Genomic DNA, 115,673 nt, shown 5'->3' with positions numbered 1-115,673 from the left:
CAGCCACTTGGGGGGAGTGAATCAAAGGATGAAAGATCTTCCTCTCTGTGTCCTCCTCTCTGTATATCTGACTTAGCAATAAAAATAAAATAAATCTTTAAAAAAATGTTGTGGAACAAAATCAGAATTCTCTTATTATAAATAATAAGGTTACATTTATCTCCCCGCCGCCCCAACTCCCAGGCCCCATTGCTGGACTTTTTCTTTTTTTTAATATTTTCTCCCTACTTGGCTCAGAACAGACTAGGAGACCAATCAGAGAACCTAGTTCCAAAGGAAAGTTAGCAGAACCTCTGTAATCCCCCTCACTGTGGACCTGAGAAGCTTTGGACGTGTGACCCAATCCAGCACTGATGCTGGGTGGGCTCCAAGCCACACAGGACCCCCCACATGGGATAGCACAGTGTCCCTACAGGGTCAGTCCAGGATAATGAGACAAGGAGGTTTTCTGAAAGTGAAGCTGCCTCTATGCTGGTCCCAGAGGATTTTATTCATTGGGAGACCCATACATTTTCTTTAATGTGATACCCTCGTAGGTCTTTTGGTTTGCTGATCAGCATCCCACCCAGAAGGTCCTCAGGTGCATCCTGGCATGCCCAGAGGGAGGAAGAGAACAAGGACTTGGCCTCTTAATTCAGGAATGCGTGATGCCTGGGGCTCTGGAGGGACTTTGTATCAGCTTTACATTCCCAGACAGTCTCAACTCTGTCCTCTGGCTTGCTGTTGCCTCTACCTAATGATCTCCAGCATTTGAACCTACTATCTTAGGAACTGCCTAGCACACAAAACACCCTAAAGGGACAGGTGCACAGTGGGTGCCTTGTGTTCAGAGGACAGCCTTAAAAGTGAATGAATGATGAATGAGTGAATGAATGAATGCTACTGGTTCTTGACTCTGGCCCCTCATGTTTGAACTCTGTTCCCTCCTGCCCAGCAGAGGCAGGAAGCTCTGCCCACCCGACTGCCACATCTCCATCCATTTCCTAACGGTTCCATGGCTGCTGGGCAGTGGGCCGAGGGCCCCAGGGTTCCTTGGATCACAGTTAGCCAAGTCCCCCCTCCCCTCCTGCCCCATCTTTCCTCTCACCCCTCTGCCTGGGTTTGTGAACCGAAGAGCCACTGGGCTTGAGGGGGGAGACTGCGGTTGCTCCTTATGCTGACTGCTGCCAGCCGCCACCCTGGGCTTTCTTCATCCATTGGTTCTCCGAATCCAGGAGAACCTGCACTGTGCCAAGTAAGGAGAAGACCCTGGGCAAGAAAGGAGGCATCAGGAGGGGAGGGGTGGTTGTTGCTGGGCGAGCCAGGGCCACCTCCCCAGGAGTGGGGGGGTGGTGATGCCTTTGTTCTCCTCCAGCCAGGAGGACCAGCAGGTGGGGCTCTCTGCCATAGGTCCCTGTGCACCTGCTAGGGACAGGGAGGAGGAGGTTGGGGCCAGCGTTCAGTAGTGGGACCTGGATGAAGACCAGAAGGCTGAGCCAGGACTCAGGAGTGGGACAGTGGGGAGCCCTCAGCTGAACCTGCCCTTAATCATGACTCTGGTGGTGCTTCCAGACTGGCTTCTTGGGCCTAGGGTTTGGGGTTGGTGCCAGAGTAGAGCTTCCCCGGCCCCTGCACTCAGGACCTCTCCTGGCAGTGCAGGGGATATATAGGCAGGTGTATCTTGCCTCCAAGTGGGCTGTTCCTTACCACCAGGAGCTGAGGTCAGGAAAGGAATAGCCAGTTTGGGGAGGGGGTGGGGGTCCATCCTGCAAGCTCCCTTCAAGGCCCCCTCCCTGCTAGCATTGATATTGGCTCAAACCACTCCTGTGCTGTGAGGGTCAACAGGACAAGCCAAGGATGGCCGGCCTCCCGGCACACTTGGGTTCTCTTCTCCTTTGCCTGTCTCCCCTGTGGCAGCCTGAGGTGAGCTTTCCCCGGGGCTGTTCTGTCGGATTCCTTGTAGTTCCTGAGTAGGTGTGCATAGGGCCTGGTTTGGAACCACTCCACCTTGGTCTGAGCTGACCTCCTGTAGCCACAACGATGATGATGCTGCTTGTTTGGGCCTGCCGGTGCTGGGGGGAAGGAGGTAGGGCTCTTGGGACCTCCGGAGCCTTCACTGCTCTGCAGTGTCTGTGGCCTTGCTGCTCACCCAGGGCCTTCCTCGGTGTGCTCAGTCAAACTGAGGGGACTGGGAATCAGATTGCCTGTGCCTTCAAGACCCAGTACATATTAGTAGATGTTCACTTAGGTCTTCCAACATTTTGTGGGGGACTCTGGATTTGGACCAGGTGCCTGCACTTGGCCCTGCAGAGCTAACCCATACAGAGCCAGTAAACTCAGGCTTTCAACTACTAGTTGAGCAGTAATCAGAGCAGGTGTTTTCTATTTCTTCTCACCCCTGCTGTTCTACAAGTGTTGTCCACGTTGATGGATGGGAGATCATCAGAGCCTGGTCTGGTTCTAGGAGTTGCCTCATTTCTGAATCCTGTTTTATTCTGTTCCCCACCCCCTGGATTATTTTTACACAGCGTGCTTTGCCTATGTAATTTTCTAACAATATAAATTACTGCTAAGCAGAATGAGCTCAGCCCATTGAATCAGCTTCCCGAAGCTTAGGCTCATTCTTCTGTGAAATGGAAGTGAAAATGTCTAGTCCCAGAGAGTCTTACATACCTCCCACCTGATCACGGTGGCCTTAGTAGGCCTCCACTTATCTAAACTCATTTGTGCCCTTTTACTCTTTGTCCTTGCTCTTCGCATGGCCCAGAGGGTGCTGCAGATCCTCTCCTGTCAGCTCCGTTTCTGGTGTCATCATCTGAGGATGCCTACCCTGAGTTCCCCTTGTCACCTGTGCACACTGGCCCATTGATTGTGTCCCACACTGTGTTCCAGTGTCAGGCCCCTGCATGGCGTGTGTATGTGATCTCCTCATGTTTCTCTTGCCACTTCCAAGCCAGGACCAGCAGTGTTGAGCTCCCTATCCTGTCCCTGCGTGTTTTTGCTTGCCTAATGGCCCTGGTGAGGGTTTCCAAGACTGTGACTCCCAGGCAAAACGGGGCATCCCTGTGTTACTCCTTAGGACAACCCTTTGTTGTGCAGTGTGAGGTTCTCAATGAGTTGTTCGTAGATATAACCCCCCTTAGGTTGACGTGGTTTCTCTCCATTTCTAGGCTGCAGAGTAGTTTTTGTCAGTTAGGAAGGGGTGTTGAGTGTTGTGTGATGCATTTCCCATGTCCATACTCTTGATGCATTACATCAAATGCTTTTTAATGTTAAGGCATCCTTGAATCCAAGGAATAAGCCTTTGTTGTCCCATATCATTACTTTAATATGCTGCTGTGTTTGATCTGTTGAATATTTTGTGGAGAAGTTTTTGCATCGCTGTTCATTAGCAATACTGACCTGTCAGTTCTTACTTGCATTGCCTTTAGCCTTGGTATCAGAGCAATACTAGGTTCATAGAAAAAGCTGAGAAGGACTCATTCCTCTTTCTGATTCACTCCCCAAATGGCTACAACAACCAGGGTATAAACTTGGCTGCAGTAGGAACCAGGACCTTGATACCTATTAAGACCTGGGTACTTGCCTGGCACCCAACCAATTGAGCCATCATCCCTGCTGTCTCCCAGGACCCACAATGATGAGAAGCTGCAATTGGGAACCAGAACTGGAACTCAAACCCAGGCTCTCTGATAGGAAACAAGGAGACCCCACTTCATAGGCTAGTTATGCACTCAATCTTTTCTTTTTAAAAAAATATTTATTTTTATTGGAAAGGAAGATTTACAGAGAAAAGAAGAGACAGAAATATCTTCCATTGGCTGGTTCACTCCCTAAGTAGCTACAATTACCAGAGCTGAGCCCATCCGAAGCCAGGAGCCAAGAGCTTCTTCCAGGTCTCCCATGTGGAAGAAGGGTCTCGAGGACCTGAGCTATCCTCTACTGCTTAGGCCACAAGCAGGGAGCTGGATGGGAAGTGGAGCAGCTGGGATACAAATTGGAGTCCGATGGAATCCTGGTGCTTAAAGGGAGAGAATTAGGTAATTGAGCCGTTGCACCAGGCCCTTGAGTGTTGTCCAGTTGTGCCTGTGATTTCTGCTCGAACTAGTGGTATCTCAAGGGTATGTTGTGTAATTTCCAGCATTCAGGCAGCTCCTAGCCCGGCCTCCACTTTATTTTCTTTTAAAGATTTATTTATTTTTATTGCTAAGTCAGATATACAGAGAGGAACATCTCCCCAAGTGACCACAACGGCTGATGCTGCGCCAATCTGAAGCCAGGAGCCAGGAACTTCCTCCAGGTCTCCCACACGGTTGTAGGGTCCAAGGCTTTGGGCAGTCCTCAACTGCTTTGCCAGGCCACAAGCAGGGAGCTGGATGGGAAGTGGAGCTGCATCTATATGTATTCCCAGCTCATTCAAGGCGAGGACTTTTAGCTGCTAGGCCACTGCACTGGGTCCCAGCCTCCACTTTCTTTACTGTTTATTTATTTATTTTTTGAATGTGTGTGTGTGTACAGAGATGCATTAGCAGGGAGCTGGATTGGAAGTGAAGCTGCTGGGATTTACTTTGTTACTTTTGGGGATGCTGACATTGCAGGGGGCAGCTTAATACCCTGCACTGGCTTCTGGAGGGCTCATCAGAGAGGTAGTTACCTGAAAAATGTAGACCTGTCCAGAAAAAGGCAAGAGAGAAGTTGGACTTGTGCAGTCATATGTAGTATATACTTTATATTTTATCACATTCTACTAAGTAATGTATATGTGTTTATATAAATTCTTTATTTTTTCTTCAAAAAATGATGGTGAAAATATAAAACAAACTAAGTCTCTCCCACCTCATGATCTGGGTGTCTGCCAGGGCTGGCTCATGTTTCTCCCATAGTTGGACTCCTGATATACCTAGTTCTGACACCCATGTCACCCCCAGGGAACACGCTGTTTCCTTCCCTTTTCAGTGTGGGGGAATATCTGTGAGAACAAAGCCTTCTCCACAAAGTCATGAGAGAAAGAAAGCAGATTTCCTCTGTTGTTCAACCAGAACATGCCACACGTTAAGGACTGTCCACTCAGAGGCTACACAGGCTGGCAGACCAGCAGAAGTCTCACCCTTTGGCATGGTCAGATGGTGCGCCTGGTCCACTCCCATTCTGTCCTCATTGGGGAACCATTAGTCCCTCATCAGGCCTCCAGCAGAGGACTTCACAGCCACATCTGCCCCATCTGTCACTCAAAAGTCATCTCACTTTTGCCTACTTGGGGGGGTACTCCTGCACAGGAATGGGGTTCTGCGTGGACACACACATACATACACACAGCAACACCTGCCTTTATTGTAGAGCGTTGTTTTGCTACTGGTAACAAAGGCTGGCTAAGCCTAAGCCTGGCTCCTCCTCAACCTCAAATTCTGGGAGACTGGATATAGCTACACCTCACTGACACACAAGCATCAGATGTATTAGTAGTTTCTGGAGAGAGACATGCAGGGGCACAGAACTGGTGCCAGGACATCCTGTGTATAGCAGCGTCTGGCAACACCCAAGTGCTTCATCTCTAAGAGCCTCAAGTCAGCACAGAATCCATGCATGTCCTTCAAGTCGTCTCCTCATCCTCAGCACCCCGTGCAATGTGTATGCCATGTAAATAGCTGCCATGTCGTGTGGGGACTACAACAGGAAACTAACCTATGCACAATCAGTACAGATCTGACTTTTTCCCCCCAAATATTTTCAGCTTGCTGTTAGTCAAAACCATGGTTGCCCAGCACAGAGAAACAGGGCCAACTGTGTATACCTTTGAGATTGAGAATGTGCCATTACACATTTTCTGAGATGAAGCCTGGTCGCTTATTTTGGGTTTGCCTTTCCTTCCAGCAGGGGTCAAGGTTCTGTGTTTGCCATGGTTAGTAACCAAGGCTGCTCCAGCACCTTGTAATTCCTGTCTGTCGGGAACACAGTTCCCATCCCGTCATCCGTCAGGTTCTAATCAGATCCTCCTGTGCCAGAGCAAGTCTGGGCGATGTGGATCCAGCAGCAAACCGCAGAAGCAGATTCCTTCCATTAACAAAATTATGGGCCATAGAAGGGAAACAGACCATAAGCAGATGAATAAAGAAATTTACCTAATAATTTCTTTACAATCTGATTGCAGGAGCTATTATGGAAAATGAGGACAAATAAAATAACATAAAAGCCAAAGCTGGGCGGGGAGTGTTATTTTAGGGCAAATTGTACCTGGAGCTGGTGGTTGGGCCAAGACAAGAAGGAGATGAGGACTGCAGAGAAGTGGGGGCAGGGTTAGTGTCCCAGCAGTGAGAAATAGAGGAGATTTCAGGTGCTTAACCCCCAACAGGGGACAGAATCTGAGTGACTTTCACATGAATGGGATCCGTTTCCACTGGTTTCTGCCCCAAAAGCCCACAGTGGTTAAGACTGAGTGAGGTCGAAGCTGAGCGCTGAGAACCCAAAATATAGGTGTCTTTGGTTGGTGATTGGGAACCAAGTTACTTGAGCCAGCCCAGCTGCACTGAGAGGAAACTGGGGTCAGGAGACAGAACCAGGGATGGGAACCAGGTGAGCATGTGTTCACCACCCTGAGTTGCCTTGAACATCAAAGTATGATGTTAAAGAGACCGCTGGTGGCATGTCTTCCATCTCCTGCTAGAGGGGAATCTTGAGCTTGCAGACAGACCATTTAAGCCAAGATCTCAGACTTCCTCTTCTGACCTTGATGGAATGATATGTGGAAGATTTCTGCCCCCATGAAAAACAGATTAAAGAGGAAATCAAATTTTAATAAATGAATCTGTGTGACTATCTTCGGAAAGCTGCCCAGGCCACTAGCACGTAAGTGAACAGAACGTCCAAAGGAAGTGAATAGGGGCAATGGTGGGCCATCATTCTCTTATTAGGGCCTCTGCCATTCTCCTGGAGGTCTTGGCACCGTTGCCGCTGACAGAGAAGTAAGCAAAGTGGAGATCTGTGATGGTCTGCACATTGGGCTTCAGGTTTGAGTCCCAACTCCAGCTTCCTGTCAGTGCACGCTCTGGGAGGCAGTGAGTCCCCAGGTAGCTGAGCAGTTCCAGGTTGAGTCTCAGGCTCCTGGCCCCTGCCTGTCCCAGCAGTGAACTAGCCGACTTTTTAACATACTGCTGAATGTAACTGTGCATTCTGTACTTCCAGATATGCATTTGCATATCTACGTGGATATAGAAATTATGTATTATTTTTGAGTTTTCCTTTTTGAATAGGTAAATCAGGTGCATCTATGAATCTAAAACTTGATTTTTCTTTTTTTTTTTTTAAAGATTTATTTATTTTATTACAGAGTCAGATATACAGAGAGGAGGAGAGACAGAGAGGAAGATCTTCCGTCCGATGATTCACTCCCCAAGTGAGCCGCAACGGGCCGGTGCGCGCCGATCCAAGGCCGGGAACCAGGAACCTCTTCCGGGTCTCCCACACGGGTGTAGTGTCCCAATGCACTGGGCCGTCCTCGACTGCTTTCCCAGACCACAAGCAGGGAGCTGGATGGGAAGGGAAGCTGGGCTGCCGGGATTAGAACCGGCACCCATATGGGATCCCAGGGCGTTCAAGACGAGGACTTTAGTCACTATGCCATGCCGCCGGGCCCATAAAACTTGATTTTTCTTACCCCCCCACTTCATTGTTTGTCTTGAAGAGAAGAGACAGAGAGGAAGGGCCTCCATGTATTGATGCACTCCCTAAGCAGCCACAATTGCCGGAGCTGAGCCGATCCGAACCCAGGAGCTTCTTGCAGATGTCCCATGCAAGTGCAGGGTCCCAAGGCTTTGGGCCGTCCTCGACTGCTTTCTCAGGTCACAAGCAGGGAGCTGGATGGGAAGTGGAGCAGCTGGAACATAAACCAGTGTCGATACAGGATCCTAGTGCTTGAAGAGGAGGATTAACCAATGGTGATATTGTGCTGGGTGACGGTGCAGGTATTTTTTTACTGCCATTGGCGTCCTTGGCCCTCTTTTTTATAAGGCAATGGAACTTGTGAATCTGTATTCAAGAGGGCTCCTATAACCCAAACACCTCCCAAAGCCAAACCTTCAGTCACACAGATAGGGCTTAAATTTGCGTGTTTGTGTGTGTGTTGGGGGAGGCACAAATTGCCCACAATACTCTTTAAGAAAGTACTGGGGTGGGTCATCAAGTTCTGGGGAAACTGGGAACTGTAGGAAAGTGGTGTGTCCCAGGAGAGGGGGTCCCACTCCCCCAGCACAGACCTCTGTGGAGAAATCTGAGGGTCATGTCTTCCTCTCCTACTAGGAAGTTAAAATGCACTAGGGCAGGTACCCCAAGGTTGGGGGCGGGGCTGTGATGGCATCCAGAGATGGGCCTGGCTGGCCAGATTGAGTATAATGAGGTGGATGCCCAGTCTAGGCAAGGTCACCCTGAGGCTGGGATCAGATGCAGATTGACGTCCTACTGATGTCCCTCCCCGCCAGATATGTCAGCAGCTGAGGCTGCCTTGGGTCCTGCAGTTGTAGTTCCCAGTGTGAAGATGCTGTTGAGCTTCGGCATACCAACACCCTCACAACCAAGCAGGTATGTTAGATAGCAATCTCTTCACTGGGGTTGTGGCCGCATATATAGCTCGTTTCTATCAGAGGCAGGTGGAGGGAAAAGGGGATCGAGTGGAAGTTCTGCCACCTGCTGCGAACTTTAGCCAAGCCTTTAAAGTCAGAGCAATCCACCCAGGAGAAAGGAGATTGGATGCAGGCTCAGATTGTGGGAGATGGAGTTCCAACTGCCCGAATTGCCATTGTCTCAGATCTTCTCTTTCCTGGATCCATTCAGCTTGCTCCAGGCTGCCCAAGTGAACAAGGTCAAGGCTCTTCAGCGGCCCTCCACCTATCCTGCCACTCTCTGAGCTGGCTGGTTCCCTGTCCACACCCTACCACCTTGTCAGTTCTTCCCAGGGTTCCTTCCACCCCTCACCCTCGTCCATGGGGTCCAGGCATCCCCATGCAGCCTTGCCTTCATTCCCGAAGGTCCCCTGGTTCTCTGAGGGTTCAGGGGTCTGTGCTGCTTTCATCAGTTTGAACTCTAACTTTTTGCAGAAGTGCAGAGTGGGACACTGAAGATTGGGAGTCAGCATCATTTGCTCTGAGCACCCCAAGTTCTGTTGATGAGACAGGAGGATACAAAGAAGCTGTTGTGCTGTGGTGGTTCGCAGCTCTAGGAAAGCAGCACTTGTTCCTCTGCCCCCTCCCAGGGGCGCCTGTGTCAGCAATCATGGCTCCTCACTGTTCCTCACCCCTTGCTGGGAGGGCTTGGAGTGCTGCTGGGGTTGTCACCCATGAACCTGGGTAGGGCAAATTCCTGAACAGCCCATGGCAGAGGCGAGGCCAGCATCCAGGTCCTGATAGCCTACTTGTCTCACTTTCTCTCCCACAGCAATGGCGAACAGTTGCAAACAGTAATCAGCTGTGGAAGTGAGTAAGGGAGGAGGGGGGAGGTGGGAAATAGGTACAAGAAACTTGCTCACCTCCTGTGCTGGGTTAGAGTGAGGCAGGACTTCCTGCAGAGTCGCAGCAGCTGGGAGCAGAAGGGTTAGGGTTAGGGGCGAGTGTGGCAGCCTGACAGGATGACAACTGTTTGCAGAAGACTGTGTCTGTGGAGGTGGTCCGATGGCAAGCTAAATTGGGGGTGCGATGGCCTGGTGAAGGAATGGAAGAAGTCCTACCTGTGGATGACCAGGCAGGAGCGACAGATGACATTGGCCAAGGCAGACGACTTCATTTATAAAGAAACAACTGAGGAAGTGGGTATGTGAATAGAGGCCTCATGGGATGTGGTGAGCCTGTTTTCTGAAGTCTGCTAAGCTTCTGATCCCATATGCAGTTTTGGGTCCTCATTCCAGGAAGGAGAAAAGCAGTTGAAGTGGAATGGGACTGGGTGGCCGTGACACTCTCCCTGCCGCGTCTGTACCCTCTACACTTGGTACTAAAGGTAGAGAAGCCAGAGTGGTCTTTCTTTATTGGTTTTCTTTTTAAGATTTTTTAAATTTGAAAGGCAAGGAGAGAGCTTTCATCCACCAGTTCATTCCCCAAATGACAGCAACCGAGTCTTCCCTGTGGGTACAGTGACCAAGCACTCAGACTGTCTTCTGCGGCTTTGCCAGGTGAATCATTAGGGAGCTAGATTGGAAATGAAGCAGCTGGAACTAGAACTAATGCTCTAATATGGGATGCTGCCATTATAAGCAGTGGCTTAACCTGCAGCTCTCCAACACTGATGCCTGAGGGCATTTTTTAAATGTATATTTTATATTATGGAACTGAAAACAAAGAGGAAAGATGAGGTGGCCAATTCCACACCCCGCCCCCCCCAAAAAAAGCCCAAAAAACAAAAAAGCAAGCCCATCTGCAATGGGAACCATTTCCTGCTTCTGAAGTCTACCTTCCCCACACTAGTTTCCCAGACCCTCTTAGAAGGGCATGGAAGACTTTAAAAACCTGTTTGTTTTGGATTTGTCAGATACTGCTAGCCTGATGTCCTCTGTGCATCCCTCCAGGAATGATGGGGCTTACAGCTTATATGTGGAAGAACAACCCCAGAATCGATGACATGACGCCTGTCGTCTGCACAGTGTCTTCGATAGACAGGCTGCATACCTGGGACGTCCGAAAGGTGAGTTTGGCCTGAGAGCAGCGAAAGCAGCACCAGCCAGCTTCCACCCTGTGGCTGAGCACAATGCCACAGGGTTGGAACTGGGTCAGGATGTTCCACATCTAACTCAGAATCTGTCACTTAATCCATAGATGCACACAGTGTTCTTGTTTTAGTAGGATTCATTGTTTATATAAAAGGTGTATAAGAGGTTTTTTTAAATTTATTTTTGTTGCAAAGTCATATATACAGAGAGAAGAGACAGAGAGAAAGATCTTCTGTCCGATTATTCACTCCCCAAGTGACTGCAATGCCTGGAGCTATGCTGATCCAAAGCCAGGAGCCAGGAACTTCCTCCGGGTCTCCCACATGTGTGTAGGGTCCCAAGGCTATGGGCCATCCTCAGCTGCTTTCCCAGGCCACAAGCAGGGAGCTGGATGGGAAGTGGAGCTACTGGGATTAGTACCGGCACCCACATGGGATCCTGGCATGTTTAAGATGAGGCCTTTAACTGCAAGGCCACCACACTGGGACTTTTAAGTGCCATTTCTAAAAAAATATTTATTTTTATTGGAAAGTTAGATTTACAGAGAGGAGACGAGACAGAGAGGAAGATCTGCTATCTGTTGGTTCATTCTCTAAGTGGCTGCAATGACCAGAGCTGAGCTGATCTGAAGCCAGGAGCTTCTGGGTCTCCAACATGAATGCAGGGTCCCAAGTCTTTGGGTTGTCCTTGACTGCTTTCCCAGGCCACAAGTAGGAAGCTGGAAGGAAAGTGGAGCAGCTGGAATATGAACCAGTTCCCATATGGGCTCCCGGCGCATTCAAGGTGAGGAGGTCTTTAGCTGCTAGGCTACTGCATCAGGCCCGTGTTTAACTTCTTGATGTCAAAATGAAACCAAAAGGGCAGCTGTGAACTTCTCTGAACTGAAGGAAACTCTCAAAAGTGCCCCCTGGGCCTTGTGCAGCCAAGGAGGAGGACCGCTGAGAAGCGCAGCCTCCATCCCAGTACTCATAGTAGAAGTCAAAGACATAAAAGAAAGATGCTTGTGACCGTGTCACCTGTGTAGTAGCATGGACTCTAGTGAAGTTCTTAGGAGACAGAACAGGTGTTAAGAAAACGACAAGGCAAGAACATCACCAGCTTGGATTTAAAGGGAATGAAACCTTGTAAAAGGAACAGAAACCTTTGGCGTTTAAAACATATATATGTATGTATATATTTATTTATAAAATATATACATATATTATAATTTTTTTTAAATGTGAAAGAATTAGAGTTGAGGAGAGACAGATCTTCGATCTGCTGGTTGATTCCCAATTGCCTGCAAGGGCCAGGGCTGTGCTGGTCCTAAGGCAAGAGTCAGGAGCTTCTTCCAGGTCCTCTATGTGGGTGCAGGAGCCCAAGCACTTGACAGTCCTCCTGTGCTTTTCTAGGCCATTAGCAGGGAGCTGGAGGAGAAGTGGAGCAACAGGACTTGGACCAATGCCCGTATGGGATATCGGTGCCATAGATGGAGGTTTAACCTAATAGGCCAGGGCCCTTGTCCCAGGTCTCAAAACTTTTGCAGTCCGGAAGCAGAGGACAAAAACTACTCAGCTGCACAAATGGACTTGCTATATGTGGGAAGTGAAGGATGACCTGAGGCATAGGATCAAGAAACTGGAGAGTGGAGCCAGCAGCTTTCTTAGACCTTGAATCCTAATCACCAAACCGCTAGGATTTTTCTGGATTTCAAAGTTTCTGCATAGCAGTGATTCATGGGTTCTTCTTCCCTTCTCTTTTTGAGAAGGCCTTAGCCTTGTCCTTAGATGACAGATGACTTGTATATTTATTTCAAAGGTTTTGACATCAAGATGAAGCTGAAGAGCCTCCTGAATACCTGAACCTAATTAAACAATGAGATCCTGGATTTTTTGATGAAGCTGAAATAGGAGACATTTGGGGATCCTGGGAGATGAACAGTGTATTTTCACATGAGGAGGAAGCAAGTCATTAGGGGTGGCAGGGCAGACTGGCAGCCGGTCTCTAAGATGATCTCAATATCCTTGTTCCATAATGTTTATGATCTTATGTAGTCCATTACCACACTGGATAGGGCTGATCTATGTAACTGTAGAAATGAGTGTGCTAACTCTGAAGCTATGTAACAGAAAAGATTTCCATCTTGGGTCATTGGCTCTTAGAGAGTCCAGCCACAATGTGGAGAGGACGCTTGAAGACTTCCAGAGATCCCTGTGTAGTAAGGTACTAAGGACACCTGCTAACTGCCAGCACTAACTTACCAACTCTACGGAAAGTGAGATTTCAGTTTCATGACACCCCAAACCAGAACTACCCAGGTACATTGTACCTGATAAAGATGGTAACTTTTTTTTTTTTAAGATTTATATATTGGGCCTGGCACAATAGTTTAACGGCTAAAGTCCTCACCTTGAACATGTCGGGATCCCATATGGGTGCCTGTTCTAATCCCGGCAGCACCACTTCCCATCTAGCTCCCTACTTGTGGCCTAGGGAAGCAGGCGAGGACGGCCCAAAGCCTTGGGACCCTGCACCTGCATGGGAGACTCGGAAGAGCTTCCTGGCTCTTGGCTTCAGATTGGCACAGCTCCAGCTATTGCGGTCACTTGAGAGTGAATCATCGGTTGGAAAATCTTCCTCTCTGTCTCTCTTCCTCTCTCTATATATATGACTTTATAATAAAAATAAATGAATCTTTAAAATATATGTTGTTTAAAAATTTATTTTTACTAGAAAGTCATATACAGAGAGGATAGATAGAAAGATCTTCCATCAATTTATTCACTCCCCAAGTGGCCAGAATGGCCAGAGCTGCGCCAATCTGGAGCCAGAAGACTTTTCCAGGTCTCCCACACGGGTACCAGGTCCCAAGGCTTTGGGCCATCCGCCACTGCTTTCCCAGGCCACAAGCAGGGAGCTGGATGTGAAATGGAGCTGCTGGAATTAGAACTGGCGCCAATATGGGATCCTGGTGCATGCAAGGTGAACACTCCAGCCACTAGACTACCGTGCTGGGCCCTGGGATCACATTTTATGTCTGTGATGTAAGGGATTACTGGCTGTCAGTGTGATGCATTACCTTCATGGTCACACCCCACAAACCATGGACATGTTTAAAATGTCTACATCCATTTTTTCAGATGTGAGAAGGGATCTGATTTGGAAGAGGCTTGCAGATAATGCTTGGGCAGGACAGAAGCACAACAGGGATCTGGAGAGTTGCTTGAACCAACTCGTGTCCCTTTTGTTCTCCAGGGCAACTTGAAGTGGACTAGTCCAGAACTGTCGGGCAGTATTACACATCTCAAGACCGTCCCTCAGATGCGTATCGCAGTCACTATGGATACGAGCAGAGCTATCAACGTGTGGGATTGCGTATGTGATGATGCTGTGAGCACATTTGTCATGCCTTATAGGTGCTATTCCCTGGAAGCCTTCATCTCCATGGATGGCCCAATCCTGACAGTAAGTGAGACCATGCATCTGGAGGGGAACTCGTAACATAGGTTTCTGGTTGTTTCCAGAGGCATCAGAATCCAGTTACTGTCACCTCACAGTCAGCCTCCTAGAGTCCTCAAGCCTCCACATTCCCTGAAAATCAGTCACAACATACTAATGAACATTGACCACAGAGACCTCTACATTGTCTTGGCCTTTAGTCTACCTTATGCACATTATTCAGCCCTCTTCCTTAAAAAAGAAGGTTCCCGAAATATTCTATAGCTGTGTCTTTTAAAATTTTTTTCCTGGAGATTTCTTTTAAGATTTATTTATTTTTTATTGCAAAGTCAGGTATACAGAAAGGAGGAGAGACAGAGAGGAAGATCTGTCCAAGTGGCTGCATTGACCAGAACTGCACTGATCAAAAGACAGGAACCTGGAGCTTCTTGGGGTGCAGGATTCAAAGACTTTGGTCCATCCTCAACTGCTTTCCCAGGCTGCAAGCAGGGAGCTGGATGGGAAACGGGGCTGCCAGGATTAGAAAAGGGGCCATATGGGATCCTGGCACGTTCAAGGATAGGGCTTTAGCCGCTAGGCCACCGTACCAGGCCCTAGAGATTTATTTTTTATTGGAAAGTGAAATTAACAGAGGAGGGGAGACAGATCTTCCATGCACTGGTTCACTCCCCAAGTGTCTGCAATGGCTGCTGTGAGGCCGATTTGAAGCCTGGAGTCCAGAGTTTCTTCTGGGTCTCCCACGCAAGTACAGGGCCCTAAATTTTTTTTTCTTTAATATTCATTTATTCATTAATTACATTGCATTACATGACTGGGATTCCCCCCCCTTCACCCCAAACCCTTCCCCCATCATGAATTCCTTCACCTTGATGCATAACCACAGCTCAAGTTCCGTTGAGATTCCCTAATTAAAAGTTTACACCATACAGAGTCCAGCATCCCACTTGTCCAGTTCAAGATCAACGGCCTCTTAGGGAGGCCCTCTCAGGTTTGTAGGCAGAGCCAGCAGAGCGTCACCTCGATCAATTAGAAGCTCCAACATATCATCAGCAACAGTCCAGGTATGATGAGGCTGGTGCAGAGTCCACTGATTGACATAGTCCGTCTTAGGGTTTCCCCTTGTCCAGTTTTCCGCTGCAAGCATAAAGCTGAGGTGGTTGATTCATCTACTCCATTTTCCATCTTTTTTTGATTAATGCTTTGATTCCTCCATTTTGTTCAGGGGAATCCCCCTAAAAAAAACTTTGAGGCATTCCCAGTCCAGGCTCCTACATGTACTACTAGTAAGCACAGTGCAGGGCCCTAAATTTTTTTTTTTAAGATTCATTTATTTTGGGCCCGGCGGCGTGGCCTAGCGGCTAAAGTCCTCACCTTGAACGCACCGGGATCCCATATGGGCGCCATATGGGCGCCGGTTCTAATCCCGGCAGCTCCACTTCCCATCCAGCTCCCTGCTTGTGGCCTGGGAAAGCAGGAGAGGACGGCCCAAAGCTTTGGGACCCTGCACCCGCGTGGGAGACCCAGAAGAGGTTCCAGGTCCCGGCATCGGATTGGCACGTACCGGCCCGTTGCGGCTCACTTGGGGATTGAAACATCGGATGGAAGATCTTCCTCTCTGTCTCTCCTCCTCCTCTGTATATCCGGCTTTCCGATAATAATAAAATCTTTAAAAAAAAAAAAAGATTCATTTATTTTTATTGGAAAGGCAGATGTACAGAGAGGAGGAGAGACAGAGAGGAACATCTTCTGTCCTATGATTCACTCCCCAAGTGGCCTCAATGGCCAGTGCTGAGCCAATCCGAAGCCAGGAGCCAGGAACTTCTTTCTGGGTCTCCCACGCAGGTGCAGGGTCCCAAGACTTTGGGCCATCCTCAACTGCTTTCCCAAGCCACAAGCAGGGAGCTGGATGGGAAGTGGAGCTTCTGGGATTGGAACTTGCATCCATATGGGATCCTGGCGCGTTGAAGATGAGGACCTTAACCGCTATGCTATTGCGCCGGCTCAGGACCCTAAGGTTTTAGATCATCCTCTACTATTTTCCCAGGTCACAAGTGGGAAGCTGGATGGGAACTGGAGCAGCTGGAATACAAACCAGTGCCCATGTGGGATCCCAGTGCTTGCAAAGCAAGGATTTAGCCACTAGGCTATAACTATATCTTTCATGTGTGTATTGTTACACTCTCCAAAATAGGGACAAAGAAAGATGCTTTTGGAGAGAGATGGAAAGAGAAAAGCAGGTTAGAGTTGATGATATGCTATGATGGTATATTTATGAGTCACTTTAAAATGTTTTTAGGGCCTGGCACGGTAGCCCAGTGGTTAATGTCCTTGCCTTGAACACACCGGATCTCTTATGGGCACCAGTTCTTTAAAAAAAAAAATTTATTTATTTTCGTTACAAAGTCAAATATACAGAGAGGAAGATATTCTGTCCGATGATTCACTCCCCAGCTGTGTGCAATGGTTGGTGCTGTGCCAATCCGAAGCCAGGAGCCAGGAACTTCCTCCAGGTCTCCCATTTGTGTGCAGGGTTCCAAGCATTGGGCCTTCTTTGACTGCTTTCCCAGGCCACAAGCAGGAAGCTGGATGGAAAGTGGGGCCACTGGGATTAGAACTGATGCCCATATGGGATCCCGGTGCGTTCAAGGTGAGGACTTTAGCCGCTAGGCTACCTTCCAGGCCCGGGCACCAGTTCTAAAATTTTTTTAAAGATTTATTTACTTTTATTAGAAAAGGCAGATTTATGGAGAGGAGAGACAACGATCTTTCATCTTCTGGTGCACTTCAAATGACCACAGTGGTTGGAGCTGAGCTGATCTGAAGCCAAAAGCCAGGAGCTTCTTCTAGGTCTTCATGCAGGTGCAGAGCCCCACAGCTTTAGCCATCCTTTATTGTTTTCCCAGGTCATAAGAAGGGAACTGGATTGGAAGTAGAGCAACTAGGACATGAACCGGTGCACATATGAGATCCCATGGCTTGCACGGGGAGGATTAACCAGTTGAGCCATGATGCCAGACCCTGAATCACTACTCTTAAGACCCCCTGGGGGGCCCCGCGTGGTGGCCTAATGGCTAAAGGCCTGGCCTTGCACACGCCCCAGGATCCCATATGGGCGCTGGTTCTAATCCCAGAAGCCCCACTTCCCATTCAGCTCCCTGCTTGTGGCCTGGGAAAGCAGTTGAGGACAGCCCAAAGCCTTGGGACCCTGCACCTGCTTGAGAGACCCAGATGAAGCTCCTGGCTTCGGACCAGCTCAGCTCCATCCATTGTGGTGTCTTGGGTATTGAAATATCAGACGGAAGATCTACCTCTCTGTGTGTCCTCCTCTTTGTATATTTGACTTTGTAATAAAAATAAATAAATCTTTAAAAAAAAAAAAAACTCCTGAGGCTTGGAAGGCCTCATTCATGGGGTCACCCCAACACTTGGGAAGGATGATTGGAAGTGTTGCGGTATCTATCACGTGACTAGAGCAGCTAGCCACACTGCCTTCTTTGTACCTTACAGTTCCATGCCTCTTTCTGGGGCTATTTGTACTGTTTCGGTTCCAGGTGGGCGACATCACAGGGGATATCTATACTTTTACGTTACCTGAGTTAAACCAGATTTCTAGAGTGAAAGCTTTTCAATTCAGAATCGACGTTTTGCTCTGCTCTCCGCACAAGCAGTGGGTCTTTGCATGTGGGCTACAGCAACATACCTACTCAAAGGTAGGTGGTGCTCTGTGACATTCCAATTCAGGACAGGAGGGGAAGCCTTGTGGCAGCCGGTCAAGGTAGGACGCCTTGTAGGAAAGGCCACAATCCCAGTCCCTGCCCCCACCCTTCTCCAACATGGTCACAAGTTGAAACCATTTCCTGAAGTCAGGAATAGTGCAAGGAGAAGTAATGCTGTCCAGTTTCAATGGCAGATGTTTATTAATAAAAATATGTTCATGAAGCTTGAATCAGAGACCAGAGGAAGATGAGATATGTTTTTTCTTTTTTTTGATCCATTTTGGCTGGAAATTACAAGGGAACTTAAATTGATTTCCCTCATCCCCCAAAAAAAGTGTATTAGGAAAGAGTTATGCATAGATTTAAAAAATCTCTTGCACTAAAGTAAGCTGATGTTTGAATTCCATCTCCCATAAATTTTCTGAAGTTCTCTGTACCTTGGTACAAAAGAGACCAAAGGTGGCAGCCCCTGAGTGTCTCTGGGGAAGGCTCGCTAGTGGCTTAGCATCAGCAGATGCGGAGCTCTAGAATGGGGAGTCTCTGAAGGCAGAACAGCCTTTGACCAAGCTCCACTTGCCCAGGGACCCAGGAGGGTAAGATCATTCCTCAGGGACTCTGTTCTGTCTGAAACACAGCAGGAAGGAGAGAGAGACCTCAGAGTGCTGATCTGAGACCCCTCAGCCCTTCCTGAGAGGCCTAGGCTGCAAGGCGGTAAAGGGCTGGCCATGGCTGTTGTGGAGTGGCTCAATGACATGCACCATTCTTGGTCCTCAGGTCTTTCTTATGGAGAACTTGCTGAAGCCATCAGCAGGCCCTTGTGCGTCTTTCTCTCTCCCGTTTTTATCATGCATCCAGGCCAACTGGATCCCCAATAGAGAAAGCAAGATAGTACTGATGTACCAAAGTGTCCCCAGGAAGATAGGGTTTATGACCCTGAGCCTCACAACCAAGAAGATTGGGGACAAAACCAACATAGAAGGTAGGTTCTGTCACAGGAGCACCTCTTGTTTGCCCTACACACATGCATGTGGAGCTGTCTACCTATCTGAATCCAAGGAATGTGGGTAGCAGGGTGCTAAAGCCGCTCCTGGGACTGGGAGGGGCCGTTGCAAGATGGAGGCTGGCCCAGGGCCAGGAGACAGAGCTGGTCTCGCCAACAGGTAAACAGGAAGTCATAGGGATAGGCTAATGCCCCACTGCAATTGCTGACCTATCAGATAGTGCCAGGTGGACCCATGGAGAGAGGTGATTGGTGGAGAACTGTATAAAAGTAGCCGGTAAAAGCTGGACGGGACGGACGGAACAGACCACGATGACAAAGGAAGTCTGGGGGGGCGATGAGGAGAAAGACTGGGGAATGAAGCAGAGAGTACGGGAAGAAATGTGGGAAGAAGGGTGGCAGAAAATAGGAGGAAGGGTGGCGGAAGAAGCGGGTAGGAAAGCTTAGACCAATGGGTACAGGTGCAGTGGAGAGAAGGATTTAGACGCAGCCGCTTTTGGCAGTAAGCGTGCCTTGTCGTTTTAGTGCCGCTGCTGGCCAGCGACAAAGGAAGGGAGCAGATGTGAACATGGCTCTGTGTTCTACCCTGCTGTCCTGGGCAGGTGTGTGAAGGTTTGCATTTTTGTCTTAGGGCCCAGGTCTCCATGCCCCTTCCCACTCAGGCCTCCTCTCAACACCTGAGCTGTTATCTTTGGCTTCTGCCTTTGTGTTGTCCCACATCTTGCCATGGTCAGTGGCACCTATCTGTTCACCACTGGACTGAAATCCCATGAAAGTAGGGAGCGTGTTTCCCAATTTATTGTCTGGAGATTATTCAGATGAAATGTTTCAAAATATGCCTGCTTTAAACAGTTTGGTGATAACATCTGCATGTTGAAGAATAATCACAATTGTGTGTTCTGTGTGAAAACAGTATGTGAGGTCGGGAATTTCCTGCTGCCAAATCACATAGATGGTTCTGACTGGATGGGAGTCAGTGAAGAAGAATTGATCATCTTGGGCAGTGGGACATACCTTTTCATCTTCACCACTAATGGCATCCTTCTGCGTCAAGTGGATGACCACCTGACAGCCATCATGCACCTGAGGGTGGTATGTACCATCTTCTCTTCCCATGACCTTTGAGGTTTATTGCTTTTTCTTTTAAAGGAAAGTAGCATGTTTTTTAAACAATTTTTTAAAGATTTATTATTTTAAAGATTTATTATTATTTTTTGAAGATTTATTTCGGATTGGAGCTGAGTCAATCCGAAGCCAGGAGCTCTTCTGGGTCTCCCACGTGGGTGCAGGGTCGCAATGACTTGGGTCGTCCTCAATTTCTGTCCCAGACCACAAGCCGGGAGCTGGATGGGAAGCAAGATGGCTGGGATTAGAACCGGCGCCCATGTGGGATCCTGACGCGTGCAAGGCGAGGACTTTAACCACTGCGCTATCGTGTCAGGCCCTAGAAAAAATTTTAAGTCAGAGTTGGGGGGCCAGTGTGATGGCTCAACTGATTAATCTTCTATCTTCAAATGCCAGAATCTCATTAAGATGTTCTTTGTTCTGCTTTTGATCCAGTTCCCTCCCTGCTTGTGGCCTGGGAAAGCAGCAAAGGATAGCCCAATGCCCTGGGATCGTGCACCCACATGGGAGACCCAGAAGCAGCTCCGGCTTCAGATCAGCTTGGCTCAGCCTTTGTGGCCAACTGAATCAGTGAATCAGTGAATGGAAGGTCATTTTTTTTTTTGTTTTTCCTTCTCTCTGTAATCTGCCTTTCCAATAAAAAATGAATACATCTTTAAAAAAAAATCAGAGTTCCAGAAAGATCTTCCATCTGTTGATTCACTCCCCAAATGGCTATAGCAGTCAAAGCTGGTCCAGGCTGAAGCCAGGAGCTTCTTCTGTCTCCCACATGGGTGGCAGGAGCCCACTAACAAGGGCCATCTTCCTCTGCTTTTCCAGGCCACTAGTAGGGAGCTGGATTGGAAGTAGAGCAATAAGGACGCAAACCAGAGCCCATGTAGATGTTGGCATCACAAGCAGTAGCTTTGCCGACTATCTGTGCCACAACACTGGTCCCTGTTGGTTTATTTGAAAGAGAAAGACAGAGAGCTCTCATCCTGGGGTTCATTCCTCAGAAACTCAGAGTTGGGGCCGGGCCAGAGCACAAGTGAACTGGAAACTCAAGCCACATCTCCACATGGATGATAGGTATCCAAGTATGTGAATCATCACTGCTGCCTCCCATGATGCGTAACAGCAGGAAGCTGTAATTGTAAGTGGAGCTGGGACTTAAAACTAGGAACTCCATAATAGGTTGTGGGTGTCCCAGGAGGCATCTCCACTGCTAGAGCAAAGCCCAGTCTTCACCCACACTTTCATCTGACTTTGATCCATTGCCCACTCACCCCTTGGTGTCCTTTGAAGGATCACATCCGTGTCCTTGCCACAACCGTGGATGGTTCTCTGCACCTGTATGCTTGGGAAGAGGGAGGCCGCTATCCATACCTCAAAAAGTGCTGTGAACTTAAATCTGTGACCCCTAACTTCACCTTGGACCGGTAAGCCTTATGTCATACTCAAGGAAGTCCCTAACATCAGTCATTTCTAACCCCCGCACTCCACCCCCACAAAACAGAGGGGTGTCTTTGATATTGAGGATGCATGGAAATATCCTCAGGCTGGAGTTCTTGGGGAATACATGTCTTATAATAGATATCAAAGTGCTTTCCCAAGTGACTGTCTTTATACAGTGTCAGAGCAGGACTGGAAAGCCCCCCTCCTGCTGTGCTTTTGGTTGGTTTGTATGCCAGAGGTTCCACGTGGAAAGCTTGGTGTGCTCAGTGTGGCAGTGGGGGCACTCTTAAGGGGCAGGACCTAGAGGAGGTGATTAGATCTCGGGCTTTCACCCTCGTGGATGGTTGAATCCTGGAATAAGTTTCTGTCACAGGGAGTTGTAACAGATCCAGACCAGTCCCTGCATCCTCAACTGCATTTCCAGGCCATAAGCAGAGAGCTGGAAGGGAAGTGGGGCTGCCGGGATTAGAACCAGCGCCCATATGGGATCTTGGTGCTGGTTCAAGGCAAAGACTTTAGTCACTAGGCCATGCTGCTGGGCCTCCATTATGTTTTTTTTTTTTTTTTTTAAAGATTTTATTATTATTGGAAAGCCAGATATACAGAGAGGAGGAGAGACAGAGAGGAACATCTTCCATCCAATGTTTCACTCCCCAAGTGAGCCGCAACGGGCCGGTACGCGCCAATCCGATGCCGGGAACCTGGAACCTCTTCCGGGTCTCCCATGGGGGTGCAGGGTCCCAAAGCTTTGGGCAGTCCTCAACTACTTTCCCAGGCCACAAGCAGGGAGCTGGATGGGAAGTGGAGCTGCCGGGATTAGAACCGGCACCCATATGGGATCCTGGGGCTTTCAAGGCGAGGACTTTAGCCGCTAGGCCACGCCGCCAGGCCCCGTTATGGTTTTAATACTCATTTTTCTGATATGAAATGCTGAGCATTTTTTTTACACGTCTAGTAGTAATTTTTATTTCTTAGAGGTTTCTACTTAGGGCATTTGCTATTTTTTTTTTTCATGGTAATTTGTTGGTTTTGAGTAGCCAGATTTCCTTGCATATTTTGAATATTAGCCCCGTATCTGGCATATGAATTGTAAAATTTTCTACCAATCTGATGGTGGTCTCTTTGTTTTATTTGCTGTGAAGAAACTTGTTTGTTTGATATAATCCTATTTATTTTTGCTTTTGTTTCTTGTGCTTTTGGAATCTGATGTTAAAAAATTACTGCCAAGCAAATGTCTTGGAGCTTTCTCCCTGTATTTCATTCTGGTAGTTTTGCAGTTTCAGGTCTCATGTTTAAGTGTTTAATCCATTTTAATCCATTTTAAGTCTTACATAAGGAGTAAGAAAAGGATCTTATTTTCATTCTTCTGCATGTGAATATCCAGTTTTCCCAAGACTGTTAATTGAAGAGATTGTCTTTTCTCTGTCAAATTCATTGGACCATAAAGCCTCTGGGCTTTCAATCCTATCCCAGTGGGCATTATGTCTTTCATGCCAATAGAATGCTGTTCTGATTACTTTAGCTTTCTAATAGGCTTTTTTTTTTTTTTTTAGATTTTTGTATTAGAAGGTCAGATATACAAAGAGGAAGGTCTTACATCTGATTCATTCCCCAAGTGGCCGTAATGGGCAGAGCTGAGCTGATCCAAAGCCAGGAGACTGTTCTGGGTCTCCCACACGGGTGCAGGGTCCCAAGGCTTTGGGCCGTCCTCAACTGCCTTCCCAGGCCACAAGCAGGGAGCTGGATGGGGAGTGGAACTGTTGGGTACACAAACCAGCACCCATATGGGATCCCAGTACATGCAAGGTGAGGACTTTAGCCACTAGGTTACCACACTGGGTCCTTGTAATAAGTTTTGAAATCTGAGATTGTGATGCTCCAAGCTTAGTTCTATTTGCTCACAATGGCTTTGATTATTTGCCATCCTTCTAATCACTTTCAATTGGTGTTTGCCTCCCTTAGGCCAGCATTTGAAAAGCATGCCATTTCCTTCTGGCTTCCACAGTGTGGGATTAGAAATCCCTCATTATTCAGACTTGTTCTTTGTAGAGGATGTGCCATTCTCTGTAGCCGATTTCTAGTTATTTTGCCATTGGTTTTTGTAAGTCTTACAGTATGTCTGGTTTGAATAGTGATGGAGCAAGAGACCCCATGCCTATTTGCCTTAGTGCAGGGGAAGAGCTGACACATAGGGGACTTTCTCTCGGCATTCATAGAGCAGGAGGCAAGTAGGTGCTACCTGTGCTCTGGTTAACACAAGACAGGGATGGGCAACGGGGCTCTGTTCTTCCCTGTTTGAGCCCCTGGTGGAGAGGAGTGGAGGTGCTACTTCATTAATGCAGGATTGGAAGGTTGCCAGGGCATTGCCCTGCCATCTCCGCATTACTCAATGGGGACGAAAATTTGGTTTGTTTTGTGATACTCACTTGGATAGACTGGATATTGTCAAAAAGCAGGATTCCATGCTAAAATAAAAATCCTTCCTCTCATCATTATGGAACCAGATAATCTGCCAAATGTGATTTTCAGGATTCTGGCAGAAAATTCATAGCAGTTAGGGGTGCTATTTCTGCAATGTTTAACCTCTAGAGTTTTCAGCAACAAAACAGGAAAATTGTTACAGGACCAATTCCAGAGTCATAATTCTAAGATTGATATATTTGAAAGACAGAATTATGGGTAGTTGGGGGAAAACAGATGTTCCATTCATTCACTCACTCCCACATGGCCACAACAGCCAGAGCTAGGTCTGTCCAGAGCCAAGAGCAGGAAGCTTTTTCTGTGTCTTCCCCCATAGATACAGGAACCCAAGCACTTGGGCTACTGTCTGCGCCTTTCCCAGGCTTGTTACCAGAGAGATGGTTTGGGAGTGCCTATGGGATGATGATGTTACAGGCAGTGGCTAAACTTGTTATGCTATAAATGGATATATCAGATTCCAATTTAATATTGACAATGGATATGCTAACTTCTGCTTTGTCCAATGACAGTGTTTTGTTTTTTTTTTCTGTTGGCAGCTATTTCTACGATGCAATATGTGATAATGACAGCATAGTACGTGTGGTATCATCAGAAACTTCTGGCTTCAGCATCCTGATGTTGTACACTTTGAAGACAAGTCTGCAGAGCTGATGAGATTCACCTGTATTATCTCAGTGTAGTAAAAAAAAAAAAAAGGCCTAAATGCAAGCCAGAATGTTTATTTTAGTGGCATTAAGTGGCAATTTAACTTTCTGATATGAATCAGGCACTGTGACAGATTCTGTGGACAGGCACTGTACAGAATGTGGAGTTACATAACTTTGTCCTGACCATCCAGGTGAATACAGAACACCAGGACTAAACTAGGAACAGTCACGTGAATACATTTTACAAGGGGAATTTAGGTATGGTGGGAGACTTTAGATTGGGAATGAATACTGAGCCTGGTTTAAAAATGAAGGCATTTTTTACCAGTTGGCATTCTTGTGTATAAGCACCCAAATATAAATTCTGTACAGTTTAAGCAAATGGGGATGTATTAGAAAGACACAAGGGTTAATAATTAAAGGGGGCTAGGAGAGACTCAGAATATAAATGGGAAATTCCAGATGCTCAACAGGAGTAAGAAATGCAAAATCTATGACAAGTGAAATCATAATGGGAGCTTTGCACTTTGTGGCAGACTTACAGGGAGCCTGGGTGTGACCCAGTGTGGGAGTGCGGGGGCCTAGGGGATCACGCCCGGGCAGGCAAGCCTGCGAATTTCCTCATGTGTTTGTTCCTAAACCGGGTTGGGGGAGGGAAGAGCCCAAGGTTAGTGTGCTGGCCTGGTGTGCTGGTGGTTTAGGCTTGGGGAACTTTGAATAGGCCTGGATCTTGGGTGTGTGGAGGGGTAAGATCCCAGGTCAGCACACGTGCCTGGAGCTTGGGACCCAAGTGGGCGGCAGAGCTCGAGGCCAGCACATCACCTTACTGAAAGGCTGGAGAACATGTGCGCTCCTGGCTCAGGGAATGTGAATTGATCGAGGAAGAGGGTAAGGAGATGAGTGGGAGAGAGGACCAATGAGGGACTATTTTGCAAGTGAGAAATGACTTCTGAGGGACATATACCGACAAGACCACTAACAGATAAGCGATGGGGCTGAGACTAAGTGGTTTGGAGGAGGAGACTGGAGGATCTTTAAAGGTCAGATCGATGCATCAGCCCACATGGGAGACATGAGCCAGGCTAGTTAGCAATGACCACTGCTGACCACACTAGCACACACTAAAGCTAGGGCTGGGGACCTACCTAGCAAGGCTAGATCACAGTAACTGCCATTGAGAACAAGGGATGGGTGATGTTAGGCTGGGCCATGACACTAACCAGCACACAAGAGTCGGGTCTGGGGGCAGATTGTGTGGGGAATATTTGGGCTCACCCCTGGGGAACTGCAATTTCCCTTAGTTTGCTTAAGATCTGAGGTGGTGATGGACATGACCATGGAACCCTCTAATACTCATGGATACTGGCGTTGGATTAGGCCTGGCTGCAGCACTCACAGGTATACCCAAGAATAGAATATGGGGTGGGCTGGGTTGCAACATCCACCAGCTCATATAAAAGTTGTGTCAAAGGGGAACAGACTATGCCAGGTAAGGGCCTAGCACCCACTGGCACATGAGAATTGCATCTGGGAGTGGGAGTGGGGTTGGGGGGAGCATGGGAAACTTCCCTAGTGGGATGTAGCTTCCGCTGGTGAATATGTGATGAAGGCCTGGGTGTTGGTCAGGCAGGGCTAAGTAGCTCTACCTGTCAGCTGTGAATTGGTTCTGGAGGTGGGTGGACCAGGCAAGGTAGGGCCAAACCTCAGCCCACTAGCATGTGCAGGAGCCAGGAAGGAGTGTCAGTCATACTGGGCTAGGTTATCACACTTGCCGGTTTGAGTGAATTAGGGATGGGAGTAGACTGGACAGGGCTGTAGCACCTGCCAGCAAGAGTTGCAACTGGGAGCAGGGGAGGGCAGGCCAGGCTAAAGCATCTGATAGCGAAGGCCAGGACAGGGGATGGGCTATGCCAAGCTGGGTCAGAGCAGCTACTGGCATGCGCAAGATATATAGCTGGGAACAGGCCTGATTGTTGAGATCCTTTTCTCCCAGGAGATAAGGAAATACTCTGGCTGGATTGTAGTTTACACTGGTGAGCATAAGAGCTAGAATAGGGACAGCAATCTGGCTGGACATGGCTGCAATGTCCCTTAGCATGGGTGTGGACTGGGTCTGGGTTTGCCAGACTGGGCTAGACTCAAGCACCCACTGGTGCTCGTGAAAGCTGGGGTGGGTGTAGGATAGGCTGGGCTAGGTCTTAGCACCCACTGAACCATGTGAGAGTTGTGGCTGAACTATAGCACTCAACAGTAAGTACCAGAATGAATGTAGACGTGTCGGGCAAGGCCATTGTTCCTGCCAGGACAGGAGGTAGATTAGGTCAGTCTGGGCCAAGGACCCACTGGCGTGTATGAGATCTGCCACTGGGAGGAAACCTGATAGAGAAGCTTGGGGAACTCCTCCATCAGTACACAGTCCCTGCAGATGAGTCCAAGAACCAAGGCTGGGGGCCTGGCATGGTAGCGTAGGGGCTAAGGTCCTTACCTTGCATCTGCTGGGATTCTATATGGGTACCAGTTCATGTTCTGGCTGTTCCACGATTCTCCACAAGAATCTCAGTTGGAGAATGAAGAAAATGTGAATCCCAGCGGCCAGTGCAGTGGCATAGTGAGCTAGTCCACCACTTGCAGCACTGGCATCCTATATGGGCACCGATTTAAGTCTCAGCTGCTCCGTTTCTAATCCAGCACCCTGCTTGTGGCCTGGGAAAGCAGCAGAGGATGGCCCAAAGCGTTGGGACCCTGCAACACATGTGAGACCTGGGAGAAGCTCCTGGCTTCTGGCTTTGGATCAGCTCAGCAACAGGTGTTACAGCCATCTGGGGAGTGAACCAGTGGAACATCTTTCCTTCTCTCTGTGACCCTGCCTTTCTTTTTTAATTAATTAAAAATTTTTTTTCCCTCAAAGAAGTTCATACCTAACCCCACCCTCCCAATTTTTTTTCTTCTCTTTTGAAATTATTATCATTTTATGATACAGTTCCATAGGCCCTGGGATTTCCTTTATCCTCTTCCCAAGAGCCCTTCCCCTGCCCTCCCCCACCTCCCACTGAACTCCCCTATATTATTACTATAGTATAGTTCTGCATGAAGAGTCATATGCCCATCATTGCGGGCATGGACAATGACAGAGAGTCCAGTATCCTATTGTCAGGATATAAATAACAGTTTCATTGGGTATCCTCCTTTCATCTGGAAGTAGAGATGCATACTGCATTGCATCCTCACATCTGGATATGATAGTCTCAATTACACAATTATTACTATACATCCCCTTAAATGAAAAGCCACAATACAAAATCAACAACAGGAAGGAAAAAAGAAATTAAAACGCCATGAAGTTAAAATGAAAACAAAATCAAGAACCTTCTTGAAGAAAATGGTGCTATTGTATAATCCATAAGCTAGTGGAGAATTTAATGAGAAAGTGTTTTGAAGAAATGAAATTAAATTTAAAAAATCGAAATTCATGATATAGTTTTCATTGATCTCTGTTGGTGAGATGTGTCTCTTGTAGGCAACAAATAGATGGGTTTTGTTATTTTCTTCCTTTTTTTTTTTTTTTTAATAATCTTACTTAGATGATTAGGGCAAAAAGGGTCAAGGACTACAGGAAAGTGGGTGATACCATCGTTTCCATACTAATATCATCACTTTCTTTCCCCTGTATCTGGGTTCAGGGATTAACTAGGGGAGAAGCCACACCCAGCCTCCCACCCATCCCTGAACCCCGATGTGAGGCACGCTGCAAGGGTCCTGCTCAAGCAGTTTTTGGGGCAGGATTTTTTCTTAAAGATGTATTTATTTTTATTGCTAAGTCAGATATACAGAGAGGAGGAGAGACAGAGAGGAACATCTTCTGTCCGTTGGTTCACTCTCCAAGTGGATGCAATGGGTGATGTTGCACCGATCTGAAGCCAGGAGCCAGGAACTTCCTCCAGGTCTCACACACCGGTGCAGGGTCCATAGAGCAGAGTACAGAGCCTCTGCTGCCCCCAGAGCCACAAACACAGGAACGGGGAGCAGCTGGCAAACAGGGAGCTGCTGGCCTTGGGTGAGGAGTACTTGGGGGACAGGGATGCTCAGGCAGCTGCCCATGTCTTGGCAAAGGGTGGGATTATAGGCATGCCAGCTTACTGCATCTCTGAGTGGGTCCAGGCCCTCGTCATTCCCTCAATGTCCCACCTGACCCGTACAGGTGGCGAGGATACCCAATCAGACATGATGCAGCTGGCATCATGGCACTTCAGGTTCAGCCTCTACTTCTATGTATGTGTCGGGGGCAGCATCCCATACAGGTACCAGTTTGGGGCCTGACTGCTCCACCTTCAATCCATCTCTCTTCTTATAGTCTGGAACAGCAGCAGAGGCAGGCCCAAGTGCTTGGGTTCCTGTACCCATGTGGGAGACCTAGAAGAAACTCCTGGCTCTTGACTTGGAATCAGCTCAGCTCTAGCAGGTATGGCCATTTGGGGAGTAAGCCACAGGACAGAAGATTCTATGTGTCTCCTCTCTACCTCTGCCTTTCAAATAAAAATAAATCTAAAAAAATGCACCATGTCTTTTATTTATTTTTATTGAAAAGTCAGATATACAGAGAGGAGGAGAGACAGAGAGGAAGATCTTCTGTCATCTGATCCACTCCCCAGGTTGCTGCAATGGCTGAAGCTGAGCTGATTTTGGGTCTCCCACGCAGGTGCCAGGTCCCAAGGCTTTGTGCTGTCCTCAACTGCTTTCCTGGGCCAGATTCTGGGAGCTGGATGGGAAGTGGCGCCCATATGGAATCCTGGCATGTGCACGGTGAAAACTATCGTGCCAGGCCCACACCATGTGTTAAAATGCCAAGGTTCCAGAAACTTTGCAGTGCTTCTCAAGGAGGGCCAGGCTTGGGGTTCACGGAAATGCTGGGTGCTGGGAAACTGGGTGCCCAGTCCTCTATAGCCATAGCCTGTGACCCAAAATGACAAAGTCCCTGTGGGTAGCCTCTTGGGCAGCAGGTGCCCCAGCTCTACGCACTGCTCTCCAACTTGCCCCTTCCTCTAGAAGCTGCACAGAAGCCAGAGTGTGGAGGGACTCCAGGTCTGGGGGACACATTTCCTGTCAGTATGCCCCACTCCCCTGTCCTGAGAACTGCTCTGTTCCCATCACTGGGTGGCATCCCTGATGCCCACAGCTGTGTAAGCAGTCCCTGCTTCCCCTAGGGGGACATCACCTGCCAGGAGCTGGACTGACCCTCCTCCCCCATACCTCTACATTTCCTCACTAAATTCTGCCAGGTGCAGTTGGTGCTCTACCCTGCTTCTCCCCTGGGGTCCAGCCAGCCAGTACGCGGGGACATCAGAATCTAAGGCTCCTGCCTTGCCTTTGCCAGGCTTGAGGCATGAGAGGGAGAGGCCATCCCAGATTTCTTACCCTCCAACCCCCGGCAGTCCTGACAGGGCACACCCTGAATGTCCGGGTTCCAGCACTTGCACATCAGCAAGCTGCAACTCACAGCTTCCCACAGGCACTGGGTACAGGGCAGCTGGGGCTGTGGACCACACTGCTGCCCTCTGGGTGGCTTAGGGTCTCTGCAGTCCTGAGTCGCTACTCCCCCTTTGTGTCCTTCCAACAGTCACTCCCTCTTATGTCTACACTTGATGTGGTTTCTGTTTGAGGATCACTCACTGTCGTTTTGTCCTTGCAGGCAGCTCACTTAACAGTGGAAGTCGTGTAACCCACAAGACTATGCCCATGGTCCTAGCACCATGTAAAGCTGGAGCAACCTACCATGCTCAGAGCTACCTGGTAAGACTGAAGAGAGCAGTACACCGCTATCCAACCTCATCCACACACCCGCCATAACCATGCCTTCACACACTACCTGCCCACACTTGCTGGGACCATTGTGGCTTTTGGGTGCGCGGCTTGGCCAGATTATCCAAACATTTATGGATGAAACGCCCAACACTGCAATCAGTGAATTCCCTTCCCAACATCATCCTTATGTTAAGCTCTCTATAAAAAACTGGGATTGAATAGGCCCTTAACTAGAACAAGTTTTTTTTAAAAACTATAGAGTTAGCATTTTAATGCCCCTTTTTAAATTTGAAAGGCAGAGAAAGATCGATCTTTCATTCACTGGGCCATTCCCTGGCAACAAACCAGAAGGGGACCAGCCCAAAGCTAGGAGCCCAGAATTCAACCTGGGTCTCCCCTGTGGGTAGCAAGGATCCAACTGAGTCATTCCCATGGCCAACCACAGTGCAAATTGGTAAGAAGAGGAGCCAGGACTCAAACACAGGCACTCCAATATAAGATGCAGGCATCCCAAGTGGCGTTTAAACAGCTCCACCCAGTACCTGGTCCACAACAGAATACTTTCAAAACACTCACGCACGGAACACTGCCACTCAGCTAAACCAGGTTTAGCAGGGTCTGCGTTAGATCTTTCGCGTGTGATTCTAAGGGAGCCTGGGGACACACACGCCATCAGCGGCCACTGGTGCCCGGCAGCCCTCAGCCACAGCCATCTACTGGCCCTTGCCAGTCAATGCTGAGAACTTCTGTCCAATACGTCACAGCACAAACTCTGCTGCTGTGATTTTCTCAATTTCAGAAAAATAATACAGTGCCCCATGTGATGGCTTCATTGGCTAGTCCTCCCCCAGCAAACACCAAGATGGTATATAGGTAGCAGTTAGTGTCCTAGCTGGTCCATTTCCTATCCAGGTCCCCATTTACGGCCTGGGAAAGCAGCGGAGGATGGCTCAAAGCCTTGGGAACCTGCACCCATGTGGGTGGTGCTGACCAAGGCTGCATCCCTCTCTGCCCTGAGAGTCACTCCCACCAGCATTTATTCTCCACCTGCCACATACAGGAGGCATAACCATATGAGGACTAGGTGACTAGCCTAGTGACTGAGACACTCCTCTCCACATGAGGCTGCCCAGGTGTGATCTACTCTCGTCAATGAAAGATCAGATCCCAGCTCTGGCTCTTGGTTCTGAAGCTCCCTGGGAGGCAGCTGTGATATAACTGGGCCCTGCCACCCACATGGTAGACCACGTGGGGGTTCCCAGCCTCAGCTGAGAAACAATGAAAACCTGGAAGCACCAACTGCTGGCCACCCTGTCCCTGACCATGCTCCCCACTCAGCGGAAGCGGGGAAGGAGACCTGAAAATCAGTGCAGAGCACGGCAGCTGAAACTTCCCCTGGCGTGGATGAGACCAACAATGACAGTATCATTCCAGGCAGAGTGGATCTGGGGGAGGTAAGTGGGGCATGGATGGAGATGCAGGCTATCCAACCTGCCAAAATGGCAACCACGGGGAGGAGACCAAGACCCCTCCCTGGCCCCTGCCCAGCAGCATCCTGCAGTTTGGGGCCCCAATCAGGAGGGACCACGAGATTCCCATCGCCCCCACCCCCCCGGCCAACCCGAAAGTCTACGTCCCTGGGGCCCTCACATCAGACCCCAAACAGTGTGTTATCCTTTAATGAAGAGCAGGGTTGCTGGGGCTGCCCCATCCCCAGGGTGCCCTGTGGCAGGCAGGCACCCCACACACTGAGGCCAACTGAGAGTCACTCTGCAGTGGCCTCAGACAGACATTTGTCTCTTGGATCCTGGAAGTGGCAGCAGCAGCAACAAGGCCAGAGGCAGCTATGTGAGGTCGAGGATGACGGGGGTGGGGGAGGATGAGCTTCCTCTCTGACTCCCGGCAGGTTGGGGCCCAGTGCTCAGGAATAGTGCTGCCTCCCCAGGGGCCCATCCAGTCTTGCTCTAGACCCAACTCCCTGCAGACAGATTCACAAGAAGTGGTCCACAGAGTCCACTGGTCTCTGTGAGCAGGCTGGACCCCAGTCCCTGAGCCTCCAGGCCTCCCCGGAACTGCAAGGTGGGTTCAGCAGGGCCGAGGTCAGAGCCGCTGGAGACTGGGAGCCACCGTCCACTAACTGTTGCTCCGTCACTATAGGCATCTAAGAAGGGGTCTGCCTCTCTCCTAAGTCTCCAGAGTGGCCTGGGTGGGCACAAGCAGCCGTGGGCCACAGCTCCCTGGGACTTCATAGGTCCGTGACCTTGTTCTCCACGGCAGCTGCAATCTGCTGGAGCCGGTAGCCCAGCTGCATCTTCTGGGCTGTGCCATCCTCCTCCAGGGCAGTGATGATCTGCAAGGGAGACATGGCACCATTGGCCAAGGTGTGTAGGGTTCATGTGGAGACCCAAATGACTCCAGCATAGTAGGGGGGGTGGAAGCCCAAGAAACCCAGGGACTTCCGGTGTGACCTCAGTTGCCTTGGCTGATGGGATGGCACAACAGCAGGTGGTCATCATGGGCTTCATGAGGTGCTCACAGGCAGGTACCCCAAGACCCAAAAGGGGAGGCCAGCCCACCCTCAGGAGCCTTGGTGCCAGGCTAGAAGCAGGGACTGGACAGTGTTGAGTCATACCAACAGCATAAAACCGCCACTAAATGGAGAACACATATGTGGGGGAAATGAGCTATCACCCACCATGAAGGGGCACAGGCTTGTCATGTGCCTGCCTCTTCTTCCTCACCATGGCCCACCCACTCAGAACAAGGCCCAGAGCTGGATCCGGAACCAAGGGAGCCTCTTGTTAGTGGGCCATGGAGCAGGTTCCTCCTCCATGAAAAGTAACAGCCACAAGATGGGTGCCACACAGACACCTGAGGAGAGGGTTTCCTGGGGACCTGAGAGGCTGACTGGTGGGGGCTTGGATCTCTGGGCCCAGCCAAAGGCCCACACTGGCTTCTCTATATCCACACCTGTCCCTGGTCTGTTCTTGACCCCTGGTGTCCCGGGGCTCACGCAGTCCAGCCAGCTAAGCCTCTACCTGCCAGTCTAAGATTTTGGTAGGGTCTGGGAGAAGGCAAGGTCAAGTTGAAGAAGAAATCTGTGTGTCCCCCTAGAGCCACCTCCATAGCATTTCTAGGCGTTGGCAGATTCCCTAACCCCTTCCCAATGGGCATGCCTGGAATGCATGCTTGGATGTGGAAGGGAGGAGCCATGTGAGAGCCTAGCAGAGGCCAGGCCTAATGTTCACTTCCCAAACCACCAGGGAGCCAGCCCATCCCCAACTCTGTGTCTAGGGCAGTGCTCAAGACCCCCCAACAACCTGAGGCAAGGGGGCCAGCCCTACTCCCACCTACCCCCACATTCCCTCAGCTTCCCAAGAGGCCCCTCGTCCCACAGGCCCCAGACTGCCCACCTGGTCGTAGTACTTGTTGATATACTTGTAGAGTTCATGCAGGGCCACCCGCGCCCCGAGGTCTCCAGAGTAGTTCTGGAAAGAAGGGCAGATGATAGAGCAAGAGAGGTGAATGTGCAGCCAGCCATGGGAGGACCCCAAGGTGGGGGGAGGAAGAGAAAAATGAGCCTGAGAGGCGGTAGGCAAAAGCAGCAGGGCCCAGTGGGACAGATGCTGCACATGGGCTGTGGGCCCAGTGTCATTCTGCCCCAGCGTTTCCTGGGGTGTCCCCACCCATGCCCTCCATAAGGGCAGCTCTGAGCCATAGCCACATGGACTTAACATCTCCTAAGTTGCCGAGTACATGAGCTCATCAAAGCCTTCCACAAAGGACCTGACGCACAGCAACACCTCAAAATCGTGACCGTGGCCCTTGGCAGCACTCTGGCTCCTGGCTTAGGGGACAGGGTTGGCTGGGGGAGGATCAGGCAGGGGTAGCAGACCCTGGGGGCCTGAACCCAGCCCTCAACCACCTGACCACCCTGAATCTGTCTTGTCCAGGACCCCAGCCAATGCTGCAGCATCCAGGAGCCTGGCTTAGCTGATTTAGGCGGCAGCTGCCAGGACAAGCACTTTCCTTGCTCTGTGATGCTGATGGTGTGTGCTCTGCCCCCAGAAGGTCCTGGAGACTTCCCCACCTGGGGACAGCATGAAGAGGGCAGGATGTGAGGGCCCCCACCTAGGAAGCAGAGGGGGCCTTACTCGGGATAGCTCAGCCAGGAGGGAGTTCATCTCTTGGTCACTGGCTGGGACAGCCTGTCTGATGTCTGCATAGTACCTGCCAGAGAGGCCAGAGGCAACACCTGAGTGAACAAGGCCATGACCTGCCCCATATGTGGGCACCAGTCTCTCCCCTCCACCCAGCTCCCGACCCTTCCCCATACCTCTCCACCATCCGTTTGTAGCGGGGAATATCCCGCGCATACAGCAGCTTGTTGATGGGGGAGTCCTGGGAGGACAGGGAAGAGGTGGATGAGGGCTAATACCCTGGCCTTGTGTCAGAATGCCAAGTCCCACCACCCAGGATGCCCCTCCACCCAAGGATGGCTGGTCCCTCCCTGCAGCTACTCCACCAGCTGACATATACCTCCACTTTCCAGCAGGCTGCTGCCTGGAGCATCTGGAACCCACCTGGCAGCCCCACCAACACCTCAGCTCCCCTCTTCCAAGTCTGAGCTCCCTGCAACCAGGCCCAGGGAGTGCAGGACCCTTTGCTGACCCCTCCCACTGGCTCTGCCTGGTCCAACTTCCTGGCTGGGCTGAACCTGGCCCCTGCCTGACTGGGGGCTGCTGCTTCTAGGGACCCCCTGGCTCCAGGACGGGAACAATGCATGCCCAGCCCCGGCCTGGCCCCGTTTACCCGGCCCAGCTTGTGGTCAGCCAGGGTACAGGCATCCATGAAGGTCTGCGCGATGACAAGCAGCACAGCGTCCATGTTGTCAGATGTCTGCACATCAAACACGAACTGTGGGTTTTTGATGATGTTAATCCAGAACCTGAGAGGCAAGCTGCAAGGGGAGGCAAGGGGTGGAAAGGCAGCCTGTGAGCAACCAACGTGGGGCTGGGTGGCGGGTAGCAGGTGGCAGGAAGAGAACTGGCCAGAGCTTGCAGTCTGCCCAGCTCACCTGTTGGTCTTCCAGATGTGCACAGTGTCCTGGTCGGAGATGCCATGCTGCTGGGCCTGCTCGTCCAGTAGGTCGAAGAAGTACTTCACTGCCAGGGGCACAGGCCGGCTGGTGCTAAGGATCACCTGGAACAGGTCGTCCACAAACTTCTGCAGGGTGCCCTGTGCGATGGTGGGGGGGAGGCAGGGAGGCAGGTCTCAGTGGCGCCAGACATAGCTGCACACACTCTACTGTCCCGACACCCGCGGCAGTCCTTGCCCATGACCCCCCACCCCTGCCCTGCTGCACCTTCATGGACAGCAGGCGGGTCAGGTAGATCTCGGGGATGGCCTTGGCTCGCTCACGCTCCCCGCCCCGCAGGCTGCCTCTCCGGGGCCTGGGCGGCTCTGGCTCATCACTCGGCTTCACCAGGTGCCAGGGCCGCACGCCCCCCTCGTCTACATCCTCCAACATTGGGGTCCCTGTGCCAAGATCCCATAGCTCAGCTCTCCCAGGTGTGAGGATACCTGGGGGAGGGCTTCTCAGGTAGAAGAGGAACACATGAGCAGAGGCCCCGTCTCCCACTCCCCAGGGCAGAGGGTCGTGGAGGGGATGGTGGGCACAGGTGGTACTCACGCTCCCCTGGGACATAGTCTTGGTTTTCCCGGAGGATGTGTTTGGTCAGGCAGGGGACAAGGGCCACAGTTGCTCCATCTGGGACCTGATGACCAAAACCAATGAGTCCTCCTCCAGCTTTCCTCTGCCATCCCCCTCCCTCCAACTTCTACCATTCCCACCTTGTAATGCTGCAAGGTGTTCAGGCGTCGCCACAGACCCTGGGCCTCAGAAGTGACATCCTCATCTGACAGAATGAGGTGCCCAGCTACCCCGGATCGCCACTCTGCAAGGGCACAATGGGACAGGGTCCAGCACTTCCGAGCCCCTGCCTGCAAGACAGCCCGCCTGCCCCTCGCTGCCCTAAGAGCAGGAGCAGGCCCCCCACCTCCCATGAGAGCCTGTCTAGTAAAAGTGGTCCAAGCTGGCCTCTGCCCCAGCTCCCAGTATCCCAGTGCCTTCCCTGGGAGTCACCATCCCTCCCTCTCCATCCTTACCAACATCCAGGGTGCGAGGGTCTGGCCTCTGTGTGAGGGGTACCCCTTTGTATAGCTGGTCCAGTATCTTTTCCTTGGCCTGGGAGATGGTATCACAGTCCAAGACTTTCACAGGCACTCCCTGGGTCTCTCCTGCACCTGGCCCCACAGCCAACAGAGCGTTGAGGGTCTAGGGGGACATATGGGAGCTGTCAGGATTCATGCCATGTCCAGGATGCCCAATGCATGAGGAAGCTTCCTCAAGCAGGCCCTAGGGCCTGTCTCTGCACCTGCCAGCCTGCCCTAGGGATGTGGCTTTCTGCCCCCTGTGGCCCCAGCCCCCAGCTAAGGCACTGCTAAACGTCCACATGGTGACTGGGACGAGGAAGTAAACATGGGCTCTCTTCCCTGGGATCCCTGGCACCAGGCTGTGCTGCTCAGGCTGGAGGTCCCCAGGGAGGCGGACAGAACCAAGGATCACTGACAGGGGAGCAGGTATAGCACAGCTAGGACGGGATTTTCCCTCACAGCCACCCGGCTCACCAGGGGACGGTACTCCACGTCCTCTCTGAGCAGGCGGTTGTCATTCAGGGTGTACTTGGCTTTGCCTGTCACGCTGTCCACTGGCCCCTTGTCTACTTGATGCTTAATCCCCCGGAAGAGCATGTACAGAGGTTCCCCCACTGCATCCTGGGGAGAGGGGAGTGCAGGCAGTTAGGACAGCCACATAGGTGGCACAGGTGCAGAGGGGAAATGGGAAATAGAGGGACTTAAGGTGACCAAGGACTCGCAGGTGGGCCAGCTAGCTGCCTGGGGAATGGGTTCTTAGTGGCTTCCAAGGCCTGCCCAGAAGCCCTGTCCACCTGTGCCTCCCTCACCCTCACGAAGGTGTACAGACAGATGGACATCCAGTTGGTGAGCAGCTTCTCCACCACGGTCTCTGTTCTAGGGGGTGGGGGGAGATGGAGAAGAAGGGAGGCCAGGGTCAGTAGGCGGCTGCTGGAACCCCCAAACCCAGACCTCTCTCCCCTGCTGCTGCCCCCCTCCCCGCTCGAACAGCCTCTGACCTGCGCAACATCAGCTTTGGGTTCTTAGCCACGCACTGGGCCACAAGGTCACTGAGCAGTGTGCGGAGGATGTCGGTGAAGTACTCAAGCTTGCCGTGCAGCGCCACCGTGAGCAGCGAGGCCACGTAGGCACGGTCACGGGCCGAGAAGGTGCGCTGGCTCTCCAGCGTGTGGATGAACTGCAACCACAGAGAGGGGAGGGATGGGGCAGGGCAGAAGGGAAGAGCAGACTTCAGAAACAGGCATGACCAACCAGAGGGGTGGGCCAGGGAGCAGGGGATGGCCAGGCACCTTGGTGAGGAAGAGTTTGCTGTTGAGCAGGTTGGAAAGCTGCCCCAGCCCTTGCTCCACTGTGGGCCGCCGGCTCTCAGGCACGCCCAGGTCCCGATGTAGGGGTGACTCGCGGTGTCCAGGGAAGAAGACCCTCTCAGCGTAAACCCTGTAGTCCAGGAAAGGGATGCCGCTGCCCAGAAGATCACTGGTGAGGTCTGTCATCTCAGTCATGAGATCTGTTGAGCAGAAGGGGCCAGTTTGGGGGGTGGGGGCAGTGTGTGATGGGAGTAGGAGGAGGCAGGCTAGGCCAGGTAAGAAGTTCACATAGCCTCACCTGTGAACTCCTTTTTGCAGCGGTCACGCACGCTGCTCTCCAGGTTCTCCAGCTGGATCTGCACCTTCTTGTAGTCCCTCAGGGCCTGCTTGCTCTTCCTCCTGTTCAGCACCAGGGTTGGCCGCAAGGGGCAGGAGGGGGTTGGATTCCAACTGGTTCCACTCAGTCCCAGCCCAAGCATACACCAACCTCCCCAACAGTATACCAGTACATTCCCAGCCCAGTCCAGTCTTCCAGTCTTTTCCACAGAGTGCTGGCCCCTGGTTTGTCTTCCCCAGCTCAGTCACACCTGGCTGTACACACCTGTACATGAGGACAATGATGATGACCCCCAGAACCAGAAGTGAGGCACCCACTCCTAGGCCCACCTGGGCTGCCACGGGAAAGGCCACAGGGCTCTCGCCATCGTATTGCACATGGCCCAGGGAGAAGTGCAGGTTCCCCATCTGTACCTAGGTGTGGAGCCATGGGGTGAGCAGGGATGAAGCATGTGCCCAATGCCCAGCCCAGCCCAGCCCGGCCTGGGACATGCCCACTGACTGTGAACTCAGGCAAAGCATCGGGCGCCTCTCGGAGGGTGTGGTGCAGCGGCAAGGGCTGTTCCACAGGTGGCTCGCAGTACAGGTGATGCCGGGTCAGTGTTTTCACCACGCAGGGGCCGTCCCCTATCATGGCCACGACCTCCTCTTTGGACATGGCCAGGTCCAGATTCTCCCCCTGGCATGCACATGGGACCACTGATTGGTCATGCTGAACCCACATTCCATCCCCCTCCCACAAATGTGGGACGGCCGTTCCTGAGGGCCCAGCCCCTCAGCACCACCTCCCTGGCATGTACAGCCAGCAAGTTCCTGGGATGCCTGCCACGTTGCTGCCAGAGTCTACGTGTCTTCTCTAGAGCCCACCAAATCAGGGGTTAATAAATCTGTCCTCAATGCTGCTGCCCAGCAGGTACTGCCCTATGGTTTCTCCCAGTGCCCACTTACTGCTGACCTCAGTGCATGATAGGTGCCCAGGGTGTCTGTGTGAGCCAGGTTGCCCGATGGGAACCAACCCAGCCATCAACCTTGCACCACACTATGCAGCCACCATTGATACACTGTGCCTCAGGCATCTGCCAAAGTTGGAGCCCTAAGGCACCAGGCAGGCCACTATCACTGCCAGCTCCACCACACTGGCCACAATAAGGGGGAGGAGTCCTGTCTGCCCAGGGCCTCTGCTCCACTATCTCAGGTGCTGGACTGAAGTACAGCAGAGCTATCCCATGCAAGGGAGGGTCTGGGGTCCTGGTACCTCCACGGAGAACACACTCCCAGGCTTGTGGCGGAAGGGTGTCGTGGGATCCTCAGGGTTTAGGGGCCTCAGGCTAGGGTCGGCCTCATAGGAGAAAGGTGTGGGGCTCAGGGTGGCAAAGTTGAACACCAGGTTGTCAAGGATGAATTCCACCTGGACCAGGGGCACCTCGGACAAGCCCGGCAGGGCAGGAGATCGGCAGGCGATGAGCCGGGAGGAGTTCACACTGCACAGCTCCTCAAACTGGGGGGAGGGAGACAAGGTGGCCAGTGGGGGGCGCTGCAAACATGTACAGGCTGCACCTCCATTGGCTGTCCTGGGGTGTAGGGTGCCGACCCCAGCCCAGGAGTATCAAACCTGTTGGCTGCCACAGGAGGCTCCAGAAGCACACGGTGTTTCGGTGACCACACGTCGCCTCCGTCCCTGCCCCAGCACCCCAGCGGCCATGGTCACGCGGATTCTTGGCATCTGCACCACATCCAGGTTCTGGCCACGGACCCATATCTTACGTCCGCCACTGAAACACAGCGTGGGAGTCCCTCATGGCTCCCATGTCCCAGGCTCCAGGCCCTGCACTGCGAGCCCACCAACCTCCCAGTTGCAGTGTGGGATGCACAGTCCCACCCGACCCCCCATGCGATCTATAGAACTCCCACAGGCAGCAATGCCATGCAGTCTTGCCCCTGTCCAGCACCTGAGGAAGCTCTTGGTGGGGTAAACCGAGGTGACATTGGGGTCTGATGTGTACTTGAATTGGCCACGTTCAAGTTTCCGCTCAGCGGTCCCAAACCACACAGCCACGGAGAGTGTGGCAGGCACGGGGTATGAGCTGGTCTCACACTGCAGCTGCTCTGACTGCTGTCCCGGCAGCCTGCAGAGGAGAGGAGGGGAAGGCAGACCAGGCTCTCTCAATGAGTACACCCTGCAGCTAGCCCTACCCCCTACTCCCATCTCTTCCCTGAGGCACATGGATTCACACAGGATGAAGAAAGGGTCCTCACAGGTGACATGGCTGCTCTCCGACCACCACCTGGATGTCCTCCAGCCGTCCAGTCAGGAGCTTGGAGCCACGCAGGGTGAGGTGGGTGCCCCCGGCTCTGGGGCCATGGGCTGGGAAGATGGAATGCACCTGTGGGTCCTATGGGATGGGAGACAGTAAGTGTGCTAGGTCAGGAACAGGGAGGGAGGCCCTGAGACAGACGGGACTCTGGGTGGGAGTCCTCCCCTACTCCTCCCACCCTCAGGCAAAAGCAACAGGCTGAGGGGTAGGGCAGGGCTCAGCAGCCAGCACCTGATAAGCAAAAGTGAGGTCGGAGACACCACGTCCTCTTCCCAGCACCTCCACCGTGGCTGTGCCAGTCACTTCCTGCCCACTGGCCCCAGTGATGCACACAAGGCTGCAGGCATAGGGCAGGCTGGGGACACTGGGCTGCACCAAGGGCGCCCCACACGGACCCAGCAGTCCTCCTGTCCCCATCCATGGCTGGATGCGGGATTCCCCTCGCCATTCTGGGTAGAGAGGAAGGGGTCCAGGAGGGATCCAGCAAGGAGAAACTGATCCCCGGGTCATGGCATCTGTCCACAAAGGACCCCTGGGGAGGCTGCTCATGGGGAAGCTGCTGAGCTGACCAGGAGCCTGGCCAACTGCTCATGCACAACACCCGCTCTCCAGATCATGGGAACTTGAGACCTTCATGGTTACAGAGGTCCCTGGAAGCCTGTTGTCAGTCAGAAGTCAAGACACTGCAGGCAAAGTCATTTCTAGAAGCGTAAGTCTGTAGTGGCTCAACTCCATGACCTTGCCACGGTCACTGCCAACACTCAGGGAAAATGGAACAAATGATGTGTGAACTACTCTCGGGGAGGCCTGGCCAGAACATGCCTAAATTGCTTCTTCCATTGCTTTGCAAACTAGCAGACTGCCTGTGACCTTGAGTTCTCTGTCACATGTCCAGAAGTAACCCCTGGCCCTGGCAAATGCATACAGGGTGTGGGTATGTGCATACAATTACACCCACCAGCCTCTGAGGGGGAGTAGAGGACCCGCTGCCCTGTGTTTTGGGGCAGCCTCTCCAGGTTACCCTGATGTCCAGCCAGGTTTAGGCGCTACTGCCGTGGATCCCTCCATGCGAATATCTGGAGTATTCAGGTATGGGGCCCTGCCATGGCCAGCCAAGTTCCCATGACCCGAGGCCTCTCCAAGCCATGAGCCCTGGAATGGCAGCTAGGGGACCTCCAACAGCCAACAGAGGATTCTGGTACTAGCGAATGTGCCACAAGTTCACCTCCTGAGGAGCCTGGCCCAGGGCAGCATTTAGGGTAGAACAATCAGCCACTTCCCAGGGAGGTGTTGAGAAGGAGGTCCCTGTTCCTACCACTGGATCCACAGTGACTGGGGAGACCAGGGAGTGGAGGAGGGTGGCCAGGGCATCAGTGTTCACTGAAGCCTTGAGGCCTCGTGACCAAGTCGAGGCTAGGGGAAGTAGGAACGGAAGCTGAGTGGGGGGTGGGAGGCCCTGAGCATGAAGGCCCACCCCTGAGCCCACCCACACCGGGTCCAAACAACTCACCTGCTGGAGACCTCGTACTCCTGCGCATCCACAGCACAGGGCACCCCAGCCACCCAGACCGTGTGCAGAATGTCCTGCACCTGCTGGCCCAGGTTGGAGCCCCTGATGGTAACCCGTGTGCCCCCATCCACAGGCCCAGTGAGTGGCTCCACCTGGTCCAGGACAAGGATTGTTTACTTCCATCTGCCTGCCAAGGCAGGGCAGCCTTAGCCTCTCACCTGTGGGTCCCATGCACCCAGGGAACCTGCACCCTCCCTCCAAAGGCAGCAGTAGGGAAGGGCAGGGTTCCAACGCACCGAATGGATGAGAGGGGCAGGGCACTGGGTGGCCACGGCCTCAGCCTCCCTGCAGGCCTCCCGGGCCACGCAACGTGGACGCGCTCCCTCGCACCACACACAGCCGTACTGGGGCAGGGCAGTCTGGCAACGGCTGCAGTCCCCGTGTCCCACAGAGCAGTTGTAGAGAACCACTGGAGGGAGCAGGGACACGGGTGAGGGCAGGCGGGAGGGGTCCCGCTCCCCCTCATGGTTCAGGTGGCCCCATGGTCCAGGTGGCTCACCATGCAGCCCATCAGCCCTGTCCACACGCAGGTGGCCTGCCCGGCGCAGGAACAGCCCCACGCGCAGCTCCGGCTGTGCAGCCTCGTAGCTGAACTGAAGAAATGAAAGTGGGGCAATAAGAAGGTGGTCAGAGGCCACAGGACTGGGACTCCCGAGAGTCTCAAGTTAAAGGTCAAAGCTGGGTGCAGGGATCCCAGGAGGAACACATGTCAGGGGCCAGAGAATATCCTTGAGGGGGTCACAGGGTAGGGATCTAGGCTTGGCTGGGCTGCTAGGCCAAGCTGTTTGGCTTGCCTACCCAGGCGCTCAGTGTATATACCTGGTGTTGCTGGCATGTGACACGGCACCAAGTATCTGGAGGTGGCTCACACTCGACCCGGGCCTCCACTGCCACCTCAAAGCCCTCCAGCTCCATCACACACTCATTGTCTCCTGGACTGTCCTGGGGGGGCAGGCAACACAACTGTTAGGGTAGTCTGTCCTGGCACAGCCTCTGGCTTGGGGTTGAACGTGTGCTCGCTGGGTGGGACTCCTGTCTGGGACCATCGTGAGGATAATAGGGGCAGCCCAGGCTCACCTGAAAGAGGCGCAGATTCCTGCCCAGCAGGTGGACTTCCCGTGCCACATGGACCGGCATCAGGGTAGAGCCCTGGACACTCTCCACACATGGGCAGGAGCTCGCACCCAGGCTCACCTCTTCCTGCAGGTACCAAGGGCATGGCAGTATGGAGCCCCAGGTGCCCCCATCAGTTTCTGGGGGCAGGCCTGGCATGGGGCTGCAGATTGGCCGTACCTGCCCTGGGTCTTTCCCATGGCCCCCTCCCACCTCCTCTCCCCAGAGGCCTCCTTCCTGGGCTGGGCCTCACCAGCTCCCAGAGCCCGGGGGTGTCGTACTGGTAGTGAAGGCTGGACAGGAGGATGAGGGGGGCGGGAGGGCCCTCGTGCTCTGCCGCGTCTCCATCACCTGAGAGGAGGGTGGAAGTGGAGAAGGCGGGCGCGTCACCCCCTGTCCACTCATCCGCTTCGGGCAGCTCGCCGCCTTCTCTCATGAGCCAGTCCATGCTGGGCTTCGGGGAGCCAGCAGCCCCTGGGAAAGCAGTCGCAGGAGCAGTGCCAGGGGGCTGGTCCAGAGGCACCGGAGAAGGAAGGACCTTGGGGTTGGGGTCGACAGGGGGCACTGAGGCCACCTTTGAGGGGGTCGGGTGGGGGTCTGAAAGGTCCTCAGGCATGGCCTCAGGCCCCAAGTCAGCAGGGGTGGGGATAGTGGATCCAGGCCTAGGGGTGGGGGTGGGAGTGGGAATGGGGGACTTCTCATGGAGAGGGGACTCGGTGAAGGCAGAGGAGGGCACAGGGCTGGGACTGGGCCCTGGCCCCCAGGGGCTGAGCAGAGAGGGCCTGGCCCCAGGTGGGATGTCCCAGGCTGTGGTTGTGGAGGGGGTCCCCGGCTCCAGGGGGAGGGGGTCGGGAATGGGGGTAACAGAGGCTTTGGGAGTGGGGGGTGGGGAGGGGCTGGGCACGTCTCTTGCAGGAGAGGCTAGGGAGAGAAGCGGACTCTGAAGGGAGGGGCAGAGGCAGACAGGAAGGGCCACTCAGCAGGCAGGCACCGGAGCAGGAGGCAGGCAAAGGGGATGTTAAGAGGAGAGGAGACCAAGGGAAAGAGAAACAAAAACAGCCCGTTAATTCTCCATGGGAGAAGCGGGAGGGCAGGCTCCAGGGGCGTGTGGACTGGGGTGGGGCCAAGGGCCACAGCGCAGCGGCTTTCTGGAGGATTGATCACACCCACACACAGGGAGCTCAGGTGGGGCGGGACTGAGAGGGTCACACAGGCAGGGAGACATGCTGGCCCTCCAGAAACCCTCACACAGGGGCACCAAACCCACCCAGCCTGGTGTGGTGCTCACCTGCTGGCTCACCACCATGGGCCCGGCATCACAGGAGGCCTTGTGTGTGCACAGGTGCTGCCACACGCACCAGTTACACCCCCAGCGGCTGCTCACACAAGCCTGGCACCTGTACAGTGCACAGCCATGGAGCCAGGGTCATGCTGGTGGGCAGGGCAGGGCCTGGGGCAAGGGTCAAGGTGCTGGGGGAGACACATACTGTGCAGAAGGACGGAGCTTCGTGACGGCCACACAATCATAGAAGGAGAGGGAAGTGGTGACGATGGTCACAATGCCAAACCTGAGCGCCACACTCACGGACACGTGGTCTGCGACGGGGAGAAGGGGGGACTCAGACCCATCACAGGGTGGGATGAACCTTCCTGAAGGGGACAGGAAGCACCACCCCAGAGCACAGCATGGCGAGTTCAGGGGCAATTGGGACCAGCAACGTGGCAATCTTTGCTTGACTCCACATCTCACCCAAACTCTCCCCTCCCTATCCCCCTGGGAACAGGTCGGGAGCAGGCAGGAGCTGAGGGGCCCCAGGGCTAGCCTTCTCTCTCACCCACCGGCTCCTCTCTGCAGCACCGGTGCCTCGCTAGGGTCCGGGGAAGGGCACATGACACCAGAGCCGGTCAGCAGGGCAGGACTCTGATGTTCCCCAAAGTGGCAGGTATACGATTCCCCAGGCCACAGGGCTGGCAGGTCTGGCACTGTCAGGAAAATCTGCCCACAGAGCATGGGACACATTGCTGGGGACTGCAAACTAGAGGGGTGGTGGTGTAGGGACTGCCAACCCCAGCCCCAGGCCTCCACCAACACCCACACAGGCCTGGGCCATCACAGAAGCATGCAAGGCTGTGGGTAGTCAGGTGTTCCCAATGCCACCATCCCAGGGTCTCTCCCCATCTCAGATGCAGGCAGCAGGGGGGCCCTCACCTCCCTCCTCTCATCTCGGCTGATGTTGGCAGGACTCACGGCTGTCACTTGCAGACAACCTGGTTCGGGCTGGAAGCTCCAGAGCCACTGCTCTGGGCCCTGGCCCCTTGTGCACTCGGAACGGCGACTGCACCTGAGCAAGAACTGTACTGAGCAAGAATGGCCCTTGGGAGCTCCCAGGGTAGGGACACACCTCCACTCCCAAGGACCTGGGCAGGGCCCTCAAGTGGAGCATGATGCTTGGCCCCTGGGTCTGTGCAGCAAGGAAGGTGGAATTCAGAACCAGAGGGGTCAGGGGCTGGCAGGAGCACTAACCTGCCAAGGAGCACACACCATCCACAGTACGGATCCCTATGTGCGAGGCAAGAGGCACAGTCCAGGTGCTGGGCACAGGAGGCCACAGGAACCTTCAGAAGCTGGGACAGCAGATAGCACCTGAGGCTGGCCACCCTGACAGCAGCAGCCAGCAGTGGCTCATCCATGCCCGGGACCCTCCCAGCAGCCACGCCCCAGCTCATGCCTGACACTCACTGTGCTCTGGGTCATGACATACAGGTGCTCGGAAGTCCCATCAAAGATGAGGTCTCTGCTCACGGCAGAGCCTTGCTGGATGCTCTGGGTAAGGTATGGGTGCCCATCGCTGCCAGGGCCCAGGTAGACCTGAGAACATGGATGGACAATGGCTCTAGGATCCAAGTGCATGGTTCTCTCCAACCCACAGTGCACCCCTAGCCAATCACGGGTCCAACCAGCATGAGGGGTGCACAGGTAACCACTCCTTCAGCTCTGGGAGCAGGAACAAAGGCTGTTCTCCCAGCCCAGGGCTGGGGGACACATCACAAATCACACACCCCAGTCCCACCTGTACCTTAAGACCCTACGTAAGACCTAATGCCTCCTGTGGACTCACCCGATGCAGCTGTCCTTGACTGTCACCCAGGAAGGCGATGGTGTGTCCATCCTCCATGGTGACAGCCACAGCTGTTAGCTGAACCCCTGGCCACTCCAGAACTGGCGTGGCTTCCAGTGGGACCCGGCTGGCCATGGGGCTAGGAGTGTGGTCGGAGCCACAAGGATAAGCATCCAGAGTGTCCTACACACAGGAAGAAGCATGGGGAGGATGTTCCCAGGAGCCCCCCTCCCCCACGACCCAGGGCAGCTCTCCCTCAGCAATCCTGTCTTCTCCAAGGTCCTCGTCAGACAGTCCTCTGGAACGGCCCCTCTGGGGACAGCATTCCCCACATCCGGTTGCCCAGGACAGCGTCCAACAGCTTGTCTGCTTTCCATCCCCCCCACATCCACACTTCTTCCATTCCCTGTGCTCAGTTGGCCTTCTCCGGGCCCCTTTCCCAAAATCTTTACCGGCCAGCTCATCACCGCTCAGCCCACCTCCACTACCCACGACTCTGCCCGTTGTGTGTATCTACAGCCTTCCTTGCTGGTCCAGAGGGCACAACCAAACAGCTTGCCTTCTTGTCTTTGGCCTCATCTCTCCCTAGAACCTACGAACACACTGCCTACCACTAGGGCGAAGTGCCTAATGTCCACAGTGCCGCAACTCACCACTGGCAGCTGTGCACAGTCCGAGTTGACATCATACTCGATGTAGGCGACCTGGGTTCCGTCCTCAGCGCGCCCCTCCCGGGTGTAGCAGGCATCACGCGTGTGATTGGCAAGCCGGTCCACTTCATCCAGTGAGAAGGCGCATAGGGCAGAGGCTCCAGCCGCCCCAGCTGCTACCGAGGGGGGCCGGCCCATTGCTGGGGGGGCGGCCGAGGAGAAGGCTGCGAAGAGTACCTCCCCACGGGCCACGGCCGCAGCTTGGATCAGCCCATAGCGGCTGCCCTGGCAGGCCAGAGGTAGCTCCACGTAGGAATAGTAGTGCTGGTCGCGGAGGCACACACGAGACACATAAGCACGAAAGGCTCTGGACTGAGCCTGCAGGTCCCTCCGCAGAAACAGGAAGTAGGCGCTGGTCCCGCGCGCAAAAGCACCCACGAAGTGGTGGCTGTATTCGGAGAGGCGGCCCACAGCCAGCTTGGCGGTCTCCTCGTAGGAAAAGGCGGCTTGGGGGTCGGGGGGTTGCAGAGTCCGGGTTGTGATGGGGGGGATGCCACCCCCAACACCTCGGCTGGTATAGCCCCGACCCACAAAGAGAAGGGGCTCCCCAGCCAGGCCCTGCGCCACAAGCCCCACGGTGCTAACTGCAGGGTCATTGGCGGCCACATACTGGGTGTCCCCCGGACGCTCGGGCCGCAGCAGCAGGTGCTCGAGCTGCCCTAAGCGCCGCTGCTCGCACACTCCCTGGTGTACACTCCCGCACACCACCAGGGCCCCCGGGCTCACCAGGAGCAGCTGGTTGGGATTGTTGGTAGGCTGGGCCTGGGGACACTCATCAGGCAGTACAGGGGGTAGGCAGTCCCTGCTGTCCAGTACTGGGCCCGTGGACACCTGGGCCTCCAGCTGCAGCCCAGGGCTCAGCTGGAACAGGAAGTTGGTGGCTCCTAGGTACAGGGTGCCCGAGGTGGGGTCCCTTGCCAGGTGCTGCAGCTGTGTGCCGTTGGGAGTGAAAGCAGCTGGTGGAGGGGGCTGGAGAGCGATCACCCACCCGGCCCAGAGTGCCTGCAGCAGAGCTGGGCCAAGGGCAGGCATGGTCACCTGGCAGGGAGAGAGGTGGGGGGGGGGGCTCATGTAGCCATTGAAGCACCCTGGAGTCACTGGAGAGGGCCAGAGCTGGGGCACTGCCAAGAACCCCCTCCTAGCCCAAGAGGTGAACAGAGGAGGATCAGGCTTAATGGACACCATCAAGGGGTCAAGGATGAAAAACAGGAAACACTTCCATCAAACCCCACCCCTCTATGGACATCAGTTTCCGGAGCAGAAGGAGGCGGAAGGGTGAATGTGGTGGCTACCAGCAACTCAGCGACAGCTGGACAAGGATGGGCGAACTCTCAGACCCAGACCCAGAAGATTGAAAACCACCAGACGAATAGGTGAAAGAGAAGAGGGTAGGCTCCGAGAGCCTGGGCCTCTCCCAGGAGGGCCCTTAGCACAGGCCTAGCAGTAAGGTCAGGCTCACCTGGCAGGGCCGGTCCGATCAGGATGCAACAACATGACCAGAGCAGGAGTCACCTAGGCAGGGGAGGGAGGCAGGAGAGTGAGGCCAGGGACTGGGCTGCAGGCACACAGAGCCCCGCCTCCCCCACCCCCCACTGCGTACCCCTCCCCACTGCCCAGCCGCCCGGCAGAGCAGGGCCCAGCCTGGCCCTCGGCCACCAAACACATTCCACAGAGGACGCCTCCTCAGAGCCCACACGGGGAGGGGAGCGGAGGGCGACAGAGCCAGGCACTCGAGGGGCCTGGGAAAGGTCAACTAGGAAGGAGACCCATGGCCAGCAGGGCCCAGCCAGACCCCCTGCATGGCCCTCTCCCCCTCCTCTCGCTCCAGTGAGACACACCCTCCACACAGCCCCAGGGACTGGCTGCACCCAGACGGCCGCTGTCAGCACATTAGCAGACACACCTCACACACATGGGTGGGGATCTACGTAGATCTCCCCCCAACACATACACATGCAGGGACACAGACAGATAAGGTCCACTCTGCACAGGATGGAGAAGGCACAACACAGCCATACAGACATGACACATGCACACCTGCACATGCATAGGCTACCACCAATCTTGCTGAGATATCCGCAGGCACAGGTGCCCATCCCCTTCCCTGGCACGGCCCTGAGTCCCAGGGAGCTAGTGAAGTTGGGCCAGCTCTTGCTATTTCCTCTCCTGCGGGTGATAGTGGAACCAGGGCCCAGAGGGAAGGGCAGGAGGCAGGTGTTCTAAAGGATGTCACCATGCCCGGTTGTGTCCAACCACAGGACTCTGGGGCTTGCTTTCCTCCCAAGCCTCTTTGCATTCCACGTCCCAAAATCAAGAAATCACAGCAATGCCGCCTGCCTCAGACCCTCGGGTGTCCTCGGTCAGCAGCACCAAGGTCAGCAAAGTGATGGGAAAAAATCCTGCATCCCGGCCACACTTCCCCTCCTTGCCTGGGCCAAGGCCACGTGGCCCAGCCCCGCCCACCACCCAGTTGCCAGGCTGTCAGTGCAGAACGTCCCAAGCCCTGGCTTCCCTCCGCTGCCCAGATCACTTCACCCTAGCAGGAGCCCTTGGCAGGGTGCTTTTGGGACTGCATGGGCACAGGCCTGAGAGGAGGGTCTCCCAGCCCGGTGGTGGCAGTGGCAGGAGCAGGGACGCTGTGGACCACAGCCTGGTGGGAGCAGGGGGAGAGCCATGGCCACAGTCGGGCTGGGCACTGCTCCCAAAATAGCTTGGGGGTTTCCATTTTTAGTGTGCAGAGAACAGGGCAGCTCTATGGGAGCGGGAACAAGGCTGCCTCTGTTTGCCACCCAAGGGGGTGGGGGAAAGGAGGCAGGCAAAGTCTCGAACCCCCGCCAGAATCCCAGGAACTGTGGCGGGGCCAGGCTGCCCAGGAGCCCCCCACCTTGTTTCCAAGGGATGGAGAGAGCAAGCTTCTTCCTCTGAGACTGGCAGAGCCCCACCTGGGGATAGCCAGAGGCCACCGTCTGCACTCAGTGGCCATTCACCCCGCCTGCCATCCAGGCCAGGGATGTGCCCTGGGCATCGGGTCCCACAGATCAACATTCTCTCCTTCACTCGCTTACAAATATTTGCTCAGGCCCTAGTGGTGCCAAGCTTCTCCATCCCTCAAGGGGCAACAACAAAGCCACTCCCCAGCGGGAAAGCACAACTGGGTTGAAGGCGCCCACAGGAAGAAGGGGCGGAGCCAGATCAGCTCCAGCCAGGCCCCAGTAGGAGGCTGAGGCCAGCCACTGCCTCTGGCTTCTAACCTGCCCCTTTGCCCAGGACCATGGGCTGCAGGGAGAAGAAAGAAGAGCAGCGACATTTCCCCCAGTGTGGCATGGACACAGAGCAGCCCCTGTACCCTGATTCTCCAAGGGTCATCAAGGCTGGAGCATGTCCCATTCCACTCCCCTCCACCCCCAGGGCCAGAGGATAAAGGTCAAGCCCCTCCAGGCCCCGCCCTCTCCCCCTCAACATGCTCTTCGTTCCTGCGGCCAGGGACGGTGGCAGTTCTAGTCTTTTCTGCTGTCCCACGTCACAAGGCCGTCCCCCAGCCTGGAATGCCCACTCCCTGTCCATCCCAGTTAACTCCTACGCCCAGCCAGCATCTCCCCAGAGAGCCTTCCTGACTTCTCAGGCTTCCAAGTGTCACTCCTTGTGGCAGCTGGATGAGCCCAGAGACCCAGCAGTGTCCCTCACCACACCCTCCCCACGTGAAGCTGCTGGCAGGCAGGGAGTGGCAATTGTGTACCCATGTGTAGGCGCTCCCTGCATAGTACACGAAACTTCCACTTCCAATCCAAGGAAACCCACCTGGTCGCGGAGACCCTGGGGTCCACGCTACTCTCCAAGCCACTTGGCCTCTCCCACAGGTCCCACTTATTGATGACCTGCTCCGGCACACTGCACAGGGCTGATGGACCGGATGGAGAGCCACGCCTCCGTCCCCAGGTTTCAGGCTCTCCTCCCAAGTCTTACCTCCCACCTCCACGGCTCTGTCCAGGCACACTGCCAAGGCCTAACTGTCTGTGCCCAGGCCTGCCCCTCTTCAGCAGGGACCGCGGCCACCTAACTTCTGTCTGCAGAAAGCAAGCAGCTCCTGGGATCTCCCGAAGTGTCCTCACTAACCAAAGGGGCTCCCGGCTTGGCCCTGACACATGTACTTGGTCCTGTAGTCCTGGCGACTGTGGCCTTCCCTTTCGCCCTCCCCTCTCCGCCCCCACCCCCGGCTCCACTCTCCAGGTCCTCCAAAGAGGTCAGTTACTCATTGACAGTGCAGTGGGGCTAACGGCCCACCTTGTGTGTGCTGCGTGTTGCTGAGGACCGGGACAGGGAGCGAGAGGGGAATGAGAGGCACCGGGCTCCGCCAAGGGGCTCATCATCCTGCACCCAAAGTGACTGTATGGAGGCGCGTAGTCGCGCGGCTCGAGGTCCGCCTTCGTCCCGTGCGAGCGCACCTGAAAGGGTGGCTGCTCCCGCAGAAACGATGCGACCCTCCTCCTTCCCCCCCACCCCCCGGGTTCGGATCGGAGACAGCACCAAGGGCCCTGGGAGGGCGGGGGAAGGGGCCGGTTGGTCCCCCCCGTGAGGCAGCGGCGGAGAGGAGGGGGCGCGGAGGAGCAGCTCCACCTCCTCCGTCTCCCAATAGCGTTTCAGGCGGCACCGCCGCCAGAGTTTCTCTCCGCGCGGAGAAGCGTGGTCCCAACTCTGGGCGCCGAAACCGCCCACCACTCCCGCAGGCCGCCCCTGCCTGGCGGGATCCAGGCCCCAGGCCGCTTTCTGCCTCCGCGCGCGCGGCCTCGCCGGGGGCCCCGCCGCCCCCCGGCCCCGCGCCCGGCACTCACCACCCGGCCGCGGCCCCGCGGGATGTGCGCGCGGGCCGCTCGGGGACACCGAGGTGCGTGCGGCGGCCTGCCCCGGAGGTGGGTCTGGCGGAGCCGCAGCTGTTACCCGGCGACCAAGGGGCGGAAAACTGCGCCCGCTGCCCGCCCCTCCCGCCGCGGCGCTGCCACCGCTGGGAACAAAGGAGACAAAGCCGCGTCGGGCGGGCCGGCTCCGCTCCTTTCCCCCCCTCCTACTTCGCCCGCCGGGCCGCCCTCCCCCCGCACCCCGCCTGGGCCAGGCCGGAAGCAGCCGGGAAAACGGGGCGCGCGATCCGAACTGCCCGGGACCCCGCATTCCCACCGCGCGAGCTCTAGGTTTTCCTAGGACGGGGGGCGCGTGGGCGGGCACAGGGTTCCACGCACGTTTGGGAAAGGGTGGAACAGGGGCTGCACAGTAGCGGTAGCCATGGCAACGCGGGTCCCTAGTAGTGGGGGCTGCCCGGCCCCGCCCCGGGCCGGGCCTCACCCCGCGCCGGGCCTCACCTGCACCTCCACCAGCACCGGAACTGGGAGCGCTCCCGGCAAGGGAGCGGCCACAGCAAGGGGCGCGGTGCGCCCGTGCCTCTCGCGTCACGACGGAGCCCGGTCTCGCGCCTCTCACCTGGCGCGTCTGCTCCTTGGCCGTCTCCGCCGCCATCCCTCCCGTTCACCCTTCCAGCCCCAGCGTTTGTGGTGTTTTCTCCCGCAAACTTTCTTTACCTGAATTGCGGCGCCTAGTTCTTCGCGCACCTGGCCCTGCCTCACCGCGCGTTTGCCGGGACTCTGCGCCAGCCAGTCCCGCCTTCCGCCCCCACCTCGAGCTGTTTGAGGAGAGCTCGGGCTTTGGACCCAGGTTTGCGCCATCGCAAAGTCTTGTAACCTGACACCCGCAGCCACCTCCTGCCCCCTCCCCCTGCCGGTTCGCGCACCAGCAGGTGGGGATGAGCCCCCTGGCCCGGGCAGGCGCGCAAGCCAGGGCACCTTTCCTCCCCAGGCAGAAGCCTTGGGCAAGTCTAGACTCCCTCACTGGCCGACTCCCGAGCCTTTGCAGGAAGAAATGCTGGGCATGTGAGGGTTCTCCTCTGTGCACGGCCCTCCCTTAGTAACTACTGCAAACGGCCCTTGGAAGCCTCAACCAGAGGGTTCAGGTCACCCACACCTGCTACTGTCCTAAGAACCAGGGCACCACCCTCTTCCCACTTCCACCCCCAGCTCCAACTCCTGGGGGGGGGGCGGGGACTCTTATCTTCCTCAGCTACCAGGCTCTGTGCCTTCCAAATTCTCCCTCCCCACCTGCCCACAGCACCCTTCCTCCTCCACCTTAAGTCCAATAAGTGAGTCCAGGGTCCTGGTCCACACAGCAGCACGGTCCTCTCATTCCCCCCAGGTCCCTCCTGCTTAGCCCCTCCACCTGTGCCATAGCGTTGTGGTCCACAGCCCCCACCAGACTCAGCACCCTCAGCTGGCACAATCCCTAGGCTGGATTCCTCCCCACATCTGCTCATTCAAATGCCTACCTTTCAAGGCCTGCCTTTTCCCAGAACCTAGGACTTGGAAGCCCTATTGTTCCCCACATCTGTACACAAACACAGCAACTCCTGGTGGGTCCCTGTCACGATCCAATAAGCCATTCTGGATGGAGGGACCAATGGCAGAGAGACCTGGTGTTCAGTTCAGAGAAGGGCCACTTGGATACTCCCCCCATTCACAGCCCAGGCTGAGCAAGGCTTCAGAAGGGCAAGCCTAGCAGCACTCCTGGCTCAGTTGGCTGGACAGGGCACAGAGGAGCAGGGAGGATGGGCTCTGGGCTGCCCACCTGCCTTCCAGCACTCCTGTTCACACAAGGCCAGCCTCCACTATTTGCGCCTAAATCATAGATTTCGGGGGCTCTCCACTGACCCTCTCACCTGTGGAAGGTCTCCTCCCCATCCCTGCCTATCTGCTGTGGGCTGGTGGCCCACCTGTCAGGGTCATCCAGGGCCTCAGCATCCCCAGCTGTAGTGCCCAGTGGCACTATCCAAAGCCCAGATGGGCCACCAATCAGGAAATGCTGTCCCCAAGCTCTCCTCTGACCCCTACTCCAGTGCTGGAGCCAAGATTTCCCCCTATCACGGCAGACAGAAGTAAGCTCACTGACTCACCAGAAGGCCACCAGATAGAGGCAGGTCAGGCAAGTCAAGAGAAGGACCAGAAATCCAGAGCAGAAATGGGGCCTCAGGAGTGAGCATGTCCAAGGGAGCCCTGCTCTGACTGGCGACAAAGAGAGGGGGCCCGACCCTCAAATTCCAGATCTCAGTTCTCCATGTGCAACACTCAGTCTCTGCAAATTCTTTCAAATCAGAAATTCAAAGACATTTTAGTTGGCGATTAGCACAGCATGTTTATAATCAGTGTAAAACAGCACAGTGTCTACAGAGCGGGGCATGCCTGGAGGTACACCGGCTAGGGGTGCCTGCCCCGTGACAGCTAACTACATTGCTGGAAGGGATGGAAAGGATTCACCAACTCAGCTCACACCGCTTCTGAGTTGCTCAGACTCCCAGGAGGTGGTGGGGGGAGGGACAGGGCTAGCTGGCCCTGAATAGCATATACAACACTGGCAGGGTGGCCACAAATGTCACGCAGGTGACCAGTGTGCTGTAGATGGCGCTCCTGTTGACTCGGGCTTCTAGCCTTTGCTCTGCACCCGACAGGGCCAAGATCACGCCTCCCTGTCCCAACACAGAGCTGGGCAGAGCCCCGTCTACTGGCTCCTCTGGGCACGGCTGTGCAGCTGCAGTTGCAAGCTGCAGCACCCCAGCCATGCGGCTGCAAGTCTTTTCCAGGCCATCAAGCTGCTCCCGTAAGCCCTCCAGACATGAATGGACCTGTCTGGAATGACGGAGCTGCTCTTTCAAAGCAGCTGAGAGGACCTCTGTATCTCCGGCCGGGGTAGGGGAAGCTCCTGACAAGCCAGAGCCCTGCCCCTGGCTGGCATGCACCAGGCCCCGCAGGTCCACCATGAGGTCATGCAGGTCCCTCTGCTGGAGTGAGTAGGTGGATGCCTGCTCCCGGATGGCCTCTTGGAGACTCATGGGTCCTTTCTGGGCCTCCAGCAGCAAGGCCTTCAGCTCTTGGAGCCGGACACGGTTCACATAGGTGGAGCCGGCCACGCCGATGAGGGCGCCCAGGACCGACCCGATGAGGGACCAGTTCTTGGTCCTCTCGGCCCTCGTGCGTTCTTTCTCGTGACTTTCCCGGACGGCTGCAGAGAACAGGGAGAACTTCTCTCGCTCAGAGTCTTCAGCACGTTGATAGGCAGTGCGGAGTCTCTTCTCCTCCTGCAGAAGGGAAGCTGGGTTAGTGGTGAGGCGGCCCTGCAGCTGCAGCCACCAGCAGATGGCCCACTACCCTGTGCCAGACTCTCAGTTCTGAGCCTGCTAGATGCGTGGTGCTGGGTGGGCAGACTGCATACACCCAGTGGGGTGGGACACAGGGAGCAGTGGAAGCAAGCTACATGGCTTCTCACTTGAGGAGTCCTGAAGCATTGGGCCAGCTGCTCCGAGGCGCTCAGTCCTTAGCAATCTGGGAGCCTGCGGCGCTGTCTCTCCATAGCAGCCTCTGACCACCCGACCAGGCAGGGCTTGCATCCAAGGTGCCTACCTGCAGCATCCTGTGCTCCAGTGTAGCCAGCTCCAGGTATTGGCTGTCGTCCCTGGAGACGCGGTCTAAGCGGTCCCTCACCTCCTTCAGCTTGGCCTGCTGGCCCTCCAACTCGTCGCGTGCTTCTCGGACGAGCCCACGAGCCACCATGAAAATCTTCTCTGCCTGTGGAGAGAAGGGCAGAACTTGGCTGCCCCCACTTTGCCACACCTATATGGGCTCAGCTCCACTTTCAACAAGGTTTTGGCTAGGAAAAGGTCCCTGGGTACCAGCTGCCAAGGGTGGGTCCAGTCCCTTGGATGCTAATCCTAGCTTACCCAGTGGCGCTCAAAGTGCAGCCCTGGGGCTATGCCTGTCAGAATCAACAGATTTATCCATTCAAGTGGAAGGGACACGCCCCTTGCGAAACTTGGAAGCAGTGAGTACCTACAATCCATGTCCACAAAACCCAGCCACCTCTTGTGGCTTCCTGCCCATTATCTATTTACACCAACAACAATACCATAAGAGGCCCGGGAGCCCCAGCTCACCCAAGCTCACAATCTCCAACAAGAGAGGAATTAACATGCCTTAACTGCCCAGCTGAACCCCAGTTCTCCCCACCTCTCTACGTAGCTCTGTGCTCACTTAGAATGGGAACAGAGAAGGTACAACACCTTCTTGTTGCCACAAGCAGTACAGTCAGCTAAACCCCAAGGCCTTCTACCTGTGCAAGGGCTATGGTAGTAATCAATCATCCTTGGTTGGGTCTTGCTGTTACCCCTGCCCAACCAATACAGGAAGTGTTTCTTGGCCTAACAGAATGGATATTAATGGCCAGGGTCAGAGACAGCACAGCAGGTGAAGCTGCACTTCAGACACCAGCACTGCATACTTGAGTACCAGTTTGAGTCCTGGCTGCTCCATTTCAGATCTAGCTTCCTGTTGATGTATCCAGGGAAGGAAGTGGAAGCTGGCCCAGTGCTTGTGAAGTTCTGGGTTCCTGGCCTCAGTCTGGTCCAGCCCTGGTCATTGTGGCCATTTGGGGAGTGAAATGGCAGAGGCCTTCATTGCTGTAGGGTCAAACCCAGACTTGTATTGAGAAAGGAGACAGATGTCTCTACCAGCAATACTGCTTAAGGAAAAACAAGGCCACAGCTGGGTCCCAGCACCACGGCTGGCAATGCCAGCCTCCACACTGAAAATCCCAGGTTACAGGGCAGGGCTGCCCCAGTCCCCACTTCCCTCCTCACCTCTGTCACGTTGCCCTGGGCCTCCCGGACCTCACTGAGTCCCACAAAGTCTTCATACCGGTCCCACCATGTCTTGGCTGTGGAGGACACCCGTTGTCGAATGCTGTGGCCCAGGGCTCTCCCTAGCTCCGGGAGGCGGTGCTGCAGCCCGAGGGCCACCGCTTCCTTTGGGTCTTTCTCCCTGGACGTGCTGGGGCCTGGGCTGCAGAGAGTCCTGGTCATAAAAAGGTCCCTTCCAAGGAGGCCCGTCCGAGCTGGCGCATGGGGCACACCCACAACAAGTTGTATGGCCCACACAGGGTCGCGCCCCATCATCTCATCCGGAGATCTGCAAGGGAGACACCACACATTAGCTCACTGCCCAGAGAGCCCGAGGGGCAGCCCAGACACATTTCCTCCCAGACCCCTAAAACTCAGCCCCCTCTACCACCCCAAGGCAGAATGATGCTGGAGGACATAGAGAACCCTGCTCCCATTTGTGTTCACAGACCCCAGCCCGACAGGACTCCCCTCCCATCCCTACGCTCTGCTGGGCCTGGTGCCCGCATTTCTGAAAATGTCCAAGTTTTCCACGTGAGCCACGTCCATGTTGATAAAGCCCAGCCGAGATTCCCTGGGGAAGCTGTGGGGACATTTTAGTAGAAGAACCACAAAACCAGCCACCCAGCACTGCAACAATGGGGCCGGGATTCCGGGTGAGGACAGGAAAGTGCTCTGTCCAGGGAGGTCTGAGGTTCACGATCCCTTCTCCTTCCTCCCTCCCTGAGGGTTTCCAGGCAGCCACTCCCAGTCTCCCCTTCCTCCTCCCTCTGCGGTGGCCTCAGTCACCACTCAACAGGTTAGGTTTCTTTAATCTTTCCCTTCTCAGCCTGGCTTTGATGTCTGGGCCCTAATGACACCTGCTTCCTGCCACCTGAACAGCACAAGGAGTTTCCCACTATCCTTGTCAATGCCCAAAAAAGAACAGGGACAGTAAGGATCCCCAAGAGGGGACCAGGTGCCCCACATTTGTGGGGAAAACTTTGCTCCACATCGTAGGAAAAAGACAGCAACATCTTTCTTTGGCCAAACCCCACAGGGAGAGTTTCCAAGATTCAGCCTTGCTATCAGAGCGACACCTGGTGGCCAATCGACCAGGCCGGAAAGGGAAAAGCAGATGGACTTGGGCCTAGGGACAGACAAGGGGCCAGCTGAGGTCAGGGTACCCAGAGCAGAAGCCTGCCCACAGCCTCTCCTCGCCTCCACTTCCTCCAGTTGGAGGACCTCTTGAAAACAAAGGTGTTTGGATGGAATGTGCCTTCCAAAGTGAGCCCAAACTCACAGCCATGGATGGGATGTTCCTGTGATAATTGTCTCAAGCTGGTGCCATACCCAAACCCCTGGGCCTCTTTTGTCAAACTGGAGACCATGCACCATCAGTACAGGAACTCACCCAGGCCACCCAGGCTTCAAGACCAACATCCATGGCACAGGCTGTGACTCCCCATAACTTCCTGCAGGTGCTTGCTTCATAAAGCCAACACAGCACCCTGCCTGCAGTACCACCAGGCATAGCGCCTGCCCCCTTTCCATTGCAGCAGTGCTCAAAGTCAGATGTGTCACCTGGGTGTCTTGCAACCTCCTCACTTCCTTTCTCTCTTCATTCCAGTCCACAACCAACGCAGCTCTCCTGAAATCCCCTTAAAAAAACCTCCACTAAGGGGACAGCCATGTGGCAAAATGCACTAAGCCTCTATATGCAATTCCAGCACCCCATATATGGAGTTCCTGGATGTGCCACGTCCCACCCAGCTCCTTGCTACTGTGCCTGAAAAGGCAGCAGAAGATGGACCCTGCCACCTACGTGGGATACCTGGATAAAGCTCCTGGCTTCTGACTAGCCCAGCCCCAGCCATTGTGACCACTGGGGGAATAGATCTACAGGTGGAAGGACTCTGTGTCTCTCCATCTCTCTGTAATTGCCTTCCAAGTAAACAAATCTTTGTGAAAACCCAAGCTCTCCGCACTGCTGGGTCCAGCAGGAATCCTGGGGTTTCTTCTCTAGTCCTTTTCCACACCTTCTTTTCCTTTGCATTCCCCTCTCCCTACCCCCACCTCTCACCACCTGCTGTCCATAGCTGCCAGGAGATTTATTCAGTCCTCCCCGTATTCCTTCTCTCCATCACCACCACCCACAGTGCTCTGCTCCAGCCACCTGACTGGTGACACTCCAACAGACTGACTGACCGATATACTGCCACTCCCTAGGCTGCCACTCTTTCTCCACAAGGCTGCCCAAATGTCACTCCCTCCCGGGCCACCTACCCTGCTCTGTTGATCATGTATTTCCCAATGAGGATGTATGTTTGGTGACAGTAGCCACAGCCACAAGCCAAGACCCCTGCAGGCATTTGGTTGGTGAGCCAGCAAATGGAAGACCTCTCTCTCAGCCTCGCTACAGCTCAAATCAGAGAAAAATGGTGGAAAGTACTTGAAACTGTCCCAATCTCCTTGAGATGGCCAGGGGGCTGGGAAGCAGACACAGAGAAGGCTGGCTCTTGGGGAGCCCCAGAAGGGGGACAGACAAAAAGAAATAGGCCTGAGGGTCCCCCAAATCCCACTCCATCTAAATGACTGTCTTCAACCGTCTTTTCCTCAAACATCTATCATTAGATTTCTGCTCATTTGCAGCCTGTGGCTTGCTTCCTTTTTCACATAAAAAGGAGGGGTGGGGCAGATTACACATGAGACCCAGAAGAGGCTCTCCTGGCTCCATGGCAGCCACCTGGGGAGTGAACCAGCACATGGAAGATTCTGTTTCTTCCTCTCTCTTTCTGTAACTCTGACTTTCAAATACATAAACACTAAAAGACAAATCAACCAGAGATAACATCTACAAACACTCATCAGACCTTCCAGAATGCCAGGTTCAGCCCCCTTTCCACTTCCTCTCTGGACCCTCCCGAGCTCCCAGGGGATGTGCTCCAGGCCCCATTCCTCACCCGACCCCCACCCCTGCCTCCCCAGCAGCTGCCCCATTCCTCAACTGCTCTTTGCTCTAACCTCCTGGACAGCTGGCTGGACTCTGTCTCCCGTGCTCTTCCCTCCACCTCGAGCCCTCTCCGGTCTGGCCTTCACTCCCACTCACCACGAGAACCCTGTCCTGGTCACCTCCATGTTGCTAAAGGCAAGAATCGGTGCCGGAATCTCAACTCACCTGCAGCCTATACCCCATGAAAACTCCCTCTGGCTTGCAACTCCATTTCCACTCTGCTGCCGGGGGCCCCCATCATCTTCCTAACCTCTGGACTCTGTCGTTTGCCAGGGCTCAAGGCTCCCTCCCTTCTCTTGGACTTCAAAAACTTTCTGTGAGGATGCTATAGAACTGCTGTAGACATGGCTGCAGAACTCTGAGAGTAAAGTGAAACTCCTGTTAAATAGGTGAGTTGTATGTTACTTGTATATAAATCATGTATCCCTGAAGCTGTTACTAAAAAACAAACTCAAAACTAATGCAGCCTAACTCTTTCCTGAGGATTCTAGACACATTTAGGAAACAGCCCAACCCACATCCCTGCCTGCAAATGTCACCGGGCTAGAGTGGGCGGTCAGCTTGAGATGCCTGCGCACCATGCCACAGAGCCTGCTACAACATGACTCCTCCACTTCCGATCCAGCCTCCTGCAAGGGCACACCAGGGAGGTAAAAGATAAATGGCTCAAGTGCTTGAGTTCCTGACACCCAGACAGGAGACCCCAACTCAATTCCAAGATCTTGGCCTTAGCTTGGCCCAGTCCTGGCTCATGAGGGCACAGGGGGATGGGAACCGTGCTGCAGCAGGGAAAGCTGCTGCCAGTGACACATCCTACAGGGGGCTCTGGTTCAAGTTCCAGATGCTCCACTTTCATCCAGCTCCCTGCTTATGGCCTGGGAAAGCAACAGAGGGTGGCCCAAGTCCCTGGGCAGCTGCGTTCATGTGAGACACCCAGAAGAAACTTCAAGCTCCTGGCTTCGGAGCTTCTTCCATCTCCTACACAGGTGCACTGGGGCCATCTGTCACCGTTTTCCCAGAGGCAGTACAAGGGAGCTGGATCGGAAACGGAGCAGCCGGGACTGGAACTGGCACTGGCACTTTATCCAACCCACCAAAGCACTAGCTCCACATGGCCTTTCAAGTCAAGTGCAAATATAGAAGCATCTTTTTAAAAAAGAAAATCTAACCTCATCTTCTCCTCCTCAACTTGTTTTTCTGATAGTTTTCACCATCTTGTTTGCAAGCCTGGATCTGGTGCTCAGCTGGAGAACCTCACATTACCCCTGACCACTCACATTCTCTTTCATCCCTAATCAACCTCAAACCAACCGATCAGCAATGTCTCCGGCTTAACCCCACAGGCCTCCTCTCCGTTTCTCCACCACTGCCATCAAGAGGCCCCAGGAACCAATTTCCAACCTGTATTATCCTAATAATCTTTGTGTTTTCTTAAAAAAAAAGGGGGGGGGGCGTTCATTTATGTTTATCGTGCTCGACCTGCAGGTCCCCTCCCTTCTTCAGCTCCTGGAGTCTACCCTGCCCTACCCCAGCCCTGTGTTCTTTCTACACGATCTCCATTTGGCTTTGTGAACATGCTACAATGTCAGCCCTGCCACGCCCCCCCCCCCCCCCCCCAGCACCCAGACCAACATCCACTCAACAAAACAAGGTGCTGAATAAACACACCGACTTTCAAAACCACGTCACCCCTGAAAACAGAGTGCAGGCCCAACTTCTTAAAACAGTGACTTCCAAAGTTTTAGGACCCAGCGATTCAGGTTCAGTCCACTCTGTCACCTCTCGTCCTATCTCTTTCTTCGACCCCAAAACGGCGGCCGGCTCCAAAGCACATGTCATTCGTTCTACCTGCCTCATTTTCTCACGCAAGACCTCAAGGCCCGGTCCCTCCAGGTGAGGTGCCCCTCTCCGAGCTCGGGATCCCACCCGTCCCCCAGCCCAGAAGGGACTATCCTACCTAGCGCACCTGCAAGCCTTGCTGAGCTGCCTGCCACTCGCTCGACCTCTGACCCGGTAGCGACCGCCCGCATGCCGCGAGTGGAGAACGACTTCCCGACTAGGAACCAATCAGCAGGTCCGCGCCGGGATGTGAAAGCCAAGGGGTGGAACCGGTAGCCCCGTTTCCGGTGGCAGCGTCTGGGGAAGGGGCGGCAGGCGCCATGTCCGGCCGGGAAGGTAAGTGCTTTCCTTGGGGCAGCGGGCACGGTGGAGACGGAGCCGGCGGAGGGGTGGACTGAGCGTGCCGGTGTCTCCCCGCAGGTGGCAAAAAGAAGCCCCTGAAACAACCCAAGAAGCAGGCCAAGGAGATGGATGAGGTGAGGGGACGGGCGGGCGCGAGGGGAGCGGGGAACGGGCCTGGAGTGAGCGCGCTCTTCGTCCCCCTTAGGAGGATAAGGCTTTCAAACAGAAACAGAAAGAGGAACAGAAGAAACTGGAGGAGCTGAAAGCGAAGGCCGCGGGGAAGGGCCCCCTGGGTAAGTTGCGGGCGCCGGGGCACCTGCGGGATGAAGACCCGCGCCGGACTGCTCCGACCTCCTCCCCTCGGCCTCGCTGCCTTGGCCGGTGTAGAAACGGAGTCTGCATTCTGGGTTTCCATTTCTTGTCCCAACTTGGCAGTTGGTCCTCATAACATTCCTTGTAACTTTTCTGTGATTGACTGCTCATGTTGTCTGGAACAAGTGCTTTGGTGTCCTGAGTCCCTTCTGGGTGTGTCTGGACCAAACGATAAAGCCCAGGCTCTTGACTGTACTTACTGTTCCATTTGCTTTTTGAACCCAGCGCTCCGCCATTTTGCCACTTCTTTGCCCTTCTGTAAGAGGAATTGAGTCCGTTCGAAGAGATTTTTTTTTTTTTAATTGTTTATTTAACTGAGAGGAGGACAGAGAGGAAGATCATCCATCTGATGATTCACTCCCTAAGTGGCTGCAATGGCCAGAGCTGAGTTGATTCGAAGCCAGGAGCTTCTTTTGTGGGTGCAGGGTACCAAGGCCTTGGGCTGTCCTTGACTGCCTTTCCAGACCACAAGCAGGGAGCTGGATGGGAAGACGGGCCGGGATCCTCCGGGATATCTACTGGGATACGAACCAGCACCCGTATGGGATCCCAGCATGTGCAAGGCGAGGAGTTTAACCACTAGGTTATGGTGCCAGGCTGGAAGAGATATTTTCAGGCTTACTCCCCCAAATGCTGCAACAGAAGTTGGAAACATAATTCCAATCTTTCTTTGGGAATGGCAGGGACCTAACCACTTGAGCCATCCCCACAGCCTCCCAGGGACTATAGTGGCAGGAAGTTAAAGACAGGAGCTGGAGCTAGATCTACAGGTGTCTGAGCATGAGGAGTGAGGCCCAGTGCCTGCCCTAACTGCTGATACTTCATTATCTTTGAAGCACTGTTGTACATTTTTTCAAGCTGTAGGTAGGGATGTGAGCCCTGGCAGTCTCCCTGGGTGTGGAGGAAGCAGAACTGGAGGGAGTGGCCCTGGATGTCCCCAACACCTCTGTCTCTGTGAGTTTGTGTGGGTCCCCACACAATGGCTGAAGTCTGCCGATTGAGGTTCGTTTCTGGAATGAGAAAAAATTAATTTTATTGGAAAGTCAGATTTACAGAGAGAAAAATTGTACATCCACTGGTTCACTTCCCAAGTGGCTGCAATGGCTGGAGCTAAGTTGATCCGAAGCTAGGAACTTCTTCCGGGTCTCCCACGCAGGTGCAGGATCCCAAGGCTTTGGGCCGTCCTCCAATCTTTCCCAGGGCACAAGCAAGGAGCTGGAAGGGAAGTGGAGCTGCCAGGACATGAACCAGCACCCTTATGGGATCCTGGCTCTTGAAGGGGGAGGACTGAGCCAAATGGTATGTTCTTGATTTATGATTTGGTTTAGAAGAGGCAAGTCCTTACTTAAGCCTAGGGACATTGAACATCCTCTTCCAACTAGCTGGAACCTGAAACACTCCCAATCCCACGACTTTCTGTGTATTGGTGATAATCGCAGGTGGGACATGCCACACTTGACTACATGTGAGTGTTCACAGTCAAAAGGCAGACACACCAAAGATATTTTACAGGGGCTGGCATTTGGCACAGCAGTGGAGATGCCCCTTGGAATATCTGTGTGCCCTGTGGAGCCCTGGCCCCACTCCCAGTTCCATCTGATGCACATGCTGGCAGGCAGTAGGATATGGCTCAAGGACTTGACTCCCTGCCACCCAGGTGGAAAACTTAGATTGAGTTAATTGAATATCAGCTAACTTATTTTGATTGGAAAGGCAGGGTTGTGGTTTTTTTTTATTTTTAATCAGACTTATTTATTTTTATTGGAAAGGCAGATATGCAGAGAGGAGAGAGAAAGGAAGATCCTCCAATGATTCACTCCCTAAGCGGCTATAATGGCTAGTGCTGTGCCAATCCAAAGCCAGGAGCCTCTTCCAGCTCTCCCAGGGGGTGCAGGGTCCCAAGGCTTTGGGCCATCCTCCCCTGCCTTCCCAGGCCACAAGCAGGGACCTGGATGGGTAGTGGAACATCCAGGACACAACCTGGTGCCCTTTTGGGATGCTGGCATTTGCAGGTAGAAAATTAGCCTGTTGAGCCCCGCAACATCAGCTAACTTTTAAAAAATATTTATTTTTATTAGAAAGTCAGATATGCAGAGAGGAAGATCTTCTGTCTATGGATTCATTCCCCAAGCAGCCACAATGTCTGGAGCTGCAGTGATTCAAAACCAGGAGCCAGGAGCCTCTTCCAAGTCTTTAATGCAGGTGAAGAGTCCCAAAGCTTTAGGCCGTTCTCGACTGCTTTCCCAGGCCACAAGCAGGAAGCTGGATGGGAAGCCGGGCTGCCAGTATTAGAACTGGCACCCATATGGGATCCCAGCATGTTCAAGCCAAGGACTTTAGCCACTAGCCTATTGCGCTGGGTCCCAGCTAACTTTTTTTAAGCTTTGCTTTATCTTGGTGCTCTCTGTGAGTTTATTTTTATCCTGTTGCTTTTTATTTTCATTCCTATATTAGGCAAATTTAATTCTGTAACCTAAGTTACTAGGTGCCAAATATATTACTGATTGTACATTGAGTGAAGTGAAAGTAGTAAGTTAACTAAATCCCCAGATCATGGTGTAGTAGCTTAGAGCCAGTGACATATTGTATGGTGACATAGTAGATTAATCTAGTGCCTGCAGTGGTGACACCCCGTGTGAGTGCTGGCTCATGTCCTAGCTGTTCAACTTACAATCCAACTCCCTGCTAATGTGCAGTGCAACTGCTTGGGCCCCTGCGCCCATGTGGGAAGCTGCTTCTGGCTCCATATTGGCTCTGTTCCAGCTATTCCTGCCATTTGGGAAGTGAAGCAGAAGATGGAAGATCTTTCTCTCTGTGTCTCCTTCTTTCTGTAAATCTGACTTTCCAATAAAAATAAACAAGTCTTTAAAAAACTGTGAACTGAGGTTTGGACTCCCAGCTTCCTGGCAGCGCAGATGAAGCGAGGCGGCAGGTGACATCTAGTAGTTGGGTTCTTGCCGCCCTGGTGGAAGACCTGAATTGACTCCCCAACTCCTGGCCCTGGCCTGGCCCAGCCCTGTGTGCTGTGAACATTTGAGGAGTCAAACTGTTAGTGGGAACTTGGTCTATCCCTCGAATGAATAAATGAATGAATGAATGAGGAGCTGGACATCAGACCACCTGGGCTGAAGTCCTGCCAGCTGGTTAGCTGGCATGGTGTCTACGTCCAAAGACTGCGCCCTGGAGGACATCCTGTGAAGTGAGCAGCAGTGGAGCGCCACACCAGCCCCTGGCCATCACGTGTGCCCCTGCCTCAACCTCGTTCTTCCCCTGAGCAGAACAGGCCGGGTCTGTGAAACCGATGTGCATCCTGGTGTCATGCCAAATGCTCAGAGCATACAGGAGCCAGGCGTCACCAGCATCCACGTCATATCCAAGGGACTTCTGCCATGAGAACAGTCTGTCTAACCATACCTTCCCCCTTCCACTTTTGCAGCCACAGGTGGAATTAAGAAATCTGGCAAAAAGTAAGCTGCTCCTTGGCACCTGAAGTGATGCTTCCCTCGACCCCACACGTGTCTGAACATCTGGCGTCTCGGCCGGAGCATCTTTAGCCGCCCATAGTTAGAATGTAGTGTCACTTTGGAGCCCGTTGTACATTTACAAATAAACTTTTGTAAAAAAAAAAAAAAAATGGGGGGAAAAACACCACTGTATGGTAGCTCACTGTCTCCTAAGTTTTCATCCAGCCATTCTTAGCTGCGCATGTAGAGTAGGCCCAGCTGAGAATCCTGCCAGAGGCTGCTCTGTGGTCTCTATTCTCGAAATTCTGTATTACCTGGAATTAAACTCACTGGAAAGGCTGTTCTGTGTAGTTGTATGCCTGAAAGAATGCCTCTCGTGAGGTTGTGGGAAGAAGTCACCTTGGAAAGAAAAGGCTCATCTTTGATGCTTGTATTCTTTTTTTTTTTTTTTTTTTTTTTTTTTTAAGATTTATTCATTTTATTACAGCCAGATATACACAGAGGAGGAGAGACAGAGAGGAAGATATTCCGTCCGATGATTCACTCCCCAAGTGAGCCGCAACAGGCCGGTGCACGCCGATCTGAAGCCGGGAACCTGGAACCTCTTCCGGGTCTCCTACACGGATGCAGTGTCCCAATGCATTGGGCCGTCCTCAACTGCTTTCCCAGGCCACAACAGGGAGCTGGATGGGAAGTGGAGCTGCCGGGATTAGAACCGGCGTCCATATGGGATCCCGGGGCTTTCAAGGCGAGGACTTTAGCCGCTAGGCCACGCTGCCAGGCCCGATGCTTGTATTCTGATGGGTTCATCGCATGCAGGAGTGTGTCCTGTGTGGCTGGATGGCACATGCCAGCCAACAGCTGCTATCTTCAAGAAATTTGAATGCTGTGGCAAAGGGAATACAAACACTGGAGACAGGCACCAGGAAATGGAGGAACTGCCCTGAGCAGGTCTGCCCCCTCCAGAGCTCTGGAGAAGCTTCAGAATGGCCCCTATGAGCTCCCACCTTAGACCAGACATCTGGTTCATCAGCAAAAATAAGCCACCCACCACCCCACTTCCTTCTGGCTCCAGGGCCTTCTGCCCAATCTAGCTCTGCAGTCACCTCTGAGGTTAAGGTCACTCAGGATGCAGAGCCCTGGCACTGCACCCTGAGTGTACTTATCTGAAAAGCAGAGCGAGAAACAGGAAAGTGCTGTGGGGAGTTCTTTCCTAAGTGCCTACACCAGCCAGGGCTCAGTCAGGCTGGAAACAGAAGCCTAGAATTCAGAAGCCTGGATTTCTGACATGGGTGCCATGAACCCAAGTTCTTTAACTGTCACCTGCTTCTCCCAGTGTGCACCTTAATATAAAACTGGGTTGGTAGTAGAGCAGTTAGGAATCTGATGTGGTATAGTGCAAACATCAAAATAGCGAGAAGGAGAGCTAGTCTAGTGAGGCAAGGAGCTGGGTGCACACAGGAGATGGGCTGGAGGTGTTGGGGGGGAGAGTAGCCTAAAGGACTGGTGTCTACTCCTTAACTAAAATGTAACCAGGGCAGATAGGTAAGGTGTGTTAAATGTGAAGGCACTTCGTAGGAAAAGGAATAAAAAGCTTGTTTTAGTGCTGATGATACATGTTTCTTTAAGTGGTTCAGAAACAAGTCCAGGTGATTGGTAGAACTGTGGGAATGAATGTGGAGATGGTTTCAGAAACTGGTAGACTCGGTCAAGTCTACAGCCTGTGCTTTGACCCCCTGCTACAGTAGATGCTAACTGCTCCTTGGGGCCTTGTAAACTGGCACCTTGAGTTGTGCTGCCCAAGCAGCCCCTGGCATAACCGTGTCAGGGTACCACTTCTGAGAGCAAGTCACTGCTCTGACAAAACCGAATCCCTCCAGACCTGACAGACTGGGACACAAGCGTTCAATATTCCATAAGCTATCTGATGGTACACCAGTTTCTAAAAACACCCAAAAAGCATGTTTTGGGCCTGCCTTGCAGTCATTCAATGCCTTCTTCATAAACATGGGTAGTGTCCTCCCGGAGTCTTCACTCACGTTTACCTCCCGCTCCTCCTTTGGCCATAGGTAGGACCTGGCCGGCCCTCTGGTCCCTGGCTAACCATCTACCCCTTCATCTTGCCTGTAGGACAGCCCGGGGCCACTTTTGAAACCACACTCCCCGCCCCTTCTCCTCCCTCAGGGAACCGCGGATGCAAGGAGGGCAGCAAAGGCCTGAAGACGGGACCCGACCCGAGAACGCCAGGTGCGCGGTGCCCTCCGCCCCATCCACATCGTGGAGTTCAGCCGAGGGAGCCCGGCTTGATCGCGCAGAGGGCGGCGCTCTCGGAACACGTCAGTGGTGCGCGCCGGCGGGCAGGCAGCTGATTGGCCCGCGGGGTCGGGGACGGCGCTGGGGAGGCTGAGGCGAGTGGCGGCGCGCGGGCGGTTGGGGCCGGCCGAGGCTGAGGCGTCCGGGGAGCCGCCTGCAGGCATGGCCGGGGCGTCTGTGCCGGGCAGGAAGCGGAGCGGGCCCCCAGGCCCTCGCCCTGGCCCGCTGCCCATCCCTGGGCATCCCCCAAGCAAGCGCGCCCGGAGCTTCCCAGAGGCCGCCGCCGCCCCGGACCCTGAAGACCCATTCGGCGAGCACGGAGACTTCACCGCCGACGACCTGGAGGAGCTGGACATCCTGGCGTCGCAGGCCCTGAGCCAATGCCCACCCGCGCCCCGGGAAGTGACCAGTGAGTGCCCTTCCAGGGCAGTGTAGGCCGCCGGGCCGCAGCTGCTGAGCGGTTTTGACTTCCGGACCCCTTCACCGGCCCCGTAACCTTTCGAAACCCCTGATTTAAGCAGCAGTTGATTTGGGGGGAGAAAGATAACATGAATATCTCTTTTAAATATAGAAAGCTAGGGGGACAATTTTATTGTCTGAAAGGCCCTTCGGTTCTGGAAAGGTTCTGAGCAGAGATCCCCCACACACACTGGAAGCGTTTGCTACACACGTGGAAAACATTACACCTGAAGAAAACCCTTATCCCCTTTAGCCTGACCATGGGAGGGGCCCAGGAGCGGCAGCAGGTGGAAGAGATTTAATTCTGTTATTCAGCCACGGTCTATGCCATGTGCCGCCAGTCTGGGGAATGAATGAAGGCTTGTAAGGGCGCCCAGAAAGGCTTTAAGATGATGTCTTGTGTCTGTACTTGTTTGCCAGGATGCTTAAACTCAGCAAGGTAATTTTCTGCAGTCTCCCACGCGCCGGGAGCACACACTCATGGGTAACCAGGTGTTTGCTGTGGCTGTGACTGTCCACTGTCCTCCGCTTGCATTCCACCCCTCCTTCCTGCCCAGATCCTACTCGCTTTACCTCCTGCATCTGTCTCCAATTTCTCCCTTTGACATTGCTTCTGCCAGCTCCATGCCTGGTTCTGGCCTCCGCTGACACCAAGTGCTGACTTGAATCTCACATTCCCAGTGTTAGCACCACGCAGTAGTGGGGGAGGGGGGATCTTTCGAACTCCCAGGTCGGACCAAGTCACACAGACACACCTGACATCGCAGCGGAAGTCTTTTAATAGTCCCATTGTCTCCCTCCTGGAGGAAAGATCTAAGTTTTGGTGTTTCGTTTGTTTTTATTTATTTTTACTGTAATGTCAGATTTACAAAGAAGGAAAGACAGAAATGTCTTCCATCCTCTGGTTCACTTCCCAAGTGGCCACAACAACCAGAGCTGAGCTGATCAGAAGCCAGGAGCTGCTTCTGGGTCTCCCCCACAGGTGCAGGGTTCCAAGGCTTTGAGCCATCCTCACTACCTTCCCAGCCTCAAGCAGGGAGCTGGGAGGGAAGTGGAGCAGCCGGCACACGAATCAGCACCCATGCGAGGCGAGGATTCTAGGCCCTAGGCTACCACACTGGGTCCAGGATCTCAGAGCTTACCGTGCCTGGTGTGCTCTCCCCACCCCCATCCTGCTACAATCTGTCCCTCATTGAGTTCTTCCTGCTTCCTGATAGTACAGCGGTATGCTTCCTTAAAGCATTGAGTATTCTTGATCTCCATTCTCTTGTGCTCTCAAGGCTTCCTTAGGGAAATATTCTCAGTGTTCCAGTTAGGCCAGATCCCTATGCTAGAGCCTTTCTCTGTGTGTAACCATTGTAGTTTTACATTTATTCAAGTGATTTGTTGAATGTCCTGTAAACCCCAGAGAATAAAGCCCATGTCTCTGGGTCATCATGCCTGGCTTGTTGTAAGTGCTCCATGAAAACAGTTTAGTAGTCGTCAGACACGGTGCCCAGCCAGTGAGAGCTCCACAGCATTTTTGAGCGTACAGATGAAGCTCTTCAAATTGGGTTCAGGGTAGCCTCGTGCCGAAAGTCCTCAACTTGCATGTGCCGAGATCCCATATGGGTGCTGATTCATGTCCCAGTGCCCTGCTTCCCATCCAGCTCCCTGCTTGTGGCCTGGGAAAGCAGTTGAGGACAGCCCAAAGCCTTGGGACCCTGTACCCACGTGGGAGACCTGGAGCCTAAGTGGTTGGTTAGCCCAGTGGTTGGAAGAGCTTTTGCTCTGTTTCTCCTCTCTGTAAATGTGATTTGCTTTTCCAATAAAAATACATCTTTAAAAATAGAATGAAAGAAATTGGGTTCGCATTGCAGAGAGGGTGATAAGATCCACTATTTCATAAGTCTTACTTACTAATTGTGTTCTTAGGTTGGAAATTGCCTGTGTGTATTGCTTGTAGCTCTTTGCATTGCTTCCAAAAGTGATGCTTTTCAGTCTTTTCTGGCAAAAGTAAGATTATGTTAGGCCCTAAAGTATATCTGGTAAATTTTTTTTAATAGGTATCCATAAAGTCCCCAGATTAGATGGGCTGTCAAAAAATCCAGCGGGAAAAAACAGCGAAAGTGTACCTGTTGATAACTTCGAGTTAGAAGTACTTCAGGCACAATACAGAGAGCTTCAGGAAAAGGTAAGTGATGCAGCCTGTGATTTTCCGTGGGTCATTTATTCACTAGGCATCAGAAAACATTGTGCAATAAAACTTTAGAAAGTTTTTGTTTTTTTTTTTTAAGATTTATTTTATTTTCATTACAAAGTCAGATATACAGAGAGGAGAGACAGAGAGGAAGATCTTCCGTCTGATGATTCACTCCCTGAATGAGCGCGACGGCCGGTTCTACGCTGATCCGAAGCTGGGAACCTGGAATTTCTTCTAAGTCTCCCACACGCAGGTGCAGGGTCCCAAGGCTTTGGGCCGTAATCGACTGTTTTCCCAGGCCACAACAGGGAGCTGGATGGGAAGTGGAGCTGCCAGGATTAGAACCGGTGCCCATGTGGGATCCCGGCACGTTCAAGGCGAGGACTTTAGCTGCTAGGCCATGGCGCCGGGCCCAAACATAAAGTTTTTAAAGAAGAGCATAAATTCATGTCTACAAAATGAAGGAGACTGGACAAAGAACAAACAGGTGAACTTCGATGTGACATAAGGATTAAAGAGAGCTTTGTAGGACACCTGGGTTCTTTTGTGGTCTAAAAGACTGTATTTGCTGTATTTTCTTAGACAATGTAGATTGTCCTAAAAGTGTGGATGATGGCCACAGCATAGATTAATAAAATAATTTCTCTGTTTAAAAAAAAAAAAAAACATGTGGACTGAAAGATTCTAAATCTTGAGGTTTCTTTCTTTTTTTTTAAGATTTGTTTATTTTTATTGGAAAGGCAGATATACAGAGAGGAGGAGAGACAGAGAGGAAGATCTTCTGTCTGATGGTTCACTCCTCAAGTGAGCTGCGATGGCTGGAACTGAGCCAATCCGATGCCAGGAGCTTCTTCTGGATCTCCCATGCGGGTACAGGGTCCCAAGGCTTTGGGCCGTCCTCAGCTGCTTTTCCACGCCAGAAGCGGGGAGCTGGATGGGAAGTGGAGCTGCCGGGGTTAGAACTGGTGCCCATATGGGATCCCAGCACATTCAAGGAGAGGACTTTAGCTTCTGTGCTATCGTGCCGGGCCCAATCAGGTTTCTTAAAGCACTTTAGAGCAAGGGAAAAAAATCATGGTTCAGCTGTTTGGCACAAAATTTTATTTATTTATTTTTAAAAGTTATTTTATTTTGATAATTGATTAGGGCACAAAGGGTCAAGGGCTATAGGAAAGTGGGTAAGACCATTGTTTCCACAGTTTTTTTTTCTGTATCTGGGGTGGGTAGGGATAAAGGGAAGAACCCCACCCAGCCTCCCACCCATCCCAGGGTCCCCAACGTGGGGCATGCTCCGAGGGCACTGCTCAAGCAGTTTTGATAGTCCAATAGTTCTGAATTACTGCCATTTTCACGATTCCAAGCACGATGAAATCTCTCTAGAATCCACTGGCTGACATAATCCACCTTAGAGTCTCCATTTGCCCAGATTTTTACTGCCAGAACATGGCTGGGGCAGATAATTTGGTCTGTCCTCCAGAGGAAAGCCATCCTCTGTTGTGGTATCAGGTGTCCTCTGCAGGTTCCGATGGACTGCCATATCCTCCATGTACACCTGGGTATGCTGTCCAGTGTAACGTCTGAGCCTCTGAGGAGGCTCAGCTTTGACACATGGACTCCACTGTCAGACCATGGAACCTGCACTTCTCTTCATGGTTAGGGTTCTCAGATCAGCAGTTCAGTTGGAAGGATCCCCAAAGAAACTTCATCTGAGGTGATACCAGGCCTGATTTTTATGTGTGGCACAGAATTTTAAGTGACTGCTTGGGATGCCTGCATTCTATATCAGGAATGTCTGGTTGGAATCCTGGCTGTGCTTCGGAGTCTAGCTTCCTGTTAAGGAACACCCCTGGGAGGTGAAAGATGATGACTCAAAGGCTTGGGTCCCTGGTTGAATTCCAAGACCCCAGCCTCATTCTGGCCCAACTCTGGGTTGTTGCAGACCTTTTGGAGAAAACCAGCAGGTGGAATATCATTCATCTCTATTCTTCTAATAAAAGATGAAAATAATTTTTAGAAAGAAGAGAATCATTGTATACTAAATCCAAGAGATAGTTGTAGGACTAAGATAAATTCATGATATATTTAAAGAGTTAGTTATTGGAAAAGGTACATGATCCTAAAGCTGTATTGTGAAATTTATTCACTTTATATAAAAAGTTACATATATATATATATGTGTGTGTGTATATGTATATATGTGTGTGTGTGTATATATATATATATATATATATATATATATATATATATATATGACAGAGACAGAAAAATGCCTGCCATTCGCTCATTCACTCTCAGGACTAGGCTAGGCTGAAACCAGGAACTCCACCTGGGACTCCCACAGGGCTTAGGCCATTATCTGTTATGTCTAGTGGTCATTAACAGGAACTGGCTCAGAAATGTGGAGGTTCTAGGAGCTTGAACAGTCACTCCATTGTGGGATATGGGGATCCCAAGTGCCAGCTTACCCTGCTATGCCGTGTATCCACCCCAATACTTTTTAAAATCTGTTTTCATTTGAAAGGCAGAGACACATTGCTCTCCCATCAATCCGCTGGTTCATTTCCCAGATGCTTGAGACACCCACAGTTTAGCCAGGCTGAAGCCAGAAGACAGGAACTCATACCAGGCCTTCCGCATGGGTGGCAGGGATCTAAGTACCTGCTGTTGGGCCTGGCGGTGTGGCCTAGCAGCTAAAGTCCTCGCCTTGAATGCGCCGGGATCCCACATGGGCACCGGTTCTAATCCTGGCAGCTCCACTTCCCATCCAGCTCCCTGCTTGTGGCCTGGGAAAACAGTCGATTACAGCCCAATGCTTTGGGACCCTGCACCCGTGTGGGAGACCCGGAAGAGGTTCCTGGTTCCCGGCTTTGGATCGGCACAGCACCGGCTGTTGGGGTCACTTGAGGAGTGAATCATCAGACGGAAGATGTTCCTCTCTGTCTCTCCTCCTCTCTGTATATCTGACTTTGTAATAAAAATAAGTAAATCTTAAAAAAAGAAAAAATAAGTACCTGCTGTCTCCCAGGGCACATGTTCTCCAGGAAGCTGCAATCATAAGAGCCAGTGGAGAACCGGCATCCGACATGGGATGCAGCCACCCCAGGCAGTACTGTCACCACTATGCCATACCACTTCCCTTCCCCTCACTGTTATATTTTTGTGTGAAGGACTTGAGATCATAGTGGTTGCTATTTTCATTAACAATTTCTCAAGAAAGCAGACTTTCTTCATATGACTGTCTATAGATCTCTAAGCAAACAAGGAACATAATGTGGAGTTTGAGTTCTGTGAGCGTGTGACTATTAGGCTTAAAGGATGTGAGTGACAAGGACCTGCTGAAGATGGCTTGCTGAATATCAGCAACCCCATGAGCAGGCCGAGCACACTGGTGACATCTGATTGATAATGTATATGTTTTGAACATTTACTGGCCTTTAGATACATTTTCCCACACTTTTTTTTTAAAGATTTATTTATTATTTTTATTGGAAAGGCATATATACAGAAAAATCTTCATCCATTGGTTCAATCCCCAAGTGACCACAACAGCCAGAGCTGTGGCGATCCGAAGCCAGGAGCCTGGAGCCTTTTCCAGGTCTCCCACATGGGTGCAGGGTCCCAAGGCTTTGGGCATCCTCTGCTGCCTTCCCAGGCCAGAAGCAGGGAGCTGGATGGGAAGTGGAGTAGTCAGAGTTAGAGCTGGCGCCCATGTAGGATTCTGGCACATCAAGATAAGGACTTCAGCCACTAGGCCACAACACTGGGCCCTCTCCTACACTTTATCACCCCAGTTGTAGATTGAATTAGAATATAAACAATTTTCCGTTACAAGCTTTTCACACCATTAATTTGACACTTACAGCTGAAGGCAATGGAGGAAAAAGTCCTCCTGAAGAATGGAGAGATTAAGATTCTGCGGGACTCACTGCAGCAGACAGAATGCACTTTGGAGGAGCAGAGGAGATCACATTTCCTACTGGAGCAAGAGAAAGCCCAAGCACTCAGTGACAAAGAGAAAGAATTCTCCAGAAAGGTGAGCCGGAGCAGTTCGTTTGTTGTGTTAACGGGCAGTGCCTGGGCCTGCTCGCTTCCTTTGGAAGCAGTAGCTAGTGTTGCCCATGCGTGCCTGGGAGAGTCCAGCAGGCGCTGCTGTGAATCTGCTCTGAGCCAGTTCCGTGCAGCTTCTCTCCCAGGGTGCACAGTGTGTGGATGAAATCCTGTTCTGTGGTAGTTGGTCTTGGCAGGAGTAAGGCACAAGTTTAGAACGTCTAGAAGCAGGTAAACTGGGGCTCTTGTAATAGATTATAAACCTAATTGGCCTTTAGACCAAAAGGTGTTCTGTTGGCATTCCATACCAAGCCTGGGTACAACCTGCATTATTAAATCTTGCCAGGACATTCTAGATTATTCTGCTACTGTTCACTGGGCTCTTACTTCCTAACTCCAAGGCCAAGTTAAGATATACTCTGCCTCCTCTCAGGTTGAAACTTCTGAGGGAGGCTCTGATTAGCCCAACTTGCATCAGGTGCTTGTCCTGGACCTGTTGATGTCTCCAGAAAGATACTGGAGAATATGGAGAGGTTGGGAGGTGGTTGTTTCTCAGTGAGAGGGGGATGTTGTCCTGGGAGAAAATTCCTTGGATCCCAGTGCAGCGCAGCGCTTCCGGTGCTGTGTCCCCAGCACAGTAGCTCATCCTGCCAGGGCTTCACTCAGCCCACTCACACCAAGCACTTCCCGTACAGCACTGATGGCAGCAGCCGACTTTCCACCTAAGTGCTTTAGAGAGATGACTTAAGCCCTATGCCTCATTTCCCTTACCTGTCCCAGAAAATGAAAAGGTTTATTGGAGGCTCCAGTACTACTCGTGTGTGATGCACTGCCTGGTTTGGAGTAGGAGTGTGTTTAGAGAACAATGGTGGCTTCTACTGGCTGTGGACCCTTGGGTTTTGGTAAAACCATTCCAAATTCTCTACCTGGTGGTGGTGGTGGTGGTGGTGTTTTTTTGTTTGTTTGTTTTTTTAAGATTGGGGCCCAACATGATGGCTCAACAGGCTAATCCTCGACTTGCAAGTGCTGGCATCCTTTATTGGCACTGGTTCTGTTGCTCCACTTTCTCCATGCTTATAGCCTGAGAAAGCAGCAAAGGATAGTGCAAGTCCTTAGGACCCTGCTTGGGAGACCTGGAAGAGGCTACTGGCTTCAGATGCACTCCACTCTGTTGCAACCATTTGGGGAGTGAACCAACAGATGGAAGATCTTGCTCTCTCCTTCTTCCTGTGTAACTCTGCCTTTCCAATCAAAATAAATACATTTTTTAAAGATTTATTTATTTTTATTGGAAAGTTAGATATGCAGAGAGGAAGATCTTTTGTCCGTTGATTTCACTCCCCAAGCTGCCACGATGGCCAGAGCTGTGCTGATCCGAAGCCAGGAGCCACGAGATTCTTCCAGATCTCCCACTTGGGTGCAGGATCCCAAGGCTTTGTGCCATTCTTGACTGCTTTCCCAGGCCAGAAGCAGGGAGCTGGATGGGAAGCGGGGCCGCAGAAATATGTACTGGTGCCCATATGGGATCCTGGCACATGCAAGGCAAAGGCTTTAGCCACTAGGCTACTGCATCAGGCCCCAAAATAAATAATTTTTTAATAAATAAATTTTTACAAGAAAAAAATATTACTTATTGAAAAGCAGACTTACAGAGAAAGAGGCGAGTGAGACAGACCGATCTTCCATACATTTGTTCATTCCCCAAATGACTGCAGTTGCTTGGGGGTGGGTCAGGCTAAAACCAGGAGCCAGGAGCTTCCTCCAAAGTCTCCCACCAGGTGCAGGGGCCCACACACTTGAGACACCTTTTGCTGCTTTTGCAGGCACTTTTGTGTTTCTGGTTGACCAAGGCTGTCCCAGAAATGATTTGGCAGCAGACAGTTGGAAGCTCAGGAGTCCTTATTCACCAGCTGCTGCTGCCCGGTGAACTGGTGGACGGAGGGGAGCAGCCCCATCAGCCGTGTTCAGGGGTTTTAAAGCAGCGATCATCCAGTCAGCTAAGAGAGCACTGGCACGTGATACGAATCCTTTGGCCAACCAAGCCTACATCAGTGCACAATACAAATTATCCAGCAACTGTTTGTGAAACACAAACACCCAGTCAGTTTAAGCATCATTCAGTTTAAACTCTAGTCAGTAAGAGCTGCATCCATTTAGTAGCAAACAATTCAACCAGGCAAAGAGGTCCTCTCAGTTCTGTGTACAGAAACCAATTTGGGGCAATCAGCTTACCACATCAGCTGTAAAAGTAAAGCAGGGTCTCATCCTGGAATGAGATTTTCTTGCAATGTGTACTCTCACTCCCCTTTTGGGACTTTTCCAAGAACCCAATATTACAGACACCACTCAGAAACACATCAGGAGAACCCAGCATGGAGCCTAGTGGCTAACGTTCTCACCTTGCACGCGCCAGGATCCCATATGAGCATTGGTTCATGTCCTGGTGCCCCATTTCCCATCCAACTCCCTGCCTGTGGCTTGGGAAAGCAGTCAAGGACAGCCCAAAGCTTTGGAACCTTGCACCCAAGTGGGAGGCCTGGAAGAAGCTCCAGGCTCCTGGCTTCAGATCAGCGAAGCTACAGCCATTGTGGCCACTTAGGGAGTGAATCAGTGGACAGAAGTTCTTCCCCTCTGTCTCTTTTCTGTATATCTGACTTTCCAATAAAAATAATTTTTTTTTAAGAAAAGTATATCAGGAGATCCAGTCTTATGTCACTTTTTGTTTTTTTAAAAAATCTGGGTTGTCACAATTAGCAGTGACCTGGGTTGGAGGAAGAAACGTTGGACCTGAACTAGCCGGCAACAGCTTAACCCACTACATCAGAACACTGGCTGCCTCTGTCCAGGCTGTCAAGAAGACCTGGAATTGTCCACTACTGTGATCATGAAGACTCATCTTGTTGCTGAGACGTGGCACCTTGCCACGCTGGGTGTTTCACGTTCGTCATTCCACTGTATCCCCCTGGTCAGCTGAAGTTCAGAGAGGCCAAGCAAGTCGTGGTGGTAGTTGTTAACCCACACAGATGCCACATGCTACCTTTGAGGAGAAAGGCCAGTGTTTGGATATTTTAGAACATTTGTAGCATGGACTTTAATGCACATTTTTCTCTTACAAGCTTGAGATTTTGAGATCCCAAGATATTTTAGAATATCTGGCTAGGCCTATACAGATACCTTTTTCTTTGACTTCAGCTCCAGTCATTGCAGTCTGAGCTCCAGTTTAAAGACGCCGAGATGAATGAACTAAGGACCAAACTTCAGAGCAGTGAGCGATCACACAGACTGGCAGCTCCCTCCACAGGCCATGTCAGGTAATGGTGGTGCTGGAGACACTGCAGTATTATAAGTTCAGCAGAAATTCTTTTAATTTTATTTTTGATGATGATTGCATAGTTGATCAGGGTGGGAAGGGTCGAGGATCAGGGAATGTGGGCGAGACCATTGTTTACACATTTTCTCTTTCTTCTTCCTGTATCTAGGCAAGGGGGGTGGATACGAGGGGTACAGCCTCCCAACCCCCTCAGTACCCGGGGATGGGAAACAGCCACCTGATGTCATCCCAGGGTCCCCGCTGTAGAGCATTTTCCAAGGGTTTTGCTCAAGGGTTTCGATGCTTCTGAAATTCAGCAGAACTTCTACGTAACAGCATCTGGCTAGTCCCAAGTGAGAGCCGCTCCTCTGCCATCTGGGGAGAGATCTTGCCTCCTGAGGTAGTCACAGATGGATGAGGCGTCTCCACGTGAGATCCGTACCCTGGAAGTCTTTCATAGTGCCTTGGGAACAGTGGAAAGGTTGGAAAGGTGATCTTCAAATTTTGGTGGTAACCCATCTTAATTTTTAGATAATTTTAGCATGAGTATTTCAGTCTTAGTTACTTGGAATACTTTTTCTCATTTGCTGCCCTAAGATTTTCGTCTAGCACTCCTCTCAGCATTCCTGGCCACTGGGTCACCCCCCTAAAAAGCCAAGACTGTCGCGTACCAAAGCCAGAAGCCCAGCACTCCACTAGAATCTTTTTTTTTTTTAAGATTTATTTTTTTTTTATTACAAGGTCAGATATACAGAGAGGAGGAGAGACAGAGAGGAACATCTTCCATCCAATGATTCACTCCCCAAGTGAGCTGCAATGGCCGGTGCTGCGCCAATCCGAAGCCGGGAACGTGGAACCTCCTCCGGGTCTCCCACACGGGTGCAGGGTCCCAAAGCATTGGGCTGTCCTCGACTGCTTTCCCAGGCCACTGGCAGGGAGCTGGATGGGAAGTGGAGCTGCCGGGATTAGAACCGGCGCCCATATGGGATCCCGGCGCGTTCAAGGCGAGGACTTTAGCTGCTAGGCCATTCCGCCGGGCCCAACTAGAATCTTTCAGTGTGGGTGAATCCAGAAGTTAAATGGGCACAGTGATATAGGATGTCTGCCCCTCACAAGTGGCAACTTAGCCCACTATACCACTGCCCCTTGTCTGCTGCCTTTGCTCCTAATGGACAGAGTATGAAATGGTACTCTTGTTTTGTGTAGTTAGGAGAAGATAGTCAAAGCATCCATGCGCAGCTCTTCAAGTAGCAGTGACAGCAAGGCTTTGACATTGTATAGTCACATCAGAGCGTCTCTAACAAAGACATAGGCATGCTGGGAGCAGACGTTCTGCCCAGCTGCTATGATGCCTGTATCCCACACTGGAGTACTTGGGTTCAGTTTCCTGTTCTGGATCCTGACTCTGGTTCTGCTAATGGAGGCTTGAGAAGCAGCGATGATGACTCAAGTATTTGGGAGACCTGTACTGTTTGCCCAGTTCCCACCTTTGATCCAGCACAACCCTGGCTGCTGCAGTGCCCAGGAAGTGAATCAGCAGATGGGAACCCTTCCTGTTTTTCCTTCCCTTTGTGTTTTTCCCTCCCTGCCTCTCCTGTTCATTATCATTGTGGTATAAAAGGCAAAGCCACCACCATTCAATATGGGTGGCCGATCTGAAGCCAGGAACTTCCTCCAGGTCTCCCACATGGGTGCAGGGTCCCAAGGCTTTGGGCCAGCCTTGAGTGCTTTCCCAGACCACAAGCAGGGAGCTGGATGGGAAGTGGAGCAGCTGGGATTAGAACCGGTGCCCTTATGGGATCCCGGCACGTTCAAGGTGAGGACTTTAGCCATTAGGCCGCCACGCCAGGCCCAGCTGCTTCACTTCTAATCCAGCTCCGATAATGTGCCTAGGAAATCAGCGGAGGATGACCCAAATAATTAGGTTCCTGCATCCAAGTGTGAGACATAGTATAAGAAACTACTGGCTTCTGTCTTTGGACTGGGCCAGCTTGGGCTGTTGTGGACACTTGGGAAGTGAACCAGTAGCTTGAAGTATCTCTCCCTCTCTCCTCTTCATGTAGCTCTGCCTTTCCAATAAAAAATAAATGTATATATATATATATGTATATATATATATATTTTAAGATTTATTTTTATTGGAAAGGCAGGTCATTTACAGAGAGAAGGAGAGACAGAAAAAGACCTTTTTCTAAGATGTATTTATTTTATTGGAAAGTTAGATTTACTGAGAGAAGGAGATACAGAAAGATTTTCCATCCACTGGTTCACTCTCCAAGTGACTGCAGTAGCCGGAGCTGAGCTGATCTGAAGCCAGGATCCAGGAGCTTCTTCAGGTCTTCCACACGGTAGTTTCCCAAGTCTTTGGGCCGTCTTTGACTGCTTTCCCAGGCCACAAGCAGGGAGAGCAAGAAGGGAAGTGGAACAGGCAGGATATGAACCAACGCCCATATGGAATCCCGGCCCCTGAAGGTGAGGACTTTAGCTACTGGACTATCATGCCAGGTTCAGAGAAAGATTTTTCCTCCACTGGTTCACTCCCCAAATGGCCACAACAGCTGGAGATGAGGTAATCCAGAGCCAGGAGCTTCTTCGGATCTCCCATGTGGGTGCAGGTCCCAAGGCTTTAGGCCATACTCGGCTGCTTTCCCAGCCTATAAGCAGGGAGCTGAATGGGAAGCGGAACAGCTGGGACACCAGCCAGTGCCCATATAGGATCCTAATGCTTTTAAGGGGAGGATTAGCCAGTTGAGCCATTATACTACACCCTCAGGTAGCAGTTTAACCTGCGCCACAATTCCAGACCCTCATTCCTTGACTATTAAAACATAGGTTATTCTATGCCAGTAGATTAATCTACCACCTGTAACATCAGAATCTCATATGAGTGCTGCCAGTTTTAGTCCTAGCTGCATCATGTCCAGTGAAATTCCCTGTTAGCATATCTGGAAGAGCTGCAGAAGAGAAGACAAGTACTTGGGCCCTCCACATCAGAGACCTAGATGGAGTTGTAGACTACTGGCTTCCACTGGGCTCAGCCTCAGGCATTGTAGTCATTTGGGTCGTGAGCCAGTGGGTGGAAGATCTCTGTTTCTCCTTTGTCTTTCAAATAAATAAAGTAAATCCTTAAGACTTTTCAGCATTAAATAAATCATTAAAGATTAAAAGTTTTTTTTTGATGGGACTGGAATTGGTAAAGGAATTATGGCCGGTTATTTTGGAATTGGAAAAATATGAAATCGAGACTGTGTTATTAATTTGGATCACTGTGTTATTGAATTTCACACTGCTGCCTTGACAAAAAAAAAAAATCAGGTATATAATAAGACCTTTGGTGGTAGGTGTTTGGCTTAGTGGTTAGGACACTGGCTGGTATACCTGCATTCCATGTTGGAGTACCTGGGTTCATGCCTGGCTCTGCTTCAGTTCCAGCTTCTTGCTGATGACCATTCTCAGAGGTAGCAGGTGATAGCTCAGGCAGTTGTGTCCCTGCTGCTCATCTAAGGGACCTGGATTGAGTTCCTGGCCATTATAGGCATTTGGGATGCGAATCAGGAGATAAAAACTTGCCAGATAGGGCCCAATGTGGTGGCACAACGGGTAATGCCAACAGTGCCTGCATTCCACAGGAGCTCTGGTTTGAGACCCAGCGACTGTACTTCCTCTCAACTCCCAGCAGATGTGCCTGGGAAAGCAGTGGAAGATGCACACATGGGCCACCGCCACTCAGGTCAGAGATGTGGATGAAACTCCTGGCCCAGATGCAGCTGTGGCAGCAATTTGGAGAGTGAGCCATCAGATGGAAAATCTCCCATTTTTTCTTCCTCTTTGTAGCTCTGCCTTTCATAAAAATAGTACAAAATTTTAAGATTCTTCTATTTTTTGCAAAGATTTATTTTATTTATTATTTATTATTATTTTATTGGAAAGGCAGATACACAGAGAGGAGGAGAGAGAGATATTCCACCTGATGGTTCATTCCCCAAGCAGCTGCAATGGCTGGCGCTAAGCCAATCCAAAGCCTGTAGCCCAGAGCTGCTTCCAGGTCTCCCATGTAGGTGCAGGGTCCCAAGGCTTTGGGCCGTCCTCCACTGCTTTCCCAGGCCACAAGCAGGGAGCTGGATGGGTATTGAAAAGGCAGATCAAAAAAATTAAAAACAAACAAAAAAAATAGAAAAAAAAAAAGGATCAGATTTATGGAGATGAGAAGAGAGAGAAAAACCTTCTGTCTACTGACTCACTCCCCAGGTGGCTGGAATGGTCAGAGCTGAACTGATCTGAAGCCAGCAGCTTCCTCTGGGTCTCCCACATGGGTGCAGGGTCTCAAGGTTTTGGGCTGTCCTCTACTCTGTTCTCAAGTTATAAGCATGGAATTGGATGGAAAGTGGAGCACCTGGGACTAAAACTGGTGCCCATAAGGGATACTGGCTCTTGCAAGGTGAGGATTTAGCCATTGCTCCATTGTGTCAGGCCCAAAAATAGTAAACCTTCTTAGGAAGAAAAATTTCTCTGTGTGGAGATAGGGACAGACTGTGTGTGCAAGAATCAATGCCTTTGGTTATAGTACCCAGATGTGGAAGTTTTTTTTTTTAAGATTTATTTATTTTTTATTACAAAATCAGATATACAGAGAGGAGGAGAGACAGAGAGGAACATCTTTGGTCTGATGATTCACTTCCCAAGTGAGCACAGCGGCCGGTTCTGTGCTGATCCGAAGCCAGGAACCAGGAACCTCTTCCGGGTCTCCCACACGGGTGCAGGGTCCCAAGGCTTTGAACCGTCCTCGAACTGCTTTCCCAGGCCACAAACAGGGAGCTGGATGGGAAGTGGAGCTGCCGGGATTAGAACCGGCGCCCATATGGGATCCCGGGGCGTTCAAGGCGAGAACTTTAGCTGCTAGGCCATGCCGCCGGGCCCGGAAGATTTTAATTTGTGAGAGGTTTTTATAACCAGGTATTTTAAATGGCTTTAAGAGAATTGCTACTCTGACTTCATACAATTAACTTTTCCAGTCCTAGGAAAAACCCTTCTGTGGTTATTAAACAAGAAGTGTGTTCTCCACAATTTGGAAAAACATCTTTCCCTACAAAGGAGTCTTTCAGTGCTAATGTGTCCCTTCTCCACCCATGCAAGACAGAACCCGGACACCAGGCTCTTCAGGGCAGAGAGGGTAAGTCCTCCTGTGAGTCATGTGCCACTGTGTGACAGACCAGCCCGGCTTGTGGCTTCAGACGACAGTGACGATTTGTTGGTTCCCAGTTTGTGTGTCAGCAGTGCTGACAGCAAGGGGCAGCTTGTTTCTATAGGAGCGGCAGTCGATGGGAGGTTGTATGAGTCTGGAAGCCATGCCATAGTGCTCACCTGTGGGGCTGGCAGTGTGACAGTTTTCCGTATAGATCTCTCTTGGGACTTCTGGCGGCCCTAACCTGGCAGCAGCCTCCTCTAGAGCTGGCAAACCCACATGGAGCCAGCTTGAAGCTCATTTATTTATTTAAGCTCTTTTTATGGCCTCGCCCCGAGAAGTCACATAGAATCATTTCTGCCACACTGTGTTAAAACAGCTGAACTGATTCTGGGCCACGTTCAAGGGAAGAGAAGCTGGGTTACTCCTCTCGAGGGAAAGTGCGTCCGAGAGTTTGCAGGCATATTCTGAAAGCATCGCCTCAGCTTCCATTGGCCATGCCAGGAATACCGCTTGTGTTCAGGGATGTGCCTGCCGTTCCTAGTCTAGCCCTGGGTTGGTGCAGCAGACTCTGCTTTCCAGGGGTAATGCAGCACTAGGAGGTCCTCCCTCTCAGACTGCTCTGCTGATGGATTGTAGTCTGGGCGTACACTGACCCTTGTTTGCACTGTCAGCCTCCTTAAATCATTTCCCTGTGCAGGCCACTTTATCAGAGCCCAGCAACTGAAGGGACAGCGTAGGGTAAGCAGCATACCGAGGAGTCTCAATCACACTTTACATAGGAAGGTAAAAGGTGTGGGAGATCTTGAACTGCTTGGCCTTTGATTTTGATCACAGTGTGTATAAAACAACCTGTTACATCTGGCCTGTGCTTTTGTGCTTATGTTTTGATTCACTTTTTATTCAGTTTCAGATAAGACCCACAGTATGAGAAATGAGCCCGTAAGGGAAGAAGTGACCCAGCAAACTCTTCTGGACAGCTGGATACGGAGACCAAGCCCTCCAGGTACCAGAATTCCTGCTTCTGCTGGTGCTTGTACATCTCTGTCTGTTGTATGCAGAGTGGAAGTGCCCGGGGACTTCCTAGGACTCCAAGAAGCAGTGCCCTGAGCAGGCTTCCTGGAGTGCGGGGAAGCTGAACAATTCTTAAGATGGAAAGCCCAGAGCCTTCTGCACCTTTCTGCATCTTTGGCAGTGGGGGTGGGCAGGCTTAGTTGTGGCTTGGAAAGAGCTGGCATCCAAGTAAACCTCACCTATTCCTGTGATGCCACAGAAAAGGCCTCACATGGTAGAACCTCCCAGCATTGCTTTGTCTTCTGTAGGTTCCATTTTGATAAACCTGCTCCTGAAGCAGCCCTTGGTCCCAGGGTTCTCTCTCAGTCTTTGTCACCTTCTGAGCAATTGTGCAGAGGGTCCTATTGGTCCCCTCTTGCAGCCAGCAGGCCACAGGTAAGCATGAGACTTGGGCAAATCTTGTTTGGGAGGGAATTTCTAGAAAGCAAGTCTGTTTCTTGGCCTGGTCTAGCCAAGCAGGTCTCTAGGATGAGCACGGAGGTTGGAGAGCTTGGCAGGCAGACTGCTGGAGGGCCTTGGATTTACCTTTGCCCCATGCTTAGCTGTTTTCTTCTGTTTATTGCCAGTGCCTTGGCTGGGATTTCTGACTCCAGGATAATGGGCTCTCGTGATGGGTCACCTTCCCTCTCAGCCCTGCGAGAAGCACAGAGCCTGGCGCTCACTGGACTCAATCTGGTTGCCAGGAATGAAGGCTCCTGTGATGGAGACCCAGCAGACGAAGGCAGAAGGACCTTTCCACTTGGCCGGCTTCCTGGAGCCGTGCATCTCCTCCCCCTTGTACAGTTCTTTGTTGGCTGGCACTGCCAGGCTCTGCACGATTTGGCAGCGGCTAAGAGAAGTGGAGGCCCTGGGAACTCCCCGACACAAGCACCTGGCATGAGCTCCAGGGTGGAGGCCAGCCCTGAAGACACCGTTTGCAACCTGGAAGACTTCTCTGTGGCCTCGCTTTGTGTTCTTCAGCACCTGGTGTGCCACAGCGGGGCAGTTGTCTGCATGTTACTGTCAGGAGTCGGGGCGGACCCTGCTGCTGGGGAAGGAAGCGGGGCCCTAGGGCCTGGACACAGCCATGGTGTTGCAGCCTCAGCCTCCAGGGCAGCTGCTGCTGACCAAGGACAGCATCCACTACTGAAGATGATTCTTGACCTGCTAGCACTCTGCTCCTCCACAGGTCACCTCCAAATGGCTGTCCTAAGTCAGTGCCTTAAGGTTTTGGTGAAATTAGCTGAAAATGCTGCTTCTCATTTCTTGCCCAGGTACAAAGCAGCAATTTGGCTGTAACTCTGTGGGTTTTCCCTGAGCTTGTAGTCTAACCTGTGACCCCTTGTACTTGGCTCACAAGTTGACATATCTGTACCACTCAGTTTGAACACATGTGCAGGGAGCTCTGAGGCTAGGAAGTGGCTTATTTAGCCTGAATGGTTCCAAACAACAAAGGCACAAGTGACAGAGGAAGCGGCTATCCACTGTGGAAATGTGTCCTGTCCAGGACCAAGGCTGAGCCAGGAGGCCTGAGGTGTGGGTCAGGCAAATGCCATGGTCAAGGCTGCTGGGGTTTCCAAGGGAGCAGACTGACCTTGCTGGAACTGTTACCTTTGCTCACCTCCAGTACAAGTCTCGGGCTGCTTGTGCAGTTGACTTGCTTTAACTGAAAGGCAGTTACAGCAGGGAGAGAGATTTTTGTCTTTCCTCAACTGGTTCATTTCCCAAATAGCTATAACAGTTAGCACTGGGCCAGGCTGAAACCAGAATCCTCCTGGATCTCACGTGGGTGCAAGGGCCCAAGGACTTGGGCTGTCCTCTGCTGCATTCCCAGGTGCATTATCAGGGACCTAGATCAGGACTCAGCTAGTACCCATATGGGATGCCAGCATTGCTCGGGGCAGCTTTACCAGCTGTATCATGGTACCAGCCCTGCTTGATCTTCCCAAGGATTGTGGAAGTGGTAGTGTAGTGAACCTATCTTACGAACGCTGCTACCAGAAAGTTCTAACGTGGGATTGCAAAGTAGCAAGATGGGGAAGAACCGTAAGTGCCATTCAGCCCCTTCTCAGCATGGTTCCAAGAAGCTGGGCACTTCTCCCAGCTCAGCATCTCGGTCTCCATCCGAGTATTTTTGGGTTGGCCTGGTCCATTCACCACCTGTGCTCAGAACTGGACATGGCAGTGGAGTGGTGTGTGTGTTGAGTGTGGTGAAGGGCAGAGCCATCACTTGAGTGGCTGGGGGCAGGTTTCGTGTTTGCTGAGTGAGAGTCCCAGAAGCTGTACTTTTCCCAGGTCTCTTGGTACAGTCCCTGTTATTGCATTCCTGTTGCTCTTGGAGTATTCAAGACATGGCTCCTGAGATGTTTACTCCTGATAACACAGGTATCTGCCATTCACTTGCTCATGTGACATGGCCCTGGCCATGCGCCCTCACAGTGAGCACAGCTGGCTCGTGTTTGGTGAGTGATGACCCCTGTGTAGAGGCAGGGAACCCTGGCAGACAACCTACAGGCAGCATGCTGGCCAGCTTGTCTCTGAGTGATGTCCTCCCTCACGGACACCGCCTCCCACCCAGCATTTTCTCAGTTCCTCACCCCTCTAGGACACAGCTCCTGTTTCACTTTGGGGTAAGGGCAGGTACGGCGCTCCACAGGGGGGTGTGCAGCAGTGGCCAGGGGGCCTGCTCCCAGTCCACTGCGTGTCCTCACTTGCCCAACTTGAAAGCAAGTATCCCTGCCTGCCTTCCTCATGGCCACTCAAGTCCTCCCAGACTGGTGTGGCCAGGGGCTTTGAGCATACAGGTCTCCTCTCCAGCTTCCACCATTTTCTGTGTTGAGGTTGTATATCAAATTAAGTTATGATGCTATCATAAATAACTAAGAGCCTAGCATAGTAGCCTAGTAGCTCAAATCCTCATCTAGCATGCACTGGGATCCCATATGGGTGCTGGTTCATATCCTGGCAACTGCACTTCCCTTCTAGCTCCATTTGTGGCCTGGGAAAGCAGTAGAGGACGGCCCAAAGCCTTAGGACCCTGCACCTACATGGGAGACCCAGAAAAGGCTCCTGGTTCCTGGCTTCAGATCAGCTCAGCTGTGGCATTTGTGGCCACTTGGGGAGTAAACCAGTGAATAGAAGGTCTTTTCTCTGTCTCTCCTGTAAATCTGACTTTCCAATAGAAATAAATAGACCTTTTAAAATTTTTTACATATAAGAAAATCTTGGAAACCTCAGTGTTTTATGAGGGAGGTTGTTTTAAGGATTGACAGAATTGAGGGGCATAGTGAGAGAGGGAAAGAAAAATCTTCCATCCCATATACCCACAGTAGCCATATGTGGACCGGGCAGGAACTCCACCCTGTTCTCCCATGTGTACACAGGCCATCTTTCATGGCCTCGGTCCAGGAGCATCAACTAGGAGCAGGATCAGCAGAGTTGCTGAGACTCCATCAGGTGCACCTGTATGGTGCTGGGGGCTGTGTTGTGCTGCACCATACAGGTGCACCTGAGTTGTGTTGTGCTGGGGGCTTCGCCCACTGTGCCACAGTGCTGGCTAGTCTCGGGTGGATTTCCCTTGCAGATTCTTTCAAGGGGCTTGGTGAACCTGAGTAACTTGACAGTGAAACTAAGGACCATCCAGCTTAAATTCCACCTTGCCACAAAGTCCCACACCGTGACTAAGGGCTGAGCAGGATTCAGTCTAAAATGAGCAAGGTTGGTCCCTGTAGTGAGCCCTTCCTGTCTAGTGACATGCTGAGGGACATCCTGACCTCTGCACAGGCGCCTGCAGGTGTGGGCAGGGCACACACGGTAGACAGTGTTGCAGATGAACTCCCCAGCACCAGGTCAGTCCTCCGCACGCTCCCCTGGGCCGTGCATCAGTCAGGGCCTGGCCTCTGGTACTCATCATTTATTTGCCCAGAGGCCCTCAGTGGTGGTTGGGAGCAGAGGCAGGAAGGCAGCAGGGAGCTGGATGAGGCCCAGAGGTCTCCCTCTTCTAGGAGATAGCCTTGGTTATCCATCGCCAAGCCACAGGGCCCCTCCAGTGACAGTCATTACCCACATGGTTAAGCAAATTCCACAGCACGTAGGTGGTGCTCAGGCCAGCATTGGAACCCAGTTCTGGCTAAGTAGAGTCTACTGCCATGCCTGCATTTCCTTTTCCCTTGGAGAATAGTGGGCATGGCTTTGGGATCAGGGTTGGAGAATGCTTATTCCTGGGCCCATCTTTTAGGTTCCAGAGTGTGTTGCGGGTGCTGCCTCAAAGCCTCAGCCCAGACACACCCCTGCCCTGCATACTGCTGACCGTCCGCCTGCTCGCGCTCCTGGTGGATGACGATACACTCGCCCCGCGACTCTGTTCCCACTCGGGTAAAGCCATGTGGGGATGGGCCCACGACTGCTGGCGGTGGAGGTGGGTAGGATGGGGCAGCATGGCCCCTGCAGAGGGTGTACGAGCTGCAGGTGACAAGGTGGCGTGTACTTTGCAGAAGGCTGCCTCCTGCTGCTGCTCTACATGTACATCACGTCAAGGCCTGACCCCACAGCCTCCAACTCTCAGTGGCTTCAGCTGGAACAAGAGGTAAACACTCCAGACGCCTTTGGAAACCGCCTGGCCCCATCTCCATTTGAATGACAACTGCTTTGCAATATTGCTTTGCAGCAGCCAGGGTTAAGCCTGGTCAAGGCCAAGAGCCAGGAACTCAGGGTCTCCCGCATGGATGGTAGGAACGAAGTACCTGGGCAGTCAGCTGCCTCCCAGGCACATTAGCAGCAAGCTGGACTGGAGGTGAATAGGTGGGACCAGAACCAGGCACTCCCATGGATATATGGGTGTCCCTTAGCACAATATCTACCCTCGGATCTTTCTATCTTCCTTTGTCTAGGGGGAAATGGTGCATTGGTTTGTTTTGTAAACAGCAGTTTGTCAGACTGCTGGAAAGGAACTGTGGTTTGGCAGGGTGGGGGGGATGCTGCAGCACACAGGTGCCGTATGACTGGGTGGAGCTCCCTGCAAGTCAGTCCTGGTCTGGAAGGCCTCACATAACCATGCATTGAACCCCAAGGGGCACCCAGAGTTCTTGTAGGGGTATCCTGAAGAAACCCCTGTTGTGACTGGGGTCTTGTTCTCCCTAGGCCGTGTGGCTCCTGGCTAAACTTGGTGTGCAGAGCCTTTCCCCACCAGTCACTGGGTCCGACTGCCAGTGCAGTGTGGAGGTGAGTGGCCAGGGACAGGTGGGGGCGGGTGGCAAGGTAGCTCAGCCTGTGGGTGAGGTGGTCCTGCACCAGGACAGCATGCCCCTCTGAGGGTGCTAGGCTGAGCAGGTGGTGCCTCTTGCCCAGGTGGTCCGAGCCCTCACCGTGATGCTGCATAGACAGTGGCTGACACTGCGGAGAGCAGAGACCGTGCCCAGGACTGCGCAGCAGAGGCGGACAGTGCGCTGCCTGAGGGACACAGTGCTGCTGCTGCACAGCCTGTCGCAGAAGGACAAGCTCTTCACCATGCACTGCGTGGAGGTCCTACACCAGTACGACCAGGTGATGCCAGGGGTCAGCACACTGATCCGGGGGCTCCCTGATGTGACAGACTGCGAAGGTGAGCAGATACTATGCCTCTGTTCCTCCCACCATGGCCTTTTCCAGCCTGGGGGGCATTTTCATAGTCTTCCTGCTCTTGTTCTTGGTATATGGGGCTGGTCTTTGCTCATATCTGTTGAGTTAGCCCAGCAGAGCCATGGTTTTTCTAGAACTGTCCATGTCAGAATTGCCTCTGTGTCAGCTGTGCTACATGCAGTAGCTGAGGGAGCAAGACCTGGATGTGGAAGGGACTGGTTGGTTCCCATGGGTGTTGGAGGAAGGGTGTGCTTCCCCCATTTTCAGGCCCCTCTGGGGCCTCACCATCTAGTCTTCTCCATCTTGGCCCAGAGGCAGCCCTGGATGACCTCTGCGTGACAGAGACAGAGCTGGAAGACCACGAGGCGGACTGCAGTTGAGGCCCGTCAGGCCACAGGGTGGCGCAACTTCCACTGCTTGCCTCCACTGATTAAAAGCGGGGACTGCAGTTCCTGCTGTGAACACACCAGCCTTGTTTCCGGTCTGTTCTGTTGGGTGGCATGGGAGGGATGCAGCTCTGCTGGGGTCCACCCCCTGGCTGCAGAGGGATCCTGTCCCTGTGGTAACTAATCTGCCTTGAGGAGAGAGCCCTGCCCTGCCTGTGGAATTGTCCTGAGTCATCGCTTTGGGCTGGGGCCAGGGGAAGGAGGTGCCCTCAGCCTTCCTCATTCAGGAAGGCCTGGGAAAGGCAGAGAAGAGCCAGGACAGGGGCTGCCGGTGGCAGGTAATGCCCGGAACCGGCCTGATCCCCACCCTTCCAGGTGGGCTCTGGCTGGCCCGAGGGCCCTGGTGCATTCATGTCAGCCAGCAGACCCTTAGGAAAGTCTTTGGAGTTCCTGGGACAGGAGGGGTGTTAGGCACAGAGGGAGGAGAGAGGCGGGCGAGGAGAGGAGAGGCGGGGCCAGCTCTAAGTTTCACTTCCTGTCACTGCTGAAGCAGCAACCCAGCCCCAGTGTGTGGTGTGTGGCCCAGCCCAGCTGCTGCTGCTCTGCTGCTGCTCCGGTAAGTGAGGGGCCCCAGGGCAGGAGAAGGAAGCTATGGGTCATTAGTTTTAGTGTACGTGCTGCCAAAGCAAGCACAAGGGAAGCCATGGGTACGCCCTTCCCAGACCAGGTGGGCACTTGGGGAGGGGTCAAGCCCAGAGGGAGTGTGCTGGTCCAAGAAAGAAAACCATGGCACCCTCTCTAGCTTCTGGAAGAACAGGCCCTGGAGCTCAAGCACATTGCCTGCTGGTGGAGGGGAGGCCCAAGGTGTGCTGGTACTCACCCCCAACTCTTGCTCCGCAGCAGGTACCCCATGATGGGCTCACAGACCCCACCCCCAGAGCTTGTGCAGACCCTTATCTTCTTGGACCTGGAGGCCACCGGACTGCCCTTCTCCCAGCCCAAGATCACAGAGCTGTGCCTGCTTGCTGTCCACAGATGTGCCCTGGAGAGCCCCTCCACTTCCCAGAGTCCAGTGCCCCCACCACCCCGTGTGGTGGACAAGCTCTCCCTATGTGTGGCCCCGGGAAAGGCATGTAGCCCCACAGCCAGCAAGATCACAGGCTTGAGCACAGCTGTGCTGCAAGCGCATGGACGTCAGCTCTTCGATGACAACCTGGCCAGCCTGCTCCTTGCTTTCCTGCGGCGCCAGCCAGCACCCTGGTGCCTCGTGGCACACAATGGTGACGGCTATGACTTTCCCCTGCTGCAGGCAGAGCTGGCCATGCTGGGCCGTGCCAGCATCCTGGACAGAGCCTTCTGTGTGGACAGTATGGCTGCCCTCAAGGCCCTAGAACAAGCTGAGAGCCCCTCGGTGCACAGCCCGAGGAAGAGCTACAGCCTGGGCAACATCTACACACGCCTGTACGGGCAGGAGCCGCCAGACTCCCACACAGCTGAGGGCGACGTCCTGGCCCTGCTCAGCATCTGCCAGTGGAGGCCCCAGGCTCTGCTGCGCTGGGTGGATGCTCACGCCAGACCCTTCAGCACTGTCAAGCCCATGTATGAGGCCACTGCTTCTCTGAGGACCAGCCTGCAGCCATCTGCTGGTGCAACCATGACACGCCTACGTGCTGCCAAGAACACCAGTGCCAGCCCCAGCAGGAGCAAGAGATCCACAGCTCTTCCTACACCCAAGGACCCTGGAGACCTGCCCAGAGGTGAGCTGCTGGCCTCCCTGGGCCTGCTGGCTTTCTTGACCTTGGCAGTAGCCACACTGTATGAACTGTTCCTGGCCCCACAGGGGCAGTAGGCCAAGGGAGGCAAAATAAAGAGCCCCCCACCACCACCACGGCAACATTGAGCATCACTGCCTTGCAGCCTTGCTGGGCCTCTGCCCACACTCAGGGACCCGGGGAGGGAGCGGTCTTTGATCCTCCTGCAGGGGAGATTGAGGTGCAGATAGATGCCCTACAACAAGTAGAGAAGACGGGAATCCCACACTGGGCCGAGTGCCCCCATCCCCACCAGCTGCTGAGGCTGTGAAGAAAGGAGGCAACAGCTCCAAATGTTTGTTTATTACAAACAGGTGCAGACCCTAAACTCTCAGGAATATTTCAAACAGATCCTGGTGAAACTATACCAAGGGCGCAACAGCCAGGGCCCTCGCTCCCACTGTTGGCCCAGGCACCTCTGCTGCCAGGATAAGCAGGGGGCAGGAGTCAGCCACTTCTGGGATGCTGGCACTTTCAGAGATCAGACTGTCCCTCCCCTTTCAGTCAGGTTCCCTCCAGGACCCTGGGGGTTTCCACCTCATGTCCACAGTTACACAATGTAAAACAAAACAGAAACCATCCAGAGGGAAACAAGAACACAGCAAGGAGGAGACCCAAGTGTACTGGCGGACTGGTGAGCAGGAAACCAGCCCTGGGGGCCGTCAGAACATGTTACCTGGTGGCACTTGCAGGAGGCACTCTGACATCAGGAGCTGCCCGGCGCCTGCGGGGGCAGCACCAGCTAAAGGGAACAATGCAGGACCTAGAGCCCCGAGCCAGACACCACACACCTGCCTGCATCACAGCCGCAACCCTGCAAAAAGCACCTGAGCCCCGGGGAGGACCAGGGGAGAGTGCCCACCTGGTTCTCAGAGTGTGGCTTCAGAGTATAAGGAGCAAAATTTCAAGTGAGGAAAAGAATGAAGCTTGGTCCCTGCTGAGAGTTGCTCCCCACCTCATCAGCCCCGTGTGTAGCCAGGACACGCACCGTGTGCAGGGCAGCAGAGCACCATGCCTGCACGCCGCTCACACCAGGATAGTCACGGGGCAGCTGGGGCCAGCTCAGGGGGCTGCCTTCGGGGAATCCGTATAGGCTGGGTTGTAGGGTGGCTGGCTGGCAACGTACGGCATGGCTGCACCTCCTGAAACAGAGGAACTGGTTGGCTGCTGTGGGCAGCACCAGGTGGGCTGGCAAGAGGCAGCGGTGGTCTACCAGCCCTGTATCTGGGGACATGTACTCAAAGGCATAAGTGGGGTCAACCCAGCAAGGGCACTCACCAGCCAGTGTCTCGTGGTAAGCAGGCGGGCCCATGGGCTGGGCTGGGTAGGGCGGTGGGTACTGCATCGGGTAGGGGGCTCCTGGTATCCCTGGCTGTGAGGGCATTGAGTGGTAGCCCTGGTACGTCGGTCCAGGGTAGCTGGGTGGCGCGCTTGGAGGCTGAGGGTAGGGGGCGTGCACCACCGTGGTAGATGTGGTGGTGGTCACGACCGCTGCACAGAGAAGCCATGTCAGGGCCCCTCCATTTCCCTCCCTCCCCAGGTCTTGCTACCCCCACCCCTCCGGTTTCACCAAAGCAGGGCACTGACCAGCTCCCCTTGCCCACCCAGGAGCCCACAGTGGGGCAGGGGCTGGTGGGCATGCTTACGGCGTGGCCGGCGGCACATCTTGTACAAGCAGCAACAGGAACAGGTGAAGCAGACGATGATGGTGACCACGGAGAGCACAAAGATGGTCAGGCCAACGGCCACAGTCGCTCCAAACCTGCCCGAGAGCCAGTGCTGAGCCAGGGCCGCCCACCCCACCCTGGGGCCAGGTGCCCAGCCTCACCCCTTCCCAGGAGCCAGCGCCTCACTGAAGGTCAGACACGCTGGGTAATGTACAGCCAGGGTGCAAGCTTCAACCTGTTGGGGCCCCAATTACCTAGTGGGTAAAATGGCATTGGGAGACTACATTTAGCACTTAGCCCAGGTCTGCCCCTTGTGCCCCCCTAAGGAGCAGGAAAGACTTCTTCAGTCCTCTACCATAATCTCTTGCCCCCAGCAGCAGATGGCTTCTAGCACATTCCATAAACCAAGCAGGCACTGTGGGGCTCAACCATGAACCCTTGGCGGTGAGACAGCCAAGCCTTACCCTCTAGGAGCCCAGCACAAGACACAAGTGTCTGGTTTACTGGGGTGCAGGGGTGAACAGATAGGCAGTGTCCCTGCATGCCTGTCAGCCCAGAGCAGGCTGCTGGCCCCTGGGTACCCAACAGCACATCAGGCATTCGCAGCTGGCAAGCAGGGCCCCCTCCACGGGGGAGGAGGAGGAGAAGCAGAGAAACTGGAGACAGCTCCCCTTCTCCCCCTGACCAGAAGGGCAGGCCTGGGTCCAGGACAGTCCCCCAGGCAGGAGGGGCCCCTCATTACCCTTCTGTTCACCAGAGGAAAGGCGAGTGCTTGGCCACCACAGCCAGCGTCTCCAGGAGGAAGGCTTGGCCCCACCTGCTCCCACGCCACTGCCCGGAACAGACCAAGGGACAAGCCCTTGACATTCTAGGCTTTCACCCAGCAGCCAGCAGCCAGTGGGCAGCTCAGGCCAGGCCCCACGACAGCAGCGAGGCCACCAGTGGCAGGAAGTGGGTCGAAGACTTGTGCTGCCCACAATGGGCACAGTGCCTTCCTTAACAGAAGGGCATTCAAGCTCACCCCATGTCAGCTTCTGCCGCTGGTGCCCAAGGACCTCCTGCACCCCAGGACTGCCCCTTCTTCCATCACAGGCTACTCAGAGTCAGTCTCCACCCGTTTAGGGGAAACTGAAACCAACCCTCTTCCCCCCCCCTCCTCCTCCCAGCCTGACGTCAGCAGCAGGCAGCATCCTCTTAAAGACACAGTGTGGCCAGGGGAAGCAGCCAGAAGAGGGCACTCCCAGGAGCCCCAGCCGCCACCTCAGCTGCCTCGCAGCCAGGCCTGCCCAGGCCTGTCCAGCCACTCCCGCTACCCTTCAGGCAGAGTTGGACCCTTCAGCTCCCTGCCTCCACCCACCTGGCAAGCCTTCAGCCACCAGGGGCCTCAGGTACAACTCCATCCCTTTGGCCTCTCAGCCCTTCCTCTAGCACCAGCGCATGCTCTCCAGCCCCTAGTGTGACTCACCCAGAAGATGCCACTGTCCTCCCACTCCCACCCTAATGCCTTTTGGAGCTCCTGTAGGAATCTGCCTGCTAAACTCCACATTGTTCAATACTTCCATTACAGCTGACAATCAAAGAAGAAAAGAGAACCCTGCCATTTGCCTCATCAGACAGTAAAACTTTCAACAAAGAAAACAAAGTTTTCATTAAAACTACAGCCACCACACCCTACTAGGCCCAGCAGCCTGGCAGGAGTGGGACAACTCCCTCCTCCAGCTCAGCCTCAGCCCTCTTCCCTTCAGTACCCAGGAGCCCAGGGCTGCCTCCCACCCGTAGTCTCCTGCCAGGGCCTGGTGGGCAGGTGCTTGTCTTCCCCCATCTCCACCTTCAACTAGTTATTCCTGTTCACCCCCAGACCTCTACTGGAAGCGTCACTCCCTCTAGGACAACTTTCCTGAGCTTGACCTACCTGGTGGTTGTTCCCATTGCTGGGCCAGAGTGGGGGTGCGGCAGGTGAAGCCACAGTTGGGGAAGCCTGTTGTCCCATCAGAGTGCTGGTCAGGTCCAGGCTGCTCCACTTCCAGCCCAGCTTCCTGACAGTGCACCTGGGGAAGCACTGTGATGCTCCTAGCTCAAGCTGTACCTGCTGCACCTGTTCCTACAGCTGGACACAGCTCTGGGCTCCGAGCTTCAGCCTGGCCAGCCCCCCCGGGGAGCCTCTGAGGAGTGACCCTGCAGATGGAAGACCTCTTTCTATTTCTCTATGTGTCTGTCACTCTGCCTTTCAAGCAGATGAAATATTGGTTTTTAAAGAATACAGAATTATATAGACAGAAGGAGACAAAGAAATCTTCCATCTGCTGATTCACTCCCAAATGGCTGTAATAGCCAGGGCTGGACCAAGCCAAAGCCAGGAGCCACATCCAGGTCTCCCACTTGAGTGCAGAGCCCAAGCACTTGGACCATTCTCTGCTGCTTTCCCAGGGACATTAGCAAGGAGCTGAATCGGAACTGGTGTGAATCAATACCCACACATTGCAGGAGGCAGTTTCACTCTTTGAACAACGCCAGCCTCTGTTTTTTTAGAAATTGAAAAGAACTAATTACACTTCAGCTTATAAGCACACACTCCCAGGGATAGTACTGTGGTGCAGTAGGTTAAGCTGCCAACTGCAGTGCCAAATGCTATATAGGCATAGGCTCAAGTCCTAGGTGCTCCACTTACGGTTCAGCCCCCTGCTAATGGCCTGTGAAAGTAGTAGAGGGTGACCCAGGTCCTTGGGGCCCTGTACACATGTGGGAAACTGGAAAGAAGTTCCTGGTTCCTGGCTTTACCTCAGCTCTGGCCTGCTCATTGTAGCCGCTGGGGAGTGAACCAGCAGATGGAAGATCTCAGTCTCTCTGTGTAAATACCTTTCAAATAATCTTTTTTTTTAAAAAAGAAAACATGGGCCCGGTGCATTGGCCTAGCGGCTAAAATCCCCGCCTTGAACGCGCCGGCATCCCTTAATGGTCACCAGTTTTAATCCCGGCATCCCCGGTTCCCATCAAGCTCCCTGCTTGTGGCCTGGGACTCTGCACCTGCATGTGGGAGACCCAGAAGAGCTCCTGGCTCCCAGCTTTAGATTGGCGCAGTACCAGCCATTGCAGTCACTTGGGGAGTGAATCATTGGACTAAAGATCTTTCTCTGTCTCTCTCTCTGTATATCTGACTTTGCAATAAAAAGAAGACGTGCACACATGCCCCTTTCAGCACCTGACGAACTGCATCTTGCACCTGTGCTTTGAGTCATCCCCGTATTCCAACAGGTCAGTAGTCACCTGGCAAATGAAGGATAAAATTTACACAGGGATGCGACTGCCAACAGAGTGCCAGGCCACTCATCAGGCAGCAGCAGTGAAGCAAAGCCACCAACATGAATGAAAAGGGCCTTCCAGGAGTGAGGCTCCCTCCTTGGTTCAAGGAATCTGGAGGCCAAATCCAGAAGGCAGAGTCACCCCCAAGGCGGAAGAGGAGGGGCAGGGCACCATGGCCCAGGCAGGGCAATGGTCACAGGGAGAATCCCCCGCATTCTGATGGCAAGGGCGGCTCTGAAGCAGGCACCAGGCTTTTCCTGGTGGGCAGTACCAATGGGTGCCAATGGCCAAAGAACTGTAGAAAAGCAACTTCCAGGGCTGGCAGGCAGGCCAACCTGTCTTCTACTGGCCAGCGCATCCCTTGCAGTGCCATACGGAATGGGGCAGAGGGTCAGGAGTGGCCAGTCTAGGCCCACAGCCACAGGCTCCGCCCTCAAGTACCAGAATCAACACCAGGCCCAGGCCGGACATGGGTCCCGCAGCACACACTGGGGTAAGGTGGGCTGCAATTGCCAGCGCTGGGGCAGCAGACAGGAAGGCTCCTCTCCCCAGACTGCAGCAGGAGTGCTAGTCAGGTCCTTGGGTTCACAGGGCATCACCTAGGTGGAGGGGTGGGGTGGAAAGAACAGAAACCACAGGCCACGGGCTCCTGCTTCCCCTGCCAGGCTTCTTTGGAGCTCCCAAGCTGGGCAGGCAGCCCCCTGCAGTAACAGCGACGGAGGCCTTGGCCACTGGCACACAGAGAATTCCCTGTGCCTCCCCTCCAGCCTCACAGGGATGCTGGGTGCTCAGGAAATCAGAGGAGAGGAGAGGGGCAGAGCCTGTCCCTGCAGCACATGCAGGGCGCCAGAGCTGTGCACACAACACTGCATGTCGATGCCACACACACTCCCAGGGCCCCACTCCTCCTCCCACTGCAGCTCACCCCACGTCTGCCCATGGTGTTGTGCACAGCATGCACACACCCAGCGCCCCCTTCTGCTCTCAGGGAGACTGGGGGTGCTGTCCTCGTTGGTCACAGCACAGCCCTTCCAGCCTTCAACACACTCCTAATCCCAACCAAAGCCCTTCACCCCAAACCTGCCCTTGGAGCTGCAGTGGTACCCCAGGCCTTGCCAACACAGTTCATATCCCGAAGCAGAGGGAGACCAAATCTGTCAGGGACACGGGGCCTGGCGGAGGACTTGGCGGAGGTGAAGGTAAGCAGGGCCTGGCCACACCCCTGATGCTCCACCCAACAGGGGCCAGCCACTGGTGCTCTTGGGCCAGGAGCTAACTCTGCTCAACTTTTCTCTGTGTGAAGTCAGATGCCTCGCATAGTGGCCACAGCAGTTTCTGGTGGACCATGGACTAGGAGGTACCTGAGTCTCAGAACGAATCTCACCACCCTGCCTGCACACAGACACAGGCCCAGAGCCCAGGGTCGCATTCTCCAGGCTCCTGGGTTTCTCAGAATGAAAGACAGCCCAAGACAGGTACTGGGCAAAAAACCTGCAGGTGCAGCTGCACGCCCCAGCCACCAGCAGGAAGTGTGCGTCACATCTGGTGGAGAAGGCGGGAGAGCAGGGCTGCTTCCTGGTCTAGAGGATGTCCCCACATGATAAGGAACCCCAAACCTCAGCACTGGGACCCTGACAGTAACATCAGCGGCTCCAGGACCATTGCCCTCCATTCTCCCCCTAGCCCGGCACATCTGCCGTACCACCTCTTCCCCAACCCACTCCCTCATTTCCCCACCACTGTTCCATCTGCCCCAGTCCATCACCTGTCAACCTGGGCCCCACCCACTTCTTGCCTCCCACCAGTCACCTCCTTGGTCAGCCTCTCAGCCATCCGTACCACCAAGGACTCCAGCCCACAGTCTGACCATTCCAGCCCCTGCCGCCCTCAGCAAACCCACCACATCTGCCAGCACACACCCCAGAAGGACCATTCTCCAGCAGGCTTCACTTACCCTGACATGGGGTCATCGCTGTCAAAGCTGGAGCGAAACCTCAGGGCTGAGCCCAGCTGCTCCAGGGGCTCCGAGCTGGCGGGGGCACTGGGGGCACTGTGGAGGAAGGCTTGGGTTTAACCCTGCAACCCCGTGGGGCACAGCAGGAGCACACAGGTGCCACCTTGGGGCACACACCACCCCACCCCAGGGTTAGCCCCTTCTCCCAGAGGAGGGGCCCCCCACACACCAGGACCGGGCTTGTCAGGGTTCCAGGGAGGGCTGGAGCATCAGGTGTGTGTTAACAGTTTTCACTTGATCTTAACCAAAAGGCCGAGAAGCGATGTGTTAACAGTTTTCAGAAGTTACAAGGTTTCTGTTCCTCTTGTCAGTGGAGGAAATTAGTAACCAGTAACAAAGAACTGCACTGTCAGAGTCAAAACAAAACAAAACAAAATGCTTTAAAGTACTGATGCCTGGGGAAACTAATTAACATGATACAAACAAACAAAAACCACTAGTGGCAGAGTTGGGGTGCAGGGTTAACTACCGCTTGGTATGCCTCTGCCCCATACCCCCGTGCCTGGTTCAAGTCCTACCACTCCACTTCGGATCTAACTTCCCGCCAGGGCAATACTGGAAGTCATCAGGTGGAGATGCTTGGAACCCCATGGCCAACCCACTGGAGCTCAGCCCGGCTGCAGCCTGGGCCCGCACTGGCGTCAAGGCCAAGTGCGGAGTGCACCAGACGACAGAATTCTCTCTGTAGCTCTGAATTTTTTTTAATTGGAAAGTCAGATATACAGAGAGGAGGAGAGAGAGGAAGATTTTCCATCCTTTGATTCACTTACCAAGTGACTGCAACAGCTGAAGCTAAGCCAATCTGAAGCCAGGAGCTCTGAGCTCCTGGGGCTCTGGGGCTGTTGGGATTAGAACAGGGATGCATATGGGATCCCACTGTGTGCGAGGTGAGGACAATTAGCCACTAGGCTACTACACTGGGACCCAAAATAATTTTTTTTTAAATTCATTAATTACATTGTGTTATGTGTCACAGTTTCATAGGTACTGGGATTCTCCCCACCCCTCCAAAATAATTTTTTAAAAGAATTAATCTCTGCCCCCAAAAAGCAAGAGTTGAATGAAGTAACAAGCAATCATAGAAAATTGGGCCCGGTGCAGTGGCCTAGCAACTGAAGTCCTCGCCTTGAACGTGCCAGCATCCCATATGGGTGCCGGTTCTAATCCTGGCAGCTCCACTTCCCAGCCAACTCCATGCTTGTGGCCTGGGAGGGCAGTCAAGGATGGCCCAAAGCCTTCGGATCCTGCACCCGCGTTTGAGACCGGGAGGAAGTTTCTGGCTCCTGGCTTTGAATTAGCACAGTACCGGCTGTTGTGCTCACTTGGAGAGTGAAACATCAAATGAAAGATCTTCCTTTCTGTCTCTTCTCCTCTCTGTATATCGAACATTGCAATAAAAAATAAATAAACCTAAAAAGAATCATAGAAAATTAATAAATGTGTAGAACTGAGTGATGATGTAAACACTGCATGTTGGAATCCATGAAATAGCACTGAACAGTCCTGAGAGCGAAACTGACATCTTGTACAACAAAAGGAAGTGGGAATGGTTATGAAATAAATTGTCATTAAACTCAGTAAGTTTCAAAGAAAAGTTTCAAGAACCCTTTCCAAATAAAAAAAAGTATGTGTGTGTATATATATATACACACATATATATATACACACACACACAAACATATATCTATATTTAATTGGAAAGGCAGACAAAAACAGGGAGAGACAGAAAGATCTTCCATCCACTGCCTCAGTCCCCAAATCGCTGCAATGGCTGGAGCTGAGCCGATCCGGAGCCGGGAACCAGGAACTTCCTCCAGGTCTCCCACATGGGTGCAGGGTCCCAAGGCTTTGGGCCATCCTCGACTGCTTTCCCAGGCCACAAGCAGGGAGCTGGATGGGAAGTGGGGCAGCCGGGATAGGAAGTAGCACCGATGTGCATGCCAATGCTGCAAGGCAGAGAATTAGCCAGTGAAGCCATCATGCTGGCCCCACTATATATATATATATATATATATATATATATATATTTTTTTTTTTTTTTTTTTAATTTTAAGATATTGGGGATAGGCACTAAGCAAAAATTGTCACTTGGGACACCAACATCCCATATCAGAGAGCCTGGTTTAAGTCCCAGATCTGCCACCAACTCCAATTTCCTGGGAGGCAGATGATGGTTCGAGGGCCCTGGTCCCTGTTACCCTCATGGATGACCTGGAGTGAGGCTTCCATCCCCAGGCATGTAGGAAGGAGGCACTCTCAGGCTCTCCTCCTCTAAAGCACAGTGACAACCACCTGGCTCTGGGATTGTGACAAAAAAACAAACGGGGGAGGCCAGCGTGGGAGCCTAGTGACTAAAGTCCTCACCTTAAATGTGCCAGGATCCCATATGGGTGCCGGTTCTAATCCCGGCAGCCCCGCTTCCCATCCAGCTCCCTGCTTGTGGCCTGGGAAAGAAGTCGAGGACAGCACAAAGACCATGGGACCCTGTACCCGTGTGGGAGAATCAGAAAAAGTGCCTGGCTCCTGGTTCCAGATGGGCTCAGGTCCAGCCATTGTGGCCATGTGTGGAGTGAACCAGCAGATGGAAGATCTGTTTCTTCTTTCTGTAAATCTGTCCAATGAAAATAAATAAATCTGGGCCCGGTGCGATAGCATAAAGTCCTCACCGGGATCCCATATGGGCACCAGTTCTAATCCTGGCGGCCCTGCTTCCCATCCAGCTCCCTGCTTGTGGCCTGGGAGAGCAGTCGAGGACGGCCCAGAACATTGGGACCCTGCAGCCATGTGGGAGACCCAGAAGAGATTCCTGGTTCCCGACTTCAGATTGGCTCAGCTCTGGCTTTGTGGTCACTTGGGGAGTGAATCATCAGACCGAGGATCTTCCTCTGTCTCTCCTCCTCTCTGTATATATGATTTTGTGATAAAAATAAATTTAAGGGCCCAGCGGCGTGGCCTCGCGGGCTAAAGTCCTTGCCTTGAACGCCCCGGGATCCCATATGGGCACCGGTTCTAATCCTGGCAGCTCCACTTCCCATCCAGCTCCCTGCTTGTGGCCTGGGAAAGCAGTCGAGGACGGCCCAATGCATTGGGACCCTGCACCCGCGTGGGAGACCTGGAAGAGGTTCCTGGTTCCTGGCTTCGGATCGGCACACACCGGCCCGTTGCGGCTCACTTGGGGAGTGAAACATCGGATGGAAGATCTTCCTCTCTGTCTCTCCTCTCTGTATATCTGATTTTGTAATAAAATAAATAAATCTTTAAAAAAATAAGTAAATTTTAAAAAGATTTATTTATTTTTAATGGAAAGTCATATATACAGAGAGGAAGATCTTCCATTCGATGACTCACTCCCCAAGTAACTGCAATGGCTGGAGCTGAGCTGATCTGAAGCCAGGATCCTGTAGTTTCTTCTGGGTCTCTTACGGGGATACAGGGTCCCAAGGCTTTGGGCCATTCTTCACTGTTTTCCCAGGCCACAAGCAGGGAGCTGGATGGGAAAAAGGGCTGCCAGGATACAAACCAGCACCCATTTGGGATCCCGGTGCGTGCAAGGCGAGGATTTAGTCTACCGCACCAGGCTCAGACTTCTTTAAGAAAACCAGTGCGCAGGTTTAGGTGAAGGAGCAAGCACCCGCTAGAAAATACCAGTCAGGGCAGGGCTGAGAGTGGGAGACATGAGCCTGAGGCGCCAAGTCTGTTCTTTCCTGGGGACACCAGCCGGTGGCAGGGGGCAGATGAGCACTACCTCTGGAAGCTCTGGCAATCATGGCCTCAGCTGCTGCAAGTGATACTGTGCTGGGAGAAAAGCAGCCAACAGCTGGCGGGCGTTCCAGGTCTGGTTCGTGCCAAGCCTGAGCTACCTAGCCAAGCATGCCAGCAGAGCTGCCTAGTCTTTAACATTAAATCTGCAACAAATGAACTTTTTGTATTTTGAAGATTTATTGATTTTTATTGGAAAGATCTACAGAGAGAGAAGGAGGAGAGACAGAATCTGTCCACTGATTCACCCCCCCAAGAGGCTGCAATGGCTGAATCTGAGCCAATCCGAAGCCAGGAACTTCCTCTAGGTCTCCCACGCAGGTGCAGGGTCCCAAACCTTCGGTCACCCTCGACTGCTTTCCCAGGCCACAAGCAGGGAGCTGGATGGGATGTGGAGCTGCAGGGACAAGAACCAGCACTCATACAGGCTCCTGGCACATGCAAGGCTAGGACTAGGCTACCATGCTGGGCCCAAGAGATGGACTTCAGCAGGAAAAGACTTTTTTTTTTTAAAAGATTTATTTTTTATTTTGATTACAAAGTCAGATATACAGAGAGGAGGAGAGACAGAGAGGAAGATCTTCCGTCTGATGACTCACTCCCCAGGTAACCGCAATAGCCGGTGCTGTGCCCATCTGAAGCCAGGAATCAGGAACCTCTTCCAGGTCTCCCATGTGGGTGCAGGGTCCCAAGGCTTTGGGCCGTCCTCAACTGCTTTCCCAAGGCCACAAGCAGGGAGCTGGATGGGAAGTGGAGCTGCCGGGATTAGAACCAGCGCCCATATGGGATCCCGGCACGTTCAAGGCGAGGACTTTAGCCCGCGAGGCCACGCCGCCGGACCCAGGAAAAGACTTAACACTCCAGAACTTGCATCATAAAGCAGGTGGCTCCCACAGCACAGTGCTGCACTGGAAGCACGCAGGGCAGAGCCCTGAGGGGTCCTAGTGGACCACACTTACAGCATGCCACAGTGCTAGACCAGAGCCCCAAAGCTGGGGGCGGGGGTAGGGGGTGGGGGGCAGGGGTGGGTCATCCTGGCAATGAAGCACATGGCGCATTCTTGCTGCCTGCTACGCTGACACCTGTGCAGGGGAGAGGTGCACACGAAGGAACCAGTCAAGGACTTCAGATGTCACTTCAAAAGACAAAACCGAGTGGCGGAGACACTCAGGGGACATGATCATTGGCACTGGTCCAGAGTTGGACCCATGAGACATGATAGGGAGATAACTGTACCCAGACACCAAGGCCTACACCCCTAATGAGCAAAGACAAGAGGAATCCACGTCCTTTAGCAACTGTTAAAAGTAAGGGTCCGGGTGGGGAATTACACAGGCCAGGCAGGTGGCTGCCTTACGCTCAGAAGCTGGAAGCTACACTTCCCCTGTCCAACATGATGCTATCTGCCTGTCAATCAAATGACCCCTCCCCGAGGATGTACTCCCCCTTTCCTGGGACCTGGGGTGACACCATGTTACCACTCACCTTTCCAGGCTCCTAAGAGGCCACACAATGGGAGGGGCATTTTAACTCTTTCGGGGGACACAAATGAAAGTAGAGGGGCCAAGCACATTGGCTCAATTGGCTAATCCTCCCCTAGTGAGTGCTGGCATTCCCAAATTGGTAACAGTTCAGCTGCTCCATTTTCTAATGTTTCTTTCTGCTTGTCGCCTGCGAAAGCAGTAGAGGATGGCTCAAAGGCTTGGGTTCCTGCGCTCACATGAGGGACCTGGAAGAGACTCCTGTCTCCTGGCTTCGAATCGGCTCAGCTCCAGCCATTGTGACCATTTGGGGAGTGAACCAGCAATGGAAAATTTCTCTCTTTCTCTCTCCATAGCCATGTCTTTCAAACAAAAATAAATCTTTAAGCAAACAAAACAAAAGAGGACCAAAGATGGGGCTGGTACTTCACTGAGCAGCCAAGATAGACGCTGGGTAGGCCGCCCGTACCCCACGTCACGGCGGCCAGCTGACGCCTGGAGCAGCTCTTGGAGCCTGGAGGGCAGCAGCGATGACTTGATAGTTCCCCTGCTGCCTCTCCTGCGGGAGGCCTGGGCTGGGCTGCTGGCCCGGCTCCTGGCCAGCCTAGGTGCTGCAGGCAACTGGGGAGGTGAGCCAGCAGGCAGGAGGGAAATGTGGTTTCATAAGAAAAAAAAAAAGAGAGAGAGAGAGAAACTCAATCTGTGTATGCCCCAAGCACAGGATGGGGACAAAACAGGAAGAGGTCCCTCAGCGAGGGCACGCTGTCACTGAGCTGGGACTTCCTGAATCTCAGCTCAAAGACCGACCACAGGTGTCTGCACTAGCCAGCCCACGCAGGAACGTATCACCCAAGTGTCCTCAAAGTCACACACATGCAGGGTCATAAGATGAGTCTTCATAAACTTCAAGGGGCTGGTGCTATGGCTCAAGGGTTAGTTAAGCTGCTGACTGCAGTGCTGGCATCCTATACGGGCAAGGATCTGCACCAGCTGCTCCACTTCCGATCCAGCTCCCTATTAATGAGCCTGAGAAAGTAGCAGAGGACGGCCCAAGTACTTGTTGGGCCCCTTCATAAATATGGAAGACTGAAACAAATCTCCCGGCTTCAGCCTGGCTCAACCCTGGTTACTGTGATCAACTGGGGAGTGAATCAGCAGATTTGTCTCTCTCTCCTTCAAGTAAAAAGTTAATCTTAAAAAAAAAAAAAAAAATTAAAGGCCCAGCATGATGTGTCAATGGCTAAATCCTTGCCTTACAAGCACCAAGATCCCATATGGGCCACCAGGTCTAATCCCAGCTGCTCCACTTCCCATCCAGCTCCCTGCTTGTGGCCTGGGAAAGCAGTAGGAGACAGCCCAAAGCCTTGGGACCCTGCACCCGTGCGGGAGACCCGGAAGAGGTTCCTGGCTCCTGGGTTTGAATTAGCTCAGCTTCGGCCGTTGGGCTCACTTGGGGAGTGAATCATCGGACAGAAGATGTTCCTCTCTCTCTCTCCTCCTCTCTGTATATCTGACTTTGTAGTAAAAATAAATAAATCTTTAAAAAAAAAAAGTATTGGGCCCGGCGTGGCCTAGCGGCTAAAGTCCTCGCCTTGAAAGCCCCGGGATCCCATATGGGCGCCGGTTCTAATCCTGGCAGCTCCACTTCCCATCCAGCTCCCTGCTTGTGGCCTGGGAAAGCAGTCAAGGACAGCCCAATGCATTGGGACCCTGCACCCGCATGTGGGAGACCTGGAAGAGGTTCCTGGTTCCTGGCTTCGGATCGGCACGCACCGGCCGTTGCGGCTCACTTGGGGAGTGAAGCATCGGATGGAAGATCTTCCTCTCTGTCTCTCCTCCTCTCTGTATATCTGACTTTGTAATAAAATAAATAAATCTTTAAAAAAAAAAAGTGTTGGAACAGCTGAGCTCAAACCAGTTCCCACATGGGATACCAGCACCCCAGGTAGAGGCTCAGCCTGCTGTGTCACAGCATTGTCCCTACAAAATGCAATGTGAGGGGCAACCTCGTGGAGCACATTCAGGTGCTGCTCTGAGACCCGCTTCCCCTGCTGGAGTCCATCAGAGCCCCGGTTCAAGCTCCGGTGGCTCCCCTCTGATGGGCTCCCTGCTAACGCACTCTGGTCACACCTGGGCCCCTGCCATCCACATGGGAGACCCAGACGGAGCTCTGAGCTGCAGGTTCCAGCCTGGCCCACCCATGGGGACTGCGGGCACTGGGGAAGGGAGTCAGCAAGTGGAAGACCTCAATCTCTTTCCCTCTTCACCTTTCAAATACATGAAAACGAGCTTTTTTTTTTTAAATTGGAAAGTCAGATATACAGAGATGAGGAGAGAGAGAAGATCGTCCATCCGCTGGTTCACTCCCCAAGTGAGCGCAAAAATCGGAGCTGCGCTGATCCGAAGCCAAGAACTTCTGGGTCTCCCACTCGGGTACAGTGTCCCAAGGCTTTGGGCCGTCCCCGACTGTTTTTCCAGGCCACAAGCAGGGAGCTGGATGGGAAGCGGGATTAGAACTGGCACCCATGGGCCCAGCATGGTGGCCTAGCGGCTAAAGTCCTCGCCTTGAACACGCCAGGATCCCGTATGGTTGCCGGTTCTAATCCCGGCACCCCTGCTTCCCATCCAGCTCTCTGCTTGTGGCCTGGGAAAACAGTTGAGGATGGCCCAAAGCTTGGGACCCTGCACCTGCGTGTGGGAGACCTGGAAGAGCTCCTGGCTCCCAGCTTTGGATTGGCACAGTACCGGCCATTGCGGTCACATGGGGAACGAATCATCAGACGCAAGATATTTCTCTCTCTCTCCTCTTCTCTGTGTATCTGACTTTGCAATAAAAACAAATATTAAACAAACAAACAAAAAGAACTGGTGCCCATATGGGATCCTGGCACATACAAGGCAAAGGCTTTAGTTGCTAGGCTACTGCACCAGACTCCAAGCATTTTCTTAAAAACAGAGTATATTTGCATCTACTGCCGACCAGACACTTAGCTGTAAACAAAGACACCAACAGATGCAGGTCATCGCCACAGCATCTGTTACGGGAAAAAAGGGGACACCACACAGGGATCTGTCGCCATCACAATGGATTAGCAACTGTTGTGACAATAAACAACATGGATGAAACTCCCAGCTAGACACAGAGGGCCCTGTGTGGCACATGACTGTGCACATGTGGGACATAACACACATGGTCAGGCGGACAGTGCCCTGGGAGGAGCCAATCAACAGGGCTGTTTCTTTGGGGTTTTTGCTTGTGTTTAAAGCAGAGTGACAGGTGGGATGGGCGGAGTTCGGAGAGGAAAGGAGATGTTCCTCCCCCTGCTGGTCCACTGCCCAGTGGCCAGAGGAGCCGGAGCTGGACCAGCCTGAAGCCCAGAACTCAACCTGGTCCCACAAAAGGCACAGGGGCCCAAGGGCATGGGGCATTGCTTGCTGCTTTCTCAGGCTGGAAACTGGATGGGAAGAACTCCAGGAAGTCAAGTCAGCATCCTGTACAGATTCCAGCCCTGCAGGCAACCTTACCACGCCAGTACTCACATGAGATCCTGGCGCCGCAGGCCATGGCTTAGTCTGTAATGCCACAACAGTGGCTCCCAAGGTTTGTTGACCTTGAAACATCATGGTTACACAAGCATGTTTGCTTTGTGCTAATTCACTCATCTACATTCAGATTTGTTTCCTTTTATGCACATATATATTATCAATTTACAAAACTTTCCCTAAGGCTATCCCAGGCCCAGTATGGCTGGTATCATGACATAGGGTTATAGAGGAATTTACTGTGTAATAAATCACACAGTTGGTGCTATTTTACACACCTTCCTGTGAGCCACAATCCACAACAGAATGGTATATAAAATAACATCAGTGGGGCTGCCCCTGTGGTGTAGCAGCTTAATTGCCACTTGCAATGCCGAAATGCCACGTCGGAGCACTGGTTCAAGTCCCAGCTGCTGCGCTTCTGATCCAGCCCCCTGCCGATGTGCCCGGGCAGGCAGCAGAAGGCGGCCCAAGTCCTGGCGTCCCTGCCAGACATGTGGGAAGCCTGGATGAATTCTAACCTCCTGGCTTCAGCTTGGCCCAGTCCCAGACAGATGGGAGATCTGCCCCTCTGCCTTTGAAAGAAATAAAATAAATATGACATTCGTGATCAGCTTGAACAGTAGACAAACACCAAGAATTATGTGAATTGAGAGGTTAGAAGACATTTTTCAGAAACAGGCACCAGATGAAAATATGGCCAACCTAGGAGACATGAATACGAGAAGGAGAAGGGCAACACATCTAATCCAAACTGCACAAGGAAAGGAGAGGACCGAAATGCAAGTTTCCAGAACTGAAAAGACACTAAGCCACATATTCTAGAAGTTTAGCAAGTCCATCACAACAAAAATAAAAAGAAATTCCTAGGGGGTCCAACGAGTGGCCTAGCTGGCTAAAGTCCTCCCCAGGATCCCATATGAGCACCAGTTCTAATCCTGGCACCCTATCTCCCATCCAGCTCTCTGCTTGTGGCCTGGGAAAGCAGTCGGGGACGGCCCAAAGCCTTGGGACCCTGCACCCGTGTGGGAGACCTGCAGAAAGTTCCTGGCTTCTGGCTTCGGATCGGGCACAGCACTGGCTGTTGTGCTCACTTGGGGAGTGAATCATCAGATGGAAGATCTTCCTCTCTGTCTCGCCTCCTCTCTATATATCTGACTTTGCAATAAAAATAAATAAATACTTTAAAAAATTGGAACAAGCAGAAGTGGGAGAGGAAGGGGTGGGGAGGAGAGAGGGAGGGGCAGAGGAATGAAGGAAGCCATCATTTGGAGGGCCAAGGCGGCTGCCTGCCGACTGCCGGGCTATGGCACCGCAGAAACCACGAGAGGCAGAACAGACTGCAGGGAGAGCTTTGGAAATCATCAATGACCTAAACTCCCTTGCTCAGGTGACCCACGCCGAGGTGACTTACCGTACTCAGGCTCAAAACCAGCACAGAAGCCCATCTCCTCACAGGCAGAAGCGTCTCATAAAAGCCCACATCATGCAACGAGGGGTAGATCCACCACCCACAACATCAGCATCTTCTGCCAGAGCACCAGGGCAAGGCCCAGCAGCTCCACTTCTGCTCCAGCTCCCTGCTAACCCCCCTGGGAAGACGGCAGAGGACGGCCAGAGTGCCTGGGTCCCTGCCACCCACATAGGAGACCCAGAAGCAGCTCCTGGCTTTGGCCTGGCCTCCTCTAGAACCTGGACCCACCCTGGGTGTGCTTCCCAGAAATTCTTAACTGCAGAGGACACCGACCACGACCACGTGTGCCACAGCAGTGCGTCAGGGACTTCCAAACACCGCACTGAGCACCGACAGAAGGGATCTTCTGCACCCCAGCAGTGGGTCCACAGAGCATCACAGCCAGCCAGCACTCCCGGGCAGCAGGGAGCACACAGGTGGCCGGCAGCTGTGCCCACCCACTCACAGTAAGCATCTCCATTCTCCACACCTGTGGCCGAGGCAGACACACAGGAACCTGGGACCTTGAATCAGCCCACGAACCAGTGTCCACCCCAAGTGCGGGGTACATTCCTGGCCCACAGCAGGACTCAGGCCAGGTGCCCACCCTGAGCACATGTGGGGACAAGCACACCAGACACCAGCAAAAGACACTGACAATCTCCCCCTGCCACCCCATAACCAGCTGAGCCCACAGCCGCAGCAACTGGAGCCTCAAGGGTGGGAAGGAGAAGGGGTGAGGAAAAATGGAAGCTTTAGGGGAGTCCAGTCCAGAGCCGGGGCCAGCCCCCAAAAGCTTCTCTCCAGGGCTCCGGCCAGTCCTGTTACAGGCTGAGGACACCCACCTGGTCGGAGGCCCCCCGCACGCGTGCTGGCTCCACACCAGTTTCTTCCGCACATCTGAGCAGCAGTACTGGGCGTCACAGGTGCCACAGCAGAAGTCAGGACAGGAGGTGGGCAAGCGGCTCTCTCCGCGGGGCACCACGCACACCTCTGCACGGGCTGCAGCGGGCATACACAGGCTGGTCAGCCAGGCTGCTCCAGCAGGCCTTCCCCTCCTCTCCCCCAGGCCACAGCGGAGATGAAACCCTCCCCCACACCCCACCCCTGCACCTGCTGGCCTCCTGAAGGATCATGGCCTTGCCAGGTGAGTCTCCCTAAGCTACTCAGCTCTCATCCATGTCCTGTCCTCAGGGGCCACAGAGCAAGGCTCACTTCAAAGGGTCTGAAAGGTCACTACGCTTTCAAGTCTGTCTGCACTGTCCCTATGCTGGCCATTTCCCATCCCCCACCTGCGCCTGGACTCATCCCTCAAGACCTCGGGGCAGGCCACCGACTCCTGGAGCCCAGCAGTCCCAGGCACACACCAAGGAGCGCAGGGACTCGGACTCCTTGTCCCTCTGTCCTCCTCAGCCCAGACCCTGCTGGACACAACTGCAGGGGCTCAGTTCTCACTGACCACACTGTGGCAGTTCAATCCAGCACCGCCACCACCCAAGAGGCCATGCCCTGGAGGCTGGCCTGGCCACAGGCGTGGGGCTCTCAAAGCCCACAAGGTTGCCCCAGACCAGATCATCCACATCAGCATCCAAGGACAAGGCCACGTCGCCAGGACCTGCTGGACCAGGTCTGACTCCAGGCTTTGGATCAAAAAGACACCCCCAGAAGCCCCCCTCCAAGGGTATCCCCAAGCCTCTGCCCCCCAGCAGAGACCCATTGCCCAGTAGCAGGAGGGGCCATGACAGGTTCTGTCAAGTGCTAGGCGGCCCAGCCAGGTCCATGTGACCCCAGAGGACCACTAACGGCACCCCACAGGTACCCTGGAGCCTTGGCGGGCGGGGACAATGTGGGAGCGCCAACCTGGCCCGGGGCCTCCGGAGCACGCGCCCAGACTCTGAATGAGTTCCTTGAGGAGACACAGCTGGGAGAGGGAAGGCAGCCCTGAGCCGGAGCAGCTCCAGGCAGAGCCCAGCTCCGGACTCCAGGGCGACAGCCTGCCTCGGCTGCGGCCACCTGCTCTCGGGCGCCCACGGCCAGCGATGCCACAGCAGCGCGTCCGGCCACGCTGGCGAGGCCCCCCGGGTACCCAAGCAGGGCGCCGCCCACTGGCCTATCTAGGAGGGCCGAGTCCGGGCGCAGGACTCCCCGTTCTCCTCTCCCCATCCCTGGAACAGACAGCCTTCGCCTGTAAGAAGCCACCGGTACCAGCGGGGACTTTTCTCAGGGCAAAGCGGCGGGTCCACAAGGCCCCCAGCCCAGCCCACCCCCAAGTCGGTGACTCTACGTGTGGCACGGGGCGCTCGCGGCGGGGTCTCCTCCTCCTTCGCGAGGTCGTCCCGGGTCCTCGCAGACAAGGAGTGGGTACCCCAGGGAGGCATCGCTGGGAGGGCGGAGAACCCAACGCCTTGCAAAAGTAGAGGCGAGCGACCCCCTCCCCAGCCAGCGTGTCAGGGCAGAGCCAGGTCCAGCTGGGGCTGCCCGGCGCGCCCGGATGTAGTGGTAGATGATCTGGGAATGTGGAAGGAAAAGAATCCGTTCCCCGCTCCAAGGCAGGACAAGCGCCCCCTCTCTGTTGCCCCCAATCCAGGCTCACCCCCTGGAGGCGGCGGCGGCAGCAAGAGCAATAGCAGCAGCGGCAGCAGCGGAGTCCGCGACGCGGCCATGGCTGGCGGGTGGGCGGACGGACGCGAACTCCTCGTCGTGGCGCTGCCGCAGCCTGGGGCGAGCGCACGGGCCGCTCGCTTCCTCGCCCCGCCCCGGCCGGTTCCCGGAACGCCCGCCGGCGCGGGGGAGGGGACGAGGGCAGCGGACGCCCCTCCCATCCCCGCCGGCCCCGCGTCCCAGTCTGCGCGAACACTTAAGACCCGTTTCCGGGACGCTCCGAGTTGCCTTCTGCGCCCGCGGTTCCTTAGGGGTACCCTTCCAGGTCCCAGCCCTCCGTCCCGAAGCCCCGACGAGGTCCCCGCGGGCATCCTCATCCCAACCTGCCTGCCGCCCGGCCTCTCCCCTCCCGCCAGCAATGACTGCTTCCGCTCTCTACGAGGTGCACCTGAGCCCAGGTGAGCTGGCGCGCTGCGCCCCCGAGCGCCGTTTCCCTTGGAGGCTCAGTCCCCAAACCCTACAGGACCCCTGCGCACGATGCCACCCCTGTGCCCGTCCCTGATGGCCCCAGCGCAGCAAACTCATCCTAGCTTGGAGTGCCTGGATTTAAGGTCGAGCTGGCAGTTCCCTGTGCACACCCACAAACGTTTCAAACTATTTTTTTTTTGCACCAAAATTATTAAAAATAAATGTATTATCGGCCTGGCGCGATAGCGTAGTGATTAAAGTCCTCGCCTTGAACGCGCCAGGATCCCATATGAGTGCCGGTTCTAATCCCGGTGGCCCCGCTTCCCATCCAGCTCCCTGCTTGTGGCCTGGGAAAGCAGTCAAAGACGGCCCAAAGCCTTGGGGCCCTGCACCCACATGGAAGACCCAGAAGAGGCTTCTGGCTCCTGGCTTCGGATCGGCGCAGCACTAGCCGTTGTGGCTGCTTGGGAAGTGAATCAGCAGGTGGAAGATCTTCCTCTCTGTCTCTCCTCCTCTCTGTATATCTTACTTTCCAATAAAAATTAAATATTTTTTAAAATATAAATGTATTATATTTATTAGAAAAAGAGTCTGAAAGACAGTGGGATGAGTTTGCAACCATTCGCTCTCTCCCCAAATGGCGGTAGCAGCCAGGAGCTCCATGTGGGTCTCCCACCTTGGTACAGGGGCCCAAGTACCAGGCCAGCCTCTGCTGCCTTCCCAGGCTTGTTAGCAAGGATCTGGCTTGGAAATGGAGCATGGATCTCCAGGAAAGATGCCCTGTAGGAGGGGCCTGGGGCACACCTGCCCCACCCTGCCTACCAAGCCCCACTGCACGCCTTCCTCTCCAGCCAGCTCCTCATCCCTGCACCATGCTTGGGTAGCAGCCTTCCATCGCAGTCCACACACTGCATGAGCAACAGGCTTGCTTTCTCTATCCCATGGTTCTCCAGTCCACCCCATCTCCCTCCCACCAGGGATCATAGAAACCAAGCTGGGGTGGCAGGAAGGAGGTGGGGAACCAGCAGAGACAGGACAGGAGGGCATCGCAGCAGGGGACAAAGCCCTGCCTGACTTGGCTCCTCTCAGCCTATAATGTTTAACCAAGGGTCCCCTGGGACCCAGGGCACCTGCAGCCCTGGAAACAGCATTTTCAAGCTGTCTCCTGCTGGGAACTGCTTTGGAGGTTGGAATCTGCATGGGACCAAAGTGGCAGCTGGTGATGCTCAGGCTGCCCAGTGTGGGACAGGGTAGGTGACTGGCACGGATTCGGCTCCTCAGGCCCAGGAGAAGCGTGGCCGATGCCTTGGCCGTCTCCCTCTCTGAGCCCATGTTGGAGGGCAGATGCCAGCACTGCATCCTGGGACATGGGTGAGGCAGGTGTGCACTGTCTAGAGTCAGGGGAAAAGGGTACTGATGACCATGACCCTGCTTTGGAGGGGGCTACAGCAGCCCAGGCCTGTGGCCTGCAAACCCTGTGGTGGGTCTGAGGGTGACACAAGCCCCTGCTCACTCCTTGAGCTTTAGCTCAAGTGGGTAGACCTGTGTCCTCCAACTGACTAAGCAGTTCTCCCTAGGAGTGGCAGTGAGTGCCCAGGATAGTGGGGGTGTCTGGACTGGCCCCCTGCCTGGCTGGCTAACGGCTGTGGAGGGCCAGCTCCTAGGAGGAAGGGCTCTGGCAGCCTCTGGCAGGAAGAGCCAGAACTACTAGAGGCCCCAGGGGTCTGTGAAAGAATACACAGAAATATTCAGTCTGCAGATTTTCTCAGGATGTGGGCTGCTCCCCAGAAACCAGCCTAAAGGGATTGGAACTTTAACTCCTCTCCCAGCCTCAGGGATGGATACAGCTACTCTCAAATTCAATCATGATGCATCTTGCCCTTGCTTGTGGTACATCCTCTGTTAATCCCTTCTTTGGGAGCAGGCATTGAGGCACAGAGGGTGGAGCTGCCACTGGACAATCCCCTGAGTGCCTGGCTCAAGTCCTAGCTACTCCACTTCTTGCTGATGAGCACCCTGGGAAACAGAAAACCAAGGCTCAGAGACCTGACCCTTGGGCCCGGCACAATGGCACTGTGGCTAAATCCTCACCTTGCAAGCACCAGGATCCCAGATGAGAGAGGTTCATGTCCCAGTTATTCCACTTCCCATCCAGCTCCCTCCTTGTAGCTTGAGAGAGCAGGAGAGGATGGCCCAAAGCCTTGGGACCCTGTACCCAAGTGGGAGACCCAGAAGAGTCTCCTGGCTTCAGATTGAATCAGCTCCAACTGTTGCAGCCACTTGGGGAGTGGACCAGTGAAAAGATCTTTCTCTCCATCTCACCTTCTCTGTAAATCTGCCTTTCCAAAAAATTAACTAAATAAATAAATCTTTACTTAAAAAAAAAAAAAAAAAGGACCTGGCTCCTTACCTGTGCCCCTGCCTTACACTCTGCCCTGGGTGGCAAAATCACAGGGCTGGCCCCATGGCGTAGAAGGCTAAGCCTCCACTAAGCACCAGTTCTAGTCCCAGCTACTCTGCTTCTCATACAGCTCTCTGCTTATGGACTGGGAAAGCAGTGGAGGATGGCTCAAGTCCTTGGGACCCTGCACAAGCATGGAAGTCCTGGAAGAGGCTCCTGGCTCCTGGCTTTGGATCAGCTCAGCTCTGGCTCTTGGAGAGTGAAGTAGTAGATGGAAGATCTCCCTCTCTCCTTCTCTTTTCTCTTTCTGAAACTGAAAAAAATTTTTTTCATATTTATTTTTATTGGAAAGACAGATTTAGAGAGAAGGAGAAACAGAAATATCTTCCGTCTGCTGGTTCTCTCCCCACATGGCTGCAATGGCCAGAGCTGAGTCGATCTGAACCCTGGAACCAGGAACGTCTTCTGGGTCTCTCATGTGGGTGCAGGGTCTCAAGGCTTTGGGCCATCCTCTCCTACTCTTTCCAGCCACAGGGAGGGAGTTGGATGGGAAATGGAACAGCCAGGACACAACTCAGCACCCATATGGGATCTCGCTGCTTGGAGGTAACCAATTGAGCCATTGTGCCAGGCCCTTTTAAACTTTTATCAGAAAGACAAGTTTACAGAAGGGAGGACTGACAAAAAGATCTTCTGTCTGTTGGTTTACTCTCCAGATAGCCACAACGGCCAGAGTTGAGCTAATCCGAAGTCAGGAGCTTCTCCCACACGGGTGCAGAATCCCAAGGCTTTGGGCCATCCTTGACTACTTTCCCAGGCCACAAGCAGAGAACTGGATGGGAAGTGGAGCAGCCAAGACACGAACCGGT

The 115,673-nt window shown here is 53.4% G+C and overlaps 6 protein-coding genes and 1 long non-coding RNA gene across 14 annotated transcripts; 4 read left to right on the top strand and 3 right to left on the bottom strand.

Annotated features, from left to right (window-relative positions):
• The first annotated feature begins 8,452 nt into the window (after nucleotides 1-8,452).
• FBXW12 (F-box and WD repeat domain containing 12) lies at nucleotides 8,453-24,540 on the top strand. Its single transcript, XM_058679170.1, has 9 exons — nucleotides 8,453-8,550; nucleotides 9,610-9,773; nucleotides 10,523-10,638; nucleotides 13,898-14,107; nucleotides 17,653-17,811; nucleotides 18,592-18,796; nucleotides 19,731-19,909; nucleotides 21,227-21,360; nucleotides 24,394-24,540. Exons 1-9 carry the CDS (start codon nucleotides 8,453-8,455, stop codon nucleotides 24,506-24,508), a joined length of 1,380 nt encoding a protein of 459 aa, XP_058535153.1. The 3' UTR covers nucleotides 24,509-24,540.
• A 7,432-nt stretch (nucleotides 24,541-31,972) lies between these two features.
• Nucleotides 31,973-52,033, bottom strand: PLXNB1 (plexin B1). Of its 2 annotated transcripts, none has more exons than XM_004581434.2 (38): nucleotides 51,819-52,033; nucleotides 48,449-48,501; nucleotides 46,933-48,027; nucleotides 46,280-46,462; nucleotides 45,901-46,029; nucleotides 45,685-45,785; nucleotides 45,370-45,502; nucleotides 45,000-45,156; nucleotides 44,648-44,756; nucleotides 44,449-44,557; nucleotides 43,414-44,100; nucleotides 43,125-43,247; nucleotides 42,867-42,989; nucleotides 42,547-42,640; nucleotides 42,284-42,456; nucleotides 41,988-42,139; nucleotides 40,709-40,814; nucleotides 40,419-40,555; nucleotides 40,112-40,288; nucleotides 39,775-39,934; nucleotides 39,418-39,660; nucleotides 38,665-38,841; nucleotides 38,428-38,576; nucleotides 38,125-38,225; nucleotides 37,809-38,026; nucleotides 37,518-37,696; nucleotides 37,329-37,395; nucleotides 36,994-37,140; nucleotides 36,472-36,640; nucleotides 36,157-36,260; nucleotides 35,996-36,080; nucleotides 35,669-35,841; nucleotides 35,381-35,541; nucleotides 35,116-35,263; nucleotides 34,640-34,704; nucleotides 34,458-34,533; nucleotides 33,717-33,791; nucleotides 31,973-32,653 (listed from the first exon to the last, which is right to left on the bottom strand). In XM_004581434.2, the coding sequence occupies exons 3-38, from the start codon at nucleotides 48,019-48,021 to the stop codon at nucleotides 32,549-32,551; spliced, it is 6,384 nt and encodes a 2,127-aa protein (XP_004581491.2). In that variant the 5' UTR covers nucleotides 48,022-48,027; nucleotides 48,449-48,501; nucleotides 51,819-52,033; the 3' UTR covers nucleotides 31,973-32,548. The 2 variants fall into 2 exon arrangements, with proteins under 2 accessions (XP_004581491.2, XP_058534756.1); XM_058678773.1 differs by lacking the exon at nucleotides 51,819-52,033 and adding an exon at nucleotides 49,027-49,343.
• Nucleotides 52,034-54,173: 2,140 nt separating this feature from the next.
• Nucleotides 54,174-61,822, bottom strand: CCDC51 (coiled-coil domain containing 51). Its single transcript, XM_004581436.2, has 4 exons — nucleotides 61,708-61,822; nucleotides 56,711-57,038; nucleotides 55,479-55,643; nucleotides 54,174-55,156 (listed from the first exon to the last, which is right to left on the bottom strand). Exons 2-4 carry the CDS (start codon nucleotides 57,023-57,025, stop codon nucleotides 54,404-54,406), a joined length of 1,233 nt encoding a protein of 410 aa, XP_004581493.2. The 5' UTR covers nucleotides 57,026-57,038; nucleotides 61,708-61,822; the 3' UTR covers nucleotides 54,174-54,403.
• On the top strand, nucleotides 61,787-65,940 carry LOC105941622 (uncharacterized). Its single transcript, XR_001168102.2, has 4 exons — nucleotides 61,787-61,916; nucleotides 62,001-62,056; nucleotides 62,128-62,215; nucleotides 65,731-65,940. It is a non-coding gene; the product is annotated as an uncharacterized LOC105941622 (long non-coding RNA).
• A 2,106-nt stretch (nucleotides 65,941-68,046) lies between these two features.
• On the top strand, nucleotides 68,047-90,384 carry ATRIP (ATR interacting protein). 2 transcript variants are annotated; one of them, XM_058679121.1, is made up of 13 exons: nucleotides 68,048-68,480; nucleotides 70,576-70,703; nucleotides 74,575-74,745; nucleotides 77,952-78,070; nucleotides 83,082-83,239; nucleotides 84,159-84,257; nucleotides 84,574-84,700; nucleotides 84,892-85,578; nucleotides 88,542-88,678; nucleotides 88,798-88,889; nucleotides 89,444-89,524; nucleotides 89,651-89,903; nucleotides 90,233-90,384. In XM_058679121.1, exons 1-13 carry the CDS (start codon nucleotides 68,234-68,236, stop codon nucleotides 90,298-90,300), a joined length of 2,367 nt encoding a protein of 788 aa, XP_058535104.1. In that variant the 5' UTR covers nucleotides 68,048-68,233; the 3' UTR covers nucleotides 90,301-90,384. The 2 variants fall into 2 exon arrangements, with proteins under 2 accessions (XP_058535105.1, XP_058535104.1); XM_058679122.1 differs by lacking the exon at nucleotides 84,892-85,578 and having other exon boundaries at nucleotides 68,047-68,480.
• Nucleotides 90,385-90,530: 146 nt separating this feature from the next.
• Nucleotides 90,531-95,864, top strand: TREX1 (three prime repair exonuclease 1). Of its 2 annotated transcripts, XR_009247407.1 has the most exons (4): nucleotides 90,531-90,922; nucleotides 91,207-92,063; nucleotides 93,726-93,975; nucleotides 95,352-95,864. XR_009247407.1 is itself a non-coding variant. In XM_004581742.2 (2 exons), exon 2 carries the CDS (start codon nucleotides 91,217-91,219, stop codon nucleotides 92,153-92,155), a length of 939 nt encoding a protein of 312 aa, XP_004581799.2. In that variant the 5' UTR covers nucleotides 90,531-90,922; nucleotides 91,207-91,216; the 3' UTR covers nucleotides 92,156-92,202. The 2 variants fall into 2 exon arrangements, 1 of the variants encoding a protein (XP_004581799.2); XM_004581742.2 differs by lacking the exons at nucleotides 93,726-93,975; nucleotides 95,352-95,864 and having other exon boundaries at nucleotides 91,207-92,202.
• SHISA5 (shisa family member 5) lies at nucleotides 92,881-112,079 on the bottom strand. Of its 5 annotated transcripts, none has more exons than XM_058679123.1 (6): nucleotides 111,928-112,079; nucleotides 110,180-110,336; nucleotides 99,039-99,134; nucleotides 93,764-93,879; nucleotides 93,396-93,608; nucleotides 92,881-93,259 (listed from the first exon to the last, which is right to left on the bottom strand). In XM_058679123.1, the coding sequence occupies exons 1-6, from the start codon at nucleotides 111,995-111,997 to the stop codon at nucleotides 93,180-93,182; spliced, it is 732 nt and encodes a 243-aa protein (XP_058535106.1). In that variant the 5' UTR covers nucleotides 111,998-112,079; the 3' UTR covers nucleotides 92,881-93,179. The 5 variants fall into 5 exon arrangements, with proteins under 5 accessions (XP_058535106.1, XP_058535107.1, XP_058535108.1 ...); XM_058679124.1 differs by having other exon boundaries at nucleotides 99,039-99,125; nucleotides 110,174-110,336; nucleotides 111,928-112,078; XM_058679125.1 differs by lacking the exon at nucleotides 99,039-99,134 and having other exon boundaries at nucleotides 111,928-112,078.
• Between the last annotated feature and the right edge of the window lie 3,594 nt (nucleotides 112,080-115,673).

This window comes from Ochotona princeps, chromosome 21, assembly GCF_030435755.1.
Source record: "Ochotona princeps isolate mOchPri1 chromosome 21, mOchPri1.hap1, whole genome shotgun sequence".
NCBI lineage: Eukaryota > Metazoa > Chordata > Mammalia > Lagomorpha > Ochotonidae > Ochotona > Ochotona princeps.
This window is presented reverse-complemented; position numbering and strand designations above follow the sequence as displayed.

Coding starts and splice junctions, on each gene's coding strand:
- FBXW12 (XM_058679170.1), top strand. CDS start 8,453: ATGTCAGCAGCTGAGGCTGCCTTGGGTCCTGCAGTTGTAGTTCCCAGT. Junction 18,797..19,730: donor GGACAAAACCAACATAGAAG/GTAGGTTCTGTC, acceptor GTGTGAAAACAG/TATGTGAGGTCGGGAATTTC. Junction 19,910..21,226: donor CCATCATGCACCTGAGGGTG/GTATGTACCATC, acceptor TGTCCTTTGAAG/GATCACATCCGTGTCCTTGC.
- PLXNB1 (XM_004581434.2), bottom strand. CDS start 48,021: ATGCCTGCCCTTGGCCCAGCTCTGCTGCAGGCACTCTGGGCCGGGTGG. Junction 46,463..46,932: donor ACTGTGCACAGCTGCCAGTG/GTGAGTTGCGGC, acceptor TCCTGTGTGTAG/GACACTCTGGATGCTTATCC. Junction 44,558..44,647: donor AAGCTCCGTCCTTCTGCACA/GTATGTGTCTCC, acceptor TGCACTGTACAG/GTGCCAGGCTTGTGTGAGCA.
- CCDC51 (XM_004581436.2), bottom strand. CDS start 57,025: ATGATGGGGCGCGACCCTGTGTGGGCCATACAACTTGTTGTGGGTGTG. Junction 55,644..56,710: donor CCCAGGGCAACGTGACAGAG/GTGAGGAGGGAA, acceptor TTCTCTCCACAG/GCAGAGAAGATTTTCATGGT. Junction 55,157..55,478: donor TGGAGCACAGGATGCTGCAG/GTAGGCACCTTG, acceptor TCCCTTCTGCAG/GAGGAGAAGAGACTCCGCAC.
- ATRIP (XM_058679121.1), top strand. CDS start 68,234: ATGGCCGGGGCGTCTGTGCCGGGCAGGAAGCGGAGCGGGCCCCCAGGC. Junction 84,701..84,891: donor TTGCAGCCAGCAGGCCACAG/GTAAGCATGAGA, acceptor GTTTATTGCCAG/TGCCTTGGCTGGGATTTCTG. Junction 89,525..89,650: donor ACTGCCAGTGCAGTGTGGAG/GTGAGTGGCCAG, acceptor CCTCTTGCCCAG/GTGGTCCGAGCCCTCACCGT.
- TREX1 (XM_004581742.2), top strand. CDS start 91,217: ATGATGGGCTCACAGACCCCACCCCCAGAGCTTGTGCAGACCCTTATC.
- SHISA5 (XM_058679123.1), bottom strand. CDS start 111,997: ATGGCCGCGTCGCGGACTCCGCTGCTGCCGCTGCTGCTATTGCTCTTG. Junction 110,337..111,927: donor GCCGCCGCCGCCTCCAGGGG/GTGAGCCTGGAT, acceptor TGCCCGCTGCAG/CCCGTGCAGAGGTGTGCGTG. Junction 93,260..93,395: donor TTACCACGAGACACTGGCTG/GTGAGTGCCCTT, acceptor CCTCTGTTTCAG/GAGGTGCAGCCATGCCGTAC.